Here is a 142,535-nt window from a genome sequence, read left to right on the forward strand (position 1 = left end):
CTTAATCCGTGCCAGCCTGTAATGGAGCCAGGCAGCCTTGTGAGACATTAATGTGTTCTGTGATTGTAGCTTGCTTGCCAGCATTTATGACATTTGCAAAGACAGTGGTGAGTCATGCGAGACAAATGGCTAGTGCTCTCTATTTTTTATGTATGTATATAATTAGATTTTGCAGCACAAGAGAAAAGAGCCCCTGTCCAGCTTGTCAGGAGAACAATAAAAAGGAAAAAGAAAATTTTCTTTGGCAACTTTTTTTAGCCTGACAAGTGGTTTCGATGATAAGTTTCTCTTTTTTTTCCCTAAGAGTTATACAATAATTTCAGCACTGTTGCTAGAAATACACGACAGAGCCAAGAAATGGGATTGTTGGAAGCAATTAAAATATGGCAGCTATTCAAATAGATTCTGTGTCCTGATACAGCATGTAGGATATCCTGAGTTCTTTCTCCAGTGGTTTTGTCTGTGGGTGTTTAGTGCTCTCCTCTCTCTCAGGACACTGTTTTGTGTATCAATGGTGTCTTTTCTTCCAAGATCAACAAAAGCCTTTTCAAATCCCCTTGGTGGTCTCTGCAACAGAGCTCTGATGTTTTCTCAGTGGGACTTCTGACTAGACTTATAATTTTCTCCATCCCTCATATCCGACACGGTCTAATAGATAACACACAGAACCAGAGGTTTTGCTTCAGACCATAACGTTGAGTCACTGTGCAGCTTTTGGCAGGCAGTGAAGGCTTAAAAAATGTCCACTCATTTCTGATGACTCAGTTTGAGCATTTTCATACCTCTTGGGCTTGAATTTTCTGATGGTTTTTGAGAACTCAAAGCACACACTAAGCTCAGTTGTACAACCCCGCTGCAAGCCCAGCCCAACCTGGATGCCTAGGAATGGAGGAGCCCATAATTAGAGAGCACTTTGGGGAATCTTACTCACTGGGTTTCAGTTTAAGGGTAAAAACACCAAGGTTCCTTCTGGACACAGGGTTTTGTTTGCACAACATGACAATCCTCAGTGAAAGTGCTGCGGTGTAAGCATGGCAAGGAGCGTGACCATGGTGAAGCCCTGACCATCTGATATCTGGGACATGCCCTGTGCAGGGAAAAACATTTTGCATAAAAGTGCCATCAAATTTCTGGGGAGAACTCCCACACAAATAAAAGTCATCTTCCCTGCAGCTTCAGGGAGATAAACAAGCCACTTCAGAGATGGGAGCTATGAGAATTCGTAGCAGGTATGTGCACACTGCAGTGCAAGCTATCCAGAGCTCCCAGAGAGTCTCCTGATGTCTGACAGCTGGTCCTACTGTAAAAGTCATTATTGCCTTCAAGTAAACTCAGGGACAGTTCCCTGCCAGCCCTGGACAACTCTAATTGAATTACAGGATACCTCTCAGTTGGATTATCAGCCAGAGGATGGTGATCTGGCAGTATCAGGTCTATTATCCCTCCATGGAATGAAATGCCCAAGGTCTCCCCAAGCAGTGATGAAGGTTCAGCTGGAATTGTTCACTCCTGTGTGGAGTGACACCAGTGTGGCTGAAGTGAAGCTGCAAAGAACAATTGGAACGTTCAAGAACACTCAGGAGCTGTCACTGTTGCAAGTCACAAAGCAGAGCTGGGCCATTTCTCTGTCTGAATGTGCTTTTAGAGCTTATGAGCCTCAAACTCTTCTCAAGGGAAAATCTGTGACAGAGCAGAACTTGGACACAAAGCTTCACATTCAAATTAACTCAGTTCAGTACCTACAGCCCTGCAGTTACGATGTTGTCAGCAGAGCTCTGGGAACAGTGACCAGAGGTCCCTCTGGCAAACACACATGGCTGGTTTCTACCAATGGGAAACTCCTGGAGAGCAACAGAAAAAAGATTTTGGAACTAGTTTTCATCATCAAGCAGCTTCAAAGGAGTCACAGGCTGTTCCTCAGCAATGCAGACCAGCCCTCTGCATTGCCCTGATCCTGCTCTGTGCCAAAGGCCACATCTGCATCCTGAGCACCAGGAAAGGCTGGGCTGGATCCACACTTGGCTGGAACACGCCCTCAGCATTTTAGAGTTTGGGTTTTGAATATTGAAACTGTGATTGCTCTTCTTCCTCTCCAAATGGGATTGATCCAATGATCCAAACTTGTCCTTAAGACCAGAACCATTGAGCATATCCATAAAAAAATTCCCAGTATGTACAAACACCAGCTCTCATGAGCCAGTTTAAATTTTGAAGATTTTCTTTTATTCTTTCTATAATTCTATGACTGTATATCCATCTTACTGCCTTGAATTAATTAGTGCAATGATAATAAATGTCTAATAAACTGTCTCAGGCTCCAGTAATTTCCATGGATTTCACCAAGAATGTTTTGTGTCTCTCTAGTTCCCTTGATAATGGGGAGGATCCTGATTTTTCAGCAGTGTGACACAGTTCAGCTGAGGCACACCCAGAGACATGGAGGTATTTGCAGGGTTTAAAGATTATCAGCATAAACATTGCTGGAAGGTAGTGGGAATACCTGTGCTATTTATTTCCAGAATATAAATTGCATACTGTTAAGACAGAAAAAGTTAGGAGTGAATACCCTCTACAGAGAAGAGAGACCACTTGTGGGGTCTGAGGGGCAAGTGGAAGCAGCACAGAACACCTGAGCCTGCCACAGGCAACAGGAGCAATCCCTCATTTTAGCAATGATTATGTCAAAGCAGAAAGATTATAAACCCCACCTGAAAAAGAGAATATAAATATATGGGACGAAGGAAGATGGAGACAGAAATTGTCAGGTAGGGTTCATCAAGCACAAGAAATGCTGCAGCACATAAGATATTGAAAAAGCACAGTCAGGGAGCACAGCAGGGATTGTGTGTCCAAGGAGCTCCAGTGCCTGGGCTGATGACTAAAGCTCTTCCACAGGGATGGAGTGCAGCGTGCCAGAGCAGCCTGGCACAGAGAACATCTCGCTGGCAGCTGCCTCTGGGCCCTGGGGCTGACACAAAGTGGTTAGCAAGCACCTCCAGAGGCTTCTGCTCAGAAACCCTGTCAGTCAGCAGGGTTAGGAAGGAGTTGTTTAACATTCCAGACAATTGTTTGTATACTTTCACACCTGGCTAAATCAAGACAGACAGGAAAGCAAATGCTCCTTTCATCCTTCTTCTTCTCATGCTGCTGCTGTAAGAAGGGGATCAGCGCTATCAGGACAGGCTCCCCCTGGAGAGGCAAAGGAGAGCACCAAAACTGCCACTCCTATGGGCATATTTGCCCAATGCCATGTGATTTACTGGCTTTTTTTACCCATTATTCTCTGTGCAGTTTCTAAATCTCTGTGCTTGGTGGGGCTCTCATCTCCCACAGCAGCATCTCCACTGCTGAGCCATGAGGTCTAAAACCCACCAAGTTTCCTTGTATCCTCCTACTTGGCAACACAACACATTGGTCAGAGCTCCTTCCCTCCTTCCCTAGGGATTTACCAATGCTTTCCTAGTGGCTACCACGTGTAAAAGAAGCCTGAGACCATTCCTGAGTATTCCAGCCCCTTTACAACCTTATTTACCAATTTAAGGAGCTGTACCTTGGTGTGTGCACAAACAGCTCTACTGCTTCTCAAATTTTTTAAGATCAAGACTACTTCTCAAATTTTTTCAGATCAAGTTGCTTTTGGCATGCTAAAGGCTCTGAAATGTACATTTCCTCTTACACCCTCCTTGTTGTGGAGGTCAGAAAGCTAAATAAACTCCATCTTCCCTCATTCCTCCATTTCCAGGTAGCATTGAAAATATAATGCAACCCACACGAGAACATCCCAGGAATCCCTGCTTGACAATATCCTTGGAATTCCAGTAGATGTTAAATTTTGTCACTTTCTTTTTTTTTTTTGATGGTTTGTGACATGCTGACAAGTGAATTGCTCACAGATGACATTAATATGAGTGGCTGACACAGCATTTGCAGGACTCTGTCCAGACCACTTCCTCTTGCTGTTATCTCTCTCCTTTGTCATTTCTTTTGAGATTGGTGCTTTGGAAGAGCTGCAGGCCTTTGCCATTATTCTCTACTCCATAAAAACTCAATTACTGGAGTCTGACAGCCTGCCTGGAATCCAGGGGGACAAAGAAGGGCCCAGCAAAAGTGAAACCAGAACCCAGCTGTGCAACCCTCTGGTACCACAGACAGCACCACAGCCCCTCCCACGGCCCAGGAACGGGTAATTAACACTAATTAGGGAAAGAGGCAGCTTCCTTTGGGGTTTTTGGGCTGTTGTTGTGCTATGAATTCAAGGGAAGTGGGGGAGAAGGGGGTTTTGGCAGGGCTGGGTGCTGGTGCTGAAGCTGGGTGGATGCAATCCATTATCAATCCAGGCTGGGGATGAACAGACCGAGAGCAGCCCTGGCAAAAGGGATTGGGGGTCCTGGTCCACAGCAGGGGGGTTGGAACTACATGACCTTGAAAGGTCCATCCTGTGATTCTATGAGTCTATGGAAATGTATGATTTGGAAAGGTTCTGTCAAAAAAAAAAAAAAAAAAAAGGAACCACCAGAAGCTAGCCATTATTTAAAATAACAAGGTTTTTCTTTATTTCTGCAATTTAATATACTTATTATGCTTTTAATATATTCATATTAATACCAAATATAATTGATATAAAATGTGTATATAATAAATATAATTTAATTCTCTTTGTTGATGTTTGTTTGTCAGCAAATGGAGAAATAAAAGAGCTTGGTACAAGCTTTAAATAAAACTTCTACCCCTTTGCTTCTTATCCCTGATCAGATGCTCCTATTTGGCCCAGTGACATTAATGGAGTGAGGAAGGAGATCAGAAAGTGGCTTCAAGAGCTCAGCTTGCAAAGAGGCTGGGGAACCTTTTCTTCAGGTTTGAAAATTGTTCTTTTGATCAGAGATAAAATATTTTGCTCAAATTTCAAGTTTTATTAAAACTTTTTAAAATTAAATGTAAATTAGAAGACAACGTTAAACATAATAATTTAAAATATTTACATTGAAGTTGTCAAAGCTGATTTTTTCAGAAACACGTGGAAGTTTATGTTGACTAAAGTGATGGAATCAATCTAAATTCACAGAAAACTCTGGTCCACACATTACTTATTTTTCCTGCTTTATAGAAAATATTTTGTTCTTATAAAAAGAGAGTATAGGGATGAGGTTGTGTTTGGCTGTGACATAATTCTTCCTCCCTTTCCTTTCCTGAAAATCCATAATTTAAAGTAGATTTTATTATGTTTGAGGGGCAATCTGCTATTTCTGAAGCAATAAATATTTCACAAAACGACCCAAAGGTGCTCTTCCATCACAGTTTTGATGTTAATGTCAAAGACAAGACTGAAACCTGAGAGGCCAATTGCTAGCCAGGTGCTGAGTTATTCCAGGGAGAGGACAGTAAATCTGAATTTCTTTACTTTCCACCAACCCTGATCAAGAGATTTCCTCTCCACACCCATTGGAAAAATCCTCCAGTGTAATTTTTGGTGGTGGGTGAAGCCAGAGTTCAAAACCTTTGCAACAATCTTTAGAAAACAAACGGAGCAGGAGATGGATGTGCTGATGGCAGCGATTCAGTGCGAAGGTGAAGCCTTTGAGCGTGATTTGGGGTTGTTTCAGGACAGGAGCTATGGCCAGGGTTACAAACGCCAATCTTTGTGCTTGACATTTACCCCAATGCCCAAAGAAGCAGATTTTTACCCCTTTTCTTGCCGAGTTTGCTGTCTGCCGGCTGAGCGGCTCCCGAGGAGCCCGAGAGGTGCCAGTCCCTCCCTGAGCCCGGAGCTGCAGCTGGGAAGAGGAAGAGGAGGATGAGGAGGACTGGTCCTTTCCAGGCAGCCTGTTCAGCCCGGCTCTCACACGGATGTGCCTCAAGAGCCCGCTGCCCAATTCCCAAAATCCAGCCCCCCATCCCTCCCAGCCCACCCAGCCCCGGGGACAAGGCAGCGAGGGGCTGGGCAGGTGACATCTCGCCAACCTCGTGCCACAGGTTCCTCTTCCAGCCCGGGATTCTTCCCAATTTTCTGTTTACTTTATGAACAAAACACCCTGTTTGGCAACGGGGGAGCCAAGCCCGCGGAACGCCTCTTATTTTTGATTGCTGTTTTCATGCACCAGGTCGCCGTGTCCCTGTAGCTGCCGAGGGGAGTGGGAAGGGCTGGTTTGAAAGCAGGAAAAAAGAGAGCATCGTTTCCACGGGGAGCCCTGTTTCCCGGGGGGAAGGAAGGTTTCCCGGCTGGAGCGGGGAGGTACGGGCGCTGCGGGGCGGAGGAGAGAGGGGGCGGCTCCTCCGCCTGCCTCGGTAAGTGCTGCCGGCGGAATCCCCATCCCCATCCTCATCCTCGGGCAGATCCTCACCCCCTTCCCCCGGCCCGGTTCCCCCCGGGCCCGGCTGCCGCTTCCCTCTATTGCAGTCCTGAAGCCTCTGCCCGAAGGACACCCCCTTAAACACTGTCTCCCCCTCGGGAAGGGTTCCCTCCTCTTCCTCCCCACCTCCAGGACAGATCCCCCCGCAGCAGGACCAGCAGCCTCTCCGGGCTGATCCCCGCTGCCCCGGGCTGATGCGGGTGTGCTCCTCAGCATCCTCGGCCGCCTGGGGCTGGGGGTTTTGCTGCCCTGGGGCTCGGCGCTTTTGCCCCCAGAGCTTTGGCGGGTCTGACCCCAGGAAGGCTGGATTCGGCACCCCGGGGCTGTGGCTTTGCACCCCGGGGGTGATGTCTTTGTACTCAAGGGCTTGGAGGTTTGCACTCCAGGGTTTGGTGCTTTATGCTCCTCAGGGGTTGGGCTTTTTGCACCCCAGGGCTTGGGGGTTTCACTGCTCAGAAGGTGAGGGTTTTGCCTCCCAGGGTTTGGGGTTTTTGCACTCCAGGGGTTTGGGGGTTTTGCTGCCCAGAGGGTGAGGGTTTTGCCTGCCGGGGGTTTGGGGGTTTTGCTGCCCAGGGGATGAGGGTTTTGCCTGCCGGGGGTTCGGGTTTGGCACCCTGGCTCGGTTCCTAAGGCAGTGAGCAGCCCGGCGTTTGCGGGTTGAAGTTGCCCGTGAGTTTCGGGGCTGCGATGTGGCTCCGCTCTCTCCTCTCTCCCCGGAGCAGGCAGCGGCTGCCCCGCACTCTGTGGCTCCCAAACCCCTGTGCCGGCTGTGGGTGAGGATTCCGAGCCCTGCTTCGGGACAGGGACCATCAGCTGGAGGCTGGGAGCAGCTCCGAGGGGAGGGATCCGGGATCCCGGCGAGCCCAGCCCCGGGTGCCCTGCAGCGGGGAGAGCCCCACTGAGCTCCGAGCTGCTTCAGCCGTGTGCCCAAGGTAAGGATATCGTGTTTTGCTGTGCTCCCAGCCCCAGGGCTCTCAGAGAGGCTGTAGGAGCCGTTCTATGCAGGTTTGGGGGTGGAAAGAGAAATGCTGCCCTTCCAAGGGAAAAGTTGGGTAGCAGGAAAGTCAGCGCAAGGCTGGCCGGCCTCCTCGGGTCCTTGTTGTACTGCTGGAAGCATCCCCAGGCATTCTTCCCCTCCTTTATCGCCACCCACAGCCTTGCACACTTCAACAAATTGCTTTCGGTGCTCAGCAGTCACCGAGCTGCTGCAGTTTTCCCGTGGGGAGGAGGAGGGAAAGGTGTGCGAGGTCCTGGGGCTGTTCCCTGCTGCCAGGCGCTGCTTTGTACCTGATTCAGCAGAGCCTGGCAGCAGATGTATTCCCAGGAATATATTTCCAGTTTTCATCATTCCTCGAAGATTTTAAAGTGCAGTCAGCCTTGAGATTGCAGGGCTTTTTTCCCCCCCTCCCTTGTCATCAAAATATACCTTTTACCGATGAAATTAACCTTTAGCTTGAGATTTGTCTGCTGAATAAATCAGGTCAAACTTTCTGGATATTTAAAGGGGAGCAGAAATGGTGGAGTTGCTTTGCTCAGGCAGCCTCAGAGCAGAATCCAACCCATCATTTTTTTGCAGGGAAGCAAAACTATAATGCCCAAATAAGAACAATGCAAACCCTAAGGCATCCGAGGTCCCCAGGAAACCTGGGAAGATCCCACCTTATGGTACAGCTGGGAATTTATCCCTTCGATTTTACAGGAAAGACTGGAAGAGTGATGATGTAGAAAGACTCAGGGCTATCTCAGCAGTGTAACCACAGGGCTGTTCAGCTCATAGGAGTATTTAAAAGCTTCAATATTTTAAGCTGAGGAAGTGCATCCCAGGGAAAAATGGCATATTCTGCTTTGTCCCAGTAATTTCCACAGAGAGGTTAAGATGGTATCATCCCCTGCTTTCCTGTACAGTTCTCCAGGTGGTTGGAGAGCAGCACTTCTTAGTTAAATTACTGAATTTAGAACATTTTGGATATGGGTTGGCTTCTCAGTCAGAGGCAAAAGGATGCAGACATCCACCCTGGGCTGCTTGACTGTGACAGGGACTGTGGATGAGCTTCCAGGGACTCTGCCTGGGACTTCCAGGGACTCTCCCTTCTTAAAAGGGATCAGGAGCAGCAGGATCCAGTAGTCTGCACCCTGAATTAGGGCTCAACCTGAAGTTTCAAGAATCCATCATCCCTTATTTTTATTGTTGGAGTAATGAATGTCAAATAAAGACAGCCTTATCTCCAGGCCCTCAGCCTTTGTGTTGATAAAAAGAAAAAAAACATGACAAAAGAGTGTTTCTGTAGTATTTGGTGAGTGTGGGCACATCTGTCTGCTGTTTTTGTGTGCTGTCATACTCCTGGATTTATCCTGCATTAAGGAGCCTGCTGTGAGTTTTTCACTTGAGAAGACCTTTTAACCCAGGCTGGTGGCTGAAATGGTACTTGAGGAGCACAGAAATCTTGCAAAGAGGAGTTCTAATAACCATGTCCTAATTCTCCTCAAAGTTTGAGAGTGGTGCGTGTTCACAGAGCAGTGTGAGTAATGATCTGCTTTAATTAGAGTCTTTCTAACGCTGATACAAACTTAATGACTGTGTGGGAACAGTCATTCTTTGCAGGCAGGTGTGACTTCAAAATCTTCTTGTCTCAGTGTCATGTCTAAAAAAACCCAAATAATTAATCCAGGATTCTCATCTATCATTCTCATCTACCCATGAACAAAAATTTGGCAGTGATTTTTTAAAACCTGAAGACCAGATGATTTAGACTTTAAAATTTTACATAGGTTTTTTTTTAGAAAAAAAACACTGATTTTTCATCAAACCTGATTTTTTGCTGTTCATGTCTTAGGAGCCTGTCCTAATGCAGTGTGGTCTCCTGGGAGAACCCAAGTGTTCAAAGTGGTCCATGTGGTTTTCCCAGCCAGCTGTCCCTGAGCTGTCTGTGTGGAACACACAGCGAGGAGAACGGCCTGAACGATTCTTCCTGCCAGGAAACGTGGCTGCACTGAAATCCAACTGTTCCACAGGAGCTCATCCAGTCTGATGACACCCTCAGTGGAGCTGTTAGAAAGAATGGCACAGATTATCCTCTTTCCTGTCAATTATGGAAGAGCTGGAGACTGGATTTTTTATTTTATTGTTATGGGGTGTTTGTTACTTGGATGTGGAATGTTGTCCAAGGAACATTTTCATTAGGCCTGAGGTACTTAAAACACCCTGCAGACTTTTAGCAGTGCTGACCCAGGGGGCTGCCTGAGATGATGTCCAAAAAAACCTGCTTATTTTCAGTGCTGGAGGAGCAGGAGAGCTTTGGGTTTCAGCCAGTGATTCCCAGCTCCAGTGAGGAAGAGCTTTCCTTCTTTATTTTTTATTTTTTTTCTAAACAGCTTGAGCCCTTTAATTTTGTTTTTGTTTTTTATTTTTAACTTGAAAGTACGGAAACCCCTAAATCCAGAAAATAAGTGGAAGTTGGGATGAAGCTGAGGATTTTGGAGGATGAGTAGGTGCATGAACACATGATTACATCCAAGGACAAGGTCACTATTGCTTTCAGGAAATGCAGCCCAGCTTCACAGTTGTATAGGAATGCTTGGAAGAAGTGAGCAGGTGGAAAAGAAACATCTGGGTGGCCTGGAATTCTGAGAGGTTTTCAATACAGACCCTCATGGTGGGAGCTTTTAAGGAAATTTAATAATCCTGAGTTAAGAAGGAAGTTCCCTGTGTGAAAAAATACTTGTCTGGAAGGTGACATGCAGGAGGGGTAAGTGCAGGGTGAGTTACAGAGAGGTCAGTGGTGCTCTGTCTTTACAGGGATAGGGGTTGGGGTATGTGGGGCTCTAGAAATCTTCAGCTGGGAAAATTGTGACTCATTAAGTGGTGATATTTACAGGCAAAAGAAAACTTAACCAGGGCATGAAGGGTAATGTCTGACTTAATGAAGTGAAAAAAAGTTTTTATGAGACTCACTGAGCATTACAGTGGAAGAAGGAATTAATCTGTGAGGTGATGGAGTTTCAAAAAGATGAAGAGAACTTAATTTCCTAATTTAATGCTATTTTCCCATCTAAAGCAGTGGACTCTGAGCTCTTGTTGCTGCCCAGGAACAAGACCTTTGGATGGCCACAGGCCAGTGGAAAGGTCAGCTCAGTGCCACACAAATCAGCAAATCTTGTCAGGGATGGTGGTGAAAGGGGGGGCAGGACAGAACAGAGATCATGCCCTTAGGTAAATCCACAGAGCATTTATCTCTTGGAAACTGTTTGGGGTTTTGGTCCTTCTCAGAGGCTCAGAAGAGCAGGAGGGATGGGCAGGAATCCTCTGTTGTTTCCCTACGAGGAATGAGCAAGTTGTCAGGTGAGGAGGGAGCTGGGGCTGTGGCAGAGGCTGCAGAGCCCAGCAGTGCCAGAGGGGCTGGATGGGGATGGGTTGTGTGGTGCCTCTTCCAGTGCAAGGACCAGAGGCACTGAATGAAGCTGGCTGCTGACAGGCTCAGAACAAGCTGAGAACAAGCTTGTTGTTTTTCAGAACAAGCAAAAAGAGGTGTTTCTTTGCAGGGTACAGAGCTGAGCCGTGGAAGTTGTCGCTATAGGAGGTCATGGATGCTAAAAGTTTGCTGGTCCAGAGGGGAAGCGGGACAATTTCATGATTCAGAAATCATTGAAACCATCTTAAGAGGTAATTCTGGCTCATAGGCTGCAGGAAGGACAAGGAGATGTCAAGAACATTTTTCTGCCTTGTTCTTACACTCCTGCTAAGGCAAAGTTTGGCCCCTGTGAGATGAGGCAAGTTGGGCTACAGGGATGTTATCCAGGCCCACCCCACACTGCGCTCAGTAGGGTGCCCTGGAGGTGTGGGATTGACCTGAGGGGGCTGTGGAAGCAGATCCCAGTCACAGGAGAAGTGATGATATTTAAATACAACCGTTTGTCACTGGGAAATATTTCTACAATTCTCTTTTCCCCACAAGTTTTGTCTTTGTGTTCCCTCAGCTATGCCAGTGAGCTTTGAACTTGTGGAGTTTTTGCAGGGCATCATTCCCAGCTTCCCACCTGCCTGTGACACCTCTTGGTCAAAGTCTGGGAACTGAGCTGTGGACACAAACATGTGGATTTCCTCAATGGAAAAATCCTCACTTAAGGAGTTAACATCACCTCCCATCTGGGCACAGAGGGAACATAAATCTGTTCAGGCTGCACCTGAGACACCTCAGTTTGATGATCTTCCAATCCAAATCATTCTGTGATCCTGTGATTCTGCTCCCTGTGTGGCTGCTGGCAGCCCTGCTTGGCCATTCAGACTGGAGGTGGAGCTGCCCACTGTGGTGGTAAAAAACCTCTAAACTTCAGAGCCTGAAAAAGCCCCAGGACAGCCCAGGGTATAGCACAGACTGTAGATGGGGCTATGGAAGCAGCCAGCCTGGACAGGCAGCCCCAGCTGGTCTGGGGGTGGCAAAGATGATAATGAGACTATAGAACCACAGAATGGTTTAGGTTGGAAGGGACCTTAAAGATCATTTAGTTCCAGCCCCATATTACATGGGCTTGGCATGCTGTTCAGTGGGATTTAGCCCAGCTGCTTTAGGTTTTTATTTCAGTTGTTTTCCTCTCTCTGCTCTCAGTACATTTATATTTATTTTTTTTTTCTGATCTCATGCTTCATCTGATGATGCATTTTCATTCACAGGAGGGCTTTTAATTGCCAAGAAGGACCTCAGCCAATGCTGTACCTTTATCCTCACCCTCAGGATTTCAGACACTTCTAATGGGCTGCTAACCACGGGACAGTGATGGCACAGGCACAGCAGGGTGTGTGGATTTTTCCTGGAGCAAATGAAGCATAAATATTATTTCCTTCCTCCCTTTCACACACGTACCAATCGTCATTAAAGTCATTCTGGTTCTCCCCTTTCGTCTCGTGCAGATTTTAACAGTGGGAAGATGCTGATGGACAGGAATGAAACCTGGCTCTCTAATTTCTCCTCTGCTGCCTCCTCCTTTGCAAGGGGAGGGGTTGGGCTCCAGGAGGTGCTCACTGGGCTGGTCCTCACCCTCATCGACGTGGTGACACTCCTGGGAAACACGGTGGTGTTCCTCTGCCCGGTGGTGGAGAAGCGGCTGCGCACTGTCACCTACATGTTCATCATGTCCTTGGCCATGGCAGATTTCCTCGTGGCCTGTCTGGTGATGCCCTTCAGGTGAGGAGCATCCCTGGGGGCGAGCAGAGTAGGACAAATGTCCTTTCTCCCAGCTCTGCATCCTTTCTGGGAGCAGGGCTGGGATCTCTGAAGGGCTGAGCTATGACTTGGTGGCTGAACGTGCTTCCCTGCCTCTGCTCTGTGTTATGGATCCCCTTGTAATGCCTGGAGACAAATTCCCAAGGGTATTTCTCCTGTTGGCCACACAGGGACCCTCCTGGCTGCTGATCTAAACTCAATTTCCAGCTTTGCACGTGGAGCTCCAGTTGTTGAGCCCCCTCTCCCAGGAGCAGCTCAGCATATGGAATGTAAGGAATTTCTTCAGTATAAGCAGAAGAATTTAGGCTTCCCCTGTCCTCATGGAGGAAGAGCCACTTGAGAGGTGTCCCTGCATGAGGTTTATATTTATGGAAGCTTCACTCCTGGATAAACAAAACCAGAAAGAAGCTGACTTGTGATCCTGGCTACCTTGTCCTGCAAAGCAGCCATGAGTTTGTGCAGATCAGGGAACTGCTCCCTGTTTAGAGTTCACGGGGCAGTATGAGGACACTGAACTCTTTTCATGTTCTATGCTTCAGTTCTCATGGGGCTGCCTATTCCTTTGAATTTGGCACTGAAAAATATTGTCCCGACAAGCAATTACAAACTGAGTTAAAAGTTCATGGTATCAGATGAAAAAAACAAAAGCAGTTACTGCTTAAAAAATATTTTTAAAGAATATTACTGCTAACTTAAATTCCATGCTCAATGAATTTTAAGTTCAGGTTCTGAAATTATCATAGAACCATAGCTTGGATTGGGAGGGACCTTTAGGGATCATCAAGTACAACCCCTGTCCTGAGCAGGGACATGGGCAGCTGGCCCAGGCTGTTCAGAGCTCCATCCAACCTGGCTCTGAACACTTCCAGGGATGGGGCAGCCACAGCATCTCTGGGCATTCTCACTATAAAAAAATTCTTCCTCCTATCTATTTTGAATCTACTTTTAGTGGTGTTTTACTTAAACAACAAAAATTGCAAAGGGGAGCAAAGCTCAGGGCATGGTTTGTGCTTCCTGTCCCTCCTGAATGTCCTGGTGCTGCCTGGTGGGAAGACCTGCCAGCTCCTGGTGGCCACATGGTGAGGAATGGACCCTGCTGGCTCCAGCAGAGTTATCCAGCCCTGCCAACACAGTGGCTGCTGTTTCACACTTTCCCAGTGTTTTGGCTTCACATCTATGCTGCCCTTTTGGATTTCAGTTTGCTCCTCAGTCAGCAGGTTATTACGTGCCAAAGGGAAGGAAAAGAAATTATCTTAGGAGGCAGTTTGGCTCAGGAAAATGTGACAGAAGGGAAAAACAAATCTGTCACTTTGTGTCTTAATTTCATAAGAGTAAGACTTTTGTTCTGCTCCTGGCTTGGCTGGTTTGCAACAGTGGTTTTTTGTTTGAGTACTGCAGCCAGCCTGTCATTTCCAGGCTGAATATTTCCAGCCATTCTTTACCTCTGCAAGCAAAAGAGCAAGGCAGGGGTGACTTCACTCTGTGTTTTTTTTGGCTTTTACTGCTCCTTGCTATCCAGCATAATTTCCAAGGTGCAGAGACTTTTTACCTCAGAGAAGAGGGGTCAGGTATCCATTACTCCACGCTGTGAGAACATCTGCAGGTCAGGTGCATCCCACCAGATGTGTGCAGGTGAGAACTGGGCAGCTGCTCACCTGGGATCTGTGTGCAAGGGTGTCCCCACAGCAGCACATCTCCTTCTGGGAGGCCAGGGCACACCACAGCCTCTGCAGCATCTCTGGGGATAAGGAGGGCTCTGAGGAATGGCAGAATGGCACCCAAGTCCAGAACTGAACCCGTGCTCCAACTCTAATGCCTCACTTCCCCTCTGTAAAGGATCCATGAAACCTTTCCATGTGTGTGCTTTGGGGTCCTGCATGCTGCCCACAGTGTGAGGACAGGCTCTGCTGTAGTTTGCTTGGATTTTTGCATGGAGTCCCACAGAGCAAAGAGCTGCTGAGGGCTGGGACCCTTCATCATGCTGATGAGATGTAGATCAGGCATTGTTTCTGACATCAGGTTGAATCTTTCTCCCTTGCTGGACCCCTGAGCCCTGCAGCTCAGCAGCCCTGATCTCACTGTATTTAACCAGCAAGCTGGGAAGTTACAGCATAATTATAAAGCCTTGCAGGACTAGGGAGTCATCAAATTCACTCACAGTGGTGATTTCAGCATCTCAGGAGTTGCAAAAAGCTGGAGAAAGGAAGGAGAAGCAAATGGCATCTCACTGAATGCTATAGAAACATGCATCAGCCTTCCTACAGCTGCCATATGCTCCTTCCTTTGCTGCTCACTTCTCACAAGCCCTTCTTGACTTGGTTAGAAATATTTCTGGTACAATGTCTGCTTTTTGCTGGCGTGTTTACCTTGCTGAGGCATTTATGAGCCACACAGTGTACAAGCATGGGCTTCCTCCTAGCATGTTTTGTATTTTTTTTTAACCAAGAGTGGAAATCCTTTCTGGTTTTGAAGTGTTTCATCAGATGTCAAGTGAGTTTCCTGGAGGTGTCCCATGCCCTAGGAATTGAGGAGAAATATTAAAAGACTGTGCTGTGTCAGGCACTGGGAAAATGCTGTGATAAACAAAGCTGTGCAGATGTAAATTTGGGGAGCTTTGTGGGGCAAAGCAACCTCTCTCAAGGCACTTAGGCTGCAAGAAGCATAGGTTTGCTCTTGTTCAGTCATGCTCCAGCTGTGGGGTGCTCCTTTCTTGGGTTGTGCTTTGAGGATGAATCCCTGCTGTCTGAGCTGTGTGCCCATCTTTAGGACTTGTGTGATAAAATACAGCATTACCTCAGTACAATCATAAAGAAATAGTCCCAGAATGGTTTGGGTTGGAAGGAACCCTAAAGATCCTCTTGTTCCAGCCCTGGGCAGAAACACCTTCCACTAGAGCAGGTTGCTCAAAGGCTCACCCAGCCTGGCCTTACACACCTCTAGTTGGGGCACAAACAGCCCTTCCAGCTCTGATTTCCAGCTGTTTTCTCTCACAGCATCATTTACGAGGTGACTGGGATGTGGCTGTTTGGGAAGCTGTTCTGCAAGGTCTGGATCTCCTTCGATGTCATGTTCTGCACGGCATCCATCGTCACGCTGTGCTTCATCAGCCTGGACAGGTACTGCTCCGTGGTCACCCCCTACCACTACTCCAGAAGGATGTCCCGTGGCAGGTGAGTGCATTTGCTCCTCACTTTGGGTCCCTCCAGGTGAGCTGTTAACAGGTAGCAGAAGCAAAGTGATGTGGCAAAAGGAGCTCTCACCATTTACAACTGCAGAAAACGCTTAATGAGGTGTAGGAGAGGACAAGGATGTGGCTGAGGGGATTGGATGGTGCTCCTGGGACAGTATTTTTTGAGCTAAGGAAGGTTTGCAAAATGGGGTAGGAACCAGTGATATGGTTTGAGTTGAACCTACATGTTTTCCCTGTGCAGTCATTTCATAGAATCACAGAAAGGCTTGGGTTGGAAGGGACCTTAAAGATTATCTTGTTCCATCCCCCTGCTGTGAGCAGGGACACCTTCCACTAGACCAGGATGCTCAAGCCTTGGCCTTAAAACATTTTCAGAGATGGAGAGGAACTTTGAAGAACTTCTAAAGACTAGATGAAAGGAGACCCAGAAGGATGCATGTAGCAGTAGTCTTCCCTCTAAAACTCACCATCTTTTCTGAAGTGATATTCAGGGAAAACAGGGAGAGTTTCTGAGCTCCCATGAGGGTTTCATGTGAAAGGCTGAAATGAGGACTGCAGGGTTGGTAAAGTCATCTGATGGTGGGCAGAAAGGACACTGCAGCAGCGGGGTGCTTTACAGGGTGGGTTCAGGCTCTTCTAGGTATGTTTTTCCCCGTCACTCTTGCTGTATGTTATTTGCGTATCACAGGCAAAGAGAGGAAGGGGCTGTGTGGCCTCCCTTGCAGATTCTGTCATCTGGTGTCCATCAGCTCCATCCCCATCAGGCCTCAGAGGGTGAGATAATGGCCAGATACTAAAGCTGAAAGCAAAAAAATTTACAAGCTATTGTTTCAAATACTAACAAACATCTGTAAAACCTTTCCTCATCTTTTCTCAGCCAGCTCAGAGCACTCAAGCTGACCCCAATTCTGTCAATTACAGGCCAATTACCCAATTGTTAGAGACATGTACATCTGGACTTGGTATACTCCAGTTTTTCCCTTCTCCACGCCCTGCCGGACTGCTCAGCAGCGATATCCCTCACAGGTTACCATGGGGATCGAATCGTACTGGATGTTCTCAACTCAAAATTACTCAGACCCTCTCTCCCCTCCGCATCTCTTTCCTTTTGCAGATGCATCGTGATGACCTGCATGGTCTGGGTATATTCATCCCTCATTTCCTTCCTTCCCGTCATGCAAGGCTGGAATGAGATCCCCGGTGTGGACTTTGATGCGGGCAGAGAATGCATCTTTGTCACCAACTGGGTTTTTGCCATCGTGGCTTCCGCCCTGGCGTTTTTCCTTCCCTTCGTGGTCATGTGCAGCATGTATTTCTTCATCTACCGAGCCTCCCGCCTCAAGGCCACCCGCATCATGTCCCAGACGCTGGAGATCCACTACCACCCCAACAGCAAGCGGCAGAACCACCTGCAGCTGGAGAACAAGGCCACGAGGACCATCAGCATCATCATCTCCGTGTTTGTGCTGTGCTGGCTGCCCTACTTTGTGCTGAACGTTTGGCTGGCAGCCAGAGGCACCGACTCCACCAGCACGGTGCTGCTCGGCACCTTCAAGATCATCACGTGGCTGGGGTACTGCAACTCCACCATCAACCCCCTGCTCTACGCTTTCCTCAACAGGGACTTCCAGCACGCCCTCAAGAAGCTGCTCATCTGCAGGCGCAGGTCTCAGGTGGATGTTGGGGAAGACATGGTTTCCATAGCCACGTTTGCCAGGACTGCTCCAGACCTGGAACACAGCGTGACGCTGCCCAACGGTGCCCCCAAGGGCAAACCCAAGTCCTAGGGATTCAGGATTGTTCGCTGGAGGTGGTGATACAGAAAGTGCTGGAGCACATCCCAATGGAAAAAACAAAGGCTAGGAAAACAGGGGAAGGAGGGGCTGGAATATTACAGCTGGGGACAATACAACAAAGATGTATTTCTTCACCTTCCACAGTTTCAATAACAAGGAACTCAGATATTTTAGAGGTAATTTGTTGTATTAATGAAACTAATTCATTCCTGGATAATTATTTTTACAGTGAATATTTCCTAAGACAAATTCAACCTTCATGTTGGGTAAAAAAAAAAAAACAACCCAAACCAGTATGGTGTAATGTGACCTTACATTTGTGCACATCCTGGTGTTCTGTGTCAGGTGGGACAATGTTTCTTATCAAGCCACTGTAGCTTCTCATCTCAGCTTCTTTACAGATTTGACTAGTTTTAATAACTCCACGTGTGCCAGTCAGTGTATGGGAATTAGAGGAGGGATGTGGCCAAAAAGCAGAGCTCATTTCCTAAAGAGGCAGCACTCTGCAGCCTGGGCTGTTGCTTAGGGTCCAGCTCACTGCTTCTGCAACATCTGGATATTCAGAGCTTTCCATGGCTTTCTGTGAATTATCTGTGAGTTTCCTTGTTAATTCTGGAAGGGCACATTTCATGTGGCAGACCTCAGGAGATGACAAAGACTTGCTGTAAAACCAGGGGCACCATGGTTTCAAAGCTACAGGTGGCTGACACCATCCGAAGATGGGATGTGAACAGGAATTATTACTTGTGTGTACACTGGTATCAACCACAGAGACATAAAAATATCATGATAAATGGGAATGATTATTTTTACTACTCCCAAGTGCTTGTCTGGATTTCCACCAGCACTGGCTCCCTGCAGGAAAGCAACAAGTGCCTCACTGAAGGATTACTCTGGAAAGGTAGCAGGGGACTGTCCTCAGAGGCAGCAAAATGCAGTACGACCTGCCTGGAGCAGCTGAGCTACTGAAGATGCCAGCACAAGGGTCAGGAGTTCTTTCTCTCTCAAGAGCCTGGTAAAAAAAGCAGCCCTGACCTGGGGTTCAACAGTGGTTCTCCTGTGAAATGACTCTCCATGGAAAGGGTGAGGTTCTCCAGACCCTATGACTCCAGAAACAACATGGAAGTGGTAAGTAACTGCACCTTATTCTGGGGGAAGCATCCCATGGGCACCAAGGTGGACAGGGCAGGAATCCTGCTGCTGCCACCCAGGTCATTTTGATAAAACAGGACAAGGAATGGGGCTTCATTCCCAAGAGCTATGGGGGAGGAAGGGAGCTGAGGGATAGGCAACATCCTGTGAAAGAATGGGACAGGACCCCGATGCTGCACAGCACAGCAGAGCCCCAGGCCAAAGCCCCTTTTGCAGGGCTGTGAGCTCACAGCTATTGCAGTTTGGGTGTTTTCCCACAAAACAGCTGGCAGGAAAGGTACCCATCATTCACAGGAAAAGCTCTCAGATTAGAGAACAGCCTTTCTCTGTCAAACCCTGGAGCAGTAAGGGACAAAGACAGGGACACACTCACACTCCAGCGCTTAGAGAAGCCAAGACTGATCTGGAAGTTCAGAGCTGAGCATGGCCAGATGCTTTTATGGCTGCGGAGGGACCTCACAGGGGAGGACCTGTCCACGCCTTTGAGGGCAAGAGTAACATCCCAGAACATGCAGACACACCTGGTGTGAACACACAGGCCAGTTCTGGTACTGAAATGCTGCAAGGCCGTTGGAATAGGTGGCTACACACATCCATGTATACAGCAAGTTAAAAATACCTTATTTCTCATTTCCTGTGCTCCACCTGTAATCCCTGAGCTGGCAGGGAAGGCAGAGAGGCTCCACATGTGGCCATTTCACTGTGCAGCTGTAGCTGATGCCAAAAGGGACATCCAAGGGAAGAGGACATGCTTAACTCTCCTGCTTTAACCCAGCTAAACACAAATTCTGTTCCTGATCAGATATTCACAGCAGCATTCTGGTTTCACCTGGATAAGCCAGTATTTAGGAGAGTTATCCAAGAGGACATGCGAGACAATCATTGTAATCTACTTCTGCCTTATCACAAAGCTGCAGGGTGTCAGCTGGTTTAATTGCTGGTCACAGTGTCCCACCACAGTACAGTAATCCCCAGAAGGATTTGAATCCAGTATCTCTTTAGGAAACTGATCTCAGAGACTTTAACAAATTTAAGTCTGTAAAACAGAAAAATACAATTGTACAAGAACAGTTCTAACAGCATACGAATTATCCTTTCTCCCCTCTCTGGTGAGCATCCATAATCCACCCAGTTTAGAGCTCAATTCCCTTCTTTCTCCAGATCCTATCTCACTCCCAAGCAGCACATTCAGTTTTGCGTCATCACACATGCTGTGGCCAGTGTGAGACAGGGAAGCAAAGGAAGTTCCAGGAATGCAGAGCCCATCCTATTCCCACTGCACAGGGCTGCCATCTGCAGCACACACAGATGCAGGCTTCCAACAGAAGCAACTACTATTTTGTCTTATAAATAAAAAAGTTTATTAAATCATTTAGACTTGAAAGAAGTCACAATAATCAATGCACTCAACAATTACAGCAAGTGCATCCTGTACACCACCAACCCAAATGGATTGATTCTGTATTGTATAAATAAAAATTAACATATTTACAGTGAGAAATAAAAGCATGGCATTAGGCAGTTAAATTAGCAGATTACACAAATGCCTACCAGTTGATTTTTTTAAAAAGTACAAATCTACAAGATTACATACGACACGTATGACTTCATTCGGTTTAAATTTCCAGAATCACGACATTTTTGTACATAATTTTGACTATGGCTCTTCCAACCACTGCCTATAAAACCCCCCATTTAATGGCAAAAAGCTCCTTTTCCTTCTCTACAGCTTCATCCGTATAAGATGCATTCCCTAAGATCTACTGTAGTGCAGAAGTATGGAATGATTTCCTCTAATGACAGGCTATGGACAGTGACAATATGTACAATTGTGGTACTTTTTTGCTTTAAAAATAGTGCAGATTCCCAGTTTACCCACCAGGGACAAAAATGGAGTCAAAGTTAATTTCAAAATCATCTTCATTTCACCAAAGAGCAAGTGATCCAGATAGACACTCACTAGGTTTAGAGACTGTAATTTGCTCTATAAAAATACAGTATTTTAATTCTATTTACATGTTACAGATCTCTCACTCACCCAGCAAGCTGACATTTACAAAGCTTCAAAAAAACCCAAGAAACCCCGCAAAAAAGGATAATGGAGCACAACATTGGCAAGCACAGCAGCTGGACCCGTCCGCTTCGGAGAGCAAAGGTAAGGAAAATGGAATGAGAAAGGTTTGGTTACTGGGCTTCGTTGGCTGTCAAAGTAAACGAAAATCTGTCCAACACGTCTTACACATTAAACATGGCAAAAAAAGCTGAAGTAAACTATTCCCAAGATAAACATTCTGCATCATAGGATCCTTCTGCTGAACAATCCCTGTGAAACCTGCCGAGTGGAAGAAGTGATCCTGAGGATAGTTATTTGCTTGGTTGTCTGGAATGTTTATTTCCTGATAGACTCATTGTCCGTGACCTCTGCCTGAGCACGGGTTTGGGTGGCAGCTCCAAGTCTTCAAAGACAGGATTTTCTATGATTGCTGCAGCCTCTGGTCGTTCAGTGGGACTTGGAGAGAGCATGTCCTTCACCATGGTGTACTGAAAGAAAACACAACACATATTACATGAACCAATCCATAAACTCTTCCTCGTTTCATGTCCTGGCTTAAGTTGTGGCTGTGTGAGCAAGTGGAAAATCAGCTGCTTTCTGAGTTATTTGAGTGTTAGTGCTTTGGCTTAGAAGTTAGAAGTGCAAAAAATATTTTAAAATGTATCACTGTGCATCTCTTGAAAGTGTCTTTACTGTCAAAGACTGAAAACTATTTGGCAAACCAGATCAAGGTTTAACAGAGTTATAAAAAACTTCACATTATTTGCAATCAAAATAAAATATATGATACATAATTTATATGTAATTTTAGATTCATGTTTAAGCCATCACATATTTAGCTACACTGACTTTTTCTCGTGGGAAATTAGAATTTTTCCTTTAAATATACAAGTAGTTTGAATATTTGTTTCAAATTTAATCAGAATTAGTGTCCTGCTCCAGCTGAGCACAGCACAACCCCTTCTCCCAGGCAGCCTTCAGCTGTAAAGCATGAAAGGCTGGTCTCATTTGGCCACTCAAGCTACCCTGAACACCTGAGAGAACCTCAGCTTTTTACTGGGGAGGTTTTGTGCATCACCTCCTCTTTATCTGCAACCACATCACTTTACAGACCTGACTAATGAGAACACAGCACAATTTGCTCATGTGATTTCCCTCTTGGGAGGTCCAGTTTGGAGGGGATCCCATGCAGACATGGTGCAACCTAGAGCCTCTCCTTTATCTCTCTGAAACTCTGCACTTTTGGAATATGGATTTGCTGCAGGAATTCATGACAAGATGTATGAGAAATGAATGACTGTGAGTGACAAAGGAAAGCCAGGTAGAAATGAATTCCTGGAGGAAAACTGTGGCATAACTGTCATCGTGCCCATTAATGTAATTATAGCTTTGAAATGTAGAGAAGTACTGGGATAGAGAAATACATCTTAATAACATGAAAGCAACCTGGTTTCTCCATTTTAACCTGCAAAGCAATTGGAAATTGAAAGAAAAAAAAGCTACAATTGTTAATGAAAAGGCTACAATTAACAGCATCAGATGTACCTACCTCTTGTGCGTACTTCTGAGTGAACAATGGTGGAAACTTCAAATTCCTAACATCACTTAAGGTCTGCAAAAATATGAAGAATGACATGTAACTTTTCCAAAATTCTTTAATAATATTACCCTATCTTTCAAAAATATGCAAATTATGCAAATAAATCAGCCTGCTGGAAAGAAAATACTTTGTTTTAAAGTGTTGCTTTAGTGGTTAAAAATCACAACCCAGTTGAACAGGTGAGTTGCTGCTTCCCTAGGTATTGAGCCTGCAGCAGTAAGAGTTGTATTACCAGAACTGTGATCCCTGTAGTTTTAAATCAGTCAGATACATAAACTTGTACTTCTCACTTTAGCTGAACAAAATCAACAAATCTGTGCACTCCCAAGATGGCCTACACCAGTATTAAGACACATGAAGTGACTGTCTCTGCATTACCAATGTGAGCACCAGTCTTTGTTTAACATTTAAGGAGGAATGAGAAGATTTGTCAGCAGTTTAGAAAGCACTTGTGCTGGGCATTTCTGGGCTTCTTTCATACGAAGGCCACTGGCTCCATCTAGTGACTGTTCTTCCCATGCTCAGCCAGAAGCACAGTATTTAGCACAAACTTTTTTGGAAGCATCTCCTTTTACAAAAGTTTGAGCACAAAATACAAGAGTTCTAAAGTTAAATCAAAATTAATTTCGCTATTACTCCATTGGAAGTATAAAGTGACCAGTTAATAGTGATGGGCAACAGCCAAACTCCTGTTCAAGAGAACTGAGTTTGATGACATCAAAACGCTTCAGAAAACTCTTCTCCTATTCTCAGTTCAGTCTGCATTTAGTGATCTGTTTTCCAGCATGACATTTGGAAATAAACTGCACTGCTACTGACTGCTCGCAGCTTGAGACAGAGGCAGCTCTCACGCTCCACCTCTGGGGATTTTTCCAGCCAGTTGTCACAAATTCCTAGAATTTGCTGGGTTACTTGGTCAGGCAGAGCATGTTTTGCTTCAGCAAGCAGTGCTAATGCTTGGCTGATGCCAATGAAAACCTCAGTGTAACAACCCAGAAATAACTACTGAAGTAGCCAAACTCCAGAAGCTGGCAATGAAAGGGCATGGTTTCTTTTTAGCAAAAAGAGTGAAATGAGTGAAAATCCTGGAAAGTCAAGGCACTCTCTTGAAGTAAAAAATTCAAATTAGACACAATTTAGGAATTTTCATTCTGATTAGTTACTTTGCTTCTGTTCTTAGGAGAGAAACTGGAAGGGCAAAGCCTGTAATCACTGCTGCAAGAGATCTGAGAATGCAGGATGGCTCTTTCCTGGGTACTTTGTTTCAGTAAAACTGATTTAGAGAAACTGAAACTGGTTTCATTGCCAGGGGTTCAAATTAAACACCAATTCCTCCTCTGGACTGTACTCTTTGTGCTATTAAAAGTCAGATCATTTTAATCAAGAGAATGCAACAGATGAAGCACTTGGTCAGGCTGCTGTTCAAGTTGTTTCTTACATCACTGCTAAACCCACTCCATCTTCACCTGAGAATATAAGGCCCCCAAGCACATTTAAATGATAAATACAAGTTTCAATGACTCTTTCTTTCCTGTACAGGTCACTGGTTGTCACAGAGGAGAGACCTTTCTGGCTGTAGTCCCTGTTCCCCATGAACTTGTTCCTGAGAAAGATGGATCTCACATTTTAATAGAAAGCAAGAGCTGTAATGCACCATCAAATATCTCAAATTCACATCTGGTGCAATAAATGTCATCAGTTACGGGAAGACTGTGCTTGAAGCTGAGTGAGACTCACAGCTAAGACTCCCTATAGGAAAAGGAACAACCATTTTTCACCAAGTGCTCTGGGTGAAAAAGCACTGCAGATGCAAATGAAGGAAGAAATAATCAAAATGCACAGCATGGTTCCAATTCTTGAATGAAAACCAAGCTGGTAGGCTTAAAGTCACAAGCTATATTTGTTGCTCGAGTTCTTGGATACCGTAGTTCAATAATTTCTCTTACTTGGCTTGACAACAGAGGAGCTTTGTAAAGAAATTAAAGCCTCAATTCAACTGCACACATTAGGGAGACTGCAGTTTATTTTCAGTGATTCAGGGGGACTGTACAAGGCTGATAAAGAACTTGTGCTCCCAGCTGCAAGGCTTTTCTCCAAAGAAAAAAGGACAGGAACCTCTTGCCAGTGTTCCACCAAGCAAATAGCTGTTTTAAACAAATGCTCAAACTGAAGATAACTCAACACCACACATACCTTGACCCTCTCCATCTGTGTGCTGAAGGGGTAGAGCAGCTCAAAGAGAATCAGTCCCAGAGAAAAGATATCCACCTTGTGTGAATAGGTGTTGCCACAGATCTGAGAAAGCAAAATCAGGGTCAGGGCAATCAAGCTACTCACTGGATGCAATTATCTACACAGTAAACAAGACCATTGCAAGTCCACTTGTGGAAGTCATCAGCCCTGTGCAGAGCTGAAAGCTGCAGCACAGAAGCATTGGCAAACTTCAGCAATGAGTACCAGGGAGCAAAGTCCTGATCCTCAGCTCCTCTGTGCTGCAAAGCAAAATTTTCCACCTTACTTAAACCTCATGCACAAAAGTGTCTCCTTCCTCAATTAACTGGTGTCTTTTACAGCTGCCTTCCTATACTGCATTAAAACCAAGAAAAATTAATGCATCCTGTCTGAATAATTAGCCACTACTTTTGCTACAACAAATGCATATATTTAAATATTCATTTTAAAATTCAATTTAGCTCAAAACTCTATTTTGATGAGAAAGAATTTAAGTGACTTGATTGCAATGGTTTACAAGGAGTGCCTGATCTTGGAGCTCCCAAAAATTCAGGGCTCTTCCAGGCACAGCTTTGGAGCAGAGAGCACAAACCTGTTCCGGGCTCATGTAGAGCTTGGTCCCTACTTGTCCTGTGTGCCTGGCATAAGCTGGCATTGGGGTCAGAACTGATTCCTCCTCCTCATCTTGGTCCATAGCAGTCACCAGTCCAAAATCCCCAACCTTTACTATGTCATCCATTGTGAAAAATATATTGGAAGGCTGAGAAAACAAAGAGGTGAAAAGAAAAAGTAAGTAACAAACAAGCATGTGTGTTTCAGTGGTTACAACACTTGGCTCTAACTCAGAGCTGTCAGGGTTAAAAACACTCATTGAACTGCAGCTAAGATAGCAGTTAAGAATTGTAACTATTCAGGAAAAAGGAATTACTCCTGCATTAACCATTGTCTCTTCCTGAAACTCAGATTGCTCATTTCTTGTCATTCAGCAGAGGTTTAGCAGCAGCACACAGGTTTGCTGAGAACATCCCAGAGCCAGCACTGCTGGGAACAGCACAGGTAAGTTATCCAGCTCCCCATCACATGACACTTTCACACTGCATGCTGCAGTTCCATCTCCAGGGCTTTTGTATTTTAATCCTTATGTGCTAAAGTAATTTGCTGTATTATTAACCAGCACATAGCTGTGATTAACTAATCATCTTAGTGTTAAATTACAGATACAAGGGGAACAAGGTCTGCTTTTCAGTGTAACTGTGCAGTTTAACATGGCAACAGCTGTTTGTATAACAGAATTAACAGTTTATTTTTGACAGAAGCTTAAGAACTTTGCAATTCAGAAAGGCAGCAACAGTGATGATCTGGCTTAACTTTCCTTTAGCTTGTTTGCCACAAACTTTCCATGGCTTAGCCTATTGATAAAAGAGACTGGAACAGAGATGTCCCTTTGCCAATGGTGCATATCCCAGACAGTTTTTCAAGAAATTTGCTTCCTGGCTGATAGAACAGCACCCACCAAAAGAATGATTATTCCCTTGAAATATAACCATTCCAGCTGGGTTACAAATAGAAACACAGAGTTTTGGGGGAAGAACAGTCTGATCCTGCAAGGGGGAGGAAGCAGCAGGATGCTGTACAGGCCCAAGCTGTGAAGAGGCAGGTGGTGCTGGGCAAGCTCCTCTCAGAGCTCCTGGAGCCTCCAAAGCTGGGAGAACATGGTCTATGCTTTGCTGACATAAGCCCTGCAACAGGAGCAGGCAGACAGATAAAAGGCAATATTTTTCCACATTATAGATAAAGGACCACAAAGCTGACCTTCTTTAAAGTCCATCTGACTTCCTCAGTTGAAGACAAACCCATTGTGAGCATGAGAAACAAGACCGAGAAAAGGCTTCTTGTTTTTTTTTTAAGGCAAAGGCCGCCTCTGAGGGAGGCACTAGAGAAACAGTTCCAGAGTGCTCACATCATGCCACTGCAACTGCCTTCTGAGCCAGGTCTTACCTCCTACTGTATTTCCCTGCAATGAATGTCCAGCCCTCTGCAGTCACAGTGCATTCAGGCCACAAAAGCTACTGTCCTGTAAACCCTCAGCATTTCTAGGCTCTGGCTGAAGCATTTACAGAGCCCCCACCCCTCAGTGCACACCCACATGGTCAAAAGTCTTGATATCAGAATTTTAATGCTCAAGGAACAAACATCTCCATTAGGAGTTTGTATCCCATTGCCTTGATCTCCACTCTCCTCCAACAAACATACAAGTCAAGATTTTCTTGCTTCCTGGGGAAAAAAATCCTCATAACAGAAAGTTTATTTCAATACTTCTCTGTCTGGACACAGACTGTCTCTGAACAGGCTGGCACAGTTTCTACAAATAAGGGGAATGGACTCTCTGCTATAGCAAGATACCAGCTAAAATAAACTATCAAGATCACATTTGGGAAAAGAAAAAGCCTAAGGGAGAAGCACACAGTTTTGATTTAAATCATTAGAGGAGCAGAGTCAAATATAACCACCCTCTAGTTCAGTTATCTAGCCACCTGCACAAAGAAATTTTTCTCCATATTTTTCAGTCAGAATAAGAATTCTCATTTTTTCACAGACATGAATAAGCTTCTCACACATCTGGAATACTCTGTTTAATTCAATTAATGCTGCAAAATGTATCCAAGACTGTTCTTGCAGTTCTGTGAAACTGATAATTTCTTTTGAGCTGCCAAGCATGACCGACAGCTTATCCTAGGAGTAACAGTAAATGCGCTTGACAGGCAGACTTTCATTTCTGCACTTCCTTTCTTCAAAAGAATTTGAACTCTGACCTCTTCGCTTGCCTACATAATTCCTGCCATCTTGTCATTACAGTATCTCTGATTAGCAGGAGCCTAATTAATGCATTTTTAATCTGCACTGTTAATTAAAATATTTAGATTACTTCTTGGATCTTTTAATATGCCCACATAGAAATGTATTTTCACACAGATCTACCAGCTTTTGTTGGTGGGAGCAAGAACTGGCCTCTGCTATCACTGAGCTCTGCCTGTAGCTAAGCCAAAGCAACTTTGCAGGTTATTCACTTGTTAGTGCTGGCACCAACTCAGGGCTGCATGACCAATCCCTTGGACAAATTGCAAAATTAGATGAGATCTCTTCCTAGGACCTTCTGAAAAGTACAGAAAATAATTAAATAAACTGTATGTTGTTTTGACCAAATTAACACATAACAGACAAATAAACTTTGGGGTCCAAGAATAACATCTATACAAGCACAGAAAGTTTCCTGAAGGAGAAAGCTGTTCATCCAGGGAGACTGCTTCCAAGTTGGTTATACCAAGTAAACAAAATTAAATCTCTTGTTCAAACTGCTGCCAGCACTGAACTTTTAAGATGTTCCAACAAAACACTCCACACCTTTTGATTAAGACGAATACAGTTTTAAGTGAAGATCTACATAAGATTTACTGAACAGTGAGCTCAGTGAGACTGCAGAGGGCTACAACTGACAGTATTGTTAAGAAAGGTTATTAATTAACATGTTTAACAACGTATTTGTACAGGGATTTAATTATTTTATGGTCAGTTTCTCAAGCACTAAAGATTTGTCAGATAACTGGTTCAAGGTCATTGCCTAATGCTGATGGGAAAAGAAAATACTTGGAAGGACTCATGAGTTTTTCTAACTCTGACATATCCTTTGAGGATTATTGGATTTGAACCTCCTTTTAAGTTTCAGCAAAATTAGGCACTAGCATAGGAGGATCATGAACGAAATGAAAGAGAAGGTACAAGTTACTCCTGACTTCAGTTACACCAAACACCAGAGGTGCAAACCACCTTTCCCATTCCTCACTGTCTGGATGCTGTGAGACATTAAAAATACCATGAATCCTTCAGAAAGCTTCATTGTGATTGCTGCCATTGGCTCACAGTTCCACTCCAGGACAGTTTACATTTCAATCCCAGAGCAGTAATACTTAATTTTTACTTTCTCTAACCAAGAGCAATACTTCTCCTTTTAGGCTGTATTGCTATAGAAAGAAGGAAAATACCAGAATTAGAATCACAGAATTATTTAGGTTGGAAAAGACTTTTAAGATCAAGTCCAACTGCAAGCTCACACTGCCAATTATCTGCTTCACTTGAAATAGTAGAACAGGATCCAAAATAGCTTTGTCACACAGCTCAGCACTGAATAACCCTGTACAAAGAACATGAATTAAAAATACCATAGGACAAATGCCACTGATCTGTGCCAGGTACAAGAAGTCTTTCTTGCAAGAAAGACTTTAATTGCAGTAACAAGTGATGAATGTTTATTTCCTGGAGCACTGCGCCTCCAGATTATTGTACAGACATTAATTCAGCTTTTTGAACACCCATGCTGAGGTCACTGAGAGGAGTCAGCTATTTTGGCAAGCTTTGTCTCCAGTGCCACATTCCTCCTACATACAGCAACCTATGGATACAAACCTTGAGATCCCTGTGCATTAATCCTTTGCTATGTAGAAAGTCAACAGCTTCAGCAATCTGCAGAAAGATCTGCAGACACTCTGTCCTTTCCCTCTCCTCTATGGTGCATCTTCTGCTCATCCAGTCTTTAAGGTTCTCTTTCCGGCAGAGCTGCATCTGGATGTACAAATACACCTTTGGAGAGGTGGGTTTGACTTTTTCTGCAGTGTTTTTAGAAAGGTCCAGGCTTAAACTTGTTGGCCTTGGAGGAGAAACAGAGAGGGGACTTCCCGAAGCAGATTTCTTGTTATCAGATTCCTTTGTACTTTTCCCTTTATCCTCAGAAGGACTCTCATTATGTGAAACATCAATTTTATCTTCCTTACTAGAGGCATTTCCGCAGCCAGAATCCTCAAACACAATAGAGGAGGAGGTCCCTTCCTTCAGATGTACAACAGGAACAGATGAAGAACAGATTTCTAAGGAGTGTCCCAGCTCATTACTGTTGATAGTACTGTCTTCTACATCACAGCCTGTAAGGACACTGTCCTGAAGGTTTAATAGTGGATCTTCTGAGTGCTGCAAGTCCCTGTTGTCTGTGTCAGAAAATTCCAGAGGGGAAAACTGGCTTCCAGATGAATCTGACTGACCACAGGGTATCCCCACAGACCTCACCCTCTCGGACGATGCTGCAGTAACTTCAATGTGTTCCTCTGTTGAAAATGGCTCTGTTGTGATCTTAAATGATGGGACATCCATTGGGCTGGGAGAACTGAGTGGCCAATCAGTGCTGGAAGATAAAGTTGAGAGATCAATACCAGAGAAATTGTAGTAGATTCTAATTATTCCACTAGAAATGCACTTCAAAAGGCCAGATTTTAACAATTGCTACCCCTGACACCTGTGTCATACCTCAACAAGGAATGACTGCCCAAGTGTGGGAATCACTAATAACCAGGATTTAGCACCTGTGTCATAGAAAGGATAATGTTTTCTCAAAAGTGTTGATAAAGGAATATTTAACAAGCTCTACTGCCTGGGTTCCTAATGTGCAATCAGGCTCATCTTCAGTTTGCAAAAATCCAGCCCTTTGGAACACGCACTGCAAGGACTATTTAAAGTGCCTTGGAAGAATTACAGCTGTGAAATGTTAATTTGATGCCTGAAATATGAAGGTCGCTGCGTTCTAAAAATTGTGAGGCACGTTAAGATGTTATTATGAAACCACCCAGCACTCTTGTATTAGGCCTCATTCTATAAATGCCAACATACACCCACTTTTTCCTCTCTCTTCACATTCTCTAACTCCTTTATCTAATTTTCCATTTTTAATCTTTTTCTACCAAGCTTCACAAATCATCAGTCTGATTGTCCCTCACATATTTCTGGTGAAATGAATTCATTGAGTACTGTATCAGGTCCACCTAACTGAAGACAATGAAGAGGAAGAAAGCAGTAGAAAGGAACAAAGAAGGCAGAGATGCCAAAGTCTGAAAATGAATCACAGCAGCTGGTTGAATGCTTCAACCTTCCACTCACTACAAGATTCAGTTACACAAGTTCAATTAAGAACCATGTGATATTTCCTAAGCTGAAATAAGGACTTTAACACAAGAGAGAACTATAACTCAAGAGGCTGATATATTTTTACCTGTTCAACTGAAAAGTTGTCAGGCTAAGTTAGCAGCCATCTCTCCTATATAGTCCCTCCATCTTCCCAGATCTTCTACCAGTTTTCTAGTTCTCTTGACATACAATCTCAAATGCAATTGTTAGAAAGAGCCCCATGAGTTACCTTTCATCTTTTAACCACTGCTCATCCATCTTCTCCTGCCATCTCTCAGGGGGAGCTTCCAGCCATGCATTGAAATACCGAACAATCCCTGGATGCTCGAGCTTAGCCAAAGCCTTGACTTCCCTCATCACCTTTTCACGAGCCAGCTCCCTACAGTTTGGGGTAAGCAGAAAAAGAAACATGGTCACAAAAATCAACAGCACAGCACAAAAATTTTAGCAAAAGGAATTTAGTCAAAGCTGCCCCAGTATACACCAGGCCAGTAGTGTTGCTTTTCACATCAAAACAAAAATATGTCTGAAGTTCCCCAGAGTAACTCCTTTAGCTTAGAAGTGTGGAGGAACAGAATGTGCTCATAATGGCTCAATATTTACTCTTCCCTTTTCACATAATTACAGGCAGCAAAAACAAGAAGGAAAGGTTCATCTTCCTCTCAACTGTTCTCAAGGAAAGAAAAAGGATTTTAAACAGAAATATTCTACAGGGATGTAGAAGACACTGACACAGAAGACAGACAGCAATATCTTTAGTATTTGTTTTTTAATTGGCAATAGGTAAGGAGATTGCATAAGGACTATTTCTGTTCTGTGGACAGGAAAGCAGGCAGCCTTCAGTCTTACTGAAGGAATAAGACTGTAACTGGATCAAATAAAGTCTGATGGTTTTATTTAACAACTTTGAATATGCTTGGAAAAGAAGAATTTAGGCTACCTTAAATCTCTGAACAAAACCTTTCATCTTAAATGGTCACACTTATTTACCACATTCAAAAAAAAAAAAAATAATTCTAGATTTCATAGCTTTACCCCCTCCCTCTTGCTGTTCTAACTTGAGATTTCCAGAAGCAGTGTCTCCCATCTCCCAGTAAAAGTAACTGCTGCAAGCTCTGGGTAGGGTAATTCAGAAGCATGTCTTGACCACCTATGACTGAGAGAAAAGGTAGGGGTTGTGGGACCAGAAAATGAAACAAATGGGCAAATGGAGTCAAAAAAGTAGGTGAGGGAAAGAGAAAAAAACAGGAGATGGAATCAGAAAGGCAAGGAGAGGAAGGAGAGAAGCACATGAACAGCACTACAATAACTGGTCCTGTTCGCAAAGGCTCCATTCATCAAGGAAATCCCCATGGAGCAGCATCCTCACAATGGGATCTACTATGCAAGTGTTTTAGCCAAGCAGGTCACCTCTGCTGGGATTGCATATGCCCAGTTTTCTATGCCAAAACTAAGCCAGCCCCCCATTAAAAAGTATGTCATTCATCCTAATATAATAGCTGAGAATTCAGTTGAGGAGCAGATGGTTCTGTGTAGGATGGGATCTCACCAATCATTCATTCTTCTGTGTCCCAACAAACCCATTCATTACCTGTTGGGCAATCGGATCCTCTTGATGGCATAGTTGCAGTCATCTACTTTATTTCTGGCTTCAAAAACCACTCCAAAACCTCCACGACCCAGACACTGAATTGGTTCAAAATCTGTCAGATATCTGGGAACAGAGGGGTATGAGGAAGGGACAGAAGAAGGGAGGGAGGATAGAGGAGAAAAATGCATTAGTATAAACAGAAAAATAAAGTCATTTATGACCATGACTGAAGTAGTTTTGTACAGGCAAAACATGCTGAAGGACTTGCAGAATTTCTCATTTTTCCCTGCTCACCCACTGTGAGCAATTCCCTATCTATGAAATGGACAGCTGCTAAATATCTATTTATGCAGAGTTTATCACAGGCCAGCAGGATTCATTCTGCATGCACTGGACAAACTGAAGAGGTTTTTCAGATCACTACGTTGCATGCCTACTGGATCCTGAGTATATAGCCCACATTTCTATTGCTGAGTATTTTCTAAATAATGATTTGCCTTTAACTCTACCCCAAAAAACTGTTTCTGCACGTAGTCCTTCTAAACATTCCATCCAAACATCACTGTTCTTAAATATCACTACTTTTCTTACTTTTCCTCATTTTAAACACTCCAGTTTTTACTTTCACTGAGTTACAAATGTACAGGAAATAAGTCACATTTGCTCTGGAGTATAATGACATGCCCCTATTAAGCCTTCTGCCTTAACCAACTCTTTTGTAAAACTAATAACCGTTTTATTTATTATTTATTTTATTATTTTATAGACTGCTTATTCTGTAGAGTATATAAAATGTCATCTATTTCCATCTGCAACTGCCTTTCTCTGCCTTACACCATAAACACATCCACAATTAAGACCTACAAGACCCATAATTAACATGATTAAGACCCACAAGGATCAATCTCTTATTTTGTGCATCAGCAAGAAATATAAGAGCAATACTTCTGATCACATGTAATCTGTTGACTCTCTGGAATTTTGCAGACTAATTGTAACTGCAATGTCCCACAAGTAATGGGGTCACAGAGTCCTCTCTGCCAGATGCTGATTATCCTGCAGAGGACTGTTCCTAGGTAAGAACAGACGAACACCTACTCTTTCTATCTCCAGACAGTATTAGCAGCCATACTGATTAAATACCCTGTTTATGTTGTGTTGAACAGACCTCACCTTGACACATATCCAGAGTTCTTGGCATCACTCCAGCTGTTGTCTTTAATGTCTCCACAAGTGGGCTCATACTTACAATCAGTCTGACACTGTGTTTCAGACTCCTTCCGCAGCTAACAAGGATTTCCAAAACAAGAACAAAACAAACAAACAGACAAAATCAACTCCTTGAGTGCCTGAGACTGGTTTGTATCCTAGATATGGCATTAAATAAATATCTCCAGACACGTCAGAAGCAGTCTAATCTGCTTGCTGAAGCAGTTAAGCAAATTGTATGTGGCAGCTGGCAGCCTTCACACACAGATTAAACAATAAATTTAGGCTTTTGATATTGTTATCTCATTAGTTATTAACTTATTAATATTACTCATTGCAGAGTCCAAACTGAAAGAAACAGCTAAAATAATTCCTTCTGTATTTGGGATTCAGAAAAAAATACTTACTCTGCTGTAGGGGTGGGGATGGAAGAGTTTGCGCACAATAAATGTTGTGGCCACAATACAAAATACAATGGTGCCAACAATTTCTTTCCACCAGTGAAGAAGAAGAACAGGATCCTTTTTGCGAATGTTCTTGTAATTTGTGTCATCAAAAAATCTAACAGTGATCTGATTGCTACGTTTATTTCTCTCCCTCTTGTAGTAGGGTAAGTAATAACCATTATCTGTGTATAAAACACACAAAGAGAACACAGATTTACTTGCAGGTACCTATGAAACAGCTTTGGCTTCTCATTAACAGCTCTCCTCAACAGACATGGGGTGTTTTTATTTTCATGCCCCTTGATTTTAAATGGCACATAAGCAAATTCAGTTAATTAGGGTTGTGGACAGCAACTAGGACTCCCTAGCTTTAAATCAGAATATCTTCCATATGGAAAACTTGTGACAATCATCCTGAGTCTCCAGCACTGTTAGCAAATTCAGAAAAAAGTAATTCCCAAGATTTTTCCACTGCAAACAACTCTCAATAGCAACAGCAGCACACACAACAGCTCTTCAGTACCAATTCCTGGAACTTTGTTGTGCTTCACGTGGTACCTCCATCGCAATCCACGAATCATAGTTAGAGCAAAAATTTCCTAGTTCATTAAATATTAAAAAAATGCACATATTTAAGGTCAAACAAATGGTCATCTATTGAAAATCACAGATAATAAAACCTAGGTATTTGACACACTTCAAAGTCTGGAACTTCACCTACCATATGGGTACTGCAGAACCGACAGTGCTCCATTGCTGTATTCCTCATGAGAATACTTGTCATTGCTGAGACACTTATCAAACTCATCAGAGCCCACCAGCACTGGAGTCCTAGAAGGAGAATCTAAGCATAGAAAATACAAAATTTTCTGAGCTTTATTTCAAGTACAGACTGCTTTTTCTGCAGAGTATATAAAATCTCCATTGTCTGTAAAATTCTGTTCTCACATTAATTTAAAGAGAACTCCAGTTGCATAATCTTACAAAATGCCTCTTGAATTGGATCATGAGAAGTAAACTTCCTAGAAGGAAACATTAAGAAAGGTACTTTAAAGTAACAGTTCCTTAATAATTCTCCCCCTTGACAAGTCAATTCACTCATATTCACATCACTGCAAAAAAACTTCTTCCTCTTTTTGTTGAAAGATTTGTTTAAGAAGACCAAACATTTCATTACTAATAAACACCCTGTCAAATCCCTACTAAAAGAAAACAAGACATTAAACATTTAATTAGAAAAACATAAACACTTATTAAAGCACAGAGATATTCCTGAGGTTGTTTACAGTTGGAAACATCAGAGTAGTTTGAAACACACTGGAAATCAGAAAAATGTCCTGTCTTTTCTGAGCTGAGGAAATAAATTAAACTCTGAATTATTACTTACGGATTAAAGGTTTCCATTTGATTTTGGGAAGAGGAATAATTGCATTATCATTCCTGGATTCCAGAGCCTTTGGGTTGGTTGGGAATTTCTCATAAATTCTGACTGATGAGTGAAGATACAACTGGCCCCTGAACATACCTAAGTAATAAACAAGGAAGTGTTAGTCTTTAGATTTGGTTCTCTTACCCCTGGAATAAAACTGCCTAGTCAAAATACATGGTTAAAAACATTTTTGAAAATATTCCTTCATATTCAGAGAACCTGAGATACTGAGTCTGGCTGCTAGGCTCAATAAATTCAGTATGATCTTCCCTCTATTCCAGGAAAGCAAGAGTTCAGGACTTCTCCTTGTTACTGCTGGAAAGCTGGTGCTACAGGAAAGTGCCAGCAATTTTTAAGAGCTATAAAGGAGTTTGGGATTTGCAGAAGTAAGACCTCATTCAAACTTCCCACCCTTGTTAATGCTGCACAAAACAGCCATTACGAGGAAGGCTGGATCAATCTGGCCTCTTCCCAGTGTTACTCTTTATCTGTTTTCTAACCATGAACTGGAAAGCTACAAGGTGCAAAGACTTAGGGAAAAAGGCTAAGGCAAACCAAGCCTAAGAAAACTAAAGCACCTTTACCTCCCAGAGACAGCTGAAGAGGACCTTGAGCCACTCTATTTCAAATTGTCACAAACCACATCCAATGAATCCTGACAGCTGAATGAAGACTAAGCCATGTAAAATCTTATCTGAATTTTCTTCACAGTAAGTTACTGCAATCAGTGTACAAATCAATAGACAATAAGGCTGTTTCGTTAGCTGTCAACCTGCCTTCTGAAGTTTCAAGACTGTTAGTCATTTCCAATGTACTGAAACTACAAAGCAATGAACATTTCAGAATCAAAATGGAAAAGATTTATGGGTTTGAAATCTACCAGTAAAAAAGATTTGCTTTACTATAACCTCAACAGAGAAATGAATAATGTTTGCTACAGAAAATGCTGCAGTTGGTGTCTCACCCAAGTAGACACTGGATTCTGTGGCCCCTCTGGCAGCTTCCACAAGATCTTCTTCATCTTCTAGTACCTCATTATTAGCTGTGTAACTCATGTCATCAAATAGACTTATTGGAATTACTTTGCCATCCTTAAGCAGCCATGCAGAAGCAATTGGAGTGCAAAACTGAAGGGGAGAGAGGTAATTGGAAAATTAATGTTGTATTAATGAGCTATTAAATAAGAATAATAAAAAAGTGCTTAAATTTCTTGTTTAAATTTTTGTAACAGATGCAGCAGCTCAAAGTCAGAACTTCAGTAAAAAAAAAATTACAAGCAGATGTGTGCTTCTTTACAAAGACAGTGCCTGAAACCAAAGATGAAAGACATCTTCAAAACGTCTACTTTTGTGATATTTAATATTCTGTCTTTCCCCCTACCTGGTATTCCCATTCCAGATGTCCTCCTCGTCTGTTAAAAGCCATCACCTTCCAGTCAGCCACAGAGACCTTTATCACTGTGTCTTTCATCATAGCTTCCTGCTCATCCACATCTGAAATAATTTTTGTTTCTTCTTTGTTCATAGTTGATTTAAAATTGCTCTCAATGTATCCTGCTCTAGTTTCAATATCTGGGACATAGCGCAGCTCAAAGTGACCAACACTGAAATTCCACCTCAAAGAAAAAGATAAAACCTTTGTAGAAACAGCTTTTATATTCCAGGGAAGTCCAAAGTCCTCTGTGCAGAAGATTTCTAAACTGAATTACCTATATTTGGCCCATATTTTCATAGTAAACTCTCAGACTGTCAAATGAACAAAACTGTACTAGGAGGGGAGTGCTAATCCAGAACACAAATCAAACAAGCTGAGAAATGTTGTCCAACATGATGGGTGAACTGAGGAAAAAGCTGGTGAAGTAGGGCCAATGGCATTGAAGGTTTAGTGTATGAAGGGAGAAATTAAAATCATCAAGCATTACAGCTGGGTCTGCTTAGTAAGAAAACCTTCAGTAGCTGATGAAAGCAGTAAGTACAATGCTGCTAGGAAAAAGCATTCTAACAAGCCATTTTTCTCTTCACTAATTAAGTGGATTTAACTGGAAACAAGATTTTTCAAACTGAGAAAGGGGCAATTCTTTTTTTGTTTAACGACACATACAAGCTAACTCAGATCCTTTGACAGGTACTTCATGAAACCAGGACTGCTCATGTCCCATAGGTTAACACCAAAATGAAATGTGTAAGGAGCAGAGTTTTCTTGCACAGCAAAAAAACTCTTCAGTTCTTGTAAACCTACAAAGAGACAGATGGAAAAAGGATGGCATGTTTGTGTCTTGGACAGCATGAAGTGGTAAATATTTCTTGAACAGTGTATTTGGGTACCTAATGCTTCTTACCAATCTGGCAACCACCAGGAGCCCAAACTGGCTCTTCAAAGAATTTACACCCTTCAGGTAAAGGTTTGGCATATTTCATACACTCAGTTGATTTATTAAAGATGTTACTTATTCTGTATTAAAACCCCAGACGTTTCCTACCCATTCTGTGTCACCAGGAAAGCACCTCTGTTTCTCACCGCAGAGACAGGAGGATTCTGGGACACCAGACTAAATACTATGGTTTTGACACACCTCTCCTGGCTAATATCTGTCTCCAATAAAAACAGAAACCAAGATTTATACTCTCAGACATCTGATCTGTTAATCGACTGAGTTCTCATTATGTTCTCTCTGATAGGCTACAAATTCACAACCTGTCACATCGTGCTGCAAACAGAAGAGGGAGCAGGGGAACAGGGAATGACTGGTTCTCCACTATGTTGCTGGGTAGTTACTTGTATCTATGTACAGAACCCAGCTTTTGAAGTCCGTGTTTTATGAAGTGAGTTTGGTTTTTGTTTTGTTTTTCAGAAAATACATGTCTGCAATTTTAAAGAAATCTTGATGTATTAAAACTTCAATGTGACAGTGTTAGAAAAATCACAGATTGAACCAGTTTCTTCAGTTTAGAAAGAACACACCACCTACATTATGGAATGAACAACATAAATTTAAGAATGATTTAAAACATCAACTTAAAATGAAAGCTTAAGACATCACGTTTAACACCCCCCTCCCCAGTGACAATAACCATTAGTAGGTAAAGAACCTTAAAGTGAGTAGATTATAAGAGGACTTTTAAACTGTCTCCTCTTGTACAAAAACAATAGTTAGAACAAACATTATAGTGACATTTGCATTGTGCAGTACTACAGTGGCAAATATTCCTGAGGTGAGCAAGGACAAAGGAAGCAACTGTGATCTGATTCCTATCTTTTCTGTCTCACCATCTCTACGGGACTGTTCCTGAACATTTCTGACTCACTTTTCATTGCCACTGCGTGGCCCCACAGCTCGGACGGTTTTCTGGGTGCGGTGTAACAGGAGCGTCTCCTCCTGCTCTGTCTCCTCATCATCCCAGCGGCGGCAGCCCACGGCTGAGCAGATGTACTTCACCTGAGGGACAAGGCAGGCTCACATGTGCAACTTCAAAACAAATGTAATCAACAGCAATATTCAAAGCTAACAATCCTTACAGCCTGTTCTTGGCTGGCAGGCAGTTTGGAACTCTGTGACTTTAGATGTTCGGCTGGAGGGATGCTGAAAAGCCTGGTTTAAGAGATAACGGCTTTTCATAATGAAAACTTTCAAAGGATTCTAGGAAGTTTACAGTCTGTGGTATTTTGACTACCATTTGACTATATTTTGCATGTACTTCTAACACAAAGAAACCTGAGCTCTCTCTTTTCCCACTAGTTCTATGGACATCAAAAGAACATTCCTGCAAGACCCACAGATAATTCTGCTTTCATGTCATATTCGTCTCAGCCTAACTCTATCAGCTTCAAATGAAGTACTATTGATTTATATAAAATACCACAACGCCTTCCCCCTTTGCCTTGTCAGCTATTAAAAGGAAAAGAAAACATTAATGAACTCTCACAGTCATACAGTTTCCAACAGTCCCAAATCTCAATGAGAATTTGCATTATATGGGTAATGCCAGAGAGATGAAACTGCCCAAACTCTTAGGAAGGAAGAGTCAGGTACTATTTCCTCTAGGAAGCAGCTTTGCTACTGTGAGCATAAGCCAGGAATCAAAACAGAAATGAAAATTTCCTCTTCTGAGCACTGGAGGAGGAGCCTGTTGGTGCACAGAGCTCTCTGCGACCAGTGAGGAAATCAAAAGGAATTCATGAACTCTGCTTCGGGATCTGTGTGCTTCATCATTAGTGATGATTCCACACCACACCACAGAAGTGTACCCACTCTGATTTTGTTGAAAACAAACACTAGGACCTTTAAAATTTTTTCACTGAATCTATTTTTTAGCTTGTTTTAAAATGCAATGTTTCTGAATCACCAGATGTCTGTTCCTCACTACACAAAGTATCTACAAGCACTTCAATGAGACCTGACATTTAACTTAACTTTTAAATAAGACTTTAAAATATAAGGAGAACAACTTCTGATAGTAAACACACTGACAACTAAGAGTCCTTAACTTTTGCATATGCTGAATTTTTTGTGTTCTCATTAGTTTTGAAAAATCTGAAATTAGCTGAAAAAAAGGTGTCACCTAAAGCATTAATACACAGTGAGCTGAACTGCAAAGTCTACTTCAAACAGTGCCAGATGATAAAAGCTGGACTCCTCCCACAGGAAGGGGTTATCCCTCCCAACCTCTCACCATGCTCTGGTGACAAATTCCCTGTCCCTTCCCTTGTGCTGGCTCTGGCACTCCCTGATCCCCTGCTACAGCTAACCCAGCACAAAACTACTGCAGTAAAAAGTGAACAGCGTTCTGCTGGGTTAGCAAATGGTGAGACAAGGGCTAAAGCCAGCACAGGGGGCAGAGCAGGAGCTCCCAGACAGGAGACTGCAGTCCCCTGCCACCGACTGCAGCCCATCAAGCTCAGCTTCTGCCCCTTTGTGCCCTGCAGATGAACACTCGAGCTGCACCACAGTTTAAACCTCAGGAGTTTGCTGTTTGCAATGCAGATCTTAAAACACATAGACACAAAACACCTTCTCAGGCTCTTACCTTCCCTGAATAGGAGCTCAGCCCGTAGGTGGTCAAAGACTTTCCCCCAACTAAGACAACGTCCTCGCCAAATTTGTAGGATGACTCGAGAAGAGATTCAACAGTGAAAGGAACGGCTTCCATGCTCTCTCTATCTCGATCCCACTGGAAGAGGTCCCCATCCAAGGAAGGGATAATCATCTTATTTCCAAACGCCTAAAATAATTGAATTCAAGGTTAGCTACGATTTAACCATAATTTTACCAAAACCCACAGACCACAAATGGCAGGAGAAATGCCATATAAACAAGTCCAGTGCATTATGCTCTAGTGTCCTAATGGTTTTGTATTCAGAGTCCTATTTTTCAAAGTTATACTGAAGACAGAAAACTTTCAGACATTCAAATCAAATCCACATTTCACTATTCTTAGTTAAAAAACAGTTCAGTGTGTGACACCTCTTCAAAACATTTGAAAGCTTGATGAGTTGACAGGTTTCATCCAAAACTGCAGAAAATGCGATGTGGGTTGAAGCATTCTCCAAGAGACAGGCATTGGTTAGAGTGCAAAGTTTTGCAGATTACTGGTGATAGTTTCAAGATAGAGTAATTTTAAAAGTACAACTGAGGCTGTTTTCACAACTAATTCATGTCTATTCTAGAATATCCAACTTTCTGTAAAGCAGAGAGAGCAATTATCACTGAGATCAGAGCTCACATTTCACCTTTGTCTCTCCAGACAGTTAAATCTGACTTCTCCTCAGAATTGCTTATCTCTAAGCACACCATTCCTTTAAAAATTGCCTAGCTTTTCCCTAAACACACAGGTTAAAAAAAATAAATAAATTAAAAAATCTTCACTAGGATACAATATTTCATCCATTACACAGAGATTTTCAAGGAGATCCTAGTTCGGAAGTATGAGTCATTGTCAGTGAGTACTAAGGGACTTATTAAGAAACTCATTATCAGCATGATGGACCATAACTAATGCTGTGGAGCCACAGTGGCTGTGCCCATCAAGAACAGTGAGAATTTGTAATCCACATAATCTTAGCTTCTGAAGATATGGATTAACATGGGAGGTTTTAGTGATTTTTCAGAACCTCTGTCCACTTGGGCAGTATCCTACAATATAATTACATTAAATTCAGATACTTGACACATTAGGAATTAAAGACTGCTTCTGGTACATCTGTATTAGTCACTTGGAAAAAAGTATTCCTGCACAGACTCCAAGGCACAGATAGGTATTATGAAGTGGTACAAAAGATGCAGAAGGTTTCTTGTTATTATTTCTGGAGCCACTGTGAGGATCTGAAACCACATCTTCTGCATGTTTCAAATTCCATATAACATGGAACTTTTTATTCCTCTAACTGGGTCAGAGTCTAGCAAACAGCATTAAGCAAAGCTGGGATTCACCTGAACAGGGAGGGAAAGACAGATGTTGTAGATGTGTGCATGTCATGACTAGTATCTCCTCATACACTGTTTGACACACCTCATTTAAAGAGAAAATTCAGGTGAGTTACCCCACACTGCTGGTATTTAACATCCCTAAAGGATCCAACACCGATGCTTTCCAGCTTTGAAAAGCCTCATGATGACAGACAATTGAAATAAAAACTCCTCTCAGGAGCACAATGTGTAATTGAAGTGATGATAAAAATAAACCCCTGAGACTAGCTGTGAAGCTCTTTACAAAGCAAAACTAGGTGTGTTCTTTCCCTCTCAGATATTTACCTTATGGCAATAAAGGCCAAACATCCTGGAAAAGATGCATGTGATACACAAATGGAGCATTATGGCCTACTATTGGGGAGGAAAAATAAACAGACACAGCCCTATACACACACAGAGAAATAAACCAACAAAAAAGCAAATATTCTGGTGGGGAGTGGGGGGGGTGTCATTTGTGGAGATCACCTGATCAGTGGACAAATAAAGCAAACACATAAGGTTTATATAAACATTCATATTCAGAGCAACCTTGTGGTCTTGCGAAACAAAAGACTGGGAAGATTTGGAAAACACCTTTTTAAAACCAAAATGTCAGTGCCAAAATTGCAGCTGTAACCATGGTGGAAATACCTTGTGAAAACATTCAACACAGAAGAGTAATACCACAAAATGTTTTTGTAATATACTCTTTCAGAAGCCCCTAATAATTCTGATGACAACTTTTAGCCTGTGCAGCTGTTACTTTGCATTAACAAATCCTCTGAATGGATCTGCACAAGATCCATACATGTACAAGTAAGTCTGAAGGCCCATGCCAGTATGAGAAACTCTGCTCCAAGGGCTGGAGACCATTCCATGGTTTGTGAAGAATGGAGACAGTGGTGTAAACTGCCAAAGAACTGCTGCTGAGCAAGGAAGACTGCAGCAACCACAAGCTCTGGGGACAGTGTAACACATGTTACTTTAAGTGCCACCCCTGCCCCAAAGCTCTGGCTCCATGGCCCGAGTTGGAAATTTTCCACCAGGAACCAGCACACACACATTGGCTAGTTCTAGGAATCACACCCAAATTTCCAAGATATATGAAGCTGACTCAGCAACACACACCTATATACTCCCAATTTATGGAGCAAATCAGGTTACGGCTTCCCTGACAGTGGCTTTCTGCCTGCTCGACTGTTAAAACCTTGGTCCCCATAAGCTGCAGAGGACAGATGACGTTGTTGGTCAGCTCTGCTGATCACCTGCCCACGCTCCCAACCTTGAGGGCATCTGCAGTAGCAGCAAGTCCTGAGAGACACTGGGAGGAAAAAGCTGAGAAAAGACACAGCTGCTATCCATGAACACATCAGGAAAGGGAGCACAGGCAGCAGAAAGAGCTGTTGCAGTGAAGGAAAATGCCAGAGTAGGAGTGGATAAGGTTAAACTGACCCTAAGTGCAGGTGAGACATTTGGGTTACTAATCATCATAAATGAGCTATTTCACTACAGAAACAGACAGGGTGAAAAATCACTTTAAGATGACTCTATCCATAAGTACATTACATGACACAGTGCTGACAAGAGACAGCACCTGATTACCACAAAGGTCTTCTTTTAACAAAATAGCTTTATTTGAAGAATGGGGAAGGTATGCAAATGTGCCACTTGCAGGTGCCCACATACATGTGTAACAAAAGGCATTTGTGGCCACTTGTGGTGACATCTGTTTTCAAAAGCGCAGTTCAGCCAGAGGCTTTGGAAGGACATTAATAACAACAACTATCTGAATTATGCAGCTCATTCGCTAGTACATCAGAAACAGAAAAGGGACTTTCCTTGAAAGTACTAGCAACTAGCATCGGCATGCAGCTCAGGTAAAGGAATGACATCACCCTGTATCTCAAAAGCATTACCTCATCTCCTAATCCAAGGAGTGAGTCACCCAGGCAGTCAGCTGCAAATCTCTTGGCACAGAAAATGTAGGTTACCACGATGCACTTACACATTCCTCTGATCTGTCAATGTAAATAGCTATTTGTTCAGCTTCACTGGTCAGCAATATGGCACATAATTGTTAAGTGGCTTGTCTTTCTGAAGTAACACTTAAAAAAAGCCCCCACATTAAGCAGGGAGCCCTAAACGAGCCGCTGCTCTTTTGCTCATTAAGAGTTTGCAGCCCAAGTTCTCCATTGGCTCTGCGCGGGGCTCTGCAGCCCTATCAGCGGCGCGGGCTGCGCAATCTCCAGGCCGACGGGTGAGGTAATGCACTTGCTGAAAAGCCTCCACAAAAAAGCAAAAAGGCATAACGATCCGGAATGGCATACGCTTCCAGGGAATTTGCTGTCTAGACTCTTTACTGGAAAGGAGGGCACCGTACGCCAGGTGCCACGGCAGGTTGATCGGCGCAGGAAGCCGCTGATTTATAGCGGTGGAGAGAAGAGAAAAAGAAAGAAAAGGAAAAAAAAAATTGTGTAAACAGAGATCAAAACAAGCTTCCAGGAGCTGTTTAACAGCAAGCGTGACATTCTACCCCCTTCCTAACGCTCTTTATCGTCTGAAAACAAAAATCGAGCCTGCTCACGTGCAGACACATCTGAGCCAAGTCTGGTGCCAAAACAGTCAATATTATTGTTTACAGATGGGCTGGACTATCTCCTAACTCCAAGGAAATAACCACGCACAAGTGAAATATTTTTCTTAAAATAGGATTTTATGTCTTTATGTTTTTGTAACACTTCTGCTTGTAGTTTTCAAGTCTTACTGTTACTATAAGCTGCAAGAGCTTCATTCCGGTTAACTAATTAACTGAGACCAACCTACGTGATCTTAAATGATAAGGGTACCAGTTTTTTTCCCCTCTACGATTATCCCTACAATAGGATCACTGTAACATACAGGATCAAACCCAACATCAAGCATGCTCTTAAGAAAACTACTTCTCACTGAGAACTATGTCTTTTAAGCCTCTTTAAAATTAATCTAGGCAACATACTAAAAGTCACATATGGTAGCTTTATTCTGAAGGGTAGAAACAAGAGTCTGCACAAAGAAATCTGGGCAAGTGAAAGCAAGCTGGTATGCTCCACATTAGAAAAACAAACAAATTAAAAACACAAACCCATAGACAGTAACACAGGTATTCCTACTGTAAATGTTTACAGATTTTTCAGGTAATATAGATATATATAGATAGATATACATACACAATTTTTGAGATATCCCCAGTTTGGGTTGGTCTGGAACTGATTTATTGTCTGCTCTTTTTTGTTATGCATGCAGGAAGGTTATCTGCACAGAGTCATGGGTTTATGACTTTCTTCCAATAGAAGAGGTAATTTCTCCTCTTCACCTTAGATTTCAGGATGCTGATTCATCTGTTTTGCCTCCAGGTACCTGCAGAAATCCCGAAGCACAGGGCACTACAAGGATGACAGTGTACTGTTACCAACAGGCAAACCCTAATCTAACAGCAGCACACTGGGATGAAGGGGCACCCCAGAGCCTTTGAACTTCTGCAAGACCCACAACATCCCCACATCCTTAAGAGAACAAAGACCCAGACACAAGAACAATCTTTTGAAAAACAGAGGCTGTTGAGCTATTCCACTGCCTAAAGCACTGGTAAAAGAGCAAAAACATACAGGGCTGTTCAGCCAGCCAGGAAAAAGAAAATTGACTGCAAAAGGAAGTCCATTATTTACATCAGTAAAAAACCTGAGACTGTTCAAGGGCAATGAGGAAGCTGAGGCAGGAAATACCAAGACAGGTTGTTGTTTGTCTAGAAATTTTTTCCTTCTTGTGAGTACCATTACCTCTGATCTCAGCACTGCACTTGTTTATGAAGTGCATACCTGTCCTGACCACCTCCTGTGTCTGTTAAGCACTGAACATGCCCAAAGTATCTTTGAGACCAGGACCGTGAGAAAGGCTGCACCTGGATATGACCTAATCAGTATTTTATTGAGCTGTTTACAGAGGTGGGATTAGGTGGCCTTCCTCCTCTGCAGAGGTGAGAGCCAGCCAGTGCCAGGGCGGCACATCAGAGCAGCCATGGAAATAGGTTTCATCTCAGCTGGGGTGTGACAGCCTGAAAGAGCACACCAGGTCTGCACAGCAACAGTGAGCAGAGACATTTCTCAAAGCTCAGCCTGATTGGTACCATCAGGCTGTATGGCTCACCCAGCAGCAGTTCACAGCATCTATCAAGCAACCAAATCTGGTCCCTGACTCCTGCCTACATTAAGTACCTTATGACACAAGCTTGTATCTACTACAGTCTTTCTTCTCCTCCCATCATCCCCCATACTTCACATGCTGGTAGTTACTATTTCATTTTTCATGAATCCATGGAAAAGAGTAATAAATTCAACTTTCGTGGGCCTGTATTTCCTGTATGATGAGTGTGTGAAGTGATGCTGTAACCCTGTGCCTGGATGAGTACTAGAGAACTCATTTCAAAACTCCTTTCTTCTCTCTCTTCAGAGCAATACCTGCAACATCCTCCTGACAACTTTAATAAAAGACCAGAGCTGGAATCTCTGTTATGATTCTACACATCAGATTTTAAAATCTGATCAGGTATAAGCATCAGGGTCCCAAGAAAACTGTCTTTTACACAAACTGTAAAAAGCAACAGATGACAGCAGCACAGCAGCTTGAGACTTACACTCTCTTTTCCAGCATGAGGGGAACAGTACCTTGTTCAGCTTGAGTTTGCCCTTAGAAGAATTATTCCTGCTCTGCCCTCCCCTGAAGGGCCATACAGGAAATCTGAGGAACTGCAGTGTGCTAACTAGACCATCCCAGCTTCAAAAGAGATCAGGAACCCAATACTGTTTGCTCTGCAATCACACAGACCCTTCCTCTGAAGACGAGCAAACTGAAATACCACCGTTACTTTAATCATAGTCAAACAAGACTTGGGTTTTTGAGATACAGAGATGCCAGCCTGCTCTGCTGCCATGGTAACAGACTTTTAAAAACTGTTCTCCTTAATAATAATAAAAAACCCAACTGCACGGTGCTTTAAGAAAGACTTTATTTTGACATTATTCCATCCCCCTCTTTTACATGGCAAGTTTTATTAATAAGACTGCAAGTCTTCTGAAACTTAAGAGCAGTGCTTTCTGAGACAAACCGGTGCTGCTGTTACCGAGCCCATCACCGAGCTCCTTGAAACTAACAGCACATAAAGGAGTGGATTAGTGGGAAAAAAATTACCCAGAGCCTCACCTTTGCAGAAACAGGCCCTACAGAGAACTTCATCAGCCACCATGGCAAAATTCATACTTGTATTTGGTTGGCAAGGCAAGACTTTGGTAGTGGGGGGCTGCAGGGGTGGAAAGAACCTCGCACTGCAGCAGGAGAAAAATGTGAGGGGTCATCCTTTGAGGGGCAAAAAGTGGTAGAGACAAGGTGTGATGAACTTACTGCAGACTCCATGCCCTATCCCCCTACACCACTCTGGGGTGGAGGGAGAGAAAATCAGGGTGAAGTTAAGCCTTAAGGGAAGAAGGGAGGGGTGGGGGAAGGTGTTCTTCAGATTTGGTTTTACTTCTCCTTATCCTGCTCTGGTTTTATTGGTAATAAAACTGGTTTTCCTGAGTCGAGTTTGCTTTGCCTGTGATTGTGCCTGGTGAACGATCTCTCCCTGCCTTATCTTGACTCATAAGCCTTTTCAATAGATTTTTCTCTCCCCTGTCCAGCTGAGGAGGGATGTGACAGAGAGGCTTTGGTGGGCACCTGGCATCCGTGAAGGGGCAATAGTAGCAGAAGCTTGTGGCACTTCAGGAGACGAGGATTCAAACTGATCTCTGCTGGACCCTGTGTGCTTTTTCCCCTGGCCCTGCATGGACAGGATGGTTTTGCAGATAAGGACACAGATTCCATGTGAAAAACTAAGTCACAGAGCAACTCCTATAGGAAAAGAGCCTGATACAGAAGGAGAACAGAACACAGCAAATCAGAGTCTCCTCTTTCAAGCATGCAAAGAGAGAGTGCATGAAACATGCCTTCAGTCTGACAAAGATTAATAGTTACCTCCTTATGGAGCACAAAGTCCAGAAGAAATTCGGAAATGAGATGTCAGTGGCTGTGCTGCTAGAGGAATGATTTGCTAAACTGTCTAAAATGCTTAAACCTTGAAACAGGCCCTCCTTTATATAGATAAAGATATAGCCTGAAAGTTAAAAAATGTTCTAGGGCAGAATAAATTACTTTTTTTGTGTATTGAGCAGCTGAATTCCAACAATCTAAGTTATCCATTACCTATGGAAACTGGTATTTGTCTAGGTACTAGATTTGATCCATTTTAGTATCTGTAAACACTAGAACTGCTAAACAGCCAATACAAAACATGCAGTGGGCCATCTGCAATTAAATTACAAGCTCTCTTCCTGCCCTTACCTTGACCCAGGAGGTGAAGGGCCCATACCACAAGACTTGTAAGAAATGACTGAGGGAGCTGCAGTTAGTTAGCCTGGGAAAAAAAGGGGGCTCAGGGAAGACTTTATGGCTCTGTACAAGTACCTGAATGCAAGTTTTAGCCAGGTGAGAGGAGTCAATCTCTTTTCCCAAGAAACAAGCAATAGGACAAGAAGGAATGGGCTCATGTTCCATCAGGGAAGGTTTAGATTAGCTCTAAGGAAAACCTTCTTCACTGAAAAGATGGTCAAGCATTGGAACAGGCTGCCCAGGGCAGTGGCAGAGTCACCATCCCTGGGCAGATACAAAAGCCTTGTGGATGTGCCACTTAAGGATGTTTAGTAGCAACCTTGGCAGTGCAGGGCTAACACTTGGACTCTGTAATTCTGTAATCTTAGAGGTCTAGCCCGACCTAAACCATTCTGTTATTTTACTATAAAGAGAATAAAAAACCAGAGACAATGGGGATGGTAAAAATCCTTTCCAATATTTGGAGATTTTGACTATGGCTGTGAGCATGATATGAAAGTTGGTCGTACAGAGCGACTCTGAGAAAATTTCTTGGCTTTGCTCAAGGCACAGCATCACCTGAGGACTAGTCTTGAGAGCTTTGGTATCACACAAGCCACAATACTCTGTTCTGTAGCTGCTCATGTGTCCCCTAATGGAAGTTGTCATCCTCCAAAACGTCCTTAAAGCACAGTGAAAGGACACGTGTCAGCACTTCCTCTGGGCTTTGTCGGTGCTAGCTACAAGTGTCAGCAAGGCAGCCACCGAGCTGCAGCTACAGGAAATCTTTTGGGTTTTTTAATTGAACAGGACACCAAACTAAGAGGGCTGAAGATGTGCAGTTTAGATAAATACGTAACACCACTTGCCTAAGCAACAGCCCTATTTGTGATGATGGTGTGGTGGTGCTGCATCACACTGACCACCAGCTCAGCTCAGGCAGCCATCAGCAATTCCCCTTTTCCTCAAGTTTAGCATTTCCCACTAAAAAAGTTGGTTGTGTTTCCTATAAAAGCACAACTTCCAGCTACCAAGGTATTCTAAAACAATTAGTATTTTACTGATGACTTTTTGTCCACTAAACAACATTAGAAGTTTATTTTCAGAAGAACTGCAAGTTATGTTTTAGTTTCACCAAGAAAGCAACAAAAATCTGTATTCAGAAATCCACTGGTCTCTCTAGTGAAGTCTCCCAAGCCTGTCACCTCTTCATGCAAACATGTGTGTGTTTTTGCAGCAGCAGAACTGAAAAGAACCACTTGTGCCATCAGGAATGCTAATACATCCATGTAGTTAAAGAGCAGTCACATCCATTCTCCTCCTGCAAAACACAGGCTCCACTCCCCTTGATAGCCCTAATAAGCCTTCTCTGCCTCAATTGCAATTAGAATTTATCTTCCTTTGAAGTACAATTCTGGGCACTCACTTTTTATTCATTATGAGCTTTTCCAGGACCATTTAAGACAGTAATCTGTCTCTCTCTCTACCCGCAGGCAACAAAGAATCACATTTCCTTCCCCTGCAGTGGAACTGAGATGGCAGCTGATAACCTGTCACGGGGTATCTTAGTACACAGTTTTCTCAGTTTTATACTGGTCATCTCCAACCTTCAACAACAGAACAACTGTTATCAATCCCCACATCTTGTATTTCATTTAGCACAGTTTAATTTCATGTCTATTATAGAAAACCTGTACGACTGAGAACCAGCTGATGCGCGAGTCTTTCTCTACAGGAATGACACCTCCAACTATGTAAGCATCTGGTGGTTCTATACATCTCAGTAGTACACCAAAATAAAGGTCACTACAGGACACTTGAATACACCTTCAGACAACCAAAAATACCCCAGTTTACCTACAAGGAAACATACTTTCCCCAGTTTAGTCACCTCAATAATCAGACCACTGATTTACACTCTGCCTGCTTGAAAAGAGTGGCAATTCAGTGCTTTACATCTGCTCAGAACACATTACAGTCAGAAAGTAATTTCACAGCACGAATTGATATTTTAAATTTTTTATTCTTTGTTGAGTAAAACTGTTCTTTAAAAACCTTTTGTACACACTCAAACACCTCAGAGAACCAACTTGCTATTCTCTGTCTATGAAAGTCTGACCCTCCTGCAAGCTGCCTGGATGCTGCAGGGAGACTCTTTCAAGTACTAAGCAGGAAAGTTTATATCTGTGGCTGGTGTGTCCCATTCCAGATGTTTAAGATGCACCCAAGATTAAGAATCAAAATTATTAACAGTGAACTAGACAGAGGCATTCATTTTTAAGCAGAATTCAGAACAAAGACATTTTCTCAGAATGCCTGTGTAGTTTGAAAAGAATCTCCTTTTTGTTTGGCCAGTGAATGTTAGTAGAATCAGAACAATTTTAAGCAGGATTAATATAAATTCCTAATATTCATCACTGCCTTTAACAGCTGCTATAATAACCTTTTCAGTGAAAACACTCAAGTGTCTGACAGTCTTAAGTGTTCCCCACCCATATCCAAGACAAACACTATCAGCTTTTCCTTGGATGATATTTACAGATAGTGACTCAACCGAAAAATAACCATAATAGAAAGCCATAAACCAAACAAACACAAGTTTTATTCAGACTAATAAAATAATGCTGCAGCGGTGCCTAACTGGTGGGTGAGACTTTCCTAATTCTTACAAAGATGCTGCTAAATTATTTACCCTCCCTGAACCTCTGGGTGGGCATATAATAGAATTCACAACTCAAGCCCCTCAAAGGGCATTTTGACCTCTTGCCTTGCCCTGACCCATTTCAATGTGGATTCTGCATTTTCTTCTATTCCAGAGTGTAAAAGGTCAAAGGATGGGAATTGCTGACTTTCTTCCTGTGTTCCCAAAGCAACCCAAGACAGATTTGGGCTCTTCTCTGGCTCGTCTGAGCACAGTGATTGCCTTATCCAAACTGCAGCCAAGTGCAGGCAAGCCAGTACCTCAAAGTGAGTCCCAGGTGTCTGGACACTTCACAGCAGAATTCTGTATTTCTTCTGGGAAACCAAAGCAGTGAAAATTTGGAAGGATATATGATGCAGATAAAGGGAAGGAAAAAGAAAGAAGATACACTCATATTGTACATTACATCCAGTCAGTAGTGGAGTTTTTTGAGATTTCAAAATTCTTTTGCAACTCACTGCTCTAAGCCAAAATTGAACAATCTGCTCGAAGTCTCTCTGGGTTCGCTTCCCTGACGATGCACTGAGTTTTCATAAAGCTTCTCCACCTCTCCATATTTCTCTGGATAAAAAAATATAATAGGCTATTCCATAAAAATATGCCACTTCTATCCCCAAAAAAGATGATACAGATGTCTAAGTTTGTAGAAAAGTTGATTTTATGCAGCTATTACAATAGAAAGATATATTTATATTTATATATATGTATATATATATATACATACACACAATGCAATATAAAGGTCATGAGAATCTTTATTAGAATAAGGACGTTGACAGATTTGGTGACATGGCATAATCAAATTATTCAATTTTTCCAGGATACAGTGGTATGTTTACTCTGACTGCTATAAATGTCAGCCTTGTGAACTGAAACTGATTTTATCCCATGATCCTCAATGTCTCAAATAAGGAAATAAGATGCTTACTCAGGGATTAGTCTGTAACACCCCAAGCCTACCAGGTACTTTTATCGAGTCCATCCCAGTATAGCCTCTGCCCAGAGCACTGAAACAACTCTGACTGGTGCCTACTAAGTGATTTAGGGTAAAGCTTGCAGGTAAAAGAATGAATCATCCTCATCAGCAAATGATGTGCTATGAACCTTTCTCACTGCTTCTGAAGCAGTTCTCCACTTTCACTATAATTAAGCATCATTATTTAAACACGCTGCTTCTCCCAAAAGTATTATTTTCTAAGTATGGACAGTGTATTAATTACAAACCCAAATTTTAAAGAGCGAAGTGTTTTTATTAAAATTAAGCTCCCTCTTAGAAAAGTTGTAATTCAATGACTTTACTGTGAACTTCTTTAGGCAATCTTTACGTGCAGGTAACAAAAACTTGGAGTTGTAACCAGGCTTTTATAGAGAAAGGTTTTCCATTTTAAAACAATGGACAGAGAAACAGAGTTTTTTAATTCTGATGCACAAGCCTGAACTGCAGAGTCAACTTTTCAGCATTGGCACCCCGACCATGATTTGTTTATGTTGGAGCTTAGAGCCAAGGAAAGAATTTCAGCATTTTAGTTACCCAGACACACAATTAATACTTCAGCAGCCTTTCCCTTCTAATTGATCTGTTCACATGACAAATGATGAACATCTCACTTGTCAGTGTCTTAAGCAGTAGTTTCAAGATCTGAAGCGTTTGACAGAGCTGCTGGAACATTTGAAATTTCACTGCCTCACTTTCCTAATTAACACACGAGCTCCAGACAGCCAGGTTGACATTTTACAGTTAGGCAAAGGAAGTTAACTACAGTTCTGTTAAACACTGAAAGTTTGAAGATCTAATGTCTATTCTTAAAAGGCACTTGGAAATTAAATTCATACTTTTGCACCAGGACTTGGAACTACAGTTCATTATACTCACACTTAAGATAGTTAAAAAACCCCTCATCAAAACAATTAAGAGCCAGCAGCACACTTTCCTTGCTCTGAAAGAACACAAATCTTTTTCACTGCAAGTGTAACACAGAGTTTCTCATCTGCTATTCCTTGAAAGAAGATATAATTTAACAGCTTACATAATGTTACTGCTTTATGATAAAGATGTGGTTGCTAGCACAGAAACCTTTGTTACTTCAAAAATGCTGGAAGATGAAGGAAAAGCCTCAAGACTCAATTTGAGAGAATAAAACTCAACAGGTCACATGCCCACATCAGTATTTTGACCCAAACCAGAATTTTCCCAGCAATTTTAATGAGGTGAATTACTCACTTAAGTATCTAGATTCACTGCATGAAGATTGTCAGCTGATTACTGACAGCAGATTAAACATTAAATATTTAAAAGCAGTTTATTCAGAGTGTTCATCACTTTTCATCATGTTTCTTGTTAAATTCTGTCTTAACAGCATTTGTTTACATGACAGTAGAAGTCTAAAAAGGCCCATATTCATAACGCTTAACATCTTCTAAAAGGCCAAAATGACCTTTTCCTTCCAAAATTAGTTATCTCATAGGCTCTGCATCTTAACTGACAAAATCCCTCAGTGTCTTTGGCCACAGCTGTAGAAATGAAACAATTTGAAAGCTCATCTGAAAGTCCAACTTCCTCTATGCATAACAAACACTCTTAAAAAATGTATTTTTATGACTGCCACAACCTACTGACTTGTAATCACAGAAGAGAATTAAGTATCACATGGACAAACTACAGTTTTTGCTGTCTAAACCCCAACTTTTCATTTCTACAGTCATACCACATTGGAAAAATACCAAAACTCTGGACAGACAGTTGAGTGACAAAATCTATATTTGCAAAAACACTTCTAATGTTGAAAATTCTTGCACTCCCAAAATCTCTAAAAACCCGGGCTTGTGACTTGTACTGAAAAATGAAGTTTATATTTGCACAGATTTCAAATGTGTGCTTTTCATAATCACTGGTTCCATTTTCATGTGGTCATCAGAAACTATTTGCAGCAACAGGTAACAGACCAGTATTTTATGTATCTACTACTGAGAATATTTGTGAAGGATCACACAATCAACTGAAACCTCACAGCTCTTTACAGTTCTCTCTTCTGTATTCTTTTCAATTCTGCTCTTAGATATTTTAGAGGGAAAGTTCTTCTTTCCTACAGCGTTTTTCTAAACTACAACAGTACACCTGAACAAATCTCACAAAGATGCATCCATAAATAAAATTCTCTCTCAGAAACAGAGGAACATGAGTAAACATTCACATTACTTCTGCAACCTGAGATACTCATTAGCAGCTCTCACACTACCACAGCAACAGACCACATCTTTCCTTTGACTTCTCTGCACCAAAACAGAGGTCGTGTCCACAGATAGCAACAAAGAACCACAAGCAAGGAAGTCATGCAGTCTGAATAATCCTGAACTCAACTTTCATTCTCTAATGTTCATTGTGCAAAAGCATGTTGATACAGGATTGGTCACCAAATCAAACCATTCCTGACAGGGAAGGACTGTGTACTTCTGTGGTGTGTTACCATCACAAATCACCTCTTTGTCAGTGTTTTTATTCCTCCTAATTCTAGGAGAGAATGAATCAGAGATCTCCCCAGTGCAGGAAAAGAAAAAAAAAAAAAAAGAAAAAAACCTTCCTTCTAATTTTTAGCCTAGTTTATTGAAATTAATGGTGGCCAATAGCAACAAACAAGAAACTGAACTCCAGATTTTCTTCTTAGAGTTCATCAGGAAGAAGTGATGCAACCCTTTACCACTCAGTACTTCAGGGTGACCTTCAGCACTCTGTTTAATTGCTAACACATTCTATTTCACAGGCAGCCTGCTTATCTAGTATAAAACACCCAAAACAACCCTTTGTTCATTTATTAAGTCACAAGGACTTTTGCTTTTCTTGAGGGAAAAAAAAAAGCCAGTACTTGCCAAGACATAGTCTAGTAATACAAAGCAGATGATCCTTTCATTTGCTTGAAATTACAAGTAACTTGTTTTCAATCAGCAATTACATACAATTCCCCAACTCAGTTACATCATCTAGTTTGATAGTTATCAAATACATCAATCCCAAGGCTGAAATGCTGACACACTCCAGTTTGAAATGGCAACATGATGTAAGCACTCAAAAAAAAAACAAACCACAACCAAAAAACAGAAAACCAACAACAAAAAAGTTTGAGAATAGTACTGATAAAGTTTCATAGCTGTTTGCTCCATTTTTTAATGTCTACCAAACAAGGAGGAAGCTGCGTTCCTTTTATTACAGACAACTCAATTTTTAAAGATTTAGTCAGGAAATAAATTAAGGCTTACCTCTGGTTTACTGAGGCTGGATGACAAAAGAGAACCTGATCCCACATCCAGATCCCACTGTTTTCTCCCACTGTTTTCTGGATCCAGTGCAGCAATTCGGCCATCCAAAGTGCTGATAATTACTAGAGATCTGCAAGTTGGAAACATGCACAGTCAGAACTACAGCAGGATGGACTTCACCTATTAGCTGCCTTTTATGCTCAGTAAAATCCAACTCCAACCCTTACTCTATACCAACTCTTATCCAACTCTATATTCTGCAGAAGAGCAATTCAGCTGGGTAGCTCTACCCAGACCAACAATAGAGCTGAAGTCTCTGGCTGGATGTCATAAACAAATTTCTATGCTGTAAGACATTTTCAGAGTTCAGATTCAGGGGAAGGCAGTTGACTTTTTGCTCTTGCAGATGTTACCACTACAATACTGAATGAGATCATCTTTTTGGAGATAGTTATACAAACAGTATGGATCGCACTTCTTCTAGACCCCTCCACACTGATCTTTAATACATTCTTTCAAAACAACCTAAACCCAAAACTATTAACCCAGCCAATCAGGATGTAAGAAATATTAAGTTGCAACTAAGTTTTCAATGATTTTGGATGAAACATCAAACTTCCGGGATATTTCGTAAGTCTGAATAAAACAAGTCCCTCTAAAGGCACACACAGGGCACTACGAACAACCTCCAATGCCTGCAGACCACAAAGCAATGAAACTGGGTTTTGCAGCTTAGGCTCTAAGTACTCTGATGTCTGGGGATACAGGGCCAGGGCAGGCTGGCTGCCCATTTCTACAGTGCCTGAAGCTCCTCAATTTCAGTAAATTTTATTTCTTACAGCGCTGTACAATTAGAATAAGCATTTCTGGTTGTGCTAGAGCTCCAGCATTAAAATAAACAAACAAACTAAACAACACATCAGAGACAAAGCACTGACAAGGCATTTCTAAAGGGCCTTTTTTTTTCCTTGAAGATTGTTTCTCTCTGACCTGAAAAAGCTGGGATTGTGTTGTCAGTTTGGCTTGCAGCAGCTCACCAATCTTCAAAGGCAGAGGGAGTAGAACTTGATCACTTTACAGGCTGCTTGCACTGAGGGGGGCTGGATCTAGTGACCCAGAAGGACCTTTATAGTCACTGGTTTCAATGAGAATAAGGAACTGTGCAAATAAACTGATGGGGAGATTAACCAGTTTCAGATGAGGGTGAAAGGGCAGGGGGCTGGTAGTGAGCACACAGAAATGTCTATTAATCTTTACTTTAAACAATAAGGGACAGTGAATTATTGCATAGAACTCTGGCCAAATATATTTACTTGTCCAAAGTTAATGGTGTAGTAACATGGAATTTAGGGAGGAAATGATGGGGACTATTAGTTTGCTTTAAGGAGGGAAAAACTGATACCACGATCTAAAAACATGTTGAGGGATAGTGGCTCATTACATCACCTCTAACAAAGGTCATGTAAAACATGGCCATTTTACATGTTAAAGTAACCCACACAATTTATAGGATTTTATAATGCTTATAGCACTACACTACTAATAAATAGAAAAATAAAGATATATCTTTAATGTGTTCCAAAAATGTCATAGCATTCAGAAACTCCTTCTTCTGAAGGTGGCCAAACATCACATTCCTCCAAAAGCTATGTTTAAGAAACTGTTAGAAAAATACCAATTGTACAAATATTTGCACAGTAGAAGACATAACTTTTTATAAGCTGATTACAGTGTTTCCAACTGTACAGCAACAAAGACTGGGTTAATAATAAACCAGATTGCAGGAGATTGACTATTTTCAAGTACTGTAAACAAGTGCTCACACGCTGAAGGCCTTGGACACATATTTAACACAATCTGTTTGCTTTATGGTAAAGCAATTTATCTGAAACCCTCTAGCATTGCATAAAAAAATATTATTCCAAGTGGGTCTACTTAAATTTTATGTTGATCCTCCTGACAACTAGGTTATTAAAAGAGGTAGAAATGCAGCTAGAATGCAGGGAATTTTGGCAGCCATACTGCAGAGAAGACAAATCCTAAAATTGTGCTGTGAAATGTTTCCTTCCCGTGTATTCCTATTGTTTTCCTTTATCCAATTCTTCCTGTTTGACTTCTCCCTCAAGTAACAAATCTTTCATGCCTTTTTATCTTACATTTCTGGATTATCTTTCCCTACCAGATGCAAACCTCAACCTTCCCTAGGAGTTACCTCACTGTACAAGCCTCTCCACCACCACTCAGGACGGCGGTTTTGGAACCTGTACCTGCACCCTGACCTCCAGCCACCCAGATCATGCTGTAACCACATTTCAGTTTTAAGTTTAGCTGATTTGGAAAGAGGAGGGGAGTGTGGGGAACCTTTGTGCCAGCAGCACACACTTGGAGGAACTGGTTTAACCAACCACTTCTGCACACTGTAAAAATCCTCGCTTTTCTTGGGTGCAGTGGCACTCAGAGTTTGTCCCCTTGGTTTGTCCCCAGCTGTAGAATGGACTTTGTTTCACTTACTGAGCAAACACTTCCATGAGACAGAGGGACAGAGTCAGCTCAGCTGTATCTACATCTTAGGTGTGGCTACCATTAGAACTGGAACCAGGTGTAGGAAAAACATCCATTTCTCTCTGCTTTTTAAATAAATGATTCGTTTTCAACTAAATATATACATTTCTGGTTTCAACTTCATCTTGCTCTTCAGCAATACCACACACCATGAAAAAAAGAGCTAAAACTCCTTACTCTTCTGATAAAATCCTTCATTCCTTACTCTGTGAGTTAAAATCTTAATACCTGTTCTCCTCTTCTCTCATGGACTTCAATAAGTTAAAACCCTGTCACTGGAACTCTAATTGGTGTAAGATCTGAAATTTGTGCCCAAGACTCTCTCTAGTGTTACATTTTCTCACTGTCAGATTTTCCCTTCCCTTTCTCTGTGAGACTCCAGTGCTTGCAGCTTTGTGTACTGGGAGCGTGAAGTGGTGACAAGAGATCTTTCTGCTGTTCAGGTAGTCTAACCGAGCACTAAATTAACACATTATGATAAAAACAATTTAGGCAATTACTTCAAGAAAATATTTCAGAGCTTAAAAACAAACAGGCAGGCGACTTGCTTTTTGTCACCCCACAATGCCACTGTGGGTTTACTGCAGTGTATTATGCCAATTCTTAGAAACATGAGCAGAATACAGCCAGCAGTTCCAGAATAAAGAGAGACCTTTCAGCCACCTGTTTGCCAGCCTTTGCTAGCTCAAGATGTCAAGGCTGCAATTCCTGTAATTCCATTACATTCAACTGAAAAAACAGTATTTTTGATGCATCTTTGGGCCAACTGATTGACAAACTGAAAGTAACATGAATTCCTGACTCAGTTTCTATTTTGGTTAGGCCTGATAAACTCTTTTACTCTCTGAAAAACAACTTATTGCTGGCTTTATCAACAACACTTTCTGACTGGAGTAAGGCTGAAGGACCAAAGAAGCCAGCTTCCAGGAACACACAGGTTTTCTGAGAACACTACCAAACCAGATTCCCTTCTGAGAAGGGAAAACACAAAATATTACCCAGCTTAAGGTCAAAAGTCACAACTACAACACCAAAGAAGCGAGGAGGATAGCAACAAACAGCAGTAAATCACAGACTATACTAGGGAGTGAATCACATCCCAGGGATACAAAAGAAGGAAGAAAAAAATCCCAATGACCAATATGACAAAATCATAATTCAATAATCTCTACAAGCCTGGACCAGGGGAAAAAAGATACAAAATAAATTACTCAAAATAAGGCAGCCACTTAAATCCCAGGATCCATCACCTGAAAAATTAAGACCTGCGCTTCTCCTTGCCTTGAGCTGCTGGTCCAGAATATATTGTGAACCAAGGGATGGAGGAGATAAAAATCCCTTCTGGGCCCTTACAGATGGCCAATGGCAGGACTAAAGAAGGCCAGTTCATGGAGCATAGAGAGATATCAGTAATTGGAGCAGCTGGCAGAGAATAAGCTAATGTTGTATAGATAGATTTTATTTGCACTTAGGCACTGTGAAAGCACATCTGGACACACTTCCATGACCCCAACCATCTACAGACAGCCTCTAAGGCTGAATGAAAATGTTTTCTTACCTGTTCCTATCCTCTTTTGCTCACAGACACGAACTTCTCAATCAAGGGCAGTGATAATGTTCCCCCTTGAAATTATGCAAAATACCTGCTGCAAACTTCCACATACATTGACAAAAGGCCAGTACTGGGCCTTAAAACCTTTGTTAGTATCCCATAATGTACACAACACACTTTCTGAGATCAAGAGGCCTGAGCACAGCACTGTTCTACCTTACAGAAGTGAAGGTATAATTTACCAACAAACAAAAGGGGGAAGTTGTAAACAGGACAGAGGAAGAACATTTCTTTAGTTCACCTACACCCTTTAACTGCACCGAACTTTGCATTTATTCAAGTAAGTTGTTTTTGTTAGAAAAACAAAGCAGAACTTATTGTCATCTTTTCAGTTTAAAAGAATCATAAAACCCTCAACAATCCACTGGGACATTGCAAATATGGCTGTTTATTAAACTTGAACACTAATCAGCTATTCCAACAGCAAACCCTGCATGTTTATATGTAAAGAGCACAGTAAATCACTAACCCTCCTATTTTCTTCTAGAAAAACAAAAAATCTTCAAACTAAGATGATTATTTTCATTGGCCTAGAGCAAAGACAGTTGAGGTTTTGGTTTTGTTCTTTTTTTTCCAGATTATATTAACCTCTGTATTGCCTGGGTATTGCTGAAGAACAATTAGATGAGTGGAGATCTCAGAAACACAGATTAAAAAAATAAAGAAATGCAGGCAAACACTATGGCCAGGCAGCCATTCTATTTTTATTTGATGACAGCAAATCTGTTCCTACATGCTAATCAATTACAGAGCAGCTACATATAATCTCAGGCTTAATTTACTACATTGAACATCTTTAGTGTATTCTACATAGCTCTAGAAGGCAAACAGAAAATGTATTTTTAAAAATTTTCCAGGCTAAATAAACGAGGGTCCTATCAAAAACAGAATACAGTAGAATTGCAATAAACCTGATGGTATTTTGATCACCCGATACACAAAAGAATGATCCTGTTGCTAACTGGTGAGATTGTCCTCCAAGAAAATACGGTGCCAAGTTACCAGCCAGTTTCTTGTTTTAAGTAAATGCTTGGGCATACTAAGAACAAGTTTTGGGGTAATCACTTTCATGTTTTCAAATACAGCAGACACTTAGTCATGCCGTTCTTCTTTTAAACTCTGGCTGTGGCTTATCACCTCATCGTTCTCAGCCAATTCCGAAAGAGATTGGAATCAGCTCAGTAACATTTCTGCACTTGAGTCATTCATCTAAGTCTTCCTTTTGCCGGAGCTTCTTACCACACGCAGTTATTAAGTATTTTATTTCCCCTTGTTATATTCTGAAACTTGTTCATCAATTTGCCTTGCATGTTTGGCTTCCCCTCAGGCACACCCTAGTGTCTGTGCTGAACACACAATTAAGTACGCAGGGAAACTGCATTTTCTTTAAAACAAAACAATGACAGAAAGGGACAGCGTGCTCTGAGCAACTGTGAGCTGCGGGTATTGGGAAGAGTTTAGACTACAGATGCTTTAGGGTCTCCTTCCCGCAGGCACAGAACTGCCACCTGGGACCAAGGCAAGGAAGGGATCGAGACGTGGTATTACCACGGTAAGCAGATGGGCCAGATGTCACATAGCGTGACATCCGGCAGCTTGTTTGTCTGAGAACTAAGACACCCTTTCTCCTTGCTAACAACCACGTGAAGAACAAGCACCTCAGCGCTGGTGAGGTCCCGAAGTTCCTTTTCCTCATTGTCAGCGCCTCCCCCTCGGTCCAGCCTGTCCATCCCTGCAGCGCTACTCCAGCCCCATCACGGGACTCATCTCTTCAGCTCCTTCTCCCCGCACCTCTCCTCCGGCCCTGGGACACTTCCCTGCGTGTCCCACAGTCCAGCCTCACGCACCGGCCTGTGACACCCTTATTTCACCGCTTTCCCAAACACCATTCCCTACGATAACCCTACAGCACAACTCTCCCTCCTCCCGTCTTTCCAGTTCAACACTCCCAGCCCCATCCCAGCGCTATTCCCGTGCAAGCCCACTCCTGCACGGTTCCTTCCCCACACTCGACCTCCAGGACCTGCAATCCTCTTCCCACGCGATGCCCCCTCCCCAACACCCCCAGCTGCTGATTCCCCGCCTGGACACAGTCGTGTACCCCGCAGCACCCCCAGACAGAGCACCCTTCTCCCCTGAGGCACTGACCCCCGCCCAGCACCCTCACAACGGACCCGAGCACCCTCCCCAGCACCTCCACGCTGAGACCACAATCCCAGACACTGACCCCCATCCCAATCACTGACACCCCCACTAAGCAGACGGAGACAGTCATTCCCGACACCCCTCAGCCTCCCCAGGCACTGCCCCCACCTCAGCCGCCCCACACCGACCCCCAGCCAGTCACTGACCTCCCTCAGGAACCCCGACAGCCATCCCAGTCACCGACCCTCACCCCAGACACCGATCCCGCACTCTCACCCAGGCACTGATCCCCACCCCAGTCACCGCCTTCCCTCGCTCACCTGCTGCCGGTCCGGGCCTCTCCGCTGCCCTCAGCCTCCTGCTCTCCGGGCGCCGCGGGGGCCACACCGCCCTCATCGTCCTCCACTGTCACATCCGCGGAACCAGCGGGCAGAGCGGCGGGAGCGGCGGCCGCCCCCAGCCCGAACGCGGCCTCCACAGCCGCGGCATCGCTCGGCGGCGGCTCCGGGCCGCCCGCCGCCACCCCCAGCAGCACCAGCAACGCGAAGGCGGCCAGAGCGCTGCGGCCCCGCGGCCCCCGCATGGAGGGGCCCGGCTCGCCTGCCACCCGTTAGGACATGAACGCCGCTGTCGCCGTCGCCGCTGTCGCCGCCACAGAATGGGCGCCCGCCGCGCGCGCAGCCCTGCCCGCCACGCCACGCCCGCCCGCCACGTACCGGCACCCCGCGCGCACCCGCCCCTGCGAGGCGGACACGCACCCTATTGGTCCGCTGCCACGCCGCTCAACCCCCCGCTTCCTTCTGATTGGCGTTCCCGGAGGCGGGGGGCGGGGAGGAGCTGGGTGTTTGTCAACAGAGCCCGCCGGGCCAATCGGAGCCACGCCGCTCTCTCCCCCTCCTCTACCGCAGCGCCGACCAATCGCCGAGCGCATGATTCACCGGGCCGCTCGCCGATTGGCTGTCGGCCGGCGCGCGGGCGGCGCGGCCCCGCCCCTTCCTCGGCCGGGCTGGAGACGTGGCTGTTCCTCGGAGCCGGCAGGGCGGGGCCAGCGGCGCGCACCACCCGGGGCGGGGGGAGGTGGGGCGCAGAAAGTGCCTCCCCCCAACCCGGAGCGGAATGGAGTCGTCGGGCGGGAACCGGGCCGTGAGGGAGTGACCGGCCGGGGGCATCGAGGGAAGAGAGGACATGGCACCGAGTGCCGTGGGGATGTTCGGACTGAGGTGGGACTTGGTCAGCTCAGAGGCCTTGTCCAGACGAACTGATCCTGTCATTCGGTGGTGTCCCCCCCGGGCTGTTCTGGGTGGTACAGGTAACCCTATCCCTGATACGGAAATTGGGGCCGTGCTGACCCCAAGTGACCTCACCCCAGGTGACCCCACCTTTCTGTAGGCTTTCTGTGCCCACCCACCCAGCACACACAGGCCCATGATAGGCTGCCCCAGCACTTTGGCCAGGTGTCACAGCAGCTCGAGAAAGCCCCTGTGGTACCTTAAACTCGTGTTCCTTCCCTGTGTTCACAGAACTGTCCTGGGAAATTGTGAATGCCTCATCCTTGGAAGTCTTCCAGGCCAGGTTGGATGGTGCTCTGAGGAACCCGGTCTAGGGGAAGGTGTCCCTGTCTGTGGCAGGGGGTGGAACGAGGTGCTCTTTAAGGTCCCTTCCAACCCGAGTCATTCTGTGAGTCTCTCTTTATGGTATATTTAATATAAATGATATCTATCATATATAATTGGCCCATTCAGGGTTAGTTTCCCCCCAGGTTTTTCCAGACCCAGTTTACCATATTTTAAAGAACAATCCTTGTCATCCTGATGGCACTACCTGACTGATGAGGATGTCATCTGCAAATTGGATTAGGGCTGATTTTGTATTTACTTCCAAATAATTAATGAAAATATTGATTACATATGCATGTAGTACAGCACATATGATCCAGGAGGGTCCTATTAAAAGTAGCCTTTTTCAATAGTGATTTATAACCACTTAAAAAAAATAATCTCTCTAACCAGTGTTTAATGTATTCTTCACTGATGCTTTATTACCCTGTTTAATTAAAATATTGTGTAGTTCTAAGTAAAAATGCTTCTAAAAGTTTATTACATGGGAGGAAATTGAATTATTTGTTGTCTTTTAGAAGCATGAAATGAGATTTCTATTGGATCTCTGACTGGCATTACTAATTCTTTAATGAGTGACATAGACATAACAACCTTTTTTGGTATCTATCCAGAACATTATCCATAGCTCTGATGTTATTAAATCTACATTTACTCCACATCATGCAGCCTCCTTTCCTGAAGACAGGTACAAACCTGACACTTTTTTTGCCTCCTAAAATTGCCCTAGTCTATCAAGGTTCACTAAAGAGGAATGTCAACACACAAGGGGTCTCTGCAGTCAGCTGTTTCCAACCTCCTGGGCCACAGTTATCCCTGGAAGACAATAGCTCCACTGGTCACTAATGCACTGAAATTAATCACATCACTGTCAAGTGACCCCCCCACACATGTATCTTCCTGCTTCTTTACAAACATACATCATAAATGTTCAATGAACACTTCTGCATCGTTATTGACATTTTAATCATGTCCATCTAGTAATGGGCCTGTACCATTCATTTCTAGGGTTTTCTGAGACTTAGCCTTGCCAGCTATGGATTTCCTTTGATGTGCTTCACTTGCAATAACTAATCTGCTTCTTACAGCTTCTCATTTATACCTACACTTTTTTATTTCCTGCTTCCTCCATTTTGGCTATTTCTTTTTTTAATTTTACTCACGCTCTCCAGTCCATTAATAAAACGTTTTTTTCTCTCTTGATTTTGAAGTTGTGGCTCTTTGATCGCCCAATGAATTCTTTAAAAAGAGCTCATAATTGCCATTTTTAGATTTCTACTTAAATTTTTCTTTCTGCTTGCACTCTTATTTTCTGATGATTTGGAAATACAGCTCTTTTAGAGCACAAGGTGTATACAAACTCAGGTCACAAACAGTGCTCCCCAGCCAACCACTGAATTGCAATCCAGGAATCTCTGTTTGGGTTTTTTTACTTCCTTCATTATAACAAAGTCCAAAAGAATTTACCTTGTGCCACATGCCAAATGGCGCATGTCATTTTTAGTAACTTAAATGACATTTTATTACTGTACCCATATGGTCTTGTGCTACTATTTTCTTTATTTAGATAACTCCTCTCTTGAGTGTCTACCCATTCATATGTTTATAAAGGGTAATCAAATTCCTTGTTTCTCAAGGCAAACCAAGCCAAAGGCTTTTATTCTTTCCTTACACATTTGGCTCTCTGCTCTAACTTGCCCTCCCCTGCACCTGTCTCCATTTAAGTTAATTTTTCCTGCGTGGTGATGTTTTTAACAGTCACGTTGAAGGGTAAATTTAGTTAAATTTTAAACTCCGTTATATTTCTAGACAATGAAGAAAAACTTAATTCCTTGCCAATGCTTTTTACAGTAGCTTATCCCTTGTCCCACCAATTATTTGAGGGACTCAGAGACATAACCACAGACCCCGGAAAGTTCCAGAATATCGGGATATATCAGGACAAGACTTGCACTTCTACCTTTGTGCTGGGTCATGAAGGTTTATTACACTTAAGGCAAAACATCAATCACCCCGTGCAGGTGTCCCTTACACCCGTGGGCATGACCTCATTTTCTCGTGTTCCCTCCCACCCCCCGCCCAGATCAGCAGCCTTCCAATTGCAGCCTTTTCTTTTGGGGAGGATCTGGCAGTTTTCACCAGAGTACACGTTTTCTTCTAGACTCCTCCTAGATTCCGTGGCACAGAGGAATAATGAATAATAATCAGACTGCGAAAGCTCTTGTTTTTCTTGTTTTGGAAACATTTCTCCAAGGGATGGACAACGTTATTCTCGAATCCTTATGACAAACATGGCAATACAGCCCTATAATTTTCTCTCTGTATTAAAAATTTGCGCCAACAAAACCAAACTTCCTGCTTTTTGCAAAGCATGACTCACATCCTCCATTCTGTTTTGACTGACTGACATAAGAGATCTATTTCAGTCATATGACAATAACTTTGAATCTGACTAGCCACTTATGTGGAAATCAAAGCCTGTTCTTGCAGGATGGATGGATGTTAACACGAATGGTGTTTTACATAACTCCACTGAAGATCTGCCTGCTTTTCCCGAATAACTTGCTCATGGAAGAGCGAGGCGCGGCAGTGAAAGCCCAGCGTGCCACCTCGTGGCTGCCCTGTGCCCTGGGCTGTTCCTAGTGCCTCCTTTTTCCAGGAGAATCCAGACCTTCCAAAAGCTGCATATGTTGTAATTAGCATACCCACACCCCTGCTGATGCCTTCTCACAAGCAGAATAAAACCAAGTAATTCTTCACCCGACAGATCAAACCAGAGACAAGCAGGGAGGCAGGTGTTATTCAGAGGAAATGTCACCCCCAACTGGAGTTTGCAGGATGAAAAATTAGGTCACAGGAATGTAAATTGCAGGGATGTAACAGGCTTGGAGTGCTGCTACCAACCAGAAAGAGAGCTTGTCTTGGAAATTCTCAGTCTTGGTTTCACCAGTGTATTGGTGAAGTTTTACTTTCATGGGTCTTGGACTTTAGCTGTTCCATGTCTAATCACTGAGAGAGGAGTACAGTTAATTGGATCATCACATTTTCCACCAAGAGGGGCTGTGCTTTCCCCAGGATTTCACTCAGGTTAGAATGCACTTTTCCAGCTGCTTTAGGCTGGGTTAAGCTTGCCATGGAAGATGGACCCAGAGCCATCCCTCTATCAACTGACAGACTTTGCTGCCTTACTCAGGAAAGGTCAGGGAAAACTGACCTTGATTTTTGTGGTTGCTTTACCTTTCAGAAAGAACAGCTCTCTGCCAACATATGGAAGTAGCAGGAAAACCTCGCAAGCAATGGACCATAAGGTGGGAATGCTCATTTTTATATTTTTTTCTGTCTTAGACCAGGGCAGCTGAAGCCAGTTACAAAACTCCCTTTCAGAGAGAGATATGTAAGTTTGGCTGATCCAGTTCAAACTCAGGTAGTTCAACCTCAGTTGAACTACCAGTTCAAACTCCAGTTCAACTTCACTCACCTGGCAAGAAGAAACTGCCTTTTCTTTCCTGTATGGCAAGGTGAATGAGTACAGGGTCATGGGAATGCCAGCACCAGCATAAACTCTGTACCCAGGCTGTGTGTGGATGGTGGCTGAAGGGAGTGAAGAGCAGGCTCTTCCCTTTTTGTCAAAAGCAAGCTGTTATCTCAGTACCATGTAATTTTCCTACCATGTAATTTCAGCCTCAGATGCAGAATTCTGCACCCGGAGTCACGCAGCCACCGTGACGGCCTGAAAGGGCTGAGCTGCTCCGTTCCTCAGCGTGGTTTCTCTTGGGGTTGACACCTCACAGTTGCCACTGTTTGACAGGCAGAATGGCTGCTCAAAGCAGATTCAAACACCTCCTCAGAATGAAGCACAGAGGGCTCCTGGAGAAGCTTTGACGTGGGACAAAACCAGGCTTGCACAAAAGGACTTTGAGCTGTTTGCAAGCAGAGCTGGTTGTTGCTGAAATTCACAGAAGATCCATTACTGAATTGTCCAATACCAATTTTTTGTGCACAGGCAAGACTCAGCACAGCATAAATGAAAGATTTTCTGCTTTCACTGGAGCTGTAACTCACCAACAGATTGAGATAAATTGCTAACAGAAAGGTCATTATCTAGAAGTAGAAATGTTTGTGTTTCACCAGACACTGCAAGATGTGTTTCAAGCCAAAGCTATCAGCTGTTGCTGTGAAGGGACAACAGGTTTATCACTCCACACTTCTGCACTAACACTCCCCACAACAGTGGGACTTGAGAGAAGCCCAGAACGGGCTTCCTGAATCAGCATAAAACCCTAGTGACTGTTCTTCATTTCAGTCAAATACTTAGGATACTGAACAGAATAATCATAGAATCAGAGTGGCCTGGGTTGGAAGAGACCTTAAAGATCAACTCTTTTAAATCCCCTGCTGTGGGTAGGAACACCTTCCACTAAATGAGGTTGCCCAGTGCTCCTTCCAACCTGGCTTTAAACACTGGGACAGCCACAGTTTCTCTGGGCAACCTGTTCCAGTGCTTTACCACCCTCACAGTAATTTTTTTTTCCTAATACTTAATTTTTTTTATTCCTATTTAATTTAATCTAAACCTACTCTCATTTTAAAGCCGTTCCTCCTTGTCCTGTCACTACATGATCTTGTAATGTCTCCCAAAACTCAGCTGCTTTTTCAGTTTTACCCTTCTTGCATCATGGAAGAACACAGTGCTTGGGTCTGATTCCCTCTGAACATATATCCCACTAGATGTGTGTATTTACACTGTAAATTGGTAACTTGCAAGAAAAATCGTTTCCAGCTGGCAGGAAACACTGAACCACTGCACAGAACCACGTGCTGCTCTTAACAGCTAGTCACCCACTCTGTACAGAAAGGTAAGGCCTCACCGAGCTAAGCCCGGGCAATGATAATAGAGTCTTTGTTGAAATCCCACCCCATTGTTCAAGGACTCATGTGCCTGCCCAGGGAGAACAAAAGGAAATGTTTCTAGTCCTTGAAAAATCACAGCAGAATCGCAGAGGTTGGCAGCAAAGCAAGCCAGTCATACACAGAATTAAAAAAGAGAAGTCAGCGGCAGCTTTTCTGTTGAGCAAATAAAAAGATTATTCTCTACGAATTGTGGCCTGACCTTGGAGTGAGTACCTGCAATTCTCATCCACCTTTGTGGGATTGTAGCTGGAGAGAAACTGAGGTGCCTGTGAATGGTCCTAATGCGGCTCACAGGAGTGAAAATGCAGGTGTAGAGGGACTTCAAGGTTGCTCTGCCTCTCTAATATGCTTCAGAAACAACTTCATCAGAGGTCATCCCAGGGTAGAGGAAAAAACTATGGCAAATAAAGTCTCTGTGTGCTTCAGGACAGGCAATCTCCACGGGGTTTTGTCCTGACCCTCCTGCAGAGCCAGTTAAGGAGTAAGTGCTGCTTGATACCATGTGCTGACAAGACCCCTGGCATTTTTTACGTCCATGTTGCTACTTTTGAGGGAGATCGTGCTAAAAAGTTTGAGGGAAAGTCCAAGAAAGGCTCTTCCTCAAAGCCTGTGGAAGCCCGGCCAGAGTTACAGCGACTCCCCGAGCTCAGTGCATTGCCTGGCCTCCTACAGGGGCTTCCCCCGCCATCCTCCCTTCTCCCCCAGCACTTCCCGGCGGCGCACCCCGCATCCCTCTGCTCTTCGCGGAAATGCCCGAACCCTTCCAGCCCTGGCAAACCCGGTCTATCGGTACTTGTACATACATCGATGCAACAAGTTGCTCCGGGGACTGTCGGGCATTGTGGGAGCTGTAGTACGCAGCTCGCAGCACTACAAGTCCCAGCCTGCCGGCGGAGGAGAAAGAGGAGGAGGTGGAGGAGGCGGAGGAGGAGAGGAGCCGGCACGGCCCAGGCCTGCAGCCCGTGAGGAAGAGCCCCCCGGGGGCGGGCCGCGCCGGCATGCGGCTCCCCGGCCGGCTCGCCCTGCTCCGCAGCACGCCCCTGGCTGCCCGGCCGCCAGGGAGGCTCCGAGCGGGGCGGGCGGCGGCGCGGCGCGGCTTCTCCCGCGGGCGGCTCGGCGGCACCATGGCAGAGGAGGCCAAGAAACGGGCCGCCTTCGCCGCCGTGGACAAGCACGTCCAGGTGAGGCAGCCCGGGGTGCTGCGGAGCGCGGGGGGCTCGGAGCCCCGGTGCGCGGAGCCTCCGGGAGCACGGACGGACCCGGAGTGTGTGGAGGGGCTCTGGGCTGCAGGGACCCCCCCAAAACACAGAGAAACTCCGGGGTGGCAGGGACCTCCCAAAGCACAGAGTGGCTGCAGGGTGCTGGGGTCCCCCAATGCATGCAGTGGCCATGGAGTGCACGGAGGGGCTCCAGGGTGCCGGGACAGGAGCTGGGGTGTCGGGACCCCAGTACACGGAGCGGTTCCGGCGTGCCGGGTGCCGGGACAGGATCTGGTGTGCTGGGACCCCCCGATACACTGAGCCGCCGCGGGGTGCACGGAGCTTCCCAGAGCATGGAGCGGCTCTGGAGTGCACGGAGCCCCCGGTACACAGAGATCCCGGAGTGCAGGGACAGGCTCCGGGGCGCCGGGATCCCTCCAATGCACGAGGGATCACGGGGTGCGTGGAGTGCCCCAGTGAGCGGACGGAGCTCGGGGTGCACGGAGCGACTCTGGGGTGCAGATACTCCCCCCCTAAGCCCCGGACGGAGCTCGGGGTGCACGGAGCGACTCCGGGGTGCAGAGATCCCCTAATGCACGGAGCGGCCACATGGGGCACAGAGTCTCCGGAGGCACGGACGGGTCCCGGGCTGCGTGGAGCGGCTCCGGGCACAGGGACAGGCTCTGGGGCACTGGCACTCTGAATACAGCAAGTGGCCGAGTTGCACCGAGTTCCCCGGTGCACGGAGTCACTTCGAGGTGTCGGGACTCAGCAAAGCACAGAGCGGCCGCGGGGTGCACGGGTTATTCCAGTTCGTGGAGCGGCTTTGGATTGCAGGGACAGGCTCTGGGGTGCCGGGACCCCCCAGTACGTAGAGTGGCAGTGAAGTGCACGGAGCTTCCCAGTGCATGGACAGGCTCCGGGATTCACGGATCCCCCAGCACACAGAGTGTCTCTGCCGTGCCGGGACTCCCCAAAGCACGAAGCAGCCGCAGGGTGTGCAGAGTCCCCCGCTGCACGGACCGACCCTGGGATGCATGGAGCGATTCTGGGGTGCAGGGACACTCCAAAGCACAGAGCAGCCACGGGCTCTCACAGAGCACAGATGGACCCTGTGGTTCATGGAGTGGCTCCGGGTGCCCGGACGGGCTTTGGGGTGCTGGGATGCCGCAATGCACAGAGGCGCCGTGGGGTACACAGAATCTCTGGTGCATGGATGAGCCCTGGGGTGCACAGAGCAACTCCTGGGTGCCAGAACCCCACAAAACACAGAGCAGCCACAAAACATAGGGGTGCATGGAGCCTTCCAGTGCACAGACAGACCCAGGGCTGTGTGATGCAGCTCCCGGTGCAGGGACAGGCTGTGGGGTGCCGGGACTCCCCAGTGTATGGAATGGCCATGGAATGTACTGAACTTCCTGGGATATGAATGGGCTTCAGGTGGCACAGACTCCTGCAGTACATAGAGCAGCCCTGAGGTTCACAGATGCAGTGGGGGACACTGAGAATACCTCCCCTCCACTTGGAGCATGAACAGTCCTGGGTTCAGAGAGGGACCTGGGGTGCATGGATAAGTCCTGCTGAGCCTCTTTCTCCTTCTCTTTGGACTTCACTCCTTCTAGCTGAGACAAGGGAGAAAACTGCTTTTCCTTCCCCAGTGTGTGCCTCCCTGGCAGCAGCTTCATGCTTGATCCAGCTCAGCACTGTGTACACTGAATTTGGGGCAATGTCTTGCACCTCCAGCCCTTCACTGTGCACCCTCCTGCGAGCTGGGCTGTGGTGGAAGTTCAGGCTAATGCCATGTACTGCTCCTTTCTCCAAGTCCAGGACGCGCTGCTGCTGCACCCCATTTCTGAGCACCCAAGCAAGGAGCAAGAGTCCTTGACCAGGGGATTCTGTCTTATCCTCTGCAGGGAGGGAAATGCAGCCAGGGGCTTGAATCAGCCCCTTGAATGTCAGATAGGGCTGGCTGGAGCTGCCTGAAGTTTGGCACAGCCTAATTTGGACGATCAACGGTTACAGTCACGCAGGGGTTTATCGCAGCGTTTGCTGTGCCAGCCCTTTCACAATAGCAGTGGTGAAATCGGGGTGAGGAGTTGCTAAGAAAGTGGATATTAGCAGTTAGGGGAGAAAAAAAAAGTCCCTTTTCCTTCCCGCTCCCCCCTCTCTAGGTTAGTGTTTTGAGGTTCAGTTGCTGATGGCTTCCCTTATGTCCCATGAAAGTTTGGCTTGTTCCGCAGCCCCCTTCCTCTGAGCAGTCTGTAGGTGCCTGAGGGAGCACAGCCACATGCTTTGTGAGACCCAGTCCCTGCCAGGCCAACATGATCAACAGTGATCAGTCTGGGAGATGGGGGAGCCTGGGCGCTCAGGCAGTTGCATAAAAATCCCCTTTCTTACCCAAGGCAGGCACAAAATTGTGCATTGAGGGGTCATGGGAGGAAGGACTCCTCACAAGGTGTGGAGCCAAGACACCACTGTTGCTGTGAGTTATCATAAATGTGGGTTTGATTTGGAGTAAAACCAGTACTTTTGGACTTTCATAGTGAAATAGCTGGCCTCTGTGCTGTTTTATGGCCAGGCAAACTTAGCATAATGTTTCTGGCTGTGTCCCAGCTGATTAAAGTTCAATGTCCAGCTTGTGATGCTGGTTAAGTAAATGAGGCAGTGTCTGGGGTAATAGCCCGATGCTTGTGCAAGCTGGCTTTAAGAACTGGTGGAGAAGGAGCTCAGAATCACTGCCCAGGAGCTGGATGGTCTCAGCTGTCAGTTTGCACTGCCAGGGGGTGGCTGCTGTTTGTAATGGATACCTTTGTGTTTGCTTGTTAGAGCCCTCAGGAGGGAGCAGTGTTATCCCTGAAAGCCAAGCTGAGGCCTCCCTTTCACAGCAGGGATGTGTGGGAGACACCAGGGTTTGGTTCTGCTGGACAAATCTCTCTTGCTCAACTGTGCCATAAATCTGTGGCACCGCGGGCTTGGGACTGGTGCTGGATGAGGCTCCTTGCTTGGCATCTACCTTCACACCCATCCCTGCCTTGCCAGGACAGCAGCTCCTGGTGTGGCGGATGTAAACCTGGGTGTGGGAGGGGGGATTAGTAGAGGAAAACTTGTTTCTTTTTTTTTATTTTTTTATTTATTTATTTTTATTAAAGCTAGGCAAGTGTGTTTACCCTCAGTGCTTGTACCCGGGCAGCTGCAGGAGCAGAGGTCCCCGGTTCTGGAGTGGACAGTGAGATGACCAACCTCAGAGGCTGTGGACTGTGGGGCTGTGACAGCCTGGGGGAGTGGGGCTGGCACAGGACTTGTGGCTTTAGAGCTGTAAGCTGCTTGGGGAGAGCTGGCTTTGCCTTTACACAACACCTCTGAAGGCGGGCCCTGTGAGCACCTCTGTTAGAAATGAAAATACAGATACTGCCCTATGTCCTGCTGCCCTAGAGAGGACTGAGCAAACTTTGGGCTTTGCTCTGTATTTATCTACTGATTTTTGCTGGAGCTCTTTGTTCTCTAACCTTGGAAACTTAGGTTGGACTGGCCAGTGCCTGTGTGCTGCTGATACTGCTCCACGTGTGTTGTCTTGTTGGCTTCTGTAATGCTGGGCAGTGTCTTTAGGCCCTTGGGTTGGCTGAAAAAATGCTGTGGTCATTGCCCACTTCACCCACACGTGCTGTGGCTCAGTGCCTTGGTTTTGTTTGGTGGGCTTTTGGTGAGCAACTTGAAATGTGATGTTTTTGCATGAGGTGCTGCTCCTCAGTGCTCTGCTTCTCACCAATGTTTGCCCTGCCCTTGTTTTTAAGAGTGGATGTTTTGGGGTTGGTTTTGCCCCTGGTCTGGCTGGGGTTGGAGCTGAGGAGGGAAGAGGTGGAAGTCACAGTAAGGCAGGGGCTGTGACAGCACCGGTTTAGACTGATTTAAAGGGCTGCTTCACCTCTAATCACTTATAAATGGATAGACTGGGACCCTTGTGAGCTCTTCCTCCTTCATTACAGTGGAATTGCCAACGCTGAGGCTTTCCCCATCCCTTTAGGGTACCCAGCTGCTCCAAGAAGCTGTCCCACCCTACAGAAATGAGGGCAAAGAGAAGCAACTGCCTCTTCCCAGGTCAAAACAAGTCTTTTGGGAATGCTGGTCCTGCCCATGTCCTGCCAGCCTGTGCACAGCTTTGCTTGTCCTTTCCTTGGCTGGCCTTGCTTGGCTCTGCCTGCTGGGTGGGTGACAATGAGAACCTCAGGAGCTGTTTGGTTTCTGCTGGCCACGTTGCAGGTGTGCAGCAGTGACCTGTTGCTGTGCCCAGCTTTTGCAGAGTCACGGCAGTTAGTGAGGGCTGGGATGGAAGCTGAGCCTCTGGTTTTGGAGAATTTCTGTTTTCTTTAAGCTTTTAACTTACAGAAGCAAGAGAAATGACTAATCCTAGGAGAGTGTGACCTGTCTTGAACTCCACCTTTCCAGGTAAACTTGTGTGACAGCAAGATTTTAGCTGGTTGAAGTGCTGCAGGTGTGGATTTTTCCACAGCTGCCGAACTCTGGCCACAATTTCTAGAGAGCTCTGGATTTGCTGCACGTGAGGAAAGAGCTCCAGATCTGTCTAATGTCCAAGAGATAATGCACAACAACTCTGTGCCTGCATCTCTGGTTGTCTTTGTATCTTCCTCATCTGAAGTCTCTGGGGTGATACTGGGCCTCTTTAAGTCAATTTAAACTTTGGATCCCAGCCAAAGAAAACAAAGTACACTGAAAATGGGAAATGCAGAAGGCTGCAGGTCACTTCCAGGGAGTGGGAAACTGAGTTGATGATAAGCAGAGACTGACATGGCAGAGAATATGTCTTGAAGAAGTAACACAAGTGCACCCAACTTGCAGTAGCTTTTAGGAGTGTATCAGTGTTAAGGATAACAGGGCAGTGATCCTTCTTAAATCAGGCAATATGCAGAGAAAAGCCAGGATGGAGCTGTGGTTAAAAATTTATCCTCTTCAGCACATGCTGCCAGGCTCAGCCACCTTCCAAGTTTTGCTGGACTCTCCTATAGGCAGCTTTACACTCTGTTTTGGAAAACATTTTTTATTATTCACAGGAACAGCTGCTGTGCTCTGCTTTGGCTGCTGGTGCATCTGTGCTGTTTACTAACGATATGGTTGGCAGCAAACCCAGCCTGTTACTGTGTGGCTTCCTTGGGAGATTTTATCTTGAGGTTGTTTCCCCTTCCTCCTCTGTGGTATTGTCTGAAATTCACAGCTTTCCGGCAGGAGAGCTTTCATGGAATGCCAGCAACCACCAGTGAGCGTGCATTGAACACCCTGAGATCGGACTGTGCTGGTAATTAGCAAGCACATGTCCTTTAATGAGAGGAAGAGTTGATTAAAATCCCTTGGCTGCAGACCATGGCCGTGCCCTCGCTGGCACAGTGTGTTCCCTCCCTTGCCTGCAGAGTGCTGAGATGCTGTGTCCACGTGCATCCCTGGACAGGGCTCCTCTTGCATGTGTTTATAATGCCAGTTTTACTGGGGAAGGTGGACAGAGCCTCCAGTAACAGCATTTCTCTGCCTCTCTTTGTCTTGCAGAACAATCAAGTTCTTGGGATTGGAAGTGGATCTACAATTGTACACGCAGTGCAACGATTAGGTAGGATGCTCCCCTTACTGTCCTTTCCACCACAAAAAGTCCCCTTTTCCATCTGCTCCAAATACTTAAGAAACACCCTAAATCACTGCATGCTGACTTAGAGCTGATGCCTTGGGTCTGTTCACTGGCTGCTGTGTCCTGCTTGAACCTGAAGGTTAAAACTGAGTGTTGGGCTCCAAATTTATTGCCTGAGAGTCCTGAGGAGGTAATGATTTGCCACCTGTTCTCCCCACACAGCCAGGAAAAGCTCTCCACTGGCACCCAAACTGGAGCTGAACTCCTTGGTCTGGTTCCAGCTTTGCCCAGTGCTGACTTGCTGTGTGGCTCGAGGCCATGCAGCTGCTCTGCTTCCTTTAACCCGTTTGCCTGTGGCTCATTTTGCTCCCCACATCCACACAATTCACACTGAGGGCCCTGCTGAGGTGTAATGAAAACAAGGAATGTGAAATCCTGCTGCATTTTATTTATGTATCCCGCAGTCAGGTTTACCTGCTTGCTCCAGGTGCAGGGTTTTGTTCAGGGCGTGATTCAGAAAATTTCAGCAAAATATGCAAGTGAGGCAAATGCAGTTTTGCAAAGTGAGTGTGAGGGTAATTATTGTCATGGCTCATTACAGAGGGTGCAGAGGTTTAAAGTTCCTTTGCAGGGCACTCTCAGCCCTGGATCTGCTTGTGGAGGCGCTGAACTTTAGATGTCCTTGGATGCAGAGCAGCTGTGGGGGCTGTGGTGGATTGGGAGCACAGGATCAGCCCTGTTGTTCTTGGGGGTCTTGCTTGGATACAGAGAGGGAACTACAGAATCATTAAGGTTGGAAAACACCTCCAAGACCCTCAAATCCAGTGCAGCACCTCTGTGTTCACCACCAAACCATATTCCTAAGTGTTACATCCACACTTCCAGGTATGAAGATTACACCACTTCCCTGGACAGCACAGTTCCGTGTGTCCCACCTGGGTGTCTCCCTGTCTGGAGAGTCCCCTGGTGACTCCAGCTCCCTTGGGCAGAGCTGTCCTGCAGCCCAGAGCAGGCTGAGTTCTGAGCAGAGCCCAGCCCTCCACTGTGCAGGGACACAGCAGTGCTGGGGCTGCCCCTTGTCACCCATTTCCCCACTCTGTGTGATGCACTTCATTGTCTGGGAACTGCTGTTCAGCCTTCTGGGCTTGGCTCAGTACTGCAACCACTCCCTCCTTGAGCATAGAATGAGTCTCTAAATAAATGGCTATTGTATTTGAAGAGGAGTGGCTGTTCCAAGCTGCACATTCTGGCTTTTCATGTCTCCTGATTGCTTTAGAACTGGGATATGGCTTGTAACAACATCCAGCCTCATGTATTGCATGTTCACTCCTTCCAGCAGCAGCAGCATTACCTTGGAGCATGGTCCTCGTGTGTCTGCTCTGGTGCATGAGCTCTTGCTGACTCTTGGGCTGCTGGCTTGTGCCTGAGAGTTGTAATTACTAAAATAACATTTTGTCCGTAATGATATCTTAGTAATAGATTTTAGTCATTTGAGGTTAGCCTGGGGGAGGAAATATTTCCTTCTATTTAATGGAATACTGTACTTTATTAGTTCTTTCCCTGCTATATATTTAAATGTTCTATAATAAATTAATGTGATGTCCCCAGGGCAACAAGCCAGCAAACCTTTCAGACAGCTGCTGGAGCTCTGTGTTTACATGGAGAGTAGCAAAAACCTGTCTAATGGAGTGAGAGAGGGGATGGGGCCAATTTCTCAGGTGAGGATTTGCTAATGGAGCTCCTCTGCTGCTGGAGACATAAAGGTTAATGGCTCATGGTGGCTTGGGCTGGGCCAGAATGGGTGTTAAAACATTTCTGACTGTTGAAACTGAGCCTCAGCTTATGGAGGGGGGCACCTGTTTGCGTTTTGAGCGTGACTGAGTTATTTGCAAGCCAAGCAAGTAATTGCAGTGAATCAGAGGGGCTGCACCGAACTGAGGTTTCTTAAAGTGAAAGTTGCTGTGTTTTTGCCTTGTGCAATGAACAAACCAAGGTTCCTGCTTTTTTCCTGCAGCTGAGCGAGTTAAGGAGGAGAACCTGACAATTGTCTGCATCCCTACATCCTTTCAGGTGAGTGCTTTCCTCCTTTGCTGCCTGCCACTCCAAACAGTCCTGCAGGGGATCTCCCCCTGGGCTGTGGGAGGCCACCTTGCCTCCTTCTGCTTCACAGGGCTGTGAATGAACCAAAGCACCAGTGAAAGCAGTCGTGGTGCAGCCTACAGAAGGATGTCACAAAGAGGGTGATGGTGCTGTGTTACCCTGACCTGAGCTCCAGGCTGGGAGCTATATTTGCAGCCAGTGTGGTAAGGCTGGTTGTGTCAGGGTTGGTGTGTGGCTTCCTCTGGATCCCCCTTGCAGGAGAATGCTGCTTAGTGGTGAAGCAGACTCATAGTGCAAAGCTCACTTTGTCTCCTTTGGGTCTGTATCAGCCCTGACAGCTGTAAAGAATAATACCAAGCTCTTGTGTCTTCGGCAGGAATTTCAAATGCATCAACTGGATTTGATGAGAAATTTCAGAAGAGAAATTGGCTTAACCTCTCATTTGCAGTGCAGTCTTTGCAGGAATTGGTTCGTACCAAGATAGATGTTGAGAGGGCTGGAGGGAGAGGAAGAACCTGGCATGGTGGTGGAATACAGATCTGCTGGGGAAGCTTCTGAGCACCTCCCATGACTGGCAGCTGGCTTTGGTCTCTTTGCCTGTGTTCCTGAGGTGGGAACCTCCTTTTGGGGAGGCACAGGTGACATGGTGGTAGGGACCATCCGAGAGGTCTTCAAGTCTGGGTGGCAATACCCCAGTTGAGGAGTTGGGCATGTGTCCTTCTCGTGGTCCTGCTGTGGGCCTGGGGACTGTACTTTTGTCACAGCCGTGAGGGCAGTCAGGCAGTGTGGCATGTGGGGCAGAGCCTGTCCTGTGAGGTTTTCTGGGACTGGGTGGATAAAGCCCTGAGCAGCCTGGGAGCTGACCCTTCTTTGACCTGGAGGCTGGATAGAGACCAACCTGAATTATCCTAAAATCTTAGGAAAACCTAACATCCTCTTACCCTGCAGTTATTTAGCTGTGGGGTGTCAAGGCTGTTTCTTCCCAGCTGTTGAAAACAACTGGGGTATAATGCAAGGTGCTGCAAAGGCCAGAAAGTGTGAAAAAAAACCAAACCTACCCTGTATCAGTACATCTGTTGATGATAGAGACTGTGGTGAGAGTCTGTCTTTGATCTGTCTCACATGATTCCCACCCTGAAATGCCATGTCCCTTTTGAATCTAGGAGAAGTGCTCTGAGTTCAGTCATTAGTTCTTAAAGAAAATATTGATGAAGCTCTTCTAGTGAGCATGGGCTGGAGCCTGTCCTGCCTTGAAATGTTGTCATAGTTCATTTAACACCACCGAGTTTCTTACCAATAAAACAAAAAAGTTGCTGTTAAAGGGTAGAGAGAGATTGTACACCTTTTGGCAGGAGCCAAAATTCCCAACATGGGGCTGGCTTGTATCTCTTGCAGTGCCTTAGACCTCAGCCAATTCTGAGTGGAGTGTTCCCAGGCCAGCAAAACAGCATTTTATTTTCACTATGTACAGGTGTAGATGGCTGCCTGAGGTCACTGGCATGGAAGAGTTGGTTTCAGTGGCTTTTATACTCCTCCTTTCCCTGTTGTCAGGTCATTAATCCATCACCATCAGTAAAGCTAGAGCAGGGTAAGTATCTGTCCCCTGGCGTTTGCGTTGTCTTTTGCACCGGGACGAGAGCACAGAGTGGGACTGCTCCTGTCGAGTGCTGTGCAGTTACCACCACTTTTCCCTCAGTTTTGGGAGCTCTGCTTTTGATTCCCACTGCTCCCATTGCCTTGCAAGCAGAGCCTGGAGAGAGCCAAGCCACCTCATTGCCACACTGCTGACTCTAAGCCCGTTCAGGGTCTGGCCTGCATGTGCAGCACAGTGTTTTTCAATGCTTTCAATTTCCCAGATCCCTGAAATCTCCTTTTGTGGACACCATGTGATGAATGTCAACCCACTGATTTTTATTCATTTCCTTTTGTGAGTCCTTAGGGCCCCACAGCCCATGGGTGTTAAAACTGCATGCTTTGAAGTGCCACGATAAACTATTCAAATGATATCTTTTTGCCAGGAGTGTCACCTGCTAATTCTAATGTTTCTGGGATTCTAGTACCTGTGACTGACACACTTTTGCTAGTGTTAGTGGGTAGAATTCAGGGGAATCAACTGATCCAGGCTATTGCACTGGGATTTCTTGGTCTAGCTGCAGCATGGTAGCAACTTTGGACTTGAGCAGAACCTGTTCAAGGGGGGAATCTCACTTGAATGATGATTTGTAACATAGCAAGTTTAACCAGTTAGAGATTCTGCAGATGACACTGAGTTGGGTGGGAGTGTTGATCTGCTGGAGGGCAGGAAGGCTCTGCAGAGGGATCTGGACGGGCTGGATGGAGGGACCAAGGCCAACAATCTGAGGTTCAACAAGGGCAGGTGCTGGGTCTGCATTTTGGCCACAACAGCCTCCTGCAGAACTCCAGGCTGTGGGCAGAGTGGGCCCAGCAGAAAAGGCCCTGAGGGTGCTGGTGAGGGTGGCTGAACATGAGCCATCATGTGCCCAGGTGGCCAAGGAGGCCAGGGGACCTGGCCTGGGTCAGCACTGGTGAGGCCACACCTCAAATCCTGTGTGCAGTTTTGTGCCTTGTGACAAGAAGGGCACTGAGGGGCTGGAGCGTGTCCAGAGAAGGGAGAGGAGCTGGGGAAGGGTCTGGAGCTCAGGTGTGAGGAGCAGCAGAGGGGGCTGGGGGGCTCAGCCTGGAGAAAAGGGATCGAAGGGGAGACCTTCTCACTCTCCACAACACCCTGACAGGAGGGGACAGCCACGTCAGGGTTGGTCTCTTCTCCCCAGTAAGAATTAACATTACAAGAGGAATCTGCCCTAGGCTGTGCCAGGAGAGGTTTAGATTAGATGGCTATTAGGGAAAATTTCTTCCCTGGGAAGGTGGTTAAGCACTGAAGAGGCTGCCCAGGGCAGTGCTGGAGTCACCGTCCCTGGAGGGATGTAAGAGCCTTTACATGTGGCACTTGGGGACATGGGTTAGCCATGGCCTGGGCAGTGCTGGGTTAAGGGCTGGACTTGGTGTTAGCAAAGCTGGCTAAACAATTCTGTGATTCCCTGTATAAGCTGAGGGACTGAGCAGGGGCAGCTCTGGCTGCCCTGTGTTGTGTTGCCACTAGAGGGAAACACACAGCTGCTGAAGGAAACGTAGGTCAGAGCCACCAAGAAGCTGTTTCAGCAGCTTCCCACACTTTCCCCACTAGTTGTGCGTTTGTTGTTTACTTTTTAGCTTATTTCCAATATGAAAAATACTTTCTGTGTTAGTTTCACATTGCTGTGGTATAAGTATTGAATTCTCTTGGTCCCATTTTTCAGCTGAAGGAGATAAGAAGGGCTGGCTTGGTGTGAGGGAGAACGATGTCCAAGCTGAAACAACATAGGATTTAAAAATTCCATGTCTGCTTTAGTGCTTAGATACAAGTGATTCCCACCAAGCTGATGAGGCCTCCTGCTATTTAGTATGGAGAGACCCAAACCCAGGGGTCCTGTTGCACCACCTGAGCATTTTAGTTCAAATCAGCAACAGGATTTTCTTTCGATTAAACAGCTCTGATCTGGAAACATCATTTTCTCCTTGCTGCAGCCACTCCATGAGCTCAGAGTGGAGCAGTGGAGCTCTCCCAGGGAGGCTCCATCCTTGCTGCAGCCAGGGAATGACACCAAGAGTCTGTTTTCCTTTCCTACCACTGGTGAATGGTGTTTGTTGTCTTCTTGGTGCACAGGCCCGTCAGCTGATCCTGCAGAACGGCTTAACACTGAGTGACTTGGACCGAAATCCAGAGGTGAGTGGGACCAGGGAGGTGAGACCTCCTCTCACCTGGTCCTTCAGAAAGCATCCAGGCTCCTTAGTCCGCCCCTGAGGCTGAGTTTGGGCAGCCACGCTGCAGAACATCAGTGAGAACTTGAGTTGGAAGAACAGGAAATGGCCTCAAGTTGTGCCACAGGAGGTTCAGATTGGGTATTAGGAAAAATTTCTCCACTGAAAGGTTGGTTAAGCACTGGAACAGGCTGCCCAGGGCAGTGGTGGAATCAGCATCCCTGGAAGTGTTCAGAAAACATTTAGATATGATGTTTAGACATGGTTTGGTGGGGATCTGGCAGGGTTTGTTGAATCGTTGGACTGATCTTAGAGGTCTTTTCTAACCTTAATGATTCTGTGATTTTAACAGGTGTAGTTTATTTTTCCCCCAAGTTCTGTCTTAGTTCTTGTCCCTTTAGATGGCAAGAAGGCTGCTGAGTTGTGTTGTCTCCAGGTGCTTGGCATCTCTTCCAAGATGATGCTTGAGACAGGGATATTGCTGAACTGTCAAAGATGTGTCCTGGGAAAATCTTGCATGCTGCTCCTTAAACAACACCAGAGGCTAAAGAGATGTGCCGTGCAGGCCAGCAGTTGGTTTGGGTTTCTCTTCCTCTCACATGCCTGTGGTTGTTAGAGGGGCTTGAGTGGTCTCAGGGTGTCCTTGGGTGGCCCATCAGACACTTGTCTCTGGTCAGGCTGGCATCAAGGTGGTCCCAGCTCTGGTGACATTTGTGACTGCTTGGGATGTTGCACCCCCAGAGCTGCACCAGGAGCAGGGCCTGGATGCTGCACAGAAGGGGTTCCCACATCAATTTCCTCCTCTTCCCACAGCTTGATGTTGCCATCGATGGAGCAGATGAGGTGGACTCTGACCTCAACCTTATCAAAGGTGGCGGGTGAGCCTTGCTGTCTGTCTGTCTGTCTGTCTCTCAGTGCTGGTGGTGGGGGCTCTGAGCATCCCTGTGTGGCTGTGGGTGTCTCTGGGCTGGGCTGGAGAGGATCCTGTGCAGGGCTGTGTGTCCACCCACAGTGGGAGATGGCTCCTGGCCAAGGCTGCCAGGGACAAGGGGCACAAAGTGAGGGGTGGGGTTAAGGAGGGTAAGGTGTGGGGCAATGCCAGCACCAAAACCAGCAGGAACGTATTGGAGGGGACTGGACTTCAAGGCCATTAGGCACAGTGAAAAGCAGTCTGATGTTTTCTGGTTTTGTTTTTATTTTTTTCCCCCTTGCAGTGGCTGCTTGACGCAGGAGAAGATAGTTGCAGGATTTGCCAAGTGCTTCATTGTTATTGCTGATTACAGGTGAAGATATTACTGTTCATAATACCTTTCTCCTCCCTGGGAGGTTTCAGATGGTGCTGTGTTAGGCCATTATTGTCATTCCTATGGTTACAGGAGAGCAGGAATGGATGGAAATGAGCCTGGCTCCCAGTATTTCAGCAATTCAATTTATCTTTTTTTCTTAATTTTCAACTCAGCAGGCCTGCTTTGGAGTCAGCAGAGCTTGTGGGGAAGTGGCAGTTCTGCTCTCTGAGCTTAGTGATTGTCAGCATGGGATAAATTTTCTAGCCATGGGGCTGTGGAAAAAACAACTCCTGTTCTGCTGGTCCAAAACACGTCAAAACAGGGTTTGTGCGTGGATAGAGCATTGTGCATTAAACTGGCTCGTGCTGCACCAGGGCACACATGGACCCTGTGTCCTCCTGAGCCTTGGGCCTGAGGGGTTTGCAGAGGGCCTGGGGTGATGTTAATGGTGTCAGCAGTGTAATGTCCAACACTAATCCCACCTCAAACTGTGCCCTCAGGAAAAAGTCTGACAGGCTCGGGGAGCAGTGGAAGAAGGGAGTTCCGATCGAGGTGATCCCCATGGCTTATGTCCCTGTCACCAGAGCCCTGACCAAAAAATTTGGCGGTGTCGTGGAGCTGCGGATGGCTGTTAACAAAGCAGTGAGTGTCCCTGTCAGCCCTGCTTCCCCTGAGGAACCACCTCAACGTGGGCAGAGGGAGGACCAGAGGTCAAGCCCTTTATCTAGTGAAACCTGGGCTTTCACTCCCACAAGTGACATCTTGTGTAATTCCTCCTTATTACACTTTGGTTACTGAATTGTGTGTTTAGGTGTTCAGGCTGCTCATTGAAAGCCTCTCTGGCTGTGACTCCTAAAGAAACATCCCGGAGCAGGGAGCAGAGGGATTGCCAGACTGGTCTGACCTGCTGCCCTGGGGGTGTTGGGGGCTGCAGGGCAGTCTGACCTGCCAAGGACGATCTCGAGTTGGGGGTCATGGTTCCACTGACAGGTTTATTGTGGGGATGGCCCCAGTTTGCTTGAATGATGATTCTAAACCACTGCAGTGGTCCCAGTGAGGGCTGTGACAATCCCTGGCTGGGATCAGGAGACACAGAGCTCATGCCATGACAACTGGGTTTGCTTCCAGGGCCCTGTGGTGACAGACAATGGGAACTTCATCCTGGACTGGAAGTTTGACAAGGTTCACGAGTGGCGTGAAGTGAACAGCGCTATAAAAATGATACCAGGTGATGTCTGTGGTTTTTTAAAAAACACAAAAATCTGGCTGAGGCTTGGTGTGTGATAAGTAACCTGGACTGTGTCAGCTCTCTCCTGGATATGAGGAAATGTGTGTGTGTGTTTGCTGCCCTCCTGCAGGTCCCTGCATGTCTTTCTGCTTGAGAGCAGTCAGCTCAACTGGTACAATTGGTACACTGTGCCCATGTGGCTTTTTCCGTACAGTGGTGAAAACCTGGAGTGCTGCTGGTGATGTTGACAGTTTCCCATTAGGCACAACAGTCCTGTCCTCTTCCTTACCCTCCTTGTGCCCATTTAGAGAGGGACTTTTAGTGGAAACACTGGTGCACTCTGGAGGGAGGGTTTGCACTGTCTGTGGTATTTTCCAGGAGCTGCTTACAGCTCTGCATCCCATTCCCATTGGGAGGCCGTCCCTGCTGTGAGGATGAAGTGTACCCAAGCTCTTGCTGGGCTCGAGCAGCAGTGGCTGGGTGCTCTGTTTGCAAATAAAACAGCCTCTCTGCAAGGACTCCTGCCTTGCATGAGACCTGCTGCCCAGGCAAGAGCTGCCTCTGGACCATCCAGGTCTGCCCAGGGGCACTGGCACTCTCTGAACTTCAGGGAAGCAGAATCGGGGTGTCTTTCCAGTTACCTTGGCAAAGCCTGTCCCTGAAGTCCTGCCTTCACACAGCTGCCTTCACTGACTGCCCATGTGTTGCCAGAACATGCAGGAACAGGTTGGGATCTCGTTGCACAAACACCAGCATGCCCACAAACAGCCATATATTGTCCTGGCTCCACGACTGAAGCACCAGGCAGAGGCTGTGGGTGTCAGCTGGGTGAAGAGTGGCCAGTAACTTGTAGTTGTTTCTGGTCAGTGGTTTTGCTTCCTTCAGTAGTTCTTGTCACAGAATCACAGAACTGTTGGGGTTGGAAGGGATCTCTGGTGACCACTGCTGGTCTGGGCTGCCCCTGGTGCAGTGCTTCATATCCTAATGCAGTTGCTGCCTGTGGCTGTACAAATCTCTCTGTCATTAGAGCTGTGTCTGTGCAAGAGGCAGACAGTGCCTGGTTGCTCTGCACAGCAGGAACTTCTTCCCTGCATCTCTTTTTGGTTGAGAAAAACCACTGGGACCTGTTCCATCCTGTGGGTTTGGTCTCAGCACTGTTTTCTGCTCAGAAATGGAACTACTAAGGGAAGATTGTCCCTACCCAGAAGTGGATGAGCCTAAATGTGAATCTGTTAAAGCCTAAATGCAGTGCTGGTAGAAGGGTTTTGGCCACCTTGTGCTTGTGGTAGCCCTTGTCCTCTGTTTCTGTCCACCTTCCTGGCCTCTGGCTGTGTCTCAGTGATCACTGTGAAGTTAGGAGCACCCCATAATTAAATGCAATCTAAAGTACATTTACAAATGGGCTACAAATTGCAGAGGTAGCACCGGAGCTGCTGAGTCTTAACATTTGAACAAGTGTTAGCCAGGTGATCTCTTACAGGGTGGTGTTTCAGATGAGTTTAAAGGCAAAGGGAGTCATCAGATGGCAGAAAATGCTTTTCTCATGATTGTGTTGGTGCAACAGAGGTGGCTGGGGCAGCGTGAATGTCGGGGGAGCTTTGGGAGCTGTTTCTCAGTCTCTGGAGAGTTTTTGCTGGGAGTGGCTGCATGGAGAAGACTTGCCAGAAGCTCCCTGTGTGGCTGATACAGCTTGGACACTTCTCCAAACCTCTGGTGGAGGCGCTGGTGCTTTTTAACGAGCAAAAGCACAGGCAGAGCAGAGGACACGAGCGCAGGGGTGGCTCTGGCAGTAACCAACCTCTCGTTCCGCAGGCGTGGTGGAGACGGGGCTGTTCATCGACATGGCTGAGGTGGTGTATTTTGGGATGGAGGACGGCTCGGTCAGCGTGAGGGAGAAGCAGCCCTGCTGACAGGGCCCTGCCACGGGGACTCAGCCGTCGTGACGGTGCCAACCCGACGTTTTGCCTTAAGGAGCAGCGGCTGTGGCAGGAGACCCGCGGGAAAGCCCATCAGAATCCGCTGACGTGATGCTGAATGTCTTTTTTTAAAAAAAAAAACAAACAAGTGAACAAACAAACAAAAAATAGATTCTATTTATATATATATATATTTTTACTTTACAGGAATGTTGTCTTTTTTTAATGAGTCGTTTCAATGAATTGCTTTAACGTTTTTATTTTCTTTTCTAAGAAATACTTACCAAAAACATTAATCCCTGGTTTTGTGTTTGGAGGGTTTTTTTTTTCTTTTTTTTGAAAGAGAACTTGAACCCTTCTGGTTGCTCATAGTGCTTAATGATGGAGGTCAGAAATACAATCCTGCATCATTCCTAATTATCCTGGCTGGGAGGGTGATGTATGAAACAGGAGCACATCCAGTTGGGACCTGCTGATGCCTTATTTGGAACCTTTTTGGTTCAGTATTTTATGCCTTTTATTTTTCTATACCACTGTTTTTTAATAGTTCAGGATGTCTGGTTGTTCTCTGTGCACCATGACAATTCTCTGAGCCTAGGGTGGTCTCTACATCCCCCTCTCTGGGACACTAATAAGGGCCTTCTCTGGGCTTCTGTATGGAGGAGACATTCATCCTTTGAGCCAAACTCTGCTCTCATTTAATTCAGTACCTCTGATTAAAGTCTGTCCTGTAGGTGGAGATGTTCAGGACTTTGTCCTTGTAGACCAAGAACAGAACTGGGTGCTTGATGAAGTTTACAGGAGCATATTTTAGCAGCTTAGGGCAGTGTGGAGTAGTGTTCAGTGGCAAATGCTTTGGTTTGGAATGAAGGTTAATTATGACCCCTCGCAGCTGGTTGATTTGTGAAGGATAGAGCAGAACGCACAGGAAAACTGAGTCTTCCTGCCTAAATTCCACGTGTAGCAGGAGAGAGACACTCATTCAGTATCTCATTTTTGGTGTATAGGTGCTTTGCATGGTTCTGATGTCGAAATGCAAGCCCTCTCTTTGTGTTTTAGACACTGAAATAAAGAGCTGTTATACCAGACTTGGTGGTAATTTTCTTCTTAAAGTAACTTCTTTTGTGGATAATGGAGCAGATCATGGTCAGACCAACTTCTGCTAACTTCCTCCTTGCAAGAATCCCTCACCCTGGCCAAATGCACCTTCTGCATTTGATTTCTTTTTGCTTACAGTAAATTAATTATTTAAAATGAGCCAAATTATCTGGTCAATGCTTATCTACAGTACTTTCCTCAACAGACACCATCTTCAATTTGGACATCTAAAGCCTGTGCACCTAAATCCAGCTCTTGTACTGAGCAAACTGCCAGCAGCTTGCTGGAAACACTGGGATTTCTTTTCCCACAAGCCCAGTGCTGCAGAAGCCATTTGCAAAGCCCCAGCTCTGGCTAGGGGCTGTTTTCAGGTGCTCTTGGGCTCCTAATGTAATCCTGGATAAACAGAGAGCAATCGAGCACAGCTTAGTGCCCAAGTGCCTTCTCGCTCAGCGTGCTGCTGGAAATGAGATTAGCGGGAGTGAATGCTGCTGTTGACTCTCCTCTGTCTGAAATCAAACAGCTCCTTCTCAAAAAGCCAATAAACCCATTACTGCACCATTACTTTCTGGCCCTGCACCAGCTGTGATCTCATTCAGCTTTGTGCTTAGCAGGGGCTCCTTAACCTGGAGATGGACAGGTCTGATTCCTGATCCACCCTGGGTGCTGGGGTAGATCCTGTGGGGGCTTTTGCAGCAGATTCCTCTGCTGGGGTGGGACTCTGAGTGGGCCTTGGGCTGTGGGTTATGGGCACGGTGTGCACTTTATGCACAGCTGAAATTAAAATGTCTGTGTGGAATTAAAATCCCTGGAGAAAATTTAGGGTCTGAATCCTTGTGCAAGCTCCCCCAGCTCACATTTGCAGAGCCAGTAGATGGGGTTTGGGAATGGTCATATCCTTTCCCTTGGAGGCTGCCAGGCTCCCTCCTCTGTCATGACCACCCTCATCTTCATCTGCCAGCACATTCAGGTGAGGTGCAGGGGGTCCATCCCCTCCTGGGGTGGCTTTGTGCCCTGACTCTGCCCTGTCACCAACACAGCCACTTACACTGATGCTCAGCTGCCTTGCCACAAGCGTGGTTGGAAAAAGCGAAGTGTACAGGCAGCAGAGGTATTTCTAGTCCCTGGTCCTTGCTTTTCTAGGCTATCACCATTATTACAAACATTTTTGGAGGGGTAGCAGTTTACAGATGAGCATGCTGTGGTAGATCTCCAGCTGAGGGCAGGCACTGCAGCTGCCTGTCACTTCCTTGGGCAGAATCAGCACAGCTGCTCCTGAGCCTGAGTTCATCAAATTTGATTTTACCACCTTGGCTGGTTTCACTGTGGCATTTGCTCTGGGCTTTGATTTTTCAAGGTGCTCCTCAGAAGACTTTAGAAATGGGCTGCCACTTCCACCCTGCTCCCTTGCACCCTGGGAAGAAAAGCAGGGATATATTTTTAGAAGATGTCATTGGGAAAAAAGTGCTATCAAAAGCAGGTGGGAGGAGGTGTCCTTTTACACCCAAGGCAGGCTGGTTGTGGCTATTTAGGGTGCATTTCTGCAGAGGGTTCTGTTACCTGATGTGATCCAGCCCCCCTGTTGCCTTTTGGGTTGTGTGTGGTGGGTAATGCACAGAGATTTACCATTAGCACTGAATTATGGATTAACTTGGCCCTGGAGGAAACTAACGTTAAAGGAAAGAGCAACAGCAGCACTAAAATTAATGAGCAACAGAGGTAATGAAACACTAGTCCCATCCAGGAAAAAAAAAAAAAGGAATATAAATATAGTAAGAGAGTGTGTCAGATTCAATTTAATTAACCTGTGGTTAATAGGTTAAATAATTAAGATGAATTAATTAAACTAACTAAAAAGAAATTATGTGTTTTGTTAAACCAGCTCACCTTGTTCCATGTTGTATAGAAAGTATTACTATTTGTCAAGTTATTATAATCCAGGGTAGGATGGGATTTATGATCTGACATAATTACTGATCTGAGAAATGTGGAATAAAAAGAGGTAAAAATAATTAAGCAGGCAGCATAGAGGATGTGTGCTCTTGGTATTGAACCAGACAATTACAGCTAAAGTGATGAGGAGAAAATCAGCATAGCAGAACCAGTGATAAAAATTAGCTGTGAGGAATATTAGTAAACTGTAATATGTATTAATGTCTTTCAAATGTAAAGCCAGATCCATTTTTTAAGTGTGTGGATTTAACAAAAACTTGTGTAATGACACTCTCTGTGGTCTAGCTGTACCAGGAAAGGAGGAGAAAAGGAAAGATGTCCTCATTTTCAAAGTGATTTTTCAAATTTATCAAGCCTTTTGAATCCTCCAAAATGTCCTTGCAGCTTAATTCACTCTGTACATCAGCAGAAGGGTGATGCATTTTGGATTAAAGATGAACTTAAGGACCTAAAACTGCTGGGTTTTTGTACTGAAAACTTGTGAAGTTTATTTATTTCCCCTTCCAGTAACTTTAATGGGAACTTTATCATCCCTCTAACTCCATGACCTTGGTAGCTGGGACCAGGAGGTTTTTTTTTCAGAGCATGAGACTTTTCTGTTTGTATTTTTACACCTACCAACACAAACACCTCTTACACTTCCTTAATGACACTTCTAGCCTTGTGAAAATCACATCAGACCATCAACATTAAATGTAGTGAGCAAAACAGTGAAGTATCAGTCATGTGGTTTGACTACAGGAAATTACAGAAACTTTTTTAGTGGAAACAGAAGGCTTTGGACAAGAATGTCTGAGTGAAAGATAAAACCATCAATCATATTGGAAATCAAAATGCTTTTGCTGATTTATGTTGTTTCTGGAATTCAGTAACAGAAAGATGAAATTCAACAGAAGGAAAAATGTGATTATTAAGCCAAATATCTCAGATCTGTAAACCTCCCAACACTTCAATATCCAAGTTCACTTGGGGATGTTGAGTTAGGAATGTTCTTAATCACACTAAATTCAAAGTTCATCTCAGGCTGTATTGTTAAAAATACGTGCACGTGAATTTGATAATGCAAAAACCCCCACAGAAGCTGAAGTGCCTGCTTAGTGGAATGGTCTTTTTTATTGTCCATCAAACACTAAATTCCCCTGTGGTGATCTTCCAGTGCAGGATTAATTAAAGAAAATACTACATCAAGTATCCTTTCTGCTTATAAATGTCTCATAGGTTTGTGTAATCTCCTCCTGAAGCTATTACTAGAATGTCTTATAGATCAAAATCTCTAATTAAACATTAATTCCCTTAAAACGTTTTCAAAGCCTTAATTTCAGTAACTTGCAAGTTTTATTTGCCTGCCACAGCACGCTGTCTTCTTGTAATCAGTATTTAATAACCCGTACATTTTAATCCCAATGTAATGTGTTTGGCAATGACAAATGAAATTGAAAAACCCCGCTGTAAATCTAGATGGTACACTGGGATGCTTTTCTTGCTATCTTAATTTATTGCTAGGGAAAAAAAAAAAAAGAAAAAAAAAAAGACAGTCCTGCCTTCCTCTTCCTTCCTACTCATTACTTAAATGAGTATTATTTTTTGAAGAGGAGACTGTAATTCTCACCTTTACTTTTATATGTAACTTAGTGAGGGCTGGACCTGATCAGTGAAGAGTCAAATCCAACAGCTCATAAGTATTGTACCAAAATCTTGTCTAACTGAAGAGCAAGCAGATAACCTCACTTTCTGCTGAGTGGGTTTTCAGGGTATGATCCACTGCATATGAGCACCTTGGGAAAACTCAGCCTCTTTTGCCATAGATCACCGCTTTTTGGACAGGGCACTTGCAGGTTTCTCTGCAGGTCAGATGTGGGCTGTGGTTTATCATTTATGAAATGTTTCTTTCATCTTCTTCGAGAGCTCAAGCAGCACATGCTGACCTGGCTGGGCCCTTGGGGGCTGCACTGAGTGATTTTGCTCAGGCTCCATGTTTTTCCTGTGGATTTGCTCCTGTGATAGCCCTGGCTATCAACAGCATTTTCCAGCCTCCTTCCAGAGGCTCCCCAGCAGCCCAAAGCCATTATTGCCCCCTCATCTGATCCTTGGAAGCTGCTCAAGGAGTTGCTTTGCTGTAATTCATATCTGTGATTCCCACAAATCCCCAGTGGGCTTCATTTCCAGTTCCTGGGATGCTCTTGCCTCACCAACATCGTTGCCTCAGCAGCAGTGAGGCTAGCCAAGAGCTTTTTATCACTTTTAAAGCAAGTCAGCGAGAGACTTTTAGCAGATTAAACATCCTCAGCTGTAGAATCATTAGAAAAACCTTCTCTGCTCACTGGATTGTACAGCTGGAGGTTTTGCCACGTGTGATAGTCACAATCACATCAAAACATTACTCACAGGTTCAATATCATTTAATCCATCCTGCCTGGGCAGTTTCTTGCCTTTTCTGTTTTTCAACTAAATCAGTTTTGGGTCATGTATAAAAGATAAAACAGGTAGGAATTTTTTCCTGAAAATCAGAAGGACATGTTTTTAAGCTCCCAGGCAGGGACAGTTCTATGTTCTCTCTCCACAGCTGAGCTTGGCCAAATTGTGAAGAAGAAAATCTCTTTGGTTACTTAGCTTGGACTTTTTTCCCTGCAGTAAATGTAATACCTGAGCCTGAATAATCATGGATGTTCTAGAGACAGTGAACTGAAAGTAAAGTTGATTACATCTCACATATGCCAGGTCAGCACGGAATATTTCATCCAAGCTCCTTTATCTCAAAGTGACATTTTGTCACCTCAAATGCCCAGAATTCTGGACACCAGTCAGAGGATATTGTTCATTGGCATCGTGGGACCCAGCCAGGACATGGAATATTGGAGTTATTCTTTAAGGACTGTCAGGACACCACCAACCCAACCACCCGTGTCCTTCTGGGGCAATTGCACGGGCAAGATGATAACTGGGAAAAGACAAATCCAGGAGATTCCCAAGACTCCTGGATGACAAACTCTTGGCAGAGGGCCTCAGGGAGATGATGTGGAGAGGTGCCCTCTGTGCTTTGCTACTTGTTCCCAGAGAGGCTCTCATGGGTGAGGTGGTGATTGGTGGCTGTCTTGGTGACAATGACCATGAAACCACTGATTTTCAAATCTCTGGTGCCGCTGGAACCCATCTGGGTCCTGAGGTGGCTCACTGAGCACTGCTGGCAAATCAGCATCTTTTATTGGTGTGTCCTCCTGCAGGAGAGGTGTTGGTTGAGTCTCTGTGCAGTAACGAGGGACAGTGACGATTCTCCAGCGCTCTTTGCAAATATAAAAATATTTATTGACAACTGAACTGTCCCAAGGGAACTGATTTGAATTAGGATGGCAGCAGGCACTAATCATTCAGCTGCAACTCCATGCAGGAGCACCAGAGCAGGATGCACAGAGCCTGCAGAGCCCGCCTGGGGCTGGAGGGCAGCCTGTGGACACTCTGCAGGTTGCTGAGGGTCTGGGCTGCCAGCTGGGTCCGTGAGGAACAGGGAGAGCAGCAGGGGCTGTCAGGGGCAGGGCTCTGTGCCCCTGCTGCTGGCACCTGCTCGTCTGAGGAAGGAGTTTCTTCCTTTGTCTCCTCCTGGAGGGGGTCCTGGAAGAGCTCTGGGTACTTGGGGTTGACCCAGATAGTCTGGATTGTGATGCGTCTCCAGTTTTCATGCAGTGATGTTTTGCTGCTGTCGTTTTCCTCCTGGGACAGGTTCAGGATTCCATTGACTTCCCCTTGGGAGAACTCTTGTTCCATGTGGTCTTCCCCTGGGCATGGCTGCAGGGGGTGGCAGACTTCCCTCTTCCCCTCCTCGTTGGCCCAGGCCCCCTCCCTGAGCTCTGGTGCTGCCAGCAGCGCTCGCTGCCTGCTGAGGGTCTGTGCTGCTCCGTGGGCAGATGAGGGGCCTGGGGCAGAGCAGGGGCTCTGCAGGAGTGGGACATGGCTCTGTGCCCCTGCTGAGGACACCTGCTCCACCTGGGCTGCTGCTTTTGCTGCCTTTTGTGCCTCAGGAGGAGCTTTTTGGCAGTGCTTCTCATTCTGTGGCTGCCCATGGTCCACCTGCGGCTGTTTGAAATCCATCTGTGGGACAGAGGAGGCAAGGGGTGGAGTGGGCTGTCTTGGCACAGCTCAAGCCCAGCCTTGTCCCATCACCAGCCTCTCTTTCCTGCCCAGTTGCTCATCCTTTGCCTCTTCAGGCTCAGCAGCCCCTGGGTGGGCAGGGATTTGGGATTCACCTTCTCCCCCTTGGGTGTCTCTGTCATGCTTTTCTGCAGAGGCTCTCAGGCAGCTGCTGCCTCCTGAGAAAGGTGCCCTTGGGCAGTGCACACCAGGGCTCTGTGCCCCAAACCTCTCCCAGAGGTCACAGTGGCCTCTGGGCACAGCACGACCCCCGTGTCACAAAGGAATGTGTCTCTGTCACAAAGGGACACCCCAGCAGCCACGGAGCCAGCTGGACGTGGCTGTGCCCAGCCCAGGACACAGCTCCTGCTCTCCCCTCTGAGCCCCTGGTCAGCTGATCCCATCAGCCCCACAGAGACCTCACTCCAGGCTTCTGGATCCCTCTGGATCAGGATTGACTTGGCCTTGGGCCTTTATTTCTCTCCAAGTCTTGATAGGGGCATCTCACATAAGGGATGATTTCTGCAGGAGTTCTGTGTTCTCACTCAGCTCTGACACTGGGCTGCCTAAAAGTGGTGCAGCCACTAAGTGCCTCATGTGAGCTCTTATTTCAGTCATCCAGTCTGGGAACATTTTGTTATAAAGGGGAAAATAAGCTTTGTTTGGTCAATGAATGCTTAGAAAACATTTAGACACTTAGAAATGCTCAAACATTTCTTGATTAAATAATACTCAGAGTTTCAAACTGAATATTCAGTAAATGAGACAGAAAAAAAGCCTGATGCCTTTCTAGTCTTCATTTGACTAATTTAAGAGAAATAGATAAGATAAAACCAATGTGAGAGACAGAATCCACATGTTGCTGTTACTCTGTGGTGGATGGCTGCCTACCCCAAGAAAAATTCAGTGGAGAAATTCACACCCTAAGGCCTGTATTTATTGCTTGAGGAGTAAGTAAGGTATTTCAGGGATATCATTATTTACACAATCAATATTGCTATTTAGCCAGATGGCTGGCCAAGCACAGACAAATACTGTCTGCTATAATTCATTTATTTGTCTATTGATCCATCTCTGCACCCATTTTGCTGATCAAACAGATGGATAGAGCAGGACCAGGAACAACTTATTCCTAGTTTTCCCACATGAGTAATAGGATTTATCTCAACTTCCCACTGAAAAGCTACACGAGCTTGGACTAACCTGGAGCCCTATGGAAAGAGCCAAATGGATTCACCCCATCTATTTTAGGCAGGACCCCTCACCTCCTAGGGGTGCCCACCTCAGACAAAGGAGATCCACATCCCCTCCTGCCTACAAATCTCTCAATACCACAGAACTATAATAACACTTCAGGAAAGTGTTGCATTGCTTAGAGCAGAAAATGTGATTCTAGGAGGGATGTGCAGAAGTGGAAAGGATGGCTACAAGATTTTCCTGAATTCAGAATATTCAATGGAGGATGAGATTTTTTTCAGATCTGCTCAAGTACACAGAGTACCTCATGTTGGCCCAAGCTGTTGCTTACTTGCTAGAAAAACGTGATCCAGGAAAAGGCTTCCACTGATCAGGGGGTGACAACCCATGGTGAGTGTTCCTCACCTCCACAGCAAGCAGGAACAGCTCCAGTGGGGCAGGTGGAGCTGATGAACCAGAAATCACTGTCAACTGCAGATGGATTCACAGATGGGGAGAAAAGATGTTTTGAAAGGTTGAGTGAAATGCAGTTTTAAAATCAAATGGTTTCATGGAAGGATCCCTGATGGGACACATTCACTGGGCTTGTTCTATGCAGAGGTGTTACCAGGGGAAGGATATGGAGATTTGTGCACTGAAAAATTCCATGGAACCTGTGTGGGAACAGGAAATACTTTCTGGGAACCAGCCAGGTCACTACAGAAACACGACAGGTGATTTTTGGAGAGTGAGACAAAGCCAACACATTCAGATTTGGGTTGTTTACCTTCGCATCAGAGGGATGGTGAAAGTGGCTGTGCTGGGGATGGGGCTGCTTGCCAGGCAGCCAGTCACCCCCGACATCCAGTATCAGCCCTGTCATTGCCTTCACCACCCACAAAGGTCTGATTTAACACACTCAGGTGCCAGCAGCCAGGTTGCTAAAGAGAATTTCTGGGTTGTGATCAAACCCTGGCTATCCATAGGGCTTGTTTTGCAATACAGTTCCAAGAAGACAAAAGAGATGAGGACTCTCAGTTTTCACCTGGCAATAGTAGTTGTCACCCCTGCTGATAAACAGATGGTTTGAAACCATCCTGTTTTTCTGGGAACAGACAAGGCCTCTCCAGACAAACATGCAGTGCTTGGGGAGGTCAGTCCAAACAGCCAAGGCAAAACACACAAGGAACCTTTGGTGTCTTGAGGATGATCACCAGGGCAGCTCTGATCCAGCTCCAGGCCCTGAGGATGGGCTGGTCCAAGGGGCACAGCTTGGGAAGCTCACCAAAGACCTCCCTGGGTCTCACAGGGTGCTTCCCAGACTGACATGGGGCAGAGGAGAGGCTGTATCTACAGCCATAAGTCATGTTGTCATCTAGGATTTGTTAGATTCATTTAGAAAAAGCTGGGCTATATATTGAGGATCGGGGTGGTGCGAGGGGAGTGGAAACATCTTTCCCTTTGCTTCCCTCTTTTCTTCCCAGGTAAATTATGGGCCAAGTTTCTTTTCCCTCTAGTCATGAAGGGAGTTGCATCAGGCTTGGGTGAGCTGTGATTTAGTGTTTTCTCAAAAGAAAGCATCACTGAGTCCAGCAGAGAAACTCATTTAGCAAAGCCTGTCAGCTTGAACAGACTCATTGGCCACAGTTGGTTTAAGGCTGCATCTGAATGGACAGACAAAGCATTGCTTTAAAGTGAGGAAAAGGAATTTGACTAAAGCCACTGTAATAAATAATCTTGTGACAGGCAAGTCATGCAAATTAGGTGAATGTAGACAGGCTGGGAACCCTCTGCTCAAGCCTGAGGCAGTTCAGACACCTTTGTGCCACTCTGGGTTCCTGTTACAGTGGAGAGATGTGGGTCCTAACCCATGGTCCACCTCCTCCTCTGCAGTCCACCCCAACGTGGAGGAAGCACAGAATCAGCAAATTAAAACCTCACCTTTCAAATATTTCTTGTCCTGCACAAGTAAATCAAATCAAAATCAAATTTTGTCAGACACAGGCGTATGACAATGTGCTTCACTGTGGTCTCCTACAGGACCCGGGCTTGTCACATTCTAAACCTGTCAATAATCCCAGTGAATTTAAACACTGCAAATATTTCAGTTTGAGGGTAACTGTGCCTGGGTGTTTCAGTGGAGTGTGAGAGCAGTGAGCTAACACTCCTCTGTGGTACCCACTGAAGTGGTGTAACCAAGCAGAAACCCCACTGAGCTGAAAAATGTCCCTTGCTCAGGAAAAGCAGGTTCCTGCCTGTGCTTCCAATGTCCTGCCATGGGACATCTCCGAGAGAGATGGGAGCACCTCCAGTGGGTTCCTCTGGAACCTGCTTCCTTTGAATCCTCTGATTCAAAGCTCACTCAAGGTAAAAGTGCTATTTATTTTCTGTGGGATTTTAAATCTGTTTTCCCATTAAATGCACTCAGCTTTTAGAGATGAAGTTAAACCAGGTTCTTCACAGAATCACAGAATAAGCTGAGTTGGGAGGGAGCCAGAAGGATGATCCAGTCCAGCTCCTGTCCCTGCACAGCACCATCCCCCAGAGCATTGTCCAAACACTCCCTGAGCTCTGTCAGGCTGGGGCTGTGACCCCTGCCCTGGGGAGCCTGTTCAGTGCCCAGCCACCCTCTGGGGACAGAACCTTTTCCTGATATCCAACCTAAACCTCCCTGGCACAGCTTCAGGCCATTCCCTGGCCCCTGGCCCAGGGCACAGAGCAGAGATCAATGTCTATCCTTTTTCTTCCCCTCACAAACTTCTTTCAGAATTCTTCACAATGAGAACACACCCTCCAAGATGTTCACTGCTTCTTGTGAGGTGCTGATGTTCTGACAATCATTTTTGCTTTCTTGTCTTTGTACTTTTTGTTTGTTTTAGGTTTGGGGTTTTGGGGTTTTGTTTTTTTGCTGTTGGGTTTTTTTTTTTTTTCACCTTCAGGGAATGCTTTAACAGCAATTTCACAGGAATTCAGTTTTGGTTTTGTTTGCAATAATTGTTGTCACTGGAGTGAAAAAGAAATCCACAGGAGCAATTACTGGTCATGAGAGAGTGAATAAATGAATTAATTATCTTCAGCTTTGCTATTATTTTCATGCACATAATGATGGCACAGGCTGGTGCACTGACTACAGTGTGTTTAGGGGAGGGAGAAAAACTCTCTGAAAGCCTGTGGGAGATAATTAGTTTGAACCTCCCTCCGAAAGCGATGTATTTTTCTTTTTGCGGCAACCTCAGTGCCGAGTCCTGAGGACGAACAGGTTCCTACGGATGACACCAGCAGAGACAGAAATCAGATTGCCTTGGGAACAGAGGAAGAATATTCTTCCCTGACCTTCACATGGGCTGAAGCAACTGTGCTTGCTCCTTCACCTTCCAATCATTTGCCTCTCTGCCACGAGCTGCTAAAATAGGGCAGAGATACAGCCAGCCTCTGTGGCAGTTTGGCATCTAAAATTAGCTCCTGCAACAGAAAACACCTCGAGTTTGGCCTAATTAAGTTCAGTTGATGTTATTGCTATTTCTTCACTATTTCAGTAGGAGGAGGTGGGTGGGTGCTTGTGTGTTCCAAGACCATCAAGCATCAACAACCACAATGACAACACAAATGCTATATGCTATAACTAGGGAAAGTGCAGGAAAGTCACTTCCAGCACTGAAATTATCAGAATAAAAGCAAAAATAATATCCTGTGGCCACTCTGCTTTTTTGCCTTCAGCACTGTTGTTTGTGCCCCACATCAAACTTCTTCTCCATAGCTTTTTGCTGTAGTTTCAAAGGCTAGGGTGGTCCCACACACGAATTTCCTTCATATTGCACAAACTGCAGAGCCTTTCTGTGCCCAAACCCACAGGATTTGAGAAATACGTGATTTTTTTTTTTCCTCAAGAAAGGTGTGTCCTAAAGCACCTTCCACTTTCTGAGGACAAAAGCTTGGTTTTGCTTAGTTGTCTTTGTATTTTGCTCCTCAGCTAAACCTGCAAAAGCCCTTTTTTAGCTCAGGCTGTTCAGGAGGGAACAGCCAAACAGTGAAGCAGTTGTGACATCTAGTGGTGTTTGTGGCTGTTACAATGCACGGAAAAATCAGGGAATCGTGAAATAGTTTGAATTGGAAGGGGCCTTAAAGACCACCTTGTTCTAACCCCTGCCATGGGCAGCAACACCTTCCACTAGACCAGGCTGGTCAGAGCCTCATCCTTGAACAATTCCAGGGATGGGGCAGCCACAGCTTCTCTGGCCAATGAAAAATGTATACTAAATAATGCTAAAATTGAAAAACAGGTATACTTAGTGAAAACTGCTTTTGTGCTTTGAAGGATAAATAGCCAGAGTGATCTCACAGAGGTCAGCAGGTCTCAAGTGCCACCAATGCAGTGCCTTCTCTGCTGCTGCTCCAATTTTAACTTCAAGGATGTGAAATGAGGATTAGCCCCCGTGGATTTAGTTTCGACATTTGTATCTGTATTTGTAGACATTCAAGAACTATTCCCGAAGCAAAGGGTTTCAGTAGAACATTAACTTGATGCTGCAGAACTTTGCACACTGACATTGCTGTATCAGCAAGATTCCTGCAAAATTAAAAACCTCAAGTAAAACTCTTCACTTTAGAAAGAATCTGGGTACTTTTAATGTTGTCAGTTACTTTTGCAAGGACAAAGCTGGCTTCACTGCAACAACAAATTTGAGCAAAATTCTTTGTTTCTTTAGGTGCAAGAAAAATCCTGCCATGGAATAAATATTCATTATTCATATTTTATTTATATTATCATATTTATTCATATTAATATCTTAGTCTGGGGCTGTTAAGCCTCCAGAGAACTTCTACTCTTTATCAATCCCACAGTGTCTGAAAAGAAAAGCAATTTTAGTGCAAAAAATTCCAACAGATATGTTTGTGAAGCTACTGTGGCTAGCTCTGGGATTTCCGGACTGCAAGTGACCTGTCTGACCACTGAAAATGACCTGATGGCATCCAATAAAAAGGAGTAAAAATCTGTAATTTGTCAGCTCAAGGTGTTGACACATATTCAGATTGGGCAAGGCTCTAAGAAACTTGGTCTAGTGTAAGGTGTCCCTGCTCATGACAGGGAAGTTGTTCAGAGGACCTTCAAATGTTCCCTCCCACCCAAAGCATTCTGTGGCTCTATGATGCAGAATTAAGAGTTGCAACTGAGCTTCACTTTGTGCTTTTGTGGATGTGTCTCCAGGAGAGGTGGGCAAACATCACTGGAAGTAAGGGGATAGTCCCAGGAGACTGCTGGAGGGAGAATTTTGTCACCTGGGGCTAAGAAAAGCCACCAGTTCCTGCTTCAGGACCGCAGAGCTCTTCCCAGCCCAGTTGTCCTGCGGTGGCCCAACCACTCTCCCTATGAAATAGCCGATGGCAATGATGGGGGACCAGGACAAAAGGGGAGCAGCTGGATTTGCTGCTCTCCATGGTGAAGGTGAACACACTGGTCCATGTGTCTGTGACTGCTGGGGACACCAGACCTGATCTGTTGTGCTACATCTAGCCAGCTTGAGACTTTCCTCTTGGATGTGCCTTTTGGGTGCTCTCAGTCCTTACCACTCTCTTTCAGAATTACGGCTTTCTTAAACCCCACAGGAGTAAGGAAGATCATTGTTCCATGACTAATTATGCAGAGACACACAAACCACAGCATTTCAGGGACCCTGTGGTCAAAAGGAATGTGCCTGCTTCCACTGCTGCAGATCTGGCCCTTAGATGTCAGGGTTTTACCAACTTTCAGCTTAACTCCTGCTGAGATGCACCCCACAATCCTGAAACCTTAAAAACCAACGTGGCCAGCAGGGAAGAAGACTTGAGTTTATTTATCACATGGGGATTCATTTGTATTCAGTGGAGTCTTTTTCAAGGACTTCCAACTCAAACCATTCCATGATTCTATGAAAGAATTAACAGCCAAACTCAATTCCTGACAGCAGGGTGACAAGCCACGGCCAGAGGCTTTTCTGGCATTTCAAGGAATTTACATCCCATTTTGCTCCTGCTTCTTCCTGGGTGGCAGAGACTTTGCAGGATCCTGTATCCTGCTCCAACACCAGGAAAATCCCGTGCAGGGTCTCTGAGAACAGAATTTGTCCCAATCTGCTGTTTTCCCCTTGAACCCCTCCCATCTTCAGGTCTGCTCCACTCCTCGTGACCAGCAGTGCAACCTGACGATCTGGAAGAGCAGGTCTGCAGGACGTGACCTTTCCCAGCACTGTGGGGCAGCCCCAGGTCTGACACCTGTGTTTTTAATAAACCAGATCGCTGTGCTTGGCTGCCCCATCTCCAGGAGGGAGAAAGGCAGTGGGGGGTGTGTGGCTGCAGCCCAGTGAACTGCTACAAAAACCCATCAAATGTCAAGCTTTTCTCTAAGACCTGGAGCTGCTGAAGCATTTCTGACAGAATTTACTGAATAAAATGAGTAAGCTCCGATAAGCCCCTGATATGTGACAGAGCCAGACTTGCTTCAAATAACAGGGCAAAGGGAAAAAAAACCACTATTTAGATGAAGACCACCACAGATCTTTGGAATTATCTTCCTTCCAGGAGAAATCCAACCCATGATGGACCTGAAGGAATCACTTGGGGCTGGCAGGCTGCAGGTGTCCATCCTTGGGACTTCCCACTGAAGCACTTCCGATGTTGATGTGACCACAGATGGTGTCAAGCTGAAATCTGATCTCCTGTTTGTGAAGCACCGTAGAAATGTCAGCCTCTCTAGAAATACCAAGCCATGGCACAGCTTAGAGGACAAGGGGTAGTGTTGGTGTGCTTCTTTATTCTTATTTGGCATTAATAATACTGAACCCTCTGTCCCCCTGCAAATTACTATACTAACAGCAGTACCACAAAAGCTTGCTGGATTTTTCAGAAGCAAAATATAGAATTTGTTTGCTGAAAGCATAATGGGGACTGCACAGAAAAACCAAGCTGGATGATCTTTTTCTTGCTCCACCTACACCCTTCCTGCCATTACTCTCCAGTCCTTATCTCTGCTCTCTGGAGTTACTGAAGTCCCAGCAAGTAAATTTCTAACTAATTCCTTAGCAGATGTTCTCAGCCATAACTCTGTTACTGAAAACCACAGGCTGCAGGTTAAAAATAAAGCAGGTTAAAGCACAAGTGTGGCTAATCCCTCCAGAGGGAATCCTCAGCTCTGAATTTCTCTGTGCTCTTTTCAGCTCCTCCCAGTCACTTTCCCAGGGCTGAGATGCTGGGATTTTTTTCACTTACAACCTATAAAATATAGAAACCCACAAACTTGCCTGTTTTCAGAAGGGTCAGCTCCCCTTAGCTGCTGGATAGATGTGAGGCCAGGGTTTAGCTTCACACTTGGGTTCCTGCCTTGGTTCCAGGGAGATGGTGGGGAATGACCAATTTGTTTGCACATTCTTAAGTGATAGGAGGTGATGATGTCACTACAGCTAACAAGACTCATGAGGATTTCAAGCTGCTGGGTTCTTTTATTGAGGGTAAGATTGGGAGACAGCGATCAGACATCAGCTGATGCCAGAAATGTAGGTCCAGAGTCATCACTGAGGTGAGTAAGGGCTAAACCAGCTCCAGAACTTGTCCTTGGTTTAGCAATTCCCTAAATACAGGCTTTCCCTCCAAGGACGGCCTTCCTGCTAAACCCTCCCTATTGGAACTCACATTTGTCAATGGGATGTCTTTTAGCTCTGGCCAGCACCAGGAGACAAACCTGCTTCAGATCCTGAATGGGAAATCAGGGGTATATTTGATGCTGTTAAATATCTGCCCACAAAGTCCATTTTGTGGCAGTCCCAACTGTGCAGTTTGTACAGATGCCAGGCTGAATACAACCTCAAGTTTTTAATATGTCTGAGTTTATTGTGTGGATCAAATGTGTGACTCCTGCCACAGAATTACAGAATGGTTTGTGTTGGAAGGGACATTAAAAACCATCTAGGTCCAACCCCTTGCCATAGGCAGGGACACCTCCCACAAGACCAGGCTACCCAGAGCCCCATCAAGTCTGGTCTCAAACACTTCCAGGGATGGGGAATTCACAACTTTGCTGGGCAACAAGATTATCCTGAAGGATTTCTGTCTGGTGGGAAGCCCACCACAATGTTTGTGGCATAAGGGGCTGCAGTTCTAGGACAATGAGCAGTCCTTTGGTCACCCCACTAGAACTGGGTCTGACCTGAGCTTTGTGAGGCAGCCCCTGTCACTGCTACCTGAGTGTTGATAATTGCTGCACTGTTTCTCCCTGGGCTGAATGGTTTCTTTCTAGGCAGTTGAATAAATCAGCAAAATTAATTTTGGTAGGACAGAGTGTTCTCTGACAGGAACCAAGCCACTGCATTAAAACAATTGAAAGTAAGTTTATTTTTCCTCAGTTCCATGTATGTCTGGCCAATTAGATACTGTACAGATCGTTTCCATACCCCGAAATTTCAACAGTTAGAGTGATGATGCTTTGCATTGATGTTAATTACAGAATCAAAAGACTCTATACACAGTAAGGGTTTTTTGAACACGAAGGACTGAAGAGATGTTTCTGCTACTGAGGTTTAAAAAAACCAAACCATCAAACCAACAACCGCTATCCTCATCTTAAAAGATCCTATTAGAAACACTAAAAAAGCAAAATGTTTCTGTATACAGAATGACGATGCATTGGCATTGAACTCAAATTCTATAATCTCCAGAAGAGTCTTAAAGCCTAAAGGAAAAATTGATTCGGAAATGGATCCAGGTATAAATATTTTAGTAGTAGGGAGGCTTCCTTATAAAATCAGTGTATGTGTGTCCTCCTAAGGGGATCATATATACCTCATAAGAAGCTTAATAGTTGCATGCTTCATTCATTACAGCCTCCTTCTGGCTTCAGTTTTATGGACACGATTAATTAAAAAATCAGGAAGAAATGAGAGTATGACTTTGCTTGTTTATTTTTGTTCTGAAGCAATACTTTGTGTCTTCTCAACCCATTCCCACAGTCCTCCCTACCCCATCTATGCCCATAAATACATAATTATTTGTGCTGCTTATTTACAGGACATGTTTCTGGAGGTAGCTGATGGCACAGGTTGAACCAAGTAATGCACTGTAGTTCCTCCCAGCCTGACCCATCCTGTGATTCTCTGAGGTGATGGAGCCAAGGAATCACAGAATAAGCTGAGTTGGAGGGAGCCAGAAGGATGATCCAGTCCAGCTCCTGTCCCTGCACAGCACCATCCCCCAGAGTCACACCCTGTGCCCGAGAGCATTGTCCAAACACTCCCTGAGCTCTGTCAGGCTGGGGCTGTGACCGCTGCCCTGGGGAGCCTGTTCAGTGCCCAGCCACCCTCTGGGGACAGAACCTTTTCCTGATATCCAGCCTAAACCTCCCTGGCACAGCTTCAGGCCATTCCCTGCCTCCTGTCACTGTCCCCAGAGAGAAGAGATCAGTGTCTGTCCCTCCTCTTCCCCTCTCCAGGAATTTGTACCTGCACTGAGGTCTCCCCTCAGTCCCCTCCAGGCTGAACAGACCAAGTGCCCTCAGCCTCTCCTCACACGGCTTCTCCTCAAGGCCCTTCACCATCTTTGTTGCTCTCCTTTGGACACTCTCTAATAGTTCAATGTTTTTCTTTTATTGTGGCACCCAAAGCTGCCCCCAGCACTGGAGGTGAGGCCGCCCCAGCCCAGAGCAGAGCGGGACAATCCCTGCCTTGCCCGGCTGTGATGCAGTGCCTGATGTCCCCAGGACAGGGATGTCCCTCCTGGCTGCCAGGGCACTGCTGGCTCAGTTCAACTTGCCCCTGAGCAGGACCCCCAGCTCCCTTTCCATGGCCCTGCTCTGCAGCCCCTCATTCCCCAGCCTGTCCGTACATCCAGGGTTGTCCCATCCCAGGTGCAGAATCCGGCGCTTTCCCTGGTTTAACCTCACATGGTCGGTGATTTCCCAGCCCTCTCATTTGTGGGGGTCTCTCTGCAGGGCCTCCCTGTCTTTGAGGGAGTCAATAACCCCCCGCAGTCACCGTCCCTGGCGGTGTTTGATGACAGACTGAAGTATCCGTAGCGGTGCCGGATCGCTGCTTGGATTCGTCGACCCCGGAGCCCTTCCCCACCCTCATGGCTCCCGTGCCTACAACACCCAGAAGGCCCCGCCGCGGCCCTTCCGCCGCCGGGGCGGGCCGAGCTCGGGGCCGCCGCCGCCGTCATTGCGGACGGGACGATGTCTCGCTGCAGCCCCGCCGCCGCCCGCCTGCTCGGCCGCTTCCTCCGCCGTGAGTACCGGGACGAGCCCTCCCGGCCCCGCCGCGGGGTCCGCGGGCAGCGCGGGGGCTCGGCCGGGCCGGGCAGGGCAGGGGCCGGGCAAGGTCACGGCGGAGCGCGGCCGGGCGGGCTCGGCCCGCGGGCACCGGGGCGGGACTCGGGGCGGCCCCGGGGGGCTCCCGCGCTGCTCCCGGCGCTGCTCCGGGCCCTCGCTGGGCCTTCGGAGCGGGGCAGGATCGCCCCGCCCGGGACAGGGGCACGCCTGGCAGCGAGGGAGCTGTTTGTAAATGTAATGGGAAGTTTCTCCGTGGAGGGTGGGGGCACGGAAAGGTTGTTCTCGGCGTTGTAGCCCCGGAGAGACTCCAAAGGGCAAGGGCCGGAGGGAGCCCGTAGGGTGGGGACTGGTCACTGCGAGGGCTGGAGGCCTCTGGAGGGCCTTGAATTACCCTGTGGTTTCAGCACAGCGTGGTAAAGTTCTTTTTGTTGCCAAGAATAAGGTTATAGACTTCTCTTTGTGGAGAGCACGAGCAGTCTGAGACTAGTACTTCAGCTCGAAACATTTAATATGTGTTCTGAACATCACAATGAAAAATAAAGTGCTTTTCTCCCTCCTTTTTTTTTTTTTTTCCTTTCCAGTGTGCTTTTTTTTTTTGGCTGCATCCTCTTGAAGAGGAGAGTTGTAGTGATAGAACGAGACTAGTGGCTTCAAAGTGAAAGAGAGTAAGTTTAGGTTGGATATTAGGAGAAAATTCTTTCCTATGGGGAAACTGGAACAGGTTTCCCAGAGGATCTGTGACTGCCCCATCCCTGGCCACGTTTAAAGCCAGATTGATGGGGCTTGGAGCAACGTGGTCTAGTGGAAGGTGTCCCTGCCCATGGCAAGGGGTTGGAATGAGATGATCTTTAAGGTCCCTTCCAACCCAAACCATGAGATCAATGTGGGTATGCCCAGGCACAAGAGCAGTAGCTGAAAATGAATGAACGAAGTTTAAGCCTACCTCATTTGACTGCACACAAAGTGTTTTTGTCTCGGTGGGATGGTGACTTGCAGGTCAGGTAATGTGATCTCACAACCACAGGCTGGTCTGAGTAGTTCCTGTGGCACACCTGCTGCCCAGGTTGGTATCCATTCCTGCCTCTTGTTCTCCACAAGCAGGATCAGGAAACTATTTATGGTCTTAATTTCTGCCACTTCAGCTTTTTGAATTGGCTGCCCTGGGCCCAGTAAGAATTGGTTCTGATGGTGGGGAACAGATGGGAATGTAGTTCCAATTTAGTTTAATTTATACTCCCAGCAGAGCTACTCCTGGGTGCAGTTTTATGTGTTAAAACCCCACATTGTTCCCTTTACAAATAGCAGTAAGAGATTCAGGGAACAGTTATTAAAATTATTTTGAGGGACAGAAAGGAGGAAGAAATCTAAGTGGCTCAAGAAGTGTCTTTTTGCATCTGTTCATGAAGAAACAGAAACTCCTGTAAGATGAAATAGTCCTTTATTGGAAATCTTTGGTTTGATATTCTTTACCCTTTAAAGACTGTTGAAATCTTAAATTTGGACTTTGTACATATATTTTCACTAACAATTAATGTTTGCTTCTGTTAGTGGTTTGAAATCACGAGTGTCCAGTGTGTTCTGTTGCAAAAGAGATGCACACCTTGTTTTTGTTGGTGTGTTGCTGAAGGAAACATGCAGGGTGTGTATCTCTAAGGTTGAGATCAAGAAGTTGTGGAAATGGGGTATGAACTCTGTCAATGAATGGTGAGTGCTGCTCAAAGGTCAGCTCAGGGCACTGCTGGTGTAGGGACAGAATCTGGAGAGACCTGTGCTTGTCCATACCCTTGAAAAGTTTTTGTAGGCATCTGAACTGACTGGAGAGTCAGGATTAGGGGTTCCACGTCCTGGATGTGTTAGAAGGCTTTGGAGAGCTGTTAGATTAAAAGATTACAGTAATTATGTGAGTAACCCTGGTAAAGGATTGCTGCAGAAATAACAATCCAAACTGAAGAATTCCTTAATTGTTTTTATATCAACAGTGTGGAGGGAGGAAAGCTCACAAGTCTTTACCTGCTCACATTCTTGGTGGAAGATACCTGGGGAAAAGCAGCTTGTTGGCTTACAAGAAGTAGTGGATTTGTACTGAGGAGAGACTTTGATTAGGAAAGACAGATAGGTTGAAATAACTGAATTTTTTCTGAATGTCATTTCCCACTAGTCCTGGATTTGTTTTAATGTGATGGATGTAGTGTAGGCATTGCATCTGCCCTTCACAGCCTGATTAATTTACTTAATTCCTAAACTCCCGTTTCCTGGTCACAGATCTGCGTTTCCATAATTAACAGGAATTTGGCAAGGGAGGGGTGAGAGAAGAGAACCTGGGACTGATAAACAGGGATCCTTGGAGTGTATAATCCTCTTAAAGAAAGGAGTAAGGTATTTTGGACAATCCCTCAATAGTGTGAAGCCTTCTTTGTCATCAAGGAGCTTCTTCTGCTAATGTAACAGGTAACTTCAGGAGTGAGTTCTGGGGATTGGTTTATGCTCCTCTGCACTGTCAGGAGCTCCCCAGAACTGTTCCTGTTGTGTCTTCCTCAGGCATTCCATTTGTTGGAAGAGGAAGGAGAAGGGAGATGGTCATAAAAATGGAAATTAAACATGTAGAAAATATTGAAAGGAATTCTGAGGAGCAAGCTGAAGGACCATAACTGATGGGAGATAAAGACGGGGTTTTGGGATGTGTGTGTGGAAAAAAAGACAGCATTTTAATTAGCACTTCTCATCCCTCAGTCCTTCCCTGAGCTGTCCCTGCAGTGGCTTCCATTTCCCACTTAACAGTGGAGCTCCTATGATTTCTAAGGCTTTCTTCTTTCCTTACGTAGGTTATAGAACAGAAAAGGAGTATCTTCCATCATTCCAAGTTCTGTGGCTATTTCAAGGAGCAATAGAGGAAGAATTTCAGTCTTCTGGTAATGTAGGTGTCAGCTCAGGTCATTGTGGAGAGGAATCTGCTGTTTCAGCTTGCTTTTATACTGGGCTTGTTTTATGAGCAGCCTCAGGTGCTACCTCAGCTTCCAAATTCCCTTATTCTTTTGGTTTGGGGTAAATATGGGTAAGAAGGAGACACTTTGACTTGGTTTGTGTTCATAGGAAATCTTACAAGAAGCCCTTGTAAGTTCTGAGCTTTATGTAGTTATAGTATAGTTTGGATGAAGAAGAGATTCAGCCCTTAGTATCTTTGCTGTCACCTGGTTTGCACAGCCCAGACGGGGAAGGGCTTGGACTAGATGACCTCTGAAGGTCCCTTCCAACCCAAACCATTCTGTGATTCCATGAAATGTAGCTTGAGTTGAATTGTTTTAAAGGAGATTTGTGCCTGAGAGGTGTTGCTGCTCAAGGAGGGCCTGAAAGCTCAGTGTAAATGATATTTAAATTCCCTCTGTGCTTTAACATACCTTGTAAATGGACCAGTTTTCTTTTTAACCTGTAAATTCCTGTTTGGACTCCATGATAAATAATAGGGTATTTTTCTAGAAAGGCTTGTTAATTGTAATGCACAAATGAGCTTTAAGTCCTGCTTGAGCCTAGGGATTGTGAGTTTTTTTTCCCTAAGAGGTAAATGAGGTGGTAAATTTTCCAGTTACTTGTACCACAATGAGTTCTGCTCTTGGCTGGGGCCTTGTTGCCTGGAAATGCCAGAGTTACCAGCAGAAGTATGTGGTGTTGGAGTAACTCTGTCCCTTAGTTTCTAATAAGGTTCCTTGACTGTGAAACAGCTGATGTTCCATACACAGGCTTATGCCCCATTGCTAAATTTAGATACTGCTTTTCAAATCTCCCCTGAGACAGCAGGGGTTGGGAACTGAGCACTTTTCATAACTGCTTGGTTTTCCTGTACAATGGACCAAAGCAGGTTCTTGCCAGAGTATGTCTCACTTTTTGGCTATTTAGAAGTTAAAGTACTGAAAAGCCAAAACCAATGCATCTTGTTATTTGTATAACTTTATTTTTAAACCACAATCTGAACATGGGTGGGGCAGGAATGAACATCATGCCTGGGAAAGATTGTCCAGTCTCTGATTTTATTTTCAATACACTTTGCTAAAGGTCTATTACAGGCCTTTGTTAGACATGGTAATGTTGTCTTAGCACTCTGACTTGACAAAATATAACATTTCCCCAGTGCTTTTGGGAAGAGTTGGAATTGATAAGACTTGTCCTTATGCTCTAGGACTTAATCTGGAGCTTTCAGCTTTGTAACTTGGCCTGTAATTTGGATGTGAGCATTAAAATAGCATCACCAGTGGGTTTGGCCTTGCTGGTTCACAGCTGAAGAGCATTTTTTTAATTTTTTTTTTTTTCCTCCAGTCTTCAGGAAGCAGCATGCATTTACACTGAAGCACCCAGATTTTTGTGATAGTAAAATCAATTGTCAGGATTGGTTTGGAAGTTGTGAAGCAGGTCCTGGGTGGAAGTTGAGACTTGGCTTCTATTTCTGACTCATACCTGCTGTGAACTTGGGCATGCCATTTCCACCTGTTTCCCTCTCATCTTGTATCTGTCTTAGCTATTGAAATTGCCAGCTGCTTGCACCCAGGACTTGCTGTTTGTGCCACGTGGAGCAGAACCTCATCATGACCCATGGCCCTGCTGCTCCCACTCTGCTGATAACCAGGGCAAACCTTGCTGCTGCAGGTGGGGCCAGGAACACAAGTACAGAACTGTATCTAACCACTTTAAAAACCCCCAAAACTGAGGCTCATCCAGCTCAGAGACTGCAAGGTGATTTTTATTTTTATTTTGCATAAATCACTTCAAAAATATGTAACTATGCAGACTTTTGACCATGCTAAGCTGCCTGTCTCTGGAGACAGCAAATGGCTCAAATCTATAGCCAGGCTTTTTGAAACAGCTGTATTTTCTCTGAAGTAGGGCCATACAATAATGTAAGAAGCACATATGGTTTTCAAGGTTAGATCCATACAAAGCTTTACTTCTAAGCTGCCTCTTAGATATCAGTGCCTATTTTTTCTTTTTTTGATAGTTTAGAAAATGCTCAGAAGCTTTTTATCCTTGAAAAATATATTTATACAGTCTTCTGAAAATGAAGGATTGACAACTTAAGTTTTCAAAAACATTTTGTGCAATGCTGTCAATATCTGAAAATAGATTTGGAATGAACAGTTGAACTGGGAGTATGAAATTGCTGTAAGGTGTAGAGAAAGGTGACTATTTGTCAGTTTGTCAGCAACAGAGAGACTATGGAGTGTCCCCCACTGGAGATATTCAGGAGCCATCTGGGCACAATCCTGTGCAATGTGCTGTAGGATGACCCTGCTTGAGCAGGGAGGTTGGACCAGCTGACCTGCTATAATCCCTTCCAACCTGACCCATTCTGTGATATTTGTTTTTGTTGACAGATACATGGCTAGCAAGCATCCCTCACTTTGCAGGTGGATTTGTCAGTGGTTAGGCACAGACTCTGTAAAACTTAGATCTGAATCAGTTTATGTTGCCTGTTTGTTCCTTCCCCTTGCAGGCCCATTTTCAAATTTCCCATTCTCCTGGAAGCCTGGAGTGTTCTCCCCAAGGCCCTGCTGGTGGTAAGGACTGGAAGAGCTCCTTCCCAAGGGGGATCATTCTCTGCTGTCCTCAGTATTGGGTGTCACCCAGGCACATCTTGTGACACTGAGGGATTGGCTGAGTGGCTGGGCTCAGGTAGATCAATTCCCTGCTCTCCTGACCAGCATTCCAGCTGTTCCCATTTTTGTTTTGCCTCTCCTTTGCTGGAGGCAGGCAGCTCTTCACCAAATGTGCCTTTGAGTTGATTGATGTGCAGGGCCTTGCAGCCCTGCCTAGGAAAGCCAAGTCCTCAGCTAAAGACAAAGATCATCCTGTGCTGTCTTCTGTAGCAGTGGCTTCTCTCTCTCCTCCCACAGTCAGCTTGTTCATTAAATCTCAGCCTTAGACATATTTTCATAAAATCATAGAATCACAACATGGTGTGGGTTGGAAGGTGACCTTAAAGATCCTCTTGTTCCACCCCTGCCATGGGCAGGGACACCTTCCACTAGACCAGGTTGCTCCAAGCCCCATCCAGCCTGGCCTGGAGCACTTGCAGGGATGGGGCAGCCACAGCTCTGGACAGCCTGTACCAGGGCCTCACCACCCTCACAGGACAGTTTTTTTTTTCCTAATATCCAATTGAAATGTGCTCTCTTTCAGTTTGAAGCCATTCCCCCTTGTCCTGTCATTACATGCACTTGTCAATAGTCTTGCTTCATCTTTCCTCTAAGTTCCCTTCAGGTCCTGAAGGGAATTGAGTCACCCCAAAGGCTTTTCTTTTCTGGGCTGAACAATCCCAATTCTCTCAGCCTTTACTCATAGCATCCTCATAGCTCCATCCCTCTCATCATATTCCTGCCCTCCTCTGGATTCACTCCAGCATCTCCAGGTCCTTCCTGTGCTGAGCCCTGGAGCTGGAGGCAGCTCTGGAGGGGGGGTCTCACCTGAGTGGGGCAGAGAGGCAGAATCCCCTCCCTTGACCAGCACACCCTGCTTTGGATGCAGCCCAGGATACAACTGGCTTTTTATCCCAAGGATTTCACATGGATTTTGTCTCTCACTGCTTTGTATTTCCTGGCATAATGAGTTCTGCAACAGTATATCTTGTGATTTAGGTTAAAACCCTGCAGGTCACTAAGTTGAAGTGCACTTTTGCCACTTTCCTTACAAGTTTACTGCATCCTAGTCTGTACCTTTCTTTACAGAGTTTTACTTTGTGTCCATGTGAAGCTGAGGATTTGCTGCAGGTCCTTAGAGAGCAGCAGAAGGTGGCTGGAGTTAAACCCTGGGTTTGTTCTTTTCTAAGAACAGAGTAAGGACTTTAGGTTTAGCAATAGCACTGATGTGTGTAGGCTGCTTCTGGCATGGTTGGTTTTTCTCTTCACTTCTTTGAATACAACTGAAGCATAAAAGCAGTGTAGCACTAAAGTTTACTTGGCAAGAGAAAGCCATGTAGCTCTGTAATGGAAATGTGTGTATGTCGATCTTAAAAAGTTTCTGCATATTTACTAACCCACAGAAATTCTGCTATTATAATAATTTACTAATGCATCTTAACAAATTCTATGCATTAGCATAAGAATACTTTTTTACTTCTTTCTCCTTAAAAGCTTTTACTCCTTTCCTAAAAAGAAAAAAATACTCCCTTGTTCAGATGTGCCTGAATTATGTATATGGAAGAGTGTGGGGACCATGATTCAGGACCTGTTACTTTGATTTCAGTTTCACTATTTACTTCCTTAAGTCTTAAGTTGCTAAAGTTTTAAAAGAATTAAAGGGGTAAATAGTAACATATTGGTGTATATATTTGAGATCCTGTAGTAGGATTGTACCTTCCCAGCTTCACTCTATGTAGAAATTAAGGTTTTTATGTCAACAGTTGCAGGGAATAAATTGGTTCTGATCCCCTCAAAACTCTGGTGTTTGAAAAAGCATATGGTAATAAACTTAGATGTGCATCCTGTTTATACCAGAAGCCCTCTCCCTTCTCATCTCAAGCTTTCTTCTGTGGTAACATTCTGTGCATTTGCTGTCAGCGTTCCTTTCCCTTCAGCACAGATGCAGTCATTCCTCTTGGCTTTTTGCTGCCAGCACGCACTGTGCTCTTTTTCTACAATTGTGCTGTGTTGGTTTCTTCTCTCAGCACCAGAGTTGTGAGAACTAAATTGAAAATCACTCTAGTGGAGTCTGAGACTACAGTCTCAAGAGCTGTGTTTCCTCACGAATCCAAATGTGTGTCCAGCACTGATGCCATAGCTAGGAATCTGCTGGAAAAAGATCTCTTGCTGTCTATCTTACTTGGCATCAGGTTTTTCCTGGGCTGAAGGACCCTTGAGCTCCTCAGTGTCTCTTGTCTGGTCTGGAGTGTGCTCTGTTCACAGGAGGTATAACATGGTACCAGTGTTGTAAGAGCCTCTGGATATTGGGATTTTAGTTCTGCTTTGTCACTTTGTAGAATATCTTAGAAGATAAAAATGTGTTTGTTTGTAAATGAAAGCAGTGCTGAAGAAGTTGTTTCTGTCTGTCAGGCTGAATCCTGATATCAAGTACTCAATATGAGAAACTTTCCTAATTTCTAGTAAATTGAGTAATCAGCATAACAGGGTGAGCTACAGGTGTTTAATGTCTTAAAATGAGGCTTCAGAGCTGCTTTTGAAAACATGAGCTGCTCATGATTTTTTGATACAAGCACTTACTTGGTAGGACATTTTTTGACTTGGAGTCTACCAGAGGAGTGGATTAATGGTTTGTGCTCTCTTTTCTCTCCAGTTCAACAGAATGGAGTCCGACACTGCTCCTACACAGCATCCAGGAAAAACCTGTATGTTAACAAAAGCACAAAGGTTATCTGTCAGGGTTTTACAGGCAAACAGGTATGTTTATAAATATTTTCTTCTGTCAGCCTTTCAGTCAGAAAGTTAATTGCTCAGAAAACATAATTATATATGAACTGGATTATATACTGTCACTGTCTGTGTTGATAGGGAACTGGACTTCCTTCATCATCAGGCAGGTCCGTTCAGCACTCTAGTTTACATTCTTTGACCCAAATACTTGTACACAAGCTTGAAAATTGGTTTTGAGTCAATTCTATTATAGTGCTTTTCATTTTTGTTATTTTATATACAGCTGAAAGGGTTTCTTTGTAAAAGGCTATTTGCAAAAATCCTGCAAAAACCCGCCCATTTTTGAAGTGCTTCTTCCACAAATGCATTTCAGTATGAATGCCTATGAATTAAATTTCTGTTTTTATTTCAGGATATTTAATGATTTTCTCAGATTCACTCTTGTACACATTTGAAGGCAGAGAAGGCTGCTTTTGTGAAACTATTAGCTAGTCATGGATGAGCATGCTAATTTCTTTTATTTCACTGTAGTGTTTCTCATCTGCCAGACTTGATGTGGAAAAAAAACTGGCTGCTGTGACTGCAAGTGTGTTAGCAGCACACAACAGAATACCCTTTAGCATGAAATTACAGTGCTCTGATTGAAAGAAAAAAAAAAAAAGAGCATATTAGCATATTCCAAATGCATTTAAAACATGTGGATGCACTCTCCAGAATACCTGATTTTATATATATGTGTGTGTAGTGAAAACTTGTCTTCTTATTGCAAATTTCAGTGACATAAATTGACCTTAGAATTATAGATAACATCAAACTTTTTGGTTAACTTTATTTGTTATTACATGCTTCTAACTTTACTTATTTTCTCTCTCACAGGGCACCTTTCACAGCCAGCAGGCATTGGAGTATGGCACCAATCTAGTTGGAGGAATTTCTCCAGGGAAAGGGGGAAAAACTCATCTAGGTCTGCCTGTGTTTAATTCTGTGAAGGAGGTAATTTGCAGCAGTGACTGGAGGGCACCGAGTTTAAAGCTGAAGGGCTCCTTATTTCATTGCTCACACCGGAGAGACAAATATTTGAGCCATGGATGTCACTGGGCAAAGAGTGAAGTAGAAGCCTTGTAAAAGAGGGAGCATTCAGGGTGGTCAGGCACAAATTTGGCTTCCACTGTGAAGTTCACAGGGTCTGGGTACACTTGCTTTATGAATGCAGCTAGTTCCTGATTGATTCTGCTGTGCATGATGAATTTTTAGCAAACTGTTATGTAAGAGTATTTATGATGGTGACCATGGGGCAGATCCTTTCCAGACAGCGGTCAGTTCTCAGTTCCATGGTTGTGTCCCATCTTCAGGGAATTTAACACTTGCTTAGATTATGTATAGATATAATACATATCCTTAATTCATGCCTGAGCATGGATGTATTTTAAATGACTTCTCAAACATTCTCATCAGCCCCGCTAAACACACGATGTGTTTTTTGTCGTGTCCATTGCAGGCCAAAGAACAAACGGGTGCTTCAGCCACTGTCATCTACGTCCCTCCCCCATTTGCAGCTGCTGCCATCAACGAGGCCATCGATGCAGAGATGCCCCTGGTGGTGTGCATCACTGAGGGCATCCCCCAGCAGGACATGGTGCGGGTCAAACACAGGCTGCTGCGGCAGAGCAAGACCCGGCTGGTGGGCCCCAACTGCCCCGGAGTCATCAATGTAAGTGACCTCTGGCTTTGCTCCAAGGCTGAACTGTTCCTAGTGGTGGTTTGAATGTTCCATCTGACTTCTCCCACTCTTTCCTTAGCCTGGAGAATGTAAAATTGGTATCATGCCTGGTCACATTCACAAGAAAGGAAGAATTGGTGAGTTTTTGAATATTTATGCGTCATCTAAAACACAAGTTTGGTGCTCTAGTGTTCTTCCTTGTGAGGCAAGGCACATCCTGCCCTGGATGTTGATAACACTGTGGGACAGCTTGTCTGTCTCAGTTGTATGTGAACTTTAGCATTATCAATCCTGAAGGCCCAAATTGTGAATTCTTCCATAGTAGACTCTGGGTGTCTCTGATGGGAGAGGCAAAGCAATTGGGAATTCCTGTGGGTAGTGTGATTGATTTGGTATCTTCAAAGGACAGCTTTGAGGAAACTTCCATTTTTCTTGGGATTTGAGAGCACTAAGCTCTCCAACATCATTCCTTCCAACAGCTTGGCTGCTTGGGACTGGGATCCTACTCTTTCAGTGATCTCATTACTACAGCAAAGAGAAGAGACTACAGACAAATTTGTAGCATAATTTAGACAACTATGAAACCATCACAAGTAGAAGTGACAAATATACCAAATTTTCAGGCAGTGTGGTGAAGTGCAGGAAGGCAGTGAGTGACTTGTTCATAATCAATGTTTGTTACACCCCCTGTGTGCAATGAGCTGCACACCCTGTTACATGCAGGTCTCTTGTCCTGACTTCTGTCAGTTCCTCATTGTAAACTAGAAATAACAACTTGGTTTTTTGTTTTTTTTTTTGTTTTGTTTTTTTTCCAAATAATGCAATTCAGGAGCTGTAGAGAAAATTCTTCTGAAATGTGCATTTGTACTTAGGTAGAGCTTCAGAAATGTTGTTGTAAGCAGCACTTGCTGCTGTTGCCTGTCAGCAAGGTAACCAGTTTCACTTGAGCACAGCAGTACCCTTTACAACATTATGACTTTTTTGGATGGAAAGTGTGTTTATTGTAGGAAAGCCTGTTCAATGCTGTTGAACTACAGGGACTGTGGAGATTTTCTGGCATGAGGAGCTATCTCTGCTACCTAACCTCTTCTGACTTGAGAATAGACTGCACCTCGGGAATGCTGGAAGATGTGTTAACACTCATGTGTTCCAAGATTCCATCTCCAGCTTTCACAATTCCATAAACTTGGAATTAAAAAATTAAATGGATGCAGTTATTCCCTTTATAAAAATCACTGAGACATTGCAGTGTGATTGTAAAAAGTAACATCAAACCAGTGTTGCCCTGAGCTCCCTTCTGAATCAAAGTTTTGTTCAGATTTTCTAAATGTATGTAAGAAATATGTTGCAGTCACAAGTTATTAGAATCTGAATGCAAGGCACATCAAATGCAAAAGAATATTCAAAATCCTGGATCCAGTAGCTCTGCCAGGGCTGGAAATGTTTTCAATGGTGATCCAAGAATCAAGGAATAAAAATGTAGATTTGCCACCCTTCGAGTTTCATCTAACGTGTGACCTTTGGTGATGAGCTCTCCAGCTTTCTGTTACTGTGAGGCATCCAATAATCATCTGAATATACTGTGATGCAAGGTATAAAAATAGCCACAGTCTTTGGACTTTCATCTGTAGCTTCTCTGAGGCAATCTGATCTTGGTGGTAAACAGGGAAGCCTTTTCAAGCTTAGAAAGAAAAAAACCCTGTGCTAGAACACATCTGAACTGGCCAACAGTATAAATAGTTGGTAAAACTAAGGTTCTTAGTCTACTGATGCATTTTCTCCTCTGTTCATGCATCCTTGTTATGTGGCTTAAAGTAGATGGAAGATGGTGTCTGTTTTTCATGGAAACATTTCTTTTTGTAGTGTTAAAGAGGTCTTGACTTCAAAAAATGAACAAAAACCCATGCAAATATTTTGCCCCTGCTCCAAGCTCTGTGCTACCTTCCATACTGAATTTAAAACTGGGGTTGTGATCTCTTGTAATATTGTAATGTAAATGCCAGATGTGTTCTCTAGAGCAGTAACAAATACCTTAAATGTGGTAACTTGAGTTTGTGCAGCATTTTTCTGTTCTGGAAGATCTCTTGTTTGCCTGGTTATACTGGGGATGTGATTAATACAGAATTCTTTTGTTAATTGTTGAGCTGCAACTCTGTTTCAAGTCCAGTGCATCAGCTACTCACAGACAAGATAAAAAGTATGTTCTTTTATTTGCTTTTCAGTTTTCTTTCCTAATAAGGTTTTAGAGTGACAAAAATACTGACTTTCTGGGCAGCTTTAGTCCACTGACAGTTAAGTGTTAAAAGGTGAAAACCAAGAAACAGTACAGAAAGAATCTCACAGAGTGTTTTGGCAAGGACAGCTGAAAAACCTGGAATCTCATGTTGTTTACTGAGGTGATTTTCATTACTATAAGAACAGCTGCCTCTAGTTATGCGCTGTGTTAGTGGTAAGTTTATCTTCTTTTCTTTCCTCAAGGTATTGTGTCAAGATCTGGAACCCTGACATACGAAGCTGTTCATCAGACAACACAAGTTGGCTTGGGGCAGTCTTTTTGCATTGGTAGGTTCCCTCAGAATCAGCCTGTTGGACCTAGACTAATCTGCTTTTTCTTCACAAGCATAAATCAAAAATAATTCCTTTTATCAAGTGTAGAATTTGCTGAATGGCAGTTGTGTTGAGAAGTGGGATCCTATGTGCTGTGAAGAGTACAGCCCTTTGTTATCATTTCCACATTGAGTTAATAAAAGCCTTAAAACCAGCTTTGAACAGAGAACTGACAGCAAATATGATGTCAATTTGGAAATAGACTGTCCCAAGAACTTCAGTATTATAAAGATTAGGGCATTCTTAGGCATCTAGTTGGGTGTGTTAAGTAAATTCAGTTTCCTTACACCAAAATTGTAGAGCTGGGGTCTTGGTCCTGCTGTATTCATAACATTTTGTTTATGGTTTGAAAGGTGAACATTCGAATATCAAAGCTTTCTGGAAATTGTGGGGGAGGTATTTGGAGCAGGAATTTGACACACTCTGACTTTGGTAGAGCCTTCAGAGCTGCCTGTGTTATGAGCCTTTGGGAATTCTCCTCATGCTCAAATGTACTCTTAAACTTCATTTGTAAGTGCAATATCTTTATCTTGAGTTACTCTTTTTTTGTGGTATTTTTTTTTTTTTTTTTTTAGGTATTGGAGGTGATCCCTTCAATGGAACTAATTTTATTGACTGCCTTGATGTCTTCCTGAAAGATCCTCAAACTGAGGGGATAATATTGATTGGGGAGATTGGAGGAAATGCTGAAGAAGATGCAGCGGCATTTTTGAAAGAAAATAATTCCGTAAGTCTTTAAACACCTGTCTTCTGGACACTTTCATAGTTAGCCAGCTTCTTTTGCCACACCAAGGAAAACTCAGTTCAGTCCCTCATCTCTATTTACAAATACCCCAAACAGTCATGGTTTTTTTAAAGAAAAAGAGTTGAGATTAAGAGTGTTGTCCAGATTAAATTGAATGGTGAATTGATGATTTCAGAGCTCTTTCTAACCATATTCTGTGATTCTGTGGACTGAGATTAGTATCAACTACTTAGAATTTTATATAATTATAAATACTTCAGAGTTGTATTCCTGTAACAATATTTGTAGTGATTTTTTTTGTAGTATGCAAAAATATTTATATTCTAGAAATTTAAATTAGAAAAAATCTAGAAATTTAAAAAATTGTAGGAAGATTTAAATTTTCTGTTTGCTTCTGGTTTTTGATGATTATCAAGAGAGAAGGTATTCCACACTTCTTTGTGCTGTGTGAGCTGTTTAACAACTTTGCCTGGCGAGTTGATATTTAAAGAAAAAATACAAAATGAACAATTTGCTACCTAGAACTGCTTTTCCTCTCACTCTCCTCCATGTAAAACATTTATCTCTTCCAGGGTCCCAACCCCAAGCCAGTGGTGTCCTTCATAGCCGGGCTGACGGCTCCTCCGGGCCGGCGGATGGGCCACGCTGGAGCCATCATTGCTGGGGGAAAGGGGGGAGCCAAGGAGAAGATTGCAGCCCTCCAGAGTGCAGGGGTTGTGGTCAGCATGTCCCCTGCTCAGCTGGGCAGCACCATCTACAAGGTTGGTTCCCCAGGCATTGACTCATCCAGAACAAGAACCCACTTTTGAGGGAATAGAGCTGGCAGTCCATCTCTTACCCAGATACTCTGTTGCTCTGAACTTGCTCAAACATAAGAACCCTCTTGGCTGAACAAGCTGAAATTGCTACATAAAATATATGTGCACACAGCTTTTTTTAATATTGTTTTATAGAAAAGTAAATGTAGCAAAATAGAGAAGAGATTACATTCTGCTTTCAAGCATAGCTACTTGTTGAAATTGTTTTCTGGATGCAGAGTCTGAATTAATGTAAAATATGAGAACATTATTTCTAAGTAGGGTATTTGAGGAAGGAGAGCCTTGGCATATAATTCATAGTTATGGTTGAATATATGCAGCTGAAAGACTGAGGTGTGGAATGGGATTATTTGCACTTTACTTAATTCATATCCAAAAAAGGGATTGCTTCACAGCTCGAGGAGATGCATAATTCAGCTCTGTTAGGTATTTTTTGTTTCCAGTGGTGATTGTATGGTACAACATCTCCATAGGCTGCTGTGGGATTCTTCCCTTCTTCTGTTGTGCTTTTTCTTTACTGACATGAAAATCTTGATTTTGTTGCTTCCCTGGCTTGAGTCCTTTACTGTAAGGATTCTTCTGCAGTTCTGATGCAGAATTGGTATTTTTCAAGCCCATTATGCTGTGTCTGGGAGCAAATGGTTCCTTGATGGCATTGCAGTCTGGCAGTGATTACAGTCTGGCTTTCCAGAGCTGCCTTGTTAATGTGAGGTGGGAGAATGCTCAGTTTCCTTTCCCCCTAACTTGCACACTTTATGCTTTTTATATTTTAATTTCTAATACCAATTTTTAATTCTTAACATTAGATTTCCTAAGATACATGCAAAGTAATTTGAAATAGAAGAATAATAGAAGAGTGTTCTGTTTTCCCTGCTGGTAACATCTGTGTGCTCTTTACAGGAGTTTGAGAAAAGGAAATTGCTGTAAGAGAAGACACTTTGGAATACTTTCTCCAAAACACCAGTGCAGCACCCGGCCTCCGCTTTCCTTTTGTCTGCTAATCTTCAGTTGCCCCAATGACTTGACATTGGTCAATGAATTTGACTCAGAAGCCATAAACCTCCTGGCTAAACCTGTTTTGGTGTCTCCTTGTTTCAGACGTTGTCACCCTGTTGTAAATCACTGCAAATTAATAAATCTACTACTAAATCTGATCCATCTTTTGAATTCCTGAAGCAGAGCCGTTTCTTCGGTCATCATAAACAAAATCTTCTGTAACTTAAGCACTGCCCCTTTTTAAGGTAAAGTTGCTTGTAGAGCTGCTTTTAAGGATCAAGGCACTGACTTTATGCACATACCACACTTTGCTTTATTTTTAAGAAGTCCAGTCCTGCTCGTTCGTTGCTGGCCGGTACCTTTGAACAATAGGCCAAAGTTTCCGTCCATTAAACCAAAGCTGCTGGATCTGAAGGGATTGGTGTTGATCCACGTAGCTGGATATGCCTGAGGTCCAGACTTTCTCTTCAAGGCTGATTAGCCATGCACAGTGCAGTCCTCTACTGGCAAGGAATTCTGTTCGTTGTGTATAGAATTGAGATGGAATTGTTACTGATAAAAATTAATATAATTTCACATGCAAAATATATATTCAAAATTGTCTGTAACTGTGAAGATGATTTGGTCTTTAGCTGATGTTACCCTAATTTCCACTTTGTCTTAACTAGCATTGCACTGCTTGTGTTCTGAAATCCAAGTAACAGTGGGACATCGTGGAGGAGAATTAGTATTCTCCAGAAAAGAACAAAAGGTAACCTTATTAACCACTCCCAGCACTGTAATGGAAACCCCGTGTTTTTTTACTGTGGATATAGCCCAAGTATTGTGCCTATAAATGTTGCAAGTTTCATCAGGATGGACTGAACCCCAGATTGCTTTATATAGAGGACTGAAAGTTCATGTAACCTGGCACTTGTTTAAAGCTAACCTTGTGCTCCATAAAGGTGCTGTTAAGAAAAATTGTGTCGCTATTTATTTAAAACTCTTCATAGTTCTCCTATTTAAATAAATCCCTGTGGAATACCCCTTCCTGAAGCAAGAGGGTGTGTCAATACTGACATTTGCAGCTGCTAGAGCTAAGCCCTGATGAAGTGCATAAGGGACAGGTCGTATCTCTGCACACTGAAGGTGTATTCATGCACTTGATGTATGGTCTGGCATTAGCCAGGTGATCCAGGCTTTGGGACACAGAGAGCAGGGGCTGCAGTGTTCACCTTGGCATGATTTACTGAAATGAACCTGACACCTGTCACTGGACAGCTGAAAGCAGCACTGAGCACTAAATCATTTGATAAAGCCTACGACAACACAAAAGGGTTATTTTACCAGATCTGCTCAGTTTTCTGGTGGTGCCTGTTTTGATCTGGAGCAAAAAGACCGACAGGTGCCCTTTAGAGAAATAGCAGTGCTAAATTTTCTGAGTCTGTGCAATTCCTCAGCAAGGAGTGTGAGGGAATTGCAGCCAGTGTTCTTATGGGCCTGATAATCAGAGTAACTCACGGTAGCGCTGTGCTGGTGCCCTTTGGGATGGGCAGTGCTCCCTGATGAGCTGCCTGAATTTCATCCCTGTAACAGATGCTCTTCCAGGACAACTGAGGTGGAGGGAGTTTCCTGCTAGGGATTGCTCCTTGGATTCTCTTTTAGAGGCACCAGCTATTTTAGAAGACAGCTCTGATGATTGCTGCATCCTGAGAAAGTGCTTCCTTCTATCTTGAGATCTGAGGATGGGTTTTTAATTGGTTAATTGAATTTAACAATTCACCCCTGGTTCTAAGGTTTGCAGCAGTGTCCAGTGCTGCACCTCAGCAGCTGCCTGGATCTGCTCCAGCCTGGGAAGCAGTTTGTGCTAACCTGGAACTGGTGTCACCTCAGGGTGGGGAAGGACCTTGACCTTGTCTGAGAGAAAGGTTTGGGCTGCAGTTTTCTCTTGCTGTCTAAAAATGTGCACTTGACAAATATCAGCTAATTGATGACAGCGTCTCTTTGGAAAGCATTCACATCTGTTTAGTACCATATGTTCTTGTGGATAAATATTTTGAGTAATCTGATCTGGAAAATTGTTTATTTATTTTTTTAAAAGGCAAAATTTAAATTAGTGTTGAGCCTTAAAGCTGTTGCTACTCTATAACCTGGTAGTTAACGTGTATAACTATAACCTGGTATAACACAGGGAGTTTTTATGTGTAAGAGAAATGCTGGCAATGTTGGGATTCCCAAAACATTTTATGAAATTCTCCTTTTTGTGTTTCTTGATCTACACTTGACAATGGTGGAGAGACAACTAGAGACATGGATTCTGTAAGTTCATTTTGGTTAGGGAAATTTATTGCCACGCTGATTTTCTTCAGTAAAGAGAGCAGGATGTAGACCCCCTTGGGTTTTTTTCCTCTTGCTAGGCAATAGTTGGTTCTGGATGATCCCTAACACTTTCTAGTGGTTGGATTCCCTGGTAGCAGCCAGGTGTCAATGCAAACTAGGTCAGAAAATGCCAGGAGCCATGAGAGATACATTTCAAGAAGAACTTCAGAATGACTTCTGTGCTGGTGTTTTCAAAGCAATGCCCAACTTGGGATGTCCAAAGTCTTAATTTTGTTGAAACTGCAGAATTAAATCTTGTGCCCCAAGATAACTATTTGCTCAGTTTACCATCACCTTTGCCTTCCCTTTCCCACTGCCTGTTGCTGGTCAGGATTAGATGACAGCTTTTCCTAGGAAGGACTGTGTGGGCAGGAGCCTGCAGGTGATTTTGGAAGGTGGCAGAAGGAGCTGTGCTGCTGTGGATGCCTGGCAGCAGCAGGTTCTGGGTGTTGTACACAGTGGGCTGTTCCTCCTGGAGCATCTGTACAGGGCTGGGAGTGCTGAGACAGCCTCTGGCTTTGGGATGACTGGAAATAGCTGGTGAAGAGGGAAGAGTCCAGGTTTGATGTTTTCCACAGAAATTTTAACACCAAAACAAAAAAAAAAAGTCTCTTGGACATCAACTTTCAGCACTCTGGTAGCAATTAAATGAGGTTTGTGCTACTGACTGTATTGTTAAATAATTGTTTTTCCTGAGTTATGAATAAGGCGTTAAACTGTATTTCTCTATCAGAGATTACACCCCCCAGCACAGGGTGGTGCAGTTAATCTGCAATTAAGGCTACAGATATGCAAGAGCATATTTGGGAATTGCTGTTTGATTTGCATCCAACCTTTGCTCTGTGCAGCCCAAGGCTCTGAGGACAGAGGATTGAGGTGAGTGGTGGGGGTATTTCACAATGTAGGGTAAATAATGTGGGATAGATAATTACCTGCCTCTTCCTCCTTTCCTGCCTGGGCTGTATGATGAACCATGGAGCCCTGTGACTGGATGTGTGATGGAGGTGATTCTATGATACAGGAATTAAAACCTGTTGGGTACCATTGTTAGGGAGAGGTTACTTCAGGATGTCTCCTTGAATCTCTGTGAGTTTGGTTTAGTGTTGAATTGACCCAAAATCAATGTCAGCAATTTTGGAAAATTTCTTCACTCAGAAATGTTGAAACACTTTCAATTTTCTTAAGGAATTTGTCAGCTCGTCCCATTCGAACTTGAGGGGCAAACAGGATATTTCCCTAGAAGTGGAAATCTGAGTTTTGCTCAAGCTAAAAACCTCAGGGAGCTTACTCAGGGTTGCACCAGGGTTGTGATTCTTTTTCTTTTGGTTCATTTTTGTATGTGTGGTGTGCTGCTTTTTGTTTGTTGGGGTTTTTTTGGTGGTTCCAGGTCCCGACTGATATTTGTTGGACCTGCTGATCATCCATACTCACAGTATGGATGTACTCACAGTACTCAGACCTAGGCAATCTCTGCTACTCAGAGCACCCAAGACTGTCATTAAATCTGACTTTATTTCTGAAGCAGTTACATGATCTCAATAGAAAAGGCAAGAGATGCCTCTCTGTTTACAAAAACCACATAAATTTCTAGGACTGGGAGTACAGCCATGTTTCTGTGCTGTAATGAGTAACCAGACAGAGCAGTGCTGGTGCTGGGGGTAGCAGCAGTATCCTGTAACGATGTCTGTGCTGTGCAGATACATAATTGAGAGTCCCTTAAAATCTGTTTTGTTGCCGTAAAAGACAGCACAGCAAATTTATAGTTTCCAGCACATCTGTAACATTACGAGATAGTTGCATTAAAAAACCCCACCAGCCTCCAAGCCTGTTCCTTTCCATTTGCTGTTTTGCTCTCTAGGTGGCAGGTTTTGACTCTAAAATGTGGGTTTGATTCCTGCTCTGAACTCAGGCTCAAAGTGTGCTGGAGAAATAAAAGATGGAAGCAAACCACTGTTATTTTATTCTTTCTGTGTGTTAGATTCATTTATGATCATATCATTTTATATGAATTGGAGAGAGGTGGTAAAGGACCTCCCTGGTTTCCTTGTGGTGTTCTCACTACGCTGGTGATGTTGGAATGTCTTCTTGTTTTCCTTGCTGTATGTTGTCTGAACTGTGAGGGTTTGGCAGTCAAATGGGACCTGCCTTAGAGAAATACCCGTCTTCATTTTGAAACGGGCAAGAAATGGCTCAGACTCTTTCTTCAAGGGCTTAGCATCTCTGACTTTATATTTATTTTTTTTATTCAGCTGTTTGCTCCTTGGAAAAGAAGCATCCTCTGTGCTGCTGTGTCCACCAGGCCCTGTAACCTCCAGGGCAATGGGTCAGCTGTGCCCTCAGGGCTGGGGCCAGTCCTGCTCCTCTCAGTGCCAGCTGGGCACGAGACCAGTTTGGTTTAGTGGAACCAGCCCAGTCTCATGGCAGGGTGTTCCTGCTCGTGGCAGGGGGGCTGGAACTGGATCATCTTCTGAGGTCCCTTCCAACCCAGACCTGGGCTCTGTGATTCTGTGATTCCACTATTTGAGGTCTGAAGTGCCAGCCCTTGCATGGAGGAGGCTGCCAGGGCTCCTGTGGGCCAGGAGCTGTGTCTGGGAACAGCTGCTGTGTGTGTGGAGCCAGATGTGTGCATGTAAAAGTGTCTCTGAAGGATTTGTACCCTGAGGGACAGTGCCTTCCTCAAGGTCACCCTCTCCTCCCTTTCAGACTGCAAGTCTAATTATTGACTGGAGCCCTAGACACAAGGAGGAGAAGCAATAGGCAGGAGATTTAGCCTCCAATCATTTCAGTCATTAAACTGAGTGTATCTTATTTATCTTTCTGTAGGCAACTGTTACATTTGTTCGAGACAGGCACTAAATTTTTTTCTTCCCCAGAGTATAGATGACTTGGAATGTAAATCCAACCAAAGCTCATCCTAAACTGTGGCTCAGCCCTGTCCTGAAACATGTAATTTGGGGCAAGATCCATACCCATATCCCAAAGTTTAGACATGTGGTAGAATCCAGTGCTTGAGGAGCACATAAAAAGCAAGGAAAGGACGGCAGAACCTCTGAAATGGTCACATTTCAAGTGTGTCTGATCACCAACCTCTCCTGCTTAGAGCAGGAGCTCAGACACCCTCACCTGCATGGAGACAGCTACACCTGCAGGACAGCTTGGCTGGCTCAGCCTGGAGCTGCCATCTCCCTCCCCTTGGCCAAGTGACTTACCCAAAGTCATGTTGGAAGTCAAGCTGCCATTCCCACACTTCAAAAAGTCACCTGAGCTTTCCTTCCAATTTTAAATTAGTGCCATTTTACTCAGTATGCGCCGTGCCATCCTCATTTCTGATGCATTGAAACACAGCAGCAGATCTGTATTTTTCAATTTGTCCTATTTATGGTACAGCCCATTTCTGTTGCAAAAACACAGTTAATAATTTATTTAATGTGTCTTTTATAAAACACTTGAGAACGCCGAGATCTGATTTTGTACAGGGAATGAAATCATACAGCATTAATCCACTCTTTCGTGCAGTGATGGAAAACAGTATAATTAGAAGCCATTCTTTCAGCCTGGAAATTGTAATTGGATTGTGAATTTTATAGCATCAGCCTTCAAAGAATAAACAAGAATTAGTCGACTAAAGAAAATAAGCTCAGCTTGTTTTCAGCAGGGGCTGTCTTCTGTGGTTAACTTTAGGGGTTATTGTTTGTGCATTTTTTTATTTGCTGCTGGCAAATAAGGCATCCTTAGAGGCTTCAAATGGATTTTTTTCCCTAGGAAAACCTGTTGTGTTGCTAGTCACTCAGCCTGGAGCATCTGCAGTCCTCCTGTCCTCTTTGCTTTCCACCCTGAAGTTTGCTTGGAGCACCTCTGGGTGGATCAGTGATCCTGTGGATCAGATTTTCAGTTTTGGTGGGGAAGCCAGTTGTCTTGGGGTGACTTTATGATACTGGTATCCCCAATCGTCTGGTTTATGTTATATATTAAGTTCTGCACCTTTAAGACTGGCTCTGAGAGCAAGAGAGGGGGGTAGAAGAAGCCGCAGTTTGTGTTAAAGAAAATATAACTCCCACACATCTCGCTCCTGGACTGTGTTGTCTGCAGCACGGACAGACAGCGGGACAGAGCTTCTCTCTGGTTTTTAGTTAGCTTTAGCTAGCTGAGGCAGAGGAGTTCCCTGGACCTTTGTTTTTTTTCCAATTTTCTTGGATCTGTGCAAGCCTGCTCTGGACTGAACACCCAGCCAAACCCCGGGAGCTCACGCCTGTGGCCCACCGGGGCCTGGGCCTCGGCACTTTCCAGCGCTGGAGGGACTGATAAGAACCTGAGTGAGCCGAGCTACACCACATGAAAAGGACTTTTCTTCCTAAACTTGATCCCATTGAACAGCAAGAGGTTTTATTATTTAATATTATTCAATTTTCTGTTAAATAAACAGCTTTTTCCACTTCTCTCCAAGGAATTTTTTTTCCTTTCCCGGACCAGTTGGTGGGGAGGGGGCATTTCCCTGGGGAAATCCCCATTTGGAGTTTTCCTCCCTAATTTGCTCTAAACTAGGACACCAGTGTACCCTAAGTGGGGGTGATACAGCAGTGGCAAAAATGAAAGAAAATACATCAAACCCCCAAAATGGGAGAGTTGGAGAGCAACAGAGGCAGAAGAGAGCATGCATCAGGGGAATGGTGGAGGGGAAGGGGCTTGTCTGTATTTACTGCTCAACCATTTAACCTGCATTAAAGCACAGAAAATAAATTGCTTGTCAAGGTATTTATTAGCTCTGCTTATGATAAACGGTAGAAATTATCTTATGTGAAGTACTTAATGAGGACTGGGTAGAAAACAGACTTGGCCTCCAGTGGGAATCACAGAATCATTAAGTTTGGAAAAGTCCTTCAAGATCATCAATTCCAACTGTTAACCCAGCACTGCCAGGTCCCCACTAAACCATGTCCCTGAGCATCACATCTACATGGCTTTTGAACACTTCCAGGGATGCTGATTCCACCACTGCCCTGGGCAGCTTGTTTTAATACCTGACCACCCTTTCTGTGAAGAAATTTTTCATCATTTCTAATCTATTTGGAGCTTCTTTCTAGCCCTGGGCAGCCTACGAGTGAAGGTGCAAAGCTATGGAGGTATCTCAGGGCATCTCCTGAGCAAAGTTTTGTGTCCCAGCAGTGGATGTGGGTGTTCTTCCTTGAGGAATTCCACCCTCCTCTTCTCTCCTTAACCTCGTCTCTGGTTTCCCAGATGGAAAGCTGTTTCCAGCTCTCTGCAGACCAAGCACCACACTCTGAGCTTACACAGTAAGGGCCCATTTGAATTTTTTTGTCAGACAGTGGAAAGTGAGGTTTTGGCAAACACTGCATATTCTTATGGAGACGTTGTTACCTTTGGTTTATGGTTAAATAAACCCAGTAACAACACAGTCTCTTGAAAACGCTCCTACCCATAAATTTGAGATCCTCCATTCTCCCCCCAGCCCACGAGGCTTTGCAGTCCTCCTCACTACATCACTGTCCCACAGACAGGGCTGGGGACCCTCCCGTGACAGCTTTATGGCTGATGCCTGAAGAATGAGCTGTTACTCCTTGCAAATTATTTTCTAGATTGCCACCAAAGTATACATCATTGTGTCATGGGATGGCAACTATATTAAATCTGGTTAGATAGTTAGGGTGGGTTGCTGTCATAAATCAGCCTCTGCCTGCCTTGTTGCAGTGGAAATACAATCAATAGTTGTTGCAGCAGTTTATAGAGTTAAAAACATTTCTTTTTGCAAAACAAATTTTTAGTACTTTTCCAATTCATTAACATCCTGTCTATTTACTGCTTTGAAAAAACCCCAAACACATCCTCTTGGAGTCTGCATTGTCACTTCAATAATGCATCCGTAGGAACATTTGGAAGTCGTTAAAAAGGGGAATTATTTCATCATGATAAAAAAAGAAGGATGAGAACAGCTCAGCTGAAAAGATTGCGTTGTCAGTTCTGATTTAATGTGTGAATAATGCTTGCAGGATGGGGAGAACATCTTCTGCTGGATAGATTGCTTTTATGCTGTTAGAGTCTGAGTTCTGGGATTTACAGCTTCAAACTATGTTTCTTTTTTTTCAGAGGATAGTTGTAATGAGCTGGGGTCTGTTTCATTCCCCTTGACTGTAAGGATCTCCTGGATGCCAGTCATGCAGAAGCCTGAAGATAGTTTGGATTGGAGGAACTCAAGTTCAGACCAAAAGCCCTGCTGCCACCTCTCAAGTTGTTGTTGTTGTTTTGTGCCTTGTAACTTCATTCTGCTCCTTAAGCACCCAGCTCTGGGGGCTGGAACCCACAAGTGTCCCTGTGAGGCTGCCAGCCCATTGCACTGGCTGTGTCTCCACTTGGGGGGACACTCTGGGAGCTTCTACCCCAGGGCTGTGGAGAAAAGCCTGAAAACCTGCCCTGCCCGCAGCCTGAGAGCTCAGAAACTGAAATGAGGGGAACTCTGCTTGCTCTGGAGACAGGATAGCCATAAAGGCCTTTGGAAGAGTTTCCTTCACAAAGGCATGAGGAAGGAGCCAATTCTTTAGAAGGCTCAAGAGCTGGAATTTTGAGGATCCTTCCTACCTTGCAGCAGGTTCCTATCTTGGAAGCTGTTAAGCAATGTGGCCAAAGCTTCCAGGGAGGTTGTGAACAAAGAAGAAATGGAAAAGTTTTGTTCCTGACCACACCTCTGCAATGGATGTGAGTGAGCTGCCTTGGGTCTGGGGGTTACAAGGTGACAAGAGATGGTTTCCAGAACCAGAGAATGGTTTGGGTTGGAAGGGACCTTAAAGACCAGCCAGATCTTCAAGTCTGGTCCAAAGGCTGGATGAGACTCGAAGTCACCTGGTCTAGTGAGAGGTGTCCCTGCCCATGGCAGGAGGGTTGGATTTGGGTGATCTTTAAGGTCTCTTCCAACACAAACCATTCCATGATTCTAGGATAAAACATCCTGTTCCCATGTGGCTGGACAAATATCCAGCTCTGAGTATCCCAAGAATTCAGGTTTGTGGAGATTTTTTGAGGACTGCACAGCCTGGACTCTTCCCAAGGAGACTGTTTGGTGTCACTAAATGAGCCAGGTGATTAAAGAGAGGGTGAGAGTAAGCAGCTTGCTGGCATTCCATTTGGAAATATTTCTATCCTATAAACTTGTTTGTTTTATGTGTATTTTTTCTGACTGGATGAGTGAATTCTAGCTTTAGGATTTGATAATTATGTTCTCCACAGATGCAGCACTAAAGATCAGCTGACAAATTCCAATTTTCCCAGGTAGCAGAGTGTCCTGCAATGGCAGGAGGCCACCAAATTCCATGACTTTTTTGAGCCACCAGTGGCCTCTGGTGCATCTACTGTCTGCATCAAACCATTCCTGCTCTCTTTCCTATGGCCTGGCAAGGCCCTGTCATGCAAAATATTAAAGAGGCACAGCTGTCATTAAACCACTGCTTCCACAGATGGGACAGTTTAAATCCTCCTCATCAGGAATAAGGATATCCTGGTTATTAATGACTTAGCAAATAATTGATTTTTTTTTCCCCCTAAAGAATCTAGAATCTCTTTAGAAGCTTTACAAACTAGCAAATGATTCCTTAGAGGGAGTTTTAAGAGGCTGTGAGATGGAGCAGAAGGGGAAGAGACATCTGATGGTGTGAACAGTCAGCACAGAAGGGGAAGAGAATTCTTTTGTTCAGCTCCAGGTTCAGGCGCCCAAATTCAGTTTTTGACAAATGTGGAAGTGGGATTCAGCTTTCCACATGGAGATGCCAAACAGGCAAATCTTCCATGTGGGGCTTGTGAATATGATACAGCACCTGTGGAAGATTCATGGGCTAAAGGAGAGCAGATGGAGGTCAGGGAGGGCAGCCTGAGACATCCAAACAGACATCAGCTGATTGCCAACTTGACCCTGTGATCAGCACTGAGACTTGGAGAACCAGCTAGTTCCTGCATTTGGATGCCAAAATGTGTCTCTTGTGCTGAATCCCATTTTTAATGTTACCCAAAAATAAAAGGGGGGGGCGTGTGTGAATTTTGACATGAAAAATGCCGAGTTCATTAACTGATTTCCTTCTTTGTGTGTCAGTCAGGCTGCCTGTCTGACCAAACTGACCAGCATCTGTGTTTCTGTGCCTGTTGAGGAGGTCTGTGCTGGCACATCAGTCTGTATTTTGTGATAAGGGTCCAAGTATTCAGCTGTTAATTCATCTCTTCCACTGACAAAATGTTAGAAGCATTTTCAAGTTTCTCCTGAGCCTGTGACTTACAGGGTATGTTGCATCCCTCTTCACCAGCAAGAGATTTAAGATATGATATATAAAATATTATTTGTGTCTGGGTCAGTCTTGTGCCCGTTTTCAGTCTGATGTGAATTCCAGACCCAGCTTTAATCACAGGCTGTGAGCCCTGTGGGGAGAGCAAGGATGGCTGGACAAGAAGAAGCTTTTCTCTGAGCTCCTAAATTGTTGCTGGGGCTTTGTCTTTCCTTTTGTGGTTAATAAACAAGCACCTGTTTCAGCAAAACAGTGCCTCTTTCCTACACTGGCATCCTCTTAAGGAATTAAGACCTTCAGGTATCTCAGTTCTGAAGGTGTTTGAAAATGCTTCTGCATTTATGGGCAAAGTGGTCATGGCAAAGAAGTGTTTGGTGCAGAACATTGGCTAAAATGCTTTTTTCTGCATGTTCAGGAGGTCACACTCAATGGTCATGATGGTTCTTTCTGGCTTTCAACATCTGTTAAGTAATTTTTATCCTGCAGGCCTGGTTAGGTCATCCCAAGGCTCGCTCCTAACGTGAGCTTGGTTTGGTGTGTGCCTGCAAAACATTCCAAATAGGGATTTGTACCATGGATTGTGGTTCTGCAAGGGTTTTGACCTAAGTCTTTGAACACTTTACCTTGGGGAAACTCAAGTTAAATGCACACCCAAGGTGGCAGGAGTTGAGTGGCTGGGGGATCACAGGATAATGCAAGTGGAGAAGGGGCCTCAGGAGGCCTCTGGCTCAGTCTCCTGCTCCAAGCAGGGCCAGCACTGAGGTCACTGCAGCAAATCCAGGCAGGCAGCAGCATCTTTTTTCAGGTGAATTTGTTCCAAATTTGCTGTTTGAACATGAAGCTTCTCTTTGCTTTGTATCCTCACTGCAGCCCCACACTTCAGTTTCCTGTTTGCAGCCTGAGTCTGCAGCACCCCCAGCAGAATTTGGGTATTTTAAACTCTTTGTCTACATGGACACTTGAATTATTTACTCTGGTTGGGTTTGGTTTCTTCCATACTCCTTGCCTGGTCTAGAGGTGGAATGACTCATCTTTAAGCTGTGTCAAAAGGAAAGGAAAGGAAATCCCACTGCTCTTGCCCATCATGATTAATATGAAAGTTGTGCTTCTCCTTCACAATCAGTTTTGCTTCCTAAACCTTCTGAAGGTGGCAAAATAAGTCAAATTAATTTCTTGGCTTCCCTTTCATTTATCTACACACCTCAAGAAGATATAAGTGAGATATTAAAAGGTTTCAGACCTGTTTGGCATTAAGATTTAAGAAGGGACAAGAAGACTGAACAGTTTGATGTTGACGGTAGCACAAACCACAGCTTCATGGCATTGAAGGGTCCTGCACTCAAGAACATCCTTAGCTGGACCCACAGGGATCATCAACTCCACAAGCAGCAATCCCATGCTCCATTTCCTGGGATCCTTCACCACCTTTGCTGGTGCAACTATTTCAGCATTTTCTGCAAACAACCTGCACTTTTTAAGCCATAATTATAATTCTGAGAGGAAAACTAAGGGAAGGTGGGAGATAGAGAAGAAGATCTGTTGCATTCTCTTTCCTTTTAGCTATATTCTTCTTTTATCCCTCCTCTTCTCCCCCTCCCTCCATGTGTTCCTGGCAGTCCCTGCAGGAGATTTTTCATTTGAATGGGAGCAAGTGCCACTTGGAGGTAATTGTGAAGGATTGCAGCCACGATCATGGCAAAAGAGCTGAGGTGTTAAATTCAAAACTGCTTGATTTGCAGAGCCAGGAGCTGATCCATGGGGCTCCCTGCTCCAGATAGAACCATTCCTGCTTCCCATGTGGTGTGATGGACTTTGCAGCATCAGCCACCATCCAGGGGAAAAGCCTCTGTTGGTACTTCTGGCAGCTCTATGAAAAACCTCAGCAACAAGAAGAGCTCAGGGAAGGAAAATCAAAAGGATCAGCCCCACAAAAAAAAAAACAACTTCTGCTGCGAGAAATGAATGCAAATGATGCTGTAAGAGGTGTGTCTATCACTCAGGCTTTTCTAGCCATGCTAGAGCAGGGAGCCTCCTAAGGAAACACAAAATTTAAAGTGATGAAAGCAAAACCCTCAGAACAAATACAAAAGTACCTGGAAAAAAACTCAGCAGGAGATTTTCTTGAGAAAGGCATAGTGAATTAAAAGAACTGACACTTTTACCCAAAAGTATAGTCATCACATGGGAAGGGGACACTGGGGGGTGGTGGAGTTGTCTGGGTTGAGGACAGGCAGAGGGGAAGGAGGCAGCTGCAAAAGTTGACACAGGTGAGCCCAAGGATATTTTTTTAACAGGCAGTGGTGGTTTTAACACCTTGTTATTTTAATGAAACTGAACCACCTGCAGCTGAGCCCTGCCTGAGAGGCAGATGAACCTTTGGCATGTGAGTTAGGAAGCTTTGGTCTGTCCTGGGAAGAAATCTTTCCTTCTGTGTGCAGCAGAGTGCCAGCTGTGCAGGTTTCCAGCCTTCATCCTTGGAGCTGTTAGGGCTGGCTCTGATTTGGGAGCCCCTGCAGAACAGATATTCCCCTGAATTCACTGATGTAGCCCAGCTCTCATTCAGCTCACACAAAGTTAAGACCACTTTGTACTTTTCTAACAAAACATCAGGCACAAGATCCAGATAGCTCAGGAAAGGCTGATATTGCCCACTTGTGCTGGTTTCGCATTTATTGATATTTGATGAAGAGAGAAGAAACCAACCATGGAAATGATTTTTCTGAGAGAAGCTGCTAAGAGCTTCCTCTGTGCCTGGAAAAACCCATAGCTGATTGGCAAACCTAAACCTCTGCACTAAATTGGTGTTTCTGCCCAGTTTGAACTGAAACCACCACATCTTCTGGTGGGGAATGTGGGCAATTGATGAAAGCTGTGAGATAAAGATTATTTAGGAGAAATACAGGGCAAAGCATGTATTAGGTCATAAATTAATGTAGAATGATAATGGAAAGTTAATATAGTAATTATGGTGAAATATCTAGGGGTGGAGGTTAGTGAACTTTTTTTAGTAAATTAGAAAATCTAAATTATAAAGTTAGTAGTTTTATTGTTCTAGGTAAAAGTTGTGTGCTGAATGTAATTTTGATAATAATTTTTAAAATGTGTATTCGCAGAGGCGAGGGGTGGAATGTGCTGGTTTTGCATTAATTGGTATTTGGTGAAGAGAGAAGAAACCAACCACAGAAATGATTTTTCTGAGAGAAGCTGCTAAGAGCTTCTTCTGTGACTGGAAAAAAAACAATAGCTGGCTAGTTCTGAGAATTGGTGAATCTAAGCCACTACACCACTGCAAGAGAAAATTTTGTCCTTAAGGGCCAACAATTTTTTATGGACTGTGCAGCAAGGGTATGAGAATGTTCCTGCCTGCTTTCCCTAGTACTGTGAATGCTCCTACCTGGATGCTTGCTCTCTCCTTGGAGAGCTGTAGCAGGCAGGTGAGCCAGTGTTGGGAAGGTAGAATTAGAAAGAAATTATAAATATGACTCTTTAGCCAGAAAGGCTAAGGAAGAAATACAAATGAAAGCACGGTTTGAATAATTCAAAGAAACCGGGCTGGTATGCCAGAACACATTCTTTCCTGCAATAAAACCAAGCTGAGACCCCTCTTCCCAGCCTTATAAAGAAAGGTCTGAAGGACCCTGAGATAACTAAAAATATGCAAAACCAGCGATTTCTATAGGTCACACACAAATGTTACTGTATTAGTATACTTAGAAAGATTGGTTAGTGAAAGAATAGAATATTCAAATATATAGGTTATGTAAGTAATTGTAAAAGAGAGTTCTCTCTTGGTTCTCTTGTTTTCTCTTGATCTCTCTTGCTACTCTCTTACTACACTCTTTCTCGCTCTTTTTCCCCGGCTCTCTCACTTCTGGTCTGTTACTCTCTTTCTTATCAATCTTAAGTCTTGAGCTCATGTATTCATATTCTACCCCCTTTTGTATTGCTCTCTCCGAGCCCACTTTGAGCTCTATCTGCTGGCTCATACCAGGGTCTCATTTTCTCTCTCTCTCTCTCTCTCTCTCTCTCTGTCTCTCTCTGTCTCTCTCTGTCTCTCTCTCTCTCCCATGCCCTGAAATAAACTTCTAACACCTAACTGGATTATAGAGGTCTTTGCCATGTCTCTGACCGTCCACCCCAGAAAGCGTCTCCTACAAGCCAGCCTTCACCTGCTGTCCAGTCTGCTCTGAGCCAAACATCTTCTAGAAAATAATGTCCTGATTTGGTAAGTTTATTCATGGATCAATGTCTCTAGGGGCTGATTCCCTTCGGGAATCCTTGCAGCACCTCTTCTGCACCTGGATGCCCAGTTTGAGAAGTAAGCTGGGTGGGAAGGGAGGTGCAAAGTAGTTTTACAAACAGGATGATTTTCTGTCATTCTGAAGCACTGGAGCTTTTGAAAAGCTTCATGAGAGTAATTCCTTACACAACTCCATCTGACACTCTTTCCACTTGTATATTTTACCCTCTCTTTTCCCCCTAAGATTTCTTTGTATTTATTCCCTTAACCCCGTTTTGTTTTCCTCTCAAGCCTCTGCCATGTACATTCTTCCTGCTGACATGATTTTCCTTCTCCACTGAGAAATGACTCATTTATTACAGTGGGGGGTCCCAGCTCTTCCCCAACTGTGTACAGATGCCCTTTGAATTGAGCTTTGAATGAGCTTCATGAATAGTAATACAAAAATAACCCAGTGATGTGGTTTGCCTTTGTCTCTTGGAAACCTATAAATCATCTTAAGCACAATTGGTTAAAAGAGTCCACCGTGGAGAGGAGCACGAGTGTGCCAAGCCAGAAATAGGCTCCCTGCAACCTGTTTACAAGATCTGACACCCAGGCAAGAGGGGAAAATAGGTCATTTTGGTGACATGTGGAGGCTTGAGCAAGGCACCCGTGGCTCTGAGAGCTCGGAGACATCCACATCAACCCTGGGAAGGTGCCAGAGTGCAGATGGCTGGAGCCCAGCAGGGGATGGCAGAGCCAGAGGAGGGGGGTGTTGATGGATATGGAGCAGTCTGGGCTCAGGCTGCAGACACCTTCCTGCTCAGCGTGGCACAGGGGCAGGGCAGGCCCACACCACAAGCTCTGCTGCCATATGGAGGGGTGGATGGCTTGGATTCATGATCAGTTTTCATTCAGGAGGCGGGTGGGGGGTTGGCTGTGCTGATCACAGGGTGATCTGAGAGGAAGAGAGACCCAGCAGTCCTGGCTTTGCCTCTTCTCCATGGCCTTGCTCACACCTCATGGACAGAGGAGTGGTGAGGCTCAGCCCATGAGGATGGGGAGATGAAGTGGATAAATTTTCCCCACAGGATCTGCTCTGTGCAGTGCAGTTATGAGCCTTAAAGTGCAGCTCATTTGTAAGCAACACTTCAGTCTCACTGAGCACACTCTCATGGATGCCTTGGGGTTAATTTTTCCTCTTCTCCTTCTGCCCTGCTATTCATCATCACTGGCTACCAGACAAGGAACCAATGAACCAGTCTTTTTTTTCTTTTTCCTTTTTTTAAAAAAAATTTTCCTTTCTGATTCCTTTCAACCATTAAGCTTTTTTATTTTTAATTTCTTTGTGGGCATTTTTTGGGTTGTTTTATTTTTGTTTGGTTTTTTTGAGGGAGAGGGGAAATGCTTCTTTTCATGAGTTGTACTTCATGTGAATAGTCAGTTCATAGATACCTGTTTTTTGGTTGCTGTGTAACACTTATAATTCCAGTAGATCATTCAGGCTGGAAGCTCAAGCAGGATGTGCCTCTGAATGGGCAGTTTTAGCCCTGTCTGCTTCACCTGTGCCAGGGTTTCAGCTCCTCCTGCATCTGATTTTGAAGGAGCTCTGGTTTGCTGATGATCAGATTTGAGTCTGAACCCTCAGCAGTTTCTCCACCACCCAGTGGCATCTCCCAAATATTCCTCTCTGTCCCCTAGCAGCCCCTCTCTGAAGAACTACATTTGCTTTATAGAGTAAGAGAAGAAAGAAGAAGAAAGAAGAAAGAAGAAGGAGTTCTCCCTGACAGCTAAAGGGTTTTATTTGTGGCTGTTTGCTCTGCTACTGAAGAATGGTGTAAATAGCAGAGCAAGTCTCCCATGTAAGAAAGCTGTGGGTGAGCCCCTCCTTGCCCTGGAGCTGCTTGCTGTTGCTTTGGCAGCATCTTTGGAGCTGAATGTACAGCTGGTCTGGCACTACTGGAACCTGTTACTGCAGAAATTGATCTTTTTGGTCCTAAAGTGCTTATTCTCAGGAACTTTACTGGCTGTGCGTGTGTGAAACAGGACAGTAAAATTTTCTGGGCAAACTAGGCTTTAACCATCATTTCTGCAGATTCAAAGATTACTTATAGTCCTTGCCTTCATGGCCTGGTGAGCACAGCAGAGTTTGATAGAGACCAGATAAATGATGATGAATATAGCTGTACAGGAATGGGCTGGTTGCATCTCTGCCAATGTCATAGATCAAATTTGGTTCAGCGTTTCCATGTTTTGACTAAACTGAGATCTTGAAATATTGTGTAAGCTAATTGTGACTTAAATGCTTGAACTCAGTGGAAGCTTGGTGGCTGACCATGATTAATTGTCATATTTTAGTGCTGTTGATGCTATGGACCATAAAGTCTGCTTCAACAAAATGCCAGCTAAAGTGAAAGTTAAATGTATTAAAAGACAGGAATGGTAAAATGGTCTGGGCAGAACACCAAGCTTGGGACTGGCAGTTTTTTTCCTTACTCTGCTGCTGAGTAATGATAATAAATTTCCTAGGTGGGGTTTTTTTATTTTTATTTTTTTTTTGTTTGTTTGTTTGTTTGTTTTTCCCTTCATCTATACCCAGCTCAGAAAAGGGACTGCCTCTTCAAACCCATCTGTGTGGTGCCTAGAGGAACGGGGCTGTAAATCTATGTCTGCATGTTCCTGGAGTAAAGTCATGGCAATTCAGTCTCCCCATAAGCAGGTCTGAAATGTGCTCCTGTGGCAGAGCACACAGTCTCTGAGGAGAGAGGAAAAACAGCTGAGGAAGGTCAGGAATGAAACTGGGAGCCAGGCAAGATGATGGTGGCACAGGTCACTGTCTGAAGCACTACTGGAAAAATAAAGACACGGGCACAGTGGGGCCTGTCCCAGGCAGGGACAGCTCTCCCAAGTGCTGAAGTGGTGACCAGTGCTTTTCTTGTGTCTGAAAACATGAGGACACCTGGCAGTTTCATGGTGAGCTCAGTGCAGCCCTTTGGGGGTCCCAGTCTCTCTCTGTGACTTCTCTCTGATATCTAATTTGGATTGCCCAGCCTGACCTGCTGGCAGCCAGACAATAATGAGAGCCCATTCCTGCTGCTTCTTCATGCATTAAACTCAAAATCACTTCCTTGGGACCCTGTGCCTCATTCTTTCAAGACCTTTTCTTTTCTTGGCAGTGAGACCACCTACTCCAGGAGTTTGCTCCCCTGTGGTGCTGCAGTTTCCTCCTGCATCATGGGATGTATCAGGTTAAACACAACCCAAGTTCCATGGTGTCTTTAGGTGGAAAAGGGGCTTAATTGCCTTTTGTAATTAAGAGACCGTTTGAAGAACTCATTGATTTTACCAAATTTTGAGTCTGCCTGTGGAGTCCGGATCTCTTTAAAGACGTCTCATCATAATGCTTTAAAAGAGATTATTTCTAGTTGATATCACTTATTTTGTTTCTCTAGTGATAAAAACAACAGGAACCAGTTTGGGAGATGGCTTGACCTGATTAGTGTTCCCTGCTGTGTTTTGTGCTTGTGCTGAGCATGGGGATTTACAGATACTGACTTTGTCCATCTGGGAGAGAGATGGGTCTGGCTGTGGCATGGATTGAGGAGATATTGAGGAAACTCTCAGGAGGGTACAGAGACTTTAAAAGAGAGACCAGGTGCAGCCTGAGATGTCCCAAATGCCCAAATTAGACAGAAGGGCATGGAGTTCCATAGATCCTGTGTGGTTTGTGGTTCTCTCCTGTCCCAGTGCATCCCAGATAGCCCAAGGTACCAATTTGGGTTGTTAAATTGTGCCTTTGTGTCTCTTCATTCTCTGTACACCAGATGTAGGGGTCTGCATTTTGCTTCAACTTGTGCAGTCTGCTGAGTGGATAGACCCACCAAAATCTGTGTCCAGTGCTCACAAAATCAGCTTTTGTTTCATCACAGCCAAGTCCTCTCTCCCCTGCCAGGGCAGCTTTGAGAGGCTCTCAAGGCACTTGAGACACGCTGTCTTGCTGTGTGCCCTTTTGAAGAAGGACACAAATTCCTAATTTGAGGGTAATCTCATCCCTTTTGTGCTGAGCAGAAAGCCATTAAGTATGTCAGAGACATATTTTATCTGTAGGAAGTCCTTAACCCAAAATCTTAGACAGTTTGATCACTTAAGCAATTCTTAAATGCCTCTATATTTCTATTGTTATAGTATCTTTCCCCAGTTGTTTCCACAGAAGATTTTTTAGGAGGAAATTGGCAATTAATTACAATAACAATGATGATGATTATTAGCTGTAATAAGTATAGTGATAGAACAGCGCTTACCACCCACATAAAACGCCACCAAACCTAGATGAATGAAATCACTACAGGAAATATATGAGTATTAAATTCATAAAGTAATTTCCTTGTGTTTTTATCACATCTTCTGGTGTAATCCGAGAAAATAGATGTTCACATGGCAGCTATAAATATTCATCTGCACAAGGGGATTTCAGTCCCTTGTCTCCTGCTGTTGGTTTTTCCATTGCCAGGAATTTTTGTTTTATTCCCCTCAAAGCTGAGTGTGAGAAGGCACCAGGTGCACAATAGGAAAGTTGCAGATAGCGCTGGCTGAAATTAAACTCACTCCCGTTGAATCCTGATGAACGTTTCTTATCTCCAGAGCCACTCCTGCAGAGAAATGTTTTTATAATCTATTTGGCCATTATGAGGAATGAAAAGGGCTCGTGGGCCTGTTTCATCCTGGAGTAAAGGATCTGGACATGTGCAGTGCCCTTCACGAGGTGCCCCAGATCCTGCTGGCTGCATCTGAGCTCCTGAGTTAATGCAAACAACATTATGTTCCCTAAAGGAGTTTTATAGTTAGAAAGAGTTATTTGGTAATAAGAGTTATATAGATGCAATACACCTGGGGTGTATAAAAATGCTCAAATTGCAACCCTTTCAAAGAAGTTATCATCCTTGGAAGTGGCTATAAACATGTGTGAGCATGAACTGAGGGCTGAAAGGGGAAAAAAAAGTCAGCTGAAGTTTTCTCTTCCCACTTTCCCTGCCCCTTCCTGTGAAATTCAAAGTTATATCAAAACTATTGAAATAATTCAGAGCCCTGTATGATGGAGCAGTACCATCTTATGGGGAACCATAATCCTGGTAAGAAGCTATAACCATACAAATAACCTCCCTCACACTCAAAATAAATGACTGTAACAAAAAAAAAAAAAAAAAGGAGAAAAATCTATGAATGCAGCTCTACACACAACAATATTTCATTTTTCTTTTAAGAAACATGTCAGGGACCCTACTGATGTTGCTTTAATTCACTTTATTATACATCTATTTATTTTCTAGCCCTCTGAGGAAAATAAAGTAAAAGAACCTGTACATTTATGTTAAAAAAGTTGGTTTCCATTCCACTTCTGAATTCACTCTGCAATCTGCTCTTTGAAAAGCGAAGTAGATTAAAATATTTGCTTTATTTGAAATTTTCCTGCTGGAAAAGGATTTAAAGGTGACAACCAAAAAAGATTTCACTGTAGAATGTAAATTCCTTTTGACAGAAACCTGTTTTCTGGCAGAAGCAAACTGATGCATAATCCAGTCACCCTCACTTCACACAGCAGTGGAGCCATGTAATCTTTCATGTGAGGTTAATTTCACAAAGAAATTTTCTCAGCCATTCCAGAAGAATCAATGGGACAAAGCCTTCACAAAAACCCAAAGTAAGATTTTAATGGAAACCATCAGATAAACATAAACCCTTTCTTCTTTTAACATCCAGGTGCGTACAAACCTTAGAGACCAGCACAAGCAAGCTGGAAAACCTCCCTTCCAAAAGGCACAGTGATGGTAGCTGTGAAAAGAGAGTTATTTTTTCCCCAGTGACTATAGTGAGTCATTTCAAGTTAGGTTTGAGTAAAACAACAACAACAACAATAAAAAAAAAAACCCATTTCATCATAATGATCTCCCTTTGAGGTGGGTTTTATATCATACTTAAAACACATTCAAGGCACATGATGCGGATGAGCTCACGTGGTGTCTGACTTCCTGCTTTTCCTCATCAAAGGAAAAGAAACTGGGTTTCCTAACCCAGTGACACAAATGATAGATGGTTTCCAAATTCACAGGGACCTGTGGGAGGTATTTTTACCAAGGAACAAGAGGCAGGGCAGCCGTAGATACAAACTGCTTGCAAAACCGGTTGCACGTATATTAAGGGTAATTATTATGAATGGCTTTTGAATAAACGGTAATAAAAAGTTAAAAAATGAAGTGCAGGCTGTTTTTTTGAGAAGCAATTCAGTTCCACTTCTTTCATGAAGTCAAAGACACATTTGCCAAACTGATAGCTTTGAAACACACAGAATAATTTCAGGGGAGCTGTGCTTGCACAGCAACAAAACAGGCAAAATTTGAGCTACTTACTTTTATTGCTGAAATCAAAGTCTCTTTCAGCAGTCAGAAGCCTGGCAGGCTGGATGGAAGATGAATGACAGCTGTGAGGGAAATGCTCCACAGTGTTGTTTTAAACAACCCTTTTACCTCTAAACCAGGTAGAGCAATATCCATGAATTAACTGCTTGTGCTGTGACTCAGCAGTAAATTTGGGCTACCATATTCCATTGATTTAGCATAACTACAGTCGCATTTATGGCACAAAAACCTTGAGTTACAACATCATTTTTAACCTTGCTCATTGATTTCTAACTATGTCAAGTTGAAAGTGGTTGTCTTGTGAACAAACTAAGAATTGTAGATGTCAAATAGTTTCTGTGATAAGAACTTATTCCCAGCTTAACCAATGAATACATCTCAAGGCTTTTTGCCCTATTGCCTTATCAAGAGGAGCCCAAATAACATTTGTTGAAGGAAAGTCGTTTGTACATCTCTATCCATTCTGATCACCTGAACTTGCTCCTCATGTAACTCCTGATAAAATTCCTCAAAGGAAAGCCCTTCCAGGCAGGAAACTCGGCAATCTTTGGATGTATTTTAATACATCTGTGTTGAAATTGATCACCTGCCTTGCCTTTGGAAGGAGATGGAGGGCACAGGGTAGGAGAAATGTGAGTGTAATCTTCTGACCCTGGCTGGCTGCAGGACCACCGAGAGCAGTGTGGGGCTGTGAAATGCTGCTCAGATTGTACAGCTCTCAGCACGCCATTGTGAGCACTTCAGGGGGGTTTATCTGGGCCAAAACAAGTTGGATGTCTGTAAGATCAAGGTGGGATTATCCCAGGAATGGCCCTTGGTATTCCCAAAATTTACCCAGCTCTCTTTGCTTTCTGAGCCTAAGAGCTTTCATCTGAACTACACAGGGTCTTTGGTGGGAGGCTGAGGGGGGATTATTTTTTCTGGTTTTGAGGAACAGACCCTTGCTCTCTTTTTGCTGCTTGTAGCCAGCCCACTTTCATTCTCAGAAGGAGCAGTAAACCAGGTCTGGGGTGTTAAAACTGACACCTGGGGTTTTAGTTTTGTAGCTTGGTGCCTCCGTCTCTGGTCACGGAGTGATTTGTGCGTTAATCAGGAGCAATGTTACAGATCTGCCCTGGATGGGGGCAAGGGAAACTGCTCTTCCTTGCAGTTACGTGTCATTCTGTCTCAGGAAATTAAATCACTTTGCAGAAGTGTCTTTCAGCACTTTGGAAAAATCCATCCTGCTGGCTCTTCCCTGGGGAGGGTTACTGAGCTGGTGTTGAGTGGAGCTTGAGGATCTAAACTGCTGGCAAGGTCTCCTTGCAGTGGCCAAGGCTCTTGGTGCTGGCCCTGTGATACAAAAGCATGGACCAAAGGGACAAGAAAGAGAAGATTTGCTCTTGGTCATGCTCTGCTCTGTGTGGGTGTCCAAGCAAGGCTGGTACCCTGGCTGGAACCAGCACGGGCGGCTATCCTCAGCCGCGCGGTCCACATCCCACTGCATCAATGTGATGGATGGCAAATATGGCGATTTATTGCAGGGAAACTTAACATTTTATAGCCTGGGTTCACTGTGCTACTCCCATCTGCTTACATCACACTTAGGTCCTATTGGCTAATTGCAGAGTGTTTTACTATCCCAGAGAGAGGGGGTTTAGCTAACTTTCCGTAACATCCCGAGTTCTTCAGATCGCCAGGCCTTAAACTACAACAGCTCTGTCTCAGCAGACTGGGAACCGGAACCTTCCCTGCTGGAATGTCTCAGCTGGAAATTCATCTGTGCTGTGAGCTTTCTGGGCTCAGCTGCAGGGCCAGCCTTGGGCCTTTCCTCCCTTCTGCATCTGCTGCCAGGACTTCCCAGCAGTGTCCCTGTAGCTCCATTCCAGCTGCAGCAGCTCCATCCAAGAGGCACTGATGCCTTGGAGAGGCTACCTGGAACAGAGGTTAGACAGAAAATAAAGTAGGTGTTGGTTGAAATGCCTTCAATAGATACACCTTGGGCCATGCAGGCCTCACAGAGGCTGCACCCAACACCCAATGAGTTTTTCAGACAGATATATTTGGTCTATTTACATATCAGGTGTTGACTGTCCACTTAGAGCTTCAGGTAATGAAGTCACATTCCCTCAGGTTGCTCCCCACAATTCACTTTTGTTTATACTTTGTGGGCCTGAGGCTGAGCTGATAACCTTGGTTCCCATCTGGGAAAGGATTGTGTTGTTTGGCCAACCTGTGAAGAGAACTTGCTAACACTTTATATGAAGTGCAGAGTTATATACTAAT

The 142,535-nt window shown here is 44.6% G+C and overlaps 4 protein-coding genes and 1 long non-coding RNA gene across 5 annotated transcripts; 4 read left to right on the forward strand and 1 right to left on the reverse strand.

The window, feature by feature from the left end:
• The first annotated feature begins 10,931 nt into the window (after positions 1–10,931).
• LOC131579221 (probable G-protein coupled receptor No9) lies at positions 10,932–17,542 on the forward strand. Its single transcript, XM_058838855.1, has 4 exons — positions 10,932–11,007; positions 12,253–12,526; positions 15,559–15,735; positions 16,870–17,542. The coding sequence occupies exons 1-4, from the start codon at positions 10,932–10,934 to the stop codon at positions 17,540–17,542; spliced, it is 1,200 nt and encodes a 399-aa protein (XP_058694838.1).
• A 2,505-nt stretch (positions 17,543–20,047) lies between these two features.
• Positions 20,048–62,122, reverse strand: EIF2AK3 (eukaryotic translation initiation factor 2 alpha kinase 3). Its single transcript, XM_058838336.1, has 17 exons — positions 61,741–62,122; positions 55,102–55,231; positions 40,294–40,488; positions 38,575–38,705; positions 36,650–36,884; positions 36,234–36,396; positions 35,228–35,365; positions 34,562–34,684; positions 33,802–34,022; positions 33,359–33,471; positions 32,186–32,308; positions 30,824–30,973; positions 29,050–29,818; positions 25,181–25,348; positions 24,550–24,651; positions 22,306–22,368; positions 20,048–21,244 (listed from the first exon to the last, which is right to left on the reverse strand). Exons 1-17 carry the CDS (start codon positions 62,001–62,003, stop codon positions 21,068–21,070), a joined length of 3,264 nt encoding a protein of 1,087 aa, XP_058694319.1. The 5' UTR covers positions 62,004–62,122; the 3' UTR covers positions 20,048–21,067.
• A 342-nt stretch (positions 62,123–62,464) lies between these two features.
• LOC131578636 (uncharacterized) lies at positions 62,465–64,246 on the forward strand. Its single transcript, XR_009277544.1, has 3 exons — positions 62,465–62,729; positions 62,941–63,097; positions 64,045–64,246. It is a non-coding gene; the product is annotated as an uncharacterized LOC131578636 (long non-coding RNA).
• A 4,606-nt stretch (positions 64,247–68,852) lies between these two features.
• RPIA (ribose 5-phosphate isomerase A) lies at positions 68,853–86,212 on the forward strand. The gene is made up of 9 exons (XM_058837610.1): positions 68,853–69,128; positions 74,700–74,760; positions 76,790–76,845; positions 80,600–80,659; positions 81,508–81,572; positions 81,909–81,977; positions 82,481–82,622; positions 83,109–83,208; positions 85,021–86,212. Exons 1-9 carry the CDS (start codon positions 68,946–68,948, stop codon positions 85,116–85,118), a joined length of 834 nt encoding a protein of 277 aa, XP_058693593.1. The 5' UTR covers positions 68,853–68,945; the 3' UTR covers positions 85,119–86,212.
• Positions 86,213–103,589: 17,377 nt separating this feature from the next.
• Positions 103,590–119,156, forward strand: SUCLG1 (succinate-CoA ligase GDP/ADP-forming subunit alpha). Its single transcript, XM_058837734.1, has 9 exons — positions 103,590–103,717; positions 112,036–112,139; positions 112,989–113,105; positions 113,611–113,823; positions 113,912–113,969; positions 116,311–116,394; positions 117,015–117,166; positions 117,757–117,945; positions 118,903–119,156. The coding sequence occupies exons 1-9, from the start codon at positions 103,666–103,668 to the stop codon at positions 118,927–118,929; spliced, it is 996 nt and encodes a 331-aa protein (XP_058693717.1). The 5' UTR covers positions 103,590–103,665; the 3' UTR covers positions 118,930–119,156.
• The last annotated feature ends 23,379 nt before the right edge of the window (positions 119,157–142,535 follow it).

This window comes from Poecile atricapillus, chromosome 4, assembly GCF_030490865.1.
Source record: "Poecile atricapillus isolate bPoeAtr1 chromosome 4, bPoeAtr1.hap1, whole genome shotgun sequence".
NCBI lineage: Eukaryota > Metazoa > Chordata > Aves > Passeriformes > Paridae > Poecile > Poecile atricapillus.

Bases quoted from the DNA above. Each gene is read 5' to 3' on its own strand.
- RPIA (XM_058837610.1), top strand. From the start codon at position 68,946: ATGCGGCTCCCCGGCCGGCTCGCCCTGCTCCGCAGCACGCCCCTGGCT. The intron at 76,846-80,599 runs GTGAGTGCTTTC...CTTGGTGCACAG, and splicing joins GCATCCCTACATCCTTTCAG to GCCCGTCAGCTGATCCTGCA. The intron at 81,978-82,480 runs GTGAAGATATTA...CTGTGCCCTCAG, and splicing joins ATTGTTATTGCTGATTACAG to GAAAAAGTCTGACAGGCTCG.
- LOC131579221 (XM_058838855.1), top strand. From the start codon at position 10,932: ATGCTAAAAGTTTGCTGGTCCAGAGGGGAAGCGGGACAATTTCATGAT. The intron at 11,008-12,252 runs GTAATTCTGGCT...CGTCTCGTGCAG, and splicing joins CATTGAAACCATCTTAAGAG to ATTTTAACAGTGGGAAGATG. The intron at 12,527-15,558 runs GTGAGGAGCATC...TTTCTCTCACAG, and splicing joins TGTCTGGTGATGCCCTTCAG to CATCATTTACGAGGTGACTG.
- EIF2AK3 (XM_058838336.1), bottom strand. From the start codon at position 62,003: ATGCGGGGGCCGCGGGGCCGCAGCGCTCTGGCCGCCTTCGCGTTGCTG. The intron at 36,885-38,574 runs GTGAGTCAGAAA...TTTTTCTTTGAG, and splicing joins CCACGCAGTGGCAATGAAAA to GTGGAATTTCAGTGTTGGTC. The intron at 30,974-32,185 runs GTAATGAATGGG...CCCAAACTGTAG, and splicing joins AGGATCCGATTGCCCAACAG to GGAGCTGGCTCGTGAAAAGG.
- SUCLG1 (XM_058837734.1), top strand. From the start codon at position 103,666: ATGTCTCGCTGCAGCCCCGCCGCCGCCCGCCTGCTCGGCCGCTTCCTC. The intron at 113,824-113,911 runs GTAAGTGACCTC...CTCTTTCCTTAG, and splicing joins ACTGCCCCGGAGTCATCAAT to CCTGGAGAATGTAAAATTGG. The intron at 117,946-118,902 runs GTTGGTTCCCCA...TGCTCTTTACAG, and splicing joins TGGGCAGCACCATCTACAAG to GAGTTTGAGAAAAGGAAATT.